General features: G+C 39.2%; 2 protein-coding genes and 1 long non-coding RNA gene across 3 annotated transcripts; 2 read left to right on the top strand and 1 right to left on the bottom strand.

Moving 5' to 3' along the window:
• Positions 1 to 25986: 25986 nt before the first annotated feature.
• On the bottom strand, positions 25987 to 42050 carry FANCB (FA complementation group B). Its single transcript, XM_083822676.1, has 8 exons — positions 41008 to 42050; positions 39879 to 40031; positions 39274 to 39366; positions 34709 to 34837; positions 33662 to 33828; positions 31164 to 31618; positions 30073 to 30310; positions 25987 to 28971 (listed from the first exon to the last, which is right to left on the bottom strand). Exons 1-8 carry the CDS (start codon positions 41935 to 41937, stop codon positions 28551 to 28553), a joined length of 2586 nt encoding a protein of 861 aa, XP_083678802.1. The 5' UTR covers positions 41938 to 42050; the 3' UTR covers positions 25987 to 28550.
• An 89-nt stretch (positions 42051 to 42139) lies between these two features.
• MOSPD2 (motile sperm domain containing 2) lies at positions 42140 to 76694 on the top strand. The gene is made up of 15 exons (XM_083822684.1): positions 42140 to 42232; positions 42395 to 42458; positions 50857 to 51012; positions 51756 to 51842; positions 54226 to 54380; positions 57756 to 57816; positions 59075 to 59113; positions 60143 to 60267; positions 65491 to 65661; positions 68446 to 68558; positions 72046 to 72142; positions 72952 to 73048; positions 73702 to 73831; positions 74938 to 75040; positions 75554 to 76694. The coding sequence occupies exons 1-15, from the start codon at positions 42224 to 42226 to the stop codon at positions 75698 to 75700; spliced, it is 1554 nt and encodes a 517-aa protein (XP_083678810.1). The 5' UTR covers positions 42140 to 42223; the 3' UTR covers positions 75701 to 76694.
• On the top strand, positions 60275 to 64407 carry LOC310893569. Its single transcript, XR_014579100.1, has 2 exons — positions 60275 to 62480; positions 62567 to 64407. It is a non-coding gene; the product is annotated as an uncharacterized lncRNA (long non-coding RNA).
• Positions 76695 to 133053: the final 56359 nt, after the last annotated feature.

Here is a 133053-nt window from a genome sequence, read left to right as displayed (position 1 = left end):
GCCTGCTGCAGGAAAATTGGGTTCTCCTTTCGTGTGTATGACATTCATTGTCATGGGGCCCTGAAAGCATGGTCTCTGTTTGGAAGAGTATCAGAATCTTCCAAGAAAGGAAGTCAGAATCTTCCTTGAAAGGAGCAAAGCAAAAAACAAACAAACAAAACAAAACAACAACAAAATGGTATCTCTTGATTTTTTTCCTAAAGTAGCTTGAGAAATAACAAACAAACAAACAAAAAAAGGAAACTTTTGTACTCACCTCAGGTGTAATACTAGCCATTACAAGCTGATAGTGAAAAATCCTTTAGAAAGCTTCATTGTAGGCAAGATAACCTGCATCTCAGCCATCCACTGTTACAGCACATTCACTTTGGAGTCTGGTGACTTTGGTTCCTTGAATTACTGTAACGAGACGTTTCACCACTTGCCCTCTGGTGTTGAGGAATCTGTGTGTAGAGTAGTGCTTCAGAGCCCTTTTCCAAGGGGCACTGGTAGAGGCTAAAGAGCTTTTTAATGTTTCCTTTGATTTATTAACATTAGCTCAATTTTTAATTTGCAGAAAAGTGTCCCACTAATACCCACAGTCACATTTTATGTTAGATGTCCTAAATGTGACCTATTCCATTTTCAGAGGAACTAATTCCCTTGTGTTTGCTGACTATATTCCAGGCATTACTGAGCCTCAAAACTAAAGGGTTTTCCTTGGTTTTGAACAGCTGTGTTGTTATTCTAGCTGTAGCTTTCTGTATTAATATCAGTGGGCGGGACTGATTTTATAACAGTAAGGAAATAGAGGAGGATATTTTAGCATAAAGCAAATTTGCATATTCCCTGCTATAACAGCAGAGAAAATTTCAGTGAAAATTAATGGTTTCTGCAAACTGAAAAGCTCACATACATCACATTTGTGCGCACACATGCAGATACACACACACCATTCACTTTGCTTCCCTTAATCTTATTACAGTATCTCTTTGGCTTGATGTCCCTGAAAATTTCACCTGCTACCCAGTGCTTGCTTGTGTTGTGGCACATGACAATCTACCTTATTTATCACTGACCTAGTTGTGGAAAAGGTCCAAAACTTACCTTCAGCCTGATTAATCTAAGTCTGATCTGCTAATGTACTGCCATGGATTAAATATATATGTCATCTGAAATAGCTGAGGCACTGTTCAGACATCCTGCAAATGGCAGCCCTCAGATAATGTCTGCGGTGAGTTTTGCTAAGCAGGCACTCTGCCCGGTGCACTCTGATAAGGTTTCTGGGTCACATCTGAAGAGCCTAGCAGAAAATGTGATTGTGGGTACTACTGAGGTACATCTTTTCTGTAAATTAAAATCTGAGCTGATGTTAATAAAACAGAAGGGAAACATAAATTAAGAGGCCTAGAGAGAGCTCTTCAAGCTCTCCCTGCACCTCGTGCTGGCAGAGGATGCACAATGACACGGACAGGCTCCAAAAGCCCCAGCTGTGGCTAAGAAGGGTCCTCGTGTCACCTGGGAAAGCCACCCAACTTCCCAGGTATTGCATGGGGCACTGGGATTCCTGCCTTGCAGTGATGCACATGTCCAGAAGCATCTAGATTAAGCTACGAGCAACGATGGTCCTTGGAGTAGTTCAAGATGAGGCTATGTTACAAGTGTTTGAATCTTCTCATGGTAACTTGGACAAATTATCTTTTAGAGGTTGCTGGATCCCTTTTGTTCACACTGGTGCTTTCAAACTGTGGTTAAATGGCCACATGGCTATGCACCAGTACTTTATGTGACCAGCTCATGTAAATCTCATCTCAGACCACTGCAACTTGATGGATTTACTAGCTGCCCTTCCAGCTTCACAGGCGATTCTTCCTTCAGGCTGCATGGAAGAAGTGAGCTAGATCTTCTGTAAAATAGGACAGATAGAGGAAAATCCACCCACCAGCATGGGGCTGCAAACAGCACTGTTCCCCAGCTTAGCCACACAGGCACTGGAGGCTTCCTTTTAACTAGCACAAGGATGAGAGGGGGAATTTGTTTGCACTGCTGTGTGTGCAGACATAGTATAAGTGGGAAACAAAAGGAAGCAGACTTTGGAGAGAAGTCAAAAAGAGCAGAGACATCAGGAAAGTGCTAATAACAAAAGGGAAACTGAAAACAGGGCATGGAGAATGGACTTCCTCTTGCTCATCCTGGTCGTGTTCTGAAGGAGAGAAACAGGACTCCACCAATGATATTGTAGTGGGCTTCTGTCACCAATTGCTCTTTTTAATGGAAATCACCTGGCAGATCCCCAGTATCAGCTACTCAGTCGGAGGGGTATTTCTATTATTAGGACAGTTAGCTGGGAGAATGGCCAAGGCTTATATTAGCTCCATTACCAGCTAGCTTTAATGGGTGCTGGAGAGCATCTCTGAATTTGGAAGTATAACTGCATCTGTTGGACACTCCTCCAATGTTCCTCTCTTTTAAGAGGTCAACCTCCTCCTTCCCTCACTAACAAACCAAAAACTAAAAACAAAAAAAAAAAAAAACAAAAAAAAAAAAAAAAAAGACAGAAATCTGGGCTGAAATAATGGAAATTCAAAGTGGGAATGACTTCAAGAGATCTTGTAGCCTACCATGGCCCCAAAAATGGCTGGAGAGGGAACACTGAATGTATATCAGTGAGTGTGGTGGTTGGAAGGGGTCAGTGAAGGGATTTTGGGGAACCATGGGAGGTTGTATCTGTTTGTCTTTGTTCCTGTTGCTCCCTGTCTCCTGGATGCTGCTCACGGTGAGCACTCAGGTTGTGCAGCCATGGGAGCTTCCCCCACTGTCCCCCAGGTCCTCCTATTTCTGCTCCATCTTGTTCTTCAGCCAAGAGGCATTTCCTGACATCATGCCCCAGGACAACTGTCTGGTGATGGAAGAGCAGCCAGGACATGGAGAGAAATAAAGAGGTAAGCATCAATAGACAACCTGATAGAAAACTTTCCGTCATGCACAGCATTTTCTGGTTTATACCTCCTAGCGCTTGTGAGAAAAGTTTGGTTCCTCCCCACAAATTTTTCAGCTTCATTAGTAACCTTTTGAGTAAACCCTCTCATGGGGTTTTACAAAAGCAAGTATTCAATTTTAAATCAGTAAGGTAGTTCACCAAAGAAACAGTTTGCTACAGAGAGCACCCTTCAACCTTTTAGTGTTGAATGTATAGGTGTTTATCCAAGCTATAGAGTATCCTCATTTGAAGATTTCCTGAGAACCCATTGTTTCTGTTAATTCTCAGAGAACTGTTATTTTCTAAACCACTGTGCTCCTGTTCCAAGGTGCTGGCTTATTGGGAGATTTTTTTTTCTTTTTTTTTAATTATACCTTTGCAAATCTGCTCACTGGGCTTCAAGGACATGGGATTTTTTTTATTATTATTTTCATGCATCATTGGAGCACCTAAGCAGTCTCCTACAGATTCAGAAAATCAGGCTGCCCATAGTGAATAAATCCTTCAAAAAACAGTGATATTATTAGCTCTTCTGTGTCACTGAACAGATGAGCTAAATGCTAAAACCAGAAATTTCATTAAAGATTAAAGAAATATCATTTCACGTTTCACCTGCTCCATTAATATCAAATAGGAATTCCATTTTTCATGACACAACTGAAGTGCAGTGTAAGATTTCAGATATACTGTTATTTAATCTCTCTTTCAGAAAAGGAAAAAAAAAAAGTTCAAAATCCTTGAAGAGCTGTGTCTCAGCATGACAATATGTTTTGTCTGACCATTTTAAGTCACTAAAGAACATCTTGGCCTTGTGATTTTCAATAGCTCCCTTTCTTCATGCACCACTTGAAATATGTTAACGGAGACATAATTTTCAGGAAATGCCAAGCACTTATTCTCTGAACATAAGGCCTCAAAGATTTCTCCGGTGGAATACCCAAGAAGTGAGGCACTCAAAATTATTAAGTGATTTTGGAAATCTCAGTCTTAAATATTATAGCCGGAGCAACTCTTTTGCCTGGAGTTTTACCCATTCATTGATTAATAACTCCCTTCATTTTTTTCTTCCGAGGAGTAGTTTCTGAGCACACCTCTGGCCTTTTAACCATGGCATGAGGCCCCTGGGAACACAATAGGTTGCACCTTGTGTGTCTGTAATGGGAAACTTTTAAAGGACCTTATAAGTCACCTTAACAGGAAGAAAAATAAAAAGAAAGAACAAAAAAATAAAAAGGAAAAATGGTGGTTGGACATTTTTCTAGAGGAGTGTCGTAATGAAAGAGCAAACCCAGCAGTGTTTCCATCATGGTAACATTACTTACATATCTCAGAGCTAAAAGATTAAAAGAGGACTCTCAGATCTTCCCATACAACACAGCTCTTTTTCATTGATCCTATATCATTTTCAACAGAGGCTTTCATAAGACCATTAATATCCAAACAAGTAACTGCCACGTACTGGGTTGTAGATCTTGGTTATGTCTTACATTAGCAACTATGCACATCCAGAAGCTTTTATTGCACCATTTCCAGCATCCTCTACCAGGGGCCATGAGGCATTGTGTCACGATTCTCTGCATTCCCCGTATGGGTGTAATAGCAACAGCCCCATTTTGCTCCAAGCTTCCCTGGGCCCAGACAGGGCTGAGCTCACAGGACCTGCTTTTTCCATACATTCTGGCTTTCCTTCGCAAGGTGGATGCAGGCCACTTTGGCCACTGCTGATCCCTGCTGCTTCCCCTCCCCGAGCCCAGGCAGCCCCCTGGGGCAGGGGCAAGCTGTCCCTGTGTGCTCCCAGCTGCCCTGACCGTGCAGCTCGCAGATGCTGGGGCAGTCCAGGCGCTGCTGCCAAACACACACTGACAGGTCATTGGGTCCCGATGAGCATTAACGTGGTGTGTACCGCTCACCCTGGCATGCCACATGGGCTGCAAGCTGTTTTCTCTTGGCTGAAAGCTCAGAGGGAGGTGACCCGTGCTTCCTGGCCAGCTGGGACATCTTCCCCAGCCTTGGGGGCAGTAGCATGAGTTTCCTTTCATTTGCAGGGAAGTCCCCACAGAGATCACATCAACTTTATTTCAGCTCCTCACTGGAATCTCTTTCCTGCAAACGCAATATCATGGTTTTCAGACGGAAAAGATCTCAAACATGCAACCATAGGCCTTGAAAAAACACAGATCCCAGCCCCCTGACTTTGCAAGGAGCACTGGGTTTGTCAGACAGCCCTGAATCAATACAAACCTTCCCTTAGCAGCAAATAATCCCTGTGCCCTGACATCTGCTCCCAGCCTAATTCTCCTGGACAGCCTTCAAATCCTTGCCCAAAGACTTCTGATCTCCTGACTGCCCTGCCAAAAAGATTGCTGAGCTTGGTGAAGGTCAGGCAAGCTGAGCACAAAGAGGAGCACAAGTGCAGATGGGTTCCTCGCCTGCCTTGAGTTACTTTTGACCCCACTAATTGCTCAGCTGTGCAAACCAGTGGAAAATAACCTCTATCGGAAGGAAAACTTCCAACACACCTAAACTATTTGGGAAAGAATGCCATTCAGAGACACCCATTTTCCTGACAGAAGTAAATCTGAACATTTGTAATAAAAGGAAGGAGTCCCACCATGATTGCTGTGCTGAGACTGTAGTAATTCAAAAACATGAATTTGAGGTTATCCTAAAGCTGTTTTACAATCCCGCACATAATCTTTCAAATCCTCCTACAAACCTAATGCTATTCTTCAGGAATGTATCAGCAAAAGACTTTTATTTGATCAGTATTGAAATCTTTTAGAAGTAATAAATTTAACCTTCAGGAATACTACAATGTTCATTAAAGAAAAACGAATTAGTATTTTAGTAGTGCAAAAAGTACAATAGAAACTTCTAGTTTAAAACTTTTAATGTGATGGTATGACAATATCACCTCATAGGAAACTCTATTGATGGGAGCAGCTTTGTCAAAGCGCGCTCCCCAAGGACCTGGTTGATTCCTGGGTATGTACCTGGGAAACCCCAGCTTTTCTCAGGGGTCACCTCCTTCCTGGGCAACAAGCAAGAATCGTTCAAACAATCACAATTTAAACGGTGATCCTCATTTTCTGGTGTCAGTGTCTGAGACTGTCCTTCTATGCTTCACAGATTTGAGGCTGGTGGAGATGCTTCCAGGAGTGACCCTCCCTTGAGAGCTTCCTTAGAAGACTCTTGTCCTTCTGCTGGTGTTCATATTCAGCTGTAGAGGAAAAAAGAGACCCTGGGCTGAGAAGAGTGCAGTCATAAAGGTACAAAATTCATTTATAAGGCACATACTTATGCAGACACACATTTCAGCTTGAGACTTAATCTGACCTCCTTTTCACTCAAAGAGCATCACTCTGGTCAATATTTCAATGAGATACCATGTTGGAAAGGTGCCAGAAAGTAACTGACATTCTCTATTCTCTGGAGGATGGCTAGTAGGACAAACAGACACTCTCAGTCACTGCTGGACATCTTTGGAACCACTGTCAAAGAATGCATTTCCTTCATCGATCTAGGAGACCAAGTTCCGTCTTTTAGTATCTGAATCCATATAATCCTCAGAGCATCTGGCCAAATTCAACTTTGGTAATTACATTCTCCAGAAGCAGGGTAGACTTAAATCAATAATTAAACAAAATTAGTTAACACTTTCTATTTGAATTGTATTTTTGAACATAGACTTACTGAAAGCCAACATAATTTATAGACATCTCCTTCAAGCATGTTCAGTCTAAACTATAATTTAAATGAACTGGAAAAAAAATTACTTCTATAAGTTGAATCAATATGTCATGAATTGACATAGTGCATTAAGCAGGGCAAATAAAATTGGATAGAGCAATTATACATCCTAGACTACAAGGTGACTGCTGAGTTCTCTGAACCTCAACATTTGCAGCTTAATGAGTGCTGAAGAGCCGAAAGGGTCTTGGTAACTCAGTGGTCTGCCTATACTTTCTGAAATGAAAAAGCATCCTTATTTTGTATCCCTGCTGTCTAGTTCTGGGATGGTCTGATTAATTTTATATTTAAAAATGCAACACAGTTTCTCTCCAGAGAAATATTGAGTTTTCATGGGATAGGAAATTTTCCCTGTTTTCAGAGGAATATTATTAACTTAGTTTTTGTTTTAATTCAGAGAAAGGTACTTCATACTCATTAGCTCTAATAAACTTCACAAAATAATAACATAGAGTCCTCAAATTTTTCACATAGTCATATTTTACTGAGATCTGTCACTTAGCTGTACCTGAGGAAATTAAATCACAATTTGTCTAATTGATTAGCAATGTCCACATTTGTTTTGTAATAGTCATAATCAGGGGCAGGCAAAAAGATCTAATGTATTCTTAAATCATGCTGTTGCTTACATCTGTGATAAAATGCAAGGAATGCACTGTAGTGCACAAATGAGCAAACTTTACTTCAGTTGACAGGGATGATAATACCAATGTACCTGATGTCTTCCAGCTGTCCAACCCTCCCAGTCCCTGGCTGCCCAGGGAGCTGTGCAGAGATGAAGGTCGTGTTGTTGTATCTTCACCGTTGTTGTTTCTGTGATTGAGCCTGTAATGTTATTGAACCGCTTGAGTTTACTGTTGTTATTGAATTAGTGGGGCTAAGCCTGTTCAGGCATGACAGCATGTGCAGCAATTACATCTCTGACTGCTGTGTAGACATTACATTTGTGGGTTCAGCAGTAATAATCTGCAAGGATTTTTCCTCTGAATGATGTGCGCATCACCACTTTCTTAGTCTTAAAATGGATCCCTTTTTACACTTGCCAAGCTGGGCAAGCCCTGCATGCTCTGCACAGCATTGACTGTCCGCTCTTCATTTCTATCCTTTTGCTAGACAGCAACAAAATTTCTCAGAAGCCTGGTGGTAAATGATGACTGTGAAGTCCACCTGCCATGGAGGGTGCCAGCATGCATCAGGGTGGAAGGAGAGGAGAGTTCCTGATGAAGGTCCGTTAAAAGAGAAATCTGCAGGCAGGAGCCAATTTCTGTAAAGAGGTTGTTGGGATCAGGGCAGCCCTGTCCTGCTGGAAAAGAGCAAAGTTATTTTAGAGTGCAGCAGCAGAGGGTGAGGAAAGAGGTGGCTGGAAGTATCTGAGTGTTAACAGGGGTGTGAACTCGGGGGCGCGAGCAAGTTCTCACTAACCGTGTATATCCTGTGAGCTAGGATAGCTGCAAGGAAGATTTCAACTCCACACCTAGCCTCCAGGTTCTGCTCCTGTGTCTAGATTTCATTTTCTGTGGGGGATTTTAAAATATATTTAGAATAAAGTAATCAGAGACTGCTGTGTAATATGCACTTTGGATCAGAGATAAAACCTAAATGCTGGTATTTTCTAACTTTCTTGTGATTGAATTATCACCCTTATAACATCCTCTTGATATGGTTAGTGAATGTAATTAGATTGCAGAGGCTGGCTTAAAACATCATCACAACTGCATCACAAGTAGAGATGCTCAGCTTAATGGCCCCTAATTACATCTCTCTCTATATTTCAGCCAGGCGTGCTTTAATTCAGGATCTCTCTATACTACCCACTGTTGACCCAATCAGTTTTCTGAGAGGTAGCTCTGATGTTCTTCTACTGCCAGCAAAAATGGTAATGATAATACATTATTATTGTCAGCAATAGGAAAGTGTCACAAGAAACAGTGGAAGGCACAAGATAAAATGCAGCTGGGTGAAGAGGAAAAGGTATAAGCCTCTTGCTGACCCCCATTGCATTCTCGCTTTCCTTCTTAGGGATGCTTGATCAAATACGTGGCTAAGCAGATAGGAAAGAAAAGAATAAAAATAAAAAATAAAAAATTAAGAAAGTCTGGAGTCAAAACATCTACCAGACAGTAGTAGAATAAGGACCACCAGTGAGAGCTATCTTCTCCCAACAAGACACATTTAAACTTGACTTGCATGAACCACTCCAGACTGAGATCGGTCAGTCTCCATGATTCATCAGCTCCACCACAATCTTGTACCTGATAAGACTGAGGTGCAAATTATTCGCATTTTTTGCATTATTTGCAAAGTGTGAAGAAGACACTTGTTATAAGAGGCTGGATGCATTGCATGTAGGACACAGAGTAACCGCGGAGCAAAGCAGGTACCGACCCAAGTATTAGACTCCCCGTTGTCTTCCATGCCTATACAGAATACTAACTCCTTTATACTCCTATAAGCAAGTAGATGAGTGATCTTGAAGAAATCTGAGTCACAGTAGAAAAAACTTCCTTAGCTCACCTACTGGATATTTTTTAGCTTGTTGTCCTAATAAAACGGTGCTTGTGAATCATCAACTTTGAGCTCACTGGCTAATTGAAATTGGTAAGGTACACGTTCAAAATACCCTGCAGGATATATAAAAGCCAGGATTTCAGTAGAAGTTAAAAAACCAAACAACCAACAACAAAAACGCACAAATTAATCTCTTCATCAATCCCTTCATCTCCCTAACAGATAGGCAGATTTCATGTGTTACACTTTTTAATTTTTTAATTTAATTTTATTTTTTTTAAGAACTGCTGGCTGGTGGCTCAGTGCATTTGCCAGCTGGCATGTAAGTTGCCCTCAGAGAGAGGTGTCACAGGGACTAGACAAGGCAATGGGATTACTGCAACATGGGGGAATGTAGCAATATAAAGCTTTATTCCTCCTACTGCCAGTGGAATAATTGATATTTCCTCTCACAAAATGAAGGCTCCTATCAATTGCACCACTTTGAGAACAAATGGTAAAAAAAAAAAAAGAAAAAAAGGTCCATCTCGATTCCTGTTTAAAAAAGAGGCAATCACTTTAAGTAAGCCTGTGTTGTTCTGGCTGTGTTTTGACCACCTGAGATGCCAGGTAATGTATCAAGCACTGCTGACTGCCTTTTGGATTCCAGACATGCGGAGAAAACTGTAAGATTCACAGAAAGTTATTTCAACGGGATGCTAGTGCAAGCAGCAGCACTAGTGCAGAGGAGAGAATGACAGGTGGTATGGATCAACATTTCTCTAATACTAGCAAGAGAGCTGTTTTTGAATGGGCTTAAACCCAATGCTGTAGCCATTCATAACTCTTCCCAGGTGAACTGTACAATGATGGGGAAAAGATGAAAACGTGAAGAAGGGTAACTTACATTATTCGGATATTTGAGATGCTGCATTACCTTCAAACGATGCATTGTCTACCCAAGGTGTTTGTAGTTAAGGTCGCATTTCAAAGGAAGCCAAATGCTTTTAGGAATGAAAATATACAGCTGGAACTTGTAAATAGCCTTAAGTCTACCCTGCAGTGACACCTTGAGGGGAAAACATTAAAAATAAATACCCAGAACACGCATTTCAAATCAGCGCTAAAGAAATGGGAACTAAAAGACTACATGGATAGACAACTGCCTGGCTTCCTGGAGCAAACCAAGACAATGCAGGGTTTTATAACATCATTCCTGCCAAACAGCTTTTTGCTAAGCCTTACCACCTCTACACTTCTCCTGAACACATCCCAAGCGTCTAGAGATTCATTTTCCTTCCCTTTTTCTTTTCCTTTGAAGGAGATACAGGAAATATCTTAGGATTTTCAAATGTTTTGGATCAACATTGATTTTTGTTCTTATTATTTCTGCATTTGAAAATGGCCTTCCAAAAAAAATCTGCTCTTTTTCTGGAAGAGGCAACCTCTCATTCCTTGTGTCACTAGAAGTAATTGCTGAGCCTCCTGGAGATCAAGGAAAGGCCCCTGGGTGATGCAGAGATGGCATCACCATGGGAGTCTGTTCTGGCAGATTTAGATGTGGGGTCAGTGCTGTGGTTGCAGCCACAGCAGGCGGATTGGCTCTTATCTCTTTCTGCATCACCAGCCTTTTTTTTTTTTTTTTGTGAGTTTATCTGTTGCATACTAAAGGTTGGTCCTACATACAAGCTCTTACAGAGGATTTCTTCAGTCATGACTCAGGAATAGCAGCTGAGCTGTGCTCCTGGAAGCAGCTAACATTTAGGGCTGCATAGCCTCATCCCTGCGAACAAAGGCAGCTGTTTGTGGAAATGCCCTCTGTAGAGCTCTTCTAACAAAGGTGAAACAGCATCTGTGGTGTAAAAGCGACAAACAGTATGAGATAGAGCAGCTGCAAGTGACCACTGCTCCTTTGAAAGGACATGCATACAGGAAAATATGACTTGCATAAGGCTTGCACAGGTTTGAGGTTCATTGGAAAACCTTCTGTGCTGTGCAGCCAAATAGCGTGTTGGCATACACCATTCTTCTCAGAAAGAGCAGTCAGGCATTGGAATGGGCTGCCCAGGGAGGTGGTGGAGTCACCGTCCCTGGGGGTGTTCAAGGAAAGGTTGGATGTGGTGCTTAGGGACATGGTTTGGTGGGTGATACTGGTGGTAGGATGATGGTAGGACCAGATGATCTAGGAGGTCTTTTCCAACCTTAATGATTCCGTGATTCTATGATTCTTTATAACCCCTGCAGCAGGGCTTTGGTTCAATGTTTAAGAGGCCAGGCGTTGCAGTTTAGCCCTAGCAGGCAGCTCAGCCCCACACAGCCACCCAATCACTCTCCCCAGGTGGGATGGGGGAGAGAATCAGAAAGGCAAAAGTGCAAGAACTCATAGGTTGAGATAGGGACAGTTTACTAGGTAAAGCAAAAGCTGCACATGCAAGCAAACCAAAACAAGGAATTCATTCACTGCTTCACATCATCAGGCAGGTGTTCAGGCACTCCCAGGACAGCAGGGTTCATCATGCGCGATGGTTTCTTGCGAAGATTAATGCCATCACTCCAGACATCCTCCCCCTGAGCATGACGCCACGTGGTATGGGACATCCCTCTGGCCAGCCTGGGCCAGCTGTCCTGGCTGTGTCCCCTCCCAGCTCCTGCTGCACCCCCAGCCTCCTGGCTGGCAGGGCAGCGTGCGGAGCAGAAAACTCCTTGGCTGTATGCAAACGGTGTTCTGCAACAACTGAAAACATCACTGTGTTATCACCACTGCTTTCAACAAAAATCAAAAACATATCATCATATGAGCCTCTACAAAGAAAATAAACTCTATCCCAGTCAAAACCGTAACACCAGGTAATGCAGAAATGTTTGTGCAGCTCGTAGCCATCATGTTTTGTGAGTAAGTGTGATCATTTTAGGTTCACGTGGGGAGAAGGGGAAGGTGGAGGTCTTCCATAATGTTACTGCCATGCACAAAACAAGAGATAACACTGTGTACGTCTGCTAAGGAGATAAAGGACACGAAAAAGATTTTATACATTGGATGTTATGTGCTCTGGCATACTAATATGGATTAATTTTAATTTCTAATCAGTGTCTTTAATTTGTAAAGCCTTAGAAAATGCAATTGATGCAATTTGGGAAGAGCACATACTAAGAAAATGAATCTGAGGTTTAAGTTCAAAATTTATTTCAACCCTGCCTGTGGAGCTTTTCACCTTTATAATTAGGCTATCTTAAATGTCCAAAAATATTTTAAAATATAACTAAAAGGAAAGTTTGTGACCTCTGCCAAATACTGTATTCAGCACATTGTTTACTGCTGCATGTATGAAACACACATTAAGTTTAATTCAAGACAGATGGTGTCACTGCAGCAGTCATGTGTGTCCCATATGTGCTGGCAGCAGGGGAACAGGAAATATTTTTTCTATTCACTGCAACATTAGTCTCAATTACCTTGAAATGAACCTAAAATAAATAAATAAATGCATATTTTCTTGGTTTCCACTTTCCAAACACAAGAAAAAATTCTGTAAGGGGTTAATCAATATTTACATACCATTATGAGATTCATCAAGCCAACAGGTTGCTGATAGCCCCCTCAAGGAAACCCCATGGGCTTATCAGCCCACTCTAAAAACTTACAGGAGGACATTTTATTTCACCCCAAATAAGCCGTCTCTTGGCACTGGTGATGGCAGGCACCGCCTCCATCAGAGGCAGCTCACGTGGAGCCAGGTTCATTAGGTATGAACATGACTATGCCCTTTCCAAGGTTGCCTGGGAAACAATTACAGAATTACGCTGCTTCAGCTTGATGTGCAGCCCAGACCCAACCTGCCAAACCCAAGCTCACCTCACACAATCTCCACGGCTGGGTAACAGCATCACAGGGACAGCCCACCCCAATCTGGCTTGCCTGGCAGGCAGCTTAAGTTATTTCTCCTGGCCATGTGTGTGTTTGGGTGGAACAGTGGGACAAACTCAGTGTAAGATATTATGGAAGGAGGAGGTGATGTTTCTTTGTTAACAGCTCCAAGAAATACCATTCTACTTGTTAACAAACATTCTCTCATATATTTTTTTCACCCACTTTCTTACATCACTTACTCAAGAGCACCAAGATACCTGCGCTCAGGTCTGGCTTAGATCACTTGTATATAATCAAGAACAAGGGACATCAGCTGTCATGTCAAGTCCTTCATTTTCCACTGGGGTTCATCCTGAAAGCCTCCCTCCCAGGAAGTAAACAAAAAACAAAACCATTTTGGACAAACCTCTCATATCCTTTGAGAACTATCAGCTCTTCAGAACTGTTCCCTAGCTAACCTGAGTATCAAGCTGACTTCAGGTTGGCTTGATGGAGTTCAATTACAATTCTTAGGCCAGGTTGCTGCCCATTACCCATTTTTCCTTGTTTAGAAGATACTGGAGTCGAACTCAGTGATTCTTGTGAGTCCCTTCTGACTCAGGATATTCTATGTCTGTCTTCCTTATGGTCTGACAGGGAAAGGCACATGAGATGTGCTGTATGTGGTATGTTGCCAGGTTGGTGCCATCCTCCTGCTGCAAAGTGTGCTGGAGTCAGCTGGGCTGGGGTTTTCTAATAGTGCAGGTTGTCTTGGCTTGGTAAAACAACCTGTGCCTCCACTTTACTACTGGCTGAGGTGGGTAAGGTTTCTTGATAACCAAGAAATTCCCTCACTGCCTCCTTCCCAGGGGGAGAAGCTGGCCCTGGAAGCCAGACAGCTGCCTTGGCTCTTGCAAACCTACTCAGCTGGCTTCTCACCAGCTTTCTCTCCACATGGCCAGGGTGGTCACTTTTTGGTCATTTTTTTTGTCTTGCATGGGGTAAGCTCACAGTAATTCATCCTGGGCTAACTGCCAATGTTCACCATGAGGGAATTGGCTGAATGAAGCCCGGAGCACGTTTTGGTGTGGTCTGGTTTGGAGAGAGAAAAGATGTGGCCCTTCAACACCATTTGTTTCTATCCAAATAGCTTTTATGCACCCGCAACTCCACAAAGCTGAAACATCTGTGGTGCCCACAGCACTGCTACACAGCCCCAGAGAATTGATGGTTTTCACTGCACAGCTCAACTGTGTATTATTGGGTAGATGGAGCACCAGCCCAGAGTAGCTATCATTTACAGTTCGCCTTTGAGTAAAGACTACTGGGTAGGCCTTTTAAAAAGGGGTGAAAAACAGCCTTGAATTGTACAAATTGGAAGAAATAGCGGCTAGCTGTACGTGTGCCAGTTTGTGCCACAGGGAAGACGAATATTATAAATGCTCTGGGATTCCAAATCATCCTCTTACTGTAACTCTTTCTCCACAACTGCATCCTCTCTAGTAATGGCGTTAAATAATGCATATGTAATTTTGTTGTTTTATGTTGTGTTTTGCTTCTAACACTGACCTGGGATTGCGTTTCCCTCCCTTCCCTGAAATACACCGTGGAGGATATGGAGATTCTACAACTTGTTTCTGCCACTTTTGAAGAATTAAGAAATATTGTCTGGAGCTCACATCCCATTTTCATTAGTATCTCCTGACTTGATCAGATGGTCAGACACAACATGCCATCTGTAGTAAGCCCTGCAGCTTGACAAGTCATGCCAAGAGATTTTGGTTGACAGCCTTTATTCATCAGATGATTTTGTAGGCAGCTCATTACCAAATGATGAACCTTCCTGTCTCTGGTTAATTATCAATTTTCAAAGTCTATTGGGTGAGATCAGCTCCCATATGAATGACTATTGGTTCGTTTTTCTTTTATTTTTTTTCCCTTGGGATTTTTACTGAGTTGTTTAAGAATACACCAACATTTCAGAAACTTTAATCACAGTGGTCTTTTGGTCTTCTATACAGATATCCTCAAAAAAAAAAAAAATGTCAAAGAACAGATAAATAGATTTATAATATACTGGTTAGCTTTGACAAATTCTGCTCCAATGCATTCACACTCTTAACATGAAAGCATAAAAGGCCAAAACTTTTCCTCCTGCAACTCCACTGATATCAGAAAAAAATGCACAGAGAATTTAGTAATAATAATCTAAAGTACATATTTTCTTTCTTTTTTTTCTATGTGAATATAATTATGTAAATATAAAAATGACTTCAAAAAATTAATGTCTTTCTCTGTTGAAAGCTATGCTGTTTACCTGAGGAGTTTATGTCTTTCAGATCAGGCACTGTTTTATTCTGCAGCTGGAGACAACCTGTTGCATTCTGGGTACCAGTTTATTTTCAGAAGCTATTAGTTTTGTTTACGATCTTACCATTCAGAGCTGAATTTCATACAAAGGTGGATGAACAATTCCCTTTCTCAACATCTTTCTGTGGGTCAGCGCAAGAGAAGAGAGTGCAGAGCAATAGGAAATTATATCAGGAACAGTGTTGCATCGAGAGAGACCGAGCAAGCGAAGATTCAGGAGCCACCAGCTACAGTTCATAAAAATAAATCTCATGCAAAACCAGGATTAAGGATGGTATTTTATGCCTGGAGAGGCACTGGATTTGGTCGTGTCGCATCAGTTACACTGAGCACATGAAATTTGTATTCCAGGTTGGGTCAGGGCAAGTATCAGGTCATGACCAGCAAAGTGTTGCAGAAAGCTGCATAAGGGAGGAAACATCACATTATCTGTCTCATCAGCATTGCATACTGACAGGTGCTGTTCCCAAGGGGAGGCTCAGCACCCTGCAGGAGGTCCGGCCAGCTCCCACGCTGCTCCTTGTGCTGCTGAGGATCCCTACCAAGGGCCACAGTGCTGAGCTCTGCAGGACATGCTCCTAGCCTGGCATGTGGGTAGCATAAAGAAGGGGGAAAAACAACTGTGAAAATGCAGGGCTTAAGGGTGAGGTAGCCTGCATGTAGAGAGCTGCTGGAATGAAATCGTACCAGGGAAAGCAAAGCAATTCATCTCCATAAAACAGTTTCTGCTTTTACATTTCCTCTGCACACAAAATGAACAATACTGGAAAAAAATGTATTTTTAAAACACAAAAATAACCAGGAAGTATACCAACAGGAATGTTATGATCTTGCGCAAAAATTTCTATGTGGATTTTCAGGAGTGGTAAATGTGACTTATGAAGGAAGTAAAACAGATGCACCATGCTATCCAGCTGGCCCTCCATCCTGTCTATGGCCATGCATCAATTGAGAGGTATCCTGGGAAACACTCACTACATATATATTATGCATATAAACCACAGCTAAAACTGAATGGGAATTATTGTCTTTGGGAAAATGCATCTCATTACAATTAACTGATGCTTTGCAACTGTATAGTACTCTAATTAGGAGATTAAAAATTGATTTACTCAGTTCACATAGATAAAATTTTTATAACAGGCGTCTCTAATCGCAATGATAAATTTGTTATCTTTAACAACTATTCTAGCTGCGAGTTTCTCGCATGATCTCCAGCAGCATGAAGTGATTAAGTGCAATTCCTGATTTAATCACTAGGTGGCATTTGGCCGTGGTGGAAGAGTTCAATTTTGGACGTCAAATGAAATGTAGCATTGCGTCTTATACATAGCAATGAGATACAAGCAACAGTTCAGTAACAGAAATGAGGATATGGATGAGTGCTTGCTATGTGTTCATAAAAGTTCTATAATAAATATACAAAATATGTCATCAAAATACTTTAAAATTTCCGTTCGGTGCGTAATGAGGCAACGTCTTAAGGCTAAACTCCGGTTAAGATTATTATTGACAGTCTTATGGCTATGTCACCAAATCCAGCAAGATCAAATCAAACAGATCCCAGCCAGCCATGTAGCAAGTTCCTCTCCTCTCTTGTGAACAAATCTATGCAAAAAATATTTTTGAAAGAAAAGCTACGTTTTATCTGCCCTTTGGAAAGAAGAAAAACTGATGATAAACTCTCATCTTAACTTTGCTGTTGGGTTTCCAGGGTCTTATACCATAGCCAGGGACTAATTATCCCTACAATGGTTTCCATATGCATGAATTACTTCTAGATATTTACTACCTGGACATGCACAGGGGGTTGGACAGTTTTTTGTTTTAATGCAAGGGGGTTGGAAAGTTTTTTGTTTTAATGTGCCCAGTTGTCAACATGAAAAAAAAAAACAAACAACAAAAAAAACCCTGTGCTTTATAATAATAGTGTGAAACAGTAGAGAAAAAGAACCAGGAAGATAAAATGCAATGAGGAAAATAAACATTTCATGCACACTAATGAGCTGAACCCATCCCTCATCTCTAATATGGAAGCCTCTTGACTTTTTGCTAAGCAGCAAAGTACTAGCAAAGACATAAAAGTGCAGAGCTCACACCAGTTATTTCCCCATACCGTCATCTGTTGACATACAACTGTTGAGATGTTCCCCTGATGTTCCCTTTATGTGAAATAAATAAATAAATAAATAAATAAATAAATAAATAAATTTTAAAAAGCAAATAGACAAACTAGTGGGTGTAAGCAAAACAAGTCACTGTGCGTTTATTTGTCTATTCACCTGAACAAGTACTAGACTTTATTAGAGTGCTTTAAGAGAGCAGCCTCTCAGTTGGTTTCCATCAGAAATGCTATCTCCATAATGTGCATAGTATAAAGGAGTATATTTTATACCCGATGAGGCGGCAGCTTCTTGGCAAAAGTCCAGATTACAAATTTTTATTGAGGAATTTATTTCCTCCGCCCCCTTTAACATTGCACTCCATGAAGGCTCACAAACACCATTAGGACAATGAACATTAATTGTTGATGTAACAAAGTTGCAGAATCAATGTAATTTGCCACATTCTGCTTTATCTCCCTCATGCTGGCTTCTTTTAGAGATCCCTGGCAGAAAGCAAGAACTGAAACATGAGGACCCTCTAAAGGTGAGACAGCTGCTCGAGTCTAATGCATTAACCTATTCACCACAAATTACTCCTCACCTGCATCCTCGTTGTCACACACACACAGCCAAGCTCCAGCTACACAGTGACAGAAATCATCCCTTCCCCATGTGTTTGCTCTTCAGCCAGCCATCTGCCTCCAGCCACCAACAGCGGAGCACTTTTGGGAACATCTCTGTCAGTTTGCGCTGGGGGCAGAGTCAGACCGTGGCGTCTCGTGTTAAAACCGGGTACGGAGATGTTTGTTTTGTAGCATGGCAAAGTGACGTCTAACTGCCTGCCTCATAAAAAATGATTTTGCTTCAGCTTTGAACCATGAACTTTCTTAGCAGGATCATCCTTAGCTTGACAGCAGCTGGAAAGTGAGACCATGGCAGGGGACCTGGCCTTGTGTCCCCCAGCCCTCAGCGTGCACACATGAATACAGCTTTCACTCTGGGTCACCAGTAAAGTGCTCCCAGACTGGGATCTGCCCGTTAACTCCGCAAACTTCTTTGGTAGTTGTCACTGCAAGCAAGTAACTGAGATGGATAGAGAAAAACAAGGATTTTTATGAATTAGATTGCCTGGAGGGGGAAAAAGAAACAAATAACTCACTGCATAAACCTGATGTTTTGTTACCAAACCCACACAGCTTCCAGACACATAAATAAACCAAGAGCTTCGTGCCCTGCCACCCTTACTTTAGCAGTGCATGGAGACATTTACGTAGGCATTCCCTGCAGTCTGGGGACACCGAGGCACCTGAGGCCAGCTCAGCCTCCGGCCGCCGCTGGGGGAAGGCAGGGCCTGCTGATAAACTGGGTCATAAAAGCCCATCTTAGAGATCCTCCACACAGCCTTCAGTGAGACCTCCATCACAGGTGGCCTCACAGCATCACCCACTACTTCATGCGGCAACCAAGGGCAGCTGCAGCCCGGTGCACCTTCAGCACGCAACATTTCTGTCTGCCATGGATTATCAATCAGTAGATATGCGGTATGCTAGCCACCAATAAATGTCACCCAGAGGTTTAAATATGACTTTATTTCTTCCAAGAGTATTTGAAAGGACATATTTAGCTGACCTCAAATTAAATACCAAAGTCACTTTTTGGTTTTGGAAAAAAAAAAATTATTTTTCAGGTATCAAGTGAAGTTCTCTATTCTTCCTTCAGTGATAGAATCTTTCTTTTCAAGATAATAGAGGATTAAATTCAAGCCTGATTTTTCTTTCCTCCTGTGGCAAATATAAATTTGTAAATGGCTTTGTAATTGCAGTATGTTGCAAGCAGAGAAGCTCAGGAACCTTATATTACAAGATAAGATTTGCTGTGATTCAGAATAGATTGATAAGGGATTCCAGCACAAAGGTGAGGTAAATCAATGCACATCACCTGCAACAAGAATAAGACTTGTAAACTGACAGGGGAAAAGATAAAACCTCTTATGAGAAACAGATGAGGAACTTATTCATTTATTTATTTATATATTTTTTCAGGAAGTGATATAAGGTAACAGTGTTGTTTAGCACCTACGGATGCCTTTGAAGCAATGTATCAGCACTGGTTATCTTGTGGAAGCTTCTAAGGTAAATGAAATGTTTTATGCTAATGTTGCTATCTGCACAAGACCACAGAGGTATACGAAAGAACATCTCAAAAAAAGCAAGCCACTTCCCAAATTGTAGTCTCACAAATCACCAAAATCACCTCAGAGAAACCCACATTCTCAGAGCCGCCTGCATCCATCTTACAGGAGGACTACTCCTCCTGCTCTTCTTCCTTTTGAACTCACAAGAGAAAGAACCCAACTGCCTTAGTTGTTTGAATATCACTTTTCCATTTAACAGCTCCTGTCACAGGGAGATTGAGCAGTTCTTGAGTGGGAGGGTGATAGCTGTAGAGCTCCTTATGTTTTGAGGGGCACACTGAAAAAAATTTAATAATTCTTTCTGGAGTTCCCCTGGAATGGTGTTCCCCTGTCCTGAAATGTAATTTTAACAATTTCTCATAGCTTATGACTGAAGTCTGGTTTTCTTTTCCAGCCCACCTATGGTATTCAAAGCACATGTTCATTTAGCTCTCAATTTGAGCAATTTGACATGAAGATTTACATCCCAAAATATCATTAGCAATTACTAAAACAAGATGTACTATTACATTGTTGAATATGGACATATTATTGGTCTGCTTTATTACAAACAATTTCAAATGAAATTGAAGCATCACATTTGTTGTCAGAGTAAATAAAAGAATAAGAACAGAGACTCAGAAACAAACAATAATTAACTGCAAAACAAATTCAGGTCTGAAGTAATTTCTGGGTATATTATTTGTTATTCTCTGCTTTTAACTTGGGACATTCAGCCAACTTGTGCCTACTCAAAAATTACACTAACAGCTGATGAAAGCTTGGGCAAAAAAGCAAAAAATATTTTTTGGTTCTGGGCCTGTGGAATCCCCCCCACTCCAGCACTGAAATTCGAACCGAGATCAAAGCAGGTTCCAAATCACCACATGGAGGTCCAGACCATGGACGCCCTTAGAAATCTTTGTTGTCTTCTTGGATGAGGCCAGGATTTAACCAAAGGTTTCGTCAGGCCTAAAAGGGAGATCAGGATAGGGAAAGGGGAAGCAGGGGAGGAAAGGAAAGATTGCAGTGGATCCCAAAAGATTTTTAAATCAAGATTCAGAGTGGAAGATTGGTTATAGTTTTGTCCAGACAAATAGCCACTTCCCAGCCCTATGAAAAAATGCTGACATGTCGACATGTCAAAATTTGTTTTACGATTTTAAAAGCAGAAGTTCTTAATTTTAAGCATACAGCAAAAATTAAATTCCACAGGTGAAGGGGAGGTGTGTGGGACAGGGTTAACAACCAATGTAAGAGGACTTTAGAAATATGACTGGGCAAGATGATGGCCCATGAATAGCACATGGGTTAAAAGTGAGTTTTCCCTAGATTAGGTGTGTCACTGGGGTAGATTTACATGCGTGTAAGCTGTCTAATATGCCACAAATTCTAGTAAATTAAAAAACAAACAAAACCCCACACCACCACCAAAAAAAACAACAAACAAACCAAAACTACAAAAAAACTTCAAATGGTGTTACAGTAATCATTATTATAACCTCAAGCTATCCTCGGTCTCTTAAAACATTCAAATTCTGGATCTTCAGACACACTACTAGTTAGAAGGTTAATGTAGATTTTTAAGGAATTTAATTCACTCCAAGAATTTTCAAGAACCAGTAAGAAAAAATACTTAGTTCAGAAGGACTCCATTTCAAAATGGCAGGACTCTTCTACTATTTATCCTCATTTTGCCTACAACATGTCAATTTAAGCAGAAAATAAACTAGTTTACACAAATTTATATCACTTCAGTGGAAAAACAAAGGAGGGATTTATTCCTTCTTTAACTTTTTTCATTTTTTTTTTTTCCAGAGAAGCCTATATAGTTTATGATGTTTCAGTGGATTATCAGAAGACAATATATTGAAGTTTTGGGAAAATCCAGTAAACAGGGATCATTACTCATCTGCTTTGAGTATTTCTGCCAGATCTATTTCTTTATTCAACTATAACAAAGAAAAGTTTTTAAATTAGCTATTTCTTTCAGGGGCAAAACATCGCAGTAATAAAGTATCTTATTTCTTCCAGCCTCTGAAATGTATCAGTCAGTCATAGCAAGACATATACAGTCAGAGCACACTTTTTCAATGAAATTAATTTCTTTTAAAAGGTGAAACTAACTAATATTATTTCCTTAAAATTATTAAATGTTGAACTCTATTTTAAAAATACCATTTTTACCATGAAAGTGCTGTGTACCAGTGAGGCACTTTTCATTGGAATATTTCACTTAGTTATGCAGTGAGACGGAAACACTAAGAAATTACCCCAGGAATATAATGGTTCATTCCTGCATTTATGCAGGCACTTCTCTGAACTAGCGATGGGTAAATTATGCCACAATGAGCATGACTTGAGACCACATGGAATGAACAAATTTTAGAGTCTTGAATGTTTTAGTTAGTTAACCACAACCAAAATAGTGTTTGACTAAATAAATATGAGTCATGTATTTTGAGAAAGTTATGGACATCACTAGGAAAATAAAATAATAATCTCATAATAATCACCAGCATTAGCAGGCTGATTATTGACTCCCACTGGAAAATGTAACTTCGGGTTTCTCCAACTCACCTGCTGAGGTGACAATAATCGTTATTCATAGGATGGCTTTTGTATTCATCATCCTGTCATGGACAGCTTTTTGAGGGAATGGTGAAAGGCAACACTCTTACGTACAACATGGTCATTACACTGACTGGCCAGAATGGGGAAGAGCTCACAATGTACTAAAGGTGAGCAAAAGTCAGGCTGATGATTGGACTTGATCATCTTGAAGGTCTCTGCCAGCCTAGGTGATTCTATGGAATATGAGTTGATTCTTACTTGTGCTGAACAGATCTTCAAATTCAACAGATGCTCTCAGTGATTAGGTGGTGGTTTTCAAACAGCTGACAAACAGTGAAGAGTACTGAACTGGTTTGTCTGTCTCTTGTTGCTTCTTCTCATTGCACTGGGTAAGTCTGCATTCCTACAATTTTACAACTTCTTCCGATTTCTCTGATGTAACTTCATCCTTCTCAACTGACTTGGGATCATTAAAGAAGCTATTATGTTATCAACATTTGGACACACCTGGCTGATTTAACCATTAAGTTTCATACTTGAAAAATAAAGGCAAAAAAATCTGTCAACCCCTCTCAAATTCAGTCCCTCTTTGAATTTCTACAAATCTTATCCATTAATCTATATTTAGATTTTTTTTTAAAATTGTAGTAGTATAACAATACATTTAGTGACTGCTTACATGAGGTTAAGAGGCAAATTCAAAGAAAAGTTTTTGAATGATTATGAGTAGCAATAAAATCCACTGCCAGTAAGTACAGCTGAATTAAGAGGAAGCCTTAATTACAGAAAGCTGAAAACAAACAAACAAACAAAAAAACCTCAACACCTTATCCCCAAAATTAGTCATCAAGTAGGGGCTAGGGGTGGTGGTAGTGGTCAGGGTTGTGGAGAGGAAATGCTTTTTCTGTGTTACAGAATTACTTGCTTGAGTCTTCCAGGCACCTGAAAGCTTTATGAAGGTGTGCTTTGCATCAGGGATGTGACTTTTATCCACAGATTATCTGATTTAGCAGAGATATATCTGTTGAAAAAGAAAATATAGCTGTTCCCAGTATGACAAACGCTGGGCAAAGTTAATTTTAAAAGTGACTATCTTTCTGGTCCTTGGCATTTGATCACTTTTGAGAGGGGGAGGAAAGCATGAAGGCTCTCAAAGCACGGCGTTGGTAGAGCCTATAGGGAGGGAACAGTACAGGCTGTGCAGACACAGCAGAGCCCCATCAGCCAGGTATTTGGGAAGATTTTGCAGCCTCTGTTTTTTCCCCTCATGCCTGAGAACATTTCAAAGGCAGAATCATAAAAGACATCACATGTTCAGTTCAAAATTGTAACTAGGGCTCTGAGAAAAGGGAAGGGGGCAGGTACAGAGGCAGAAGATGTGGTTTTGAAGAACTCATTACAAAGCACTTTTCTTTACACCTCTCTGCAGAGGTAAGGGTTGCAGCTGGGCAGATGATTCACCACCTCTCCACTTAAACAATGAGGAGGAGGATTAGTTAACCTGAGACTGCCTTATGAACCCATGGACCTGACCTAAATACCACAGTTAAGCAACAGGGTTTTGTGAGTGTTGGATTTCAGGCAGGAACTGGACTAATGCAGACCTGACACCCCAGCAGTCTTTGCTCTAACCAAGTTATAAACACGCAAATGCCATCCTGCACCTATGGATTATGAATTTCTCAATGCATTAAAGGGGTAAGGTTGCCACATACCAGAAACCTGAGGTCACAAAAGACCAAAGTAGTATCACCTTCTTGAAGCAATAATTAATAAGACTAAAGAGCAGTATGAAACCTCCTACCCCTTTGCCTTTCCCCTGGGAACATTTGATACAACCTTTCTCTTGGCTAGAAGCTTGTGCTGAATCAAGATGTTCACCTTGCTCCTACCCAGCGTCATGCCTAGAATACAGAGCAGAGAACATCTGGGGAAAAAAAAACAACAAAAAAAAAGTCAAATCAAAACACACTAATAAATAAATAAATAAAAAGATCCAAACCTAGAACAAACAAAACAAAAAACAACCCACCTGCACTTGTGCCTTTATGTCTATTCAAGATTTTAAATCCCTACATCGACTTTTACTTACCTCTGTCAAACTTCAGCTCTTCCAGGAAAGTAGGGAAGAGAAGAAAAAAAACCCTACCATTATTTGGATATTCCTTTTGCTGACCCTGTCATCTTTGTTAATAGTATTTAATGAGTAACTCAGTCATGGATAAACATGCTAGCATTATTATTTTGTCATCTTAGCACAGTCAGAATGATTCAAAACAGTCACAAGACTGTCACAGTTCCTAAATTATCAAAAGCTGTGGGAAAAAATTAATTAGTAGCTGAGAGAGAAGGCTTAGCTGTTACTACCAGGAACAATCCAGCAGCCTTTTGGTTGATCTGAAATGTAGAAATACATACATATACATGCTTGAAAAAGAAATATGGCCATCCAACAGAGAATGCTTTAATGCAGACAGGTTTTCCCTGTCTGAGAGGCCTGAGAACAACAGAGAAACTCACTATAACAACTAATTTTATTTATTATACCATCTTTGCTGGAAAAACAGTCCTTTGACACAATACCTCATCTTACAGTCTTAAATCATGCAGACTTTAAAAGTGTTAAGACAGACGTAAGAGTGCATTTAGTCATGACAACTCATACTTCTTTTACCAGGCTTCTCTTTTACAGCCAAGTTTTTTCAAACAGCTGGTAGTAGAGCCATTGCAAGGTACATATCTACATATTACTGGCCAGAAAACTTTAGCTGTCTGCCAGAAGTCACTGATGTTTGCTGGTTTTCAGAAATTAAAAACTACATTTTGTTGGCTCTGGGTATAATTTGACTACCACCCACACTTGTATCAACTGCAGATTGCATAACTTGGACCATGTATAAGCAGGTAGCAGTTGCTATATGAAGACAAAAACATTGCAGGTTTATATGTATGCACCTGATAAAGCAAAGGACCCTTCGAGGAGTTCTCTGAACTACCGGCCTGGAAGTCAGAGCTCTGAGGGGTTGGGATTAGCCTCCCAGTATTTGCTCCTAGTGAGTAATTACAAATAAGCAAATGTGTTGTGTGAAGTTACCTGCTATTAGCAAGAGCTTTATTAACAAAAAGTGTTCTGTTGGCTGTGATCCGCATCTTCCCCAACCTGATCCACTATTAGGGAAAAACAAATTTACAGAATCAAGCATCCAAATATTTTATCAGGTATTTCTTGGCAATACCAATCCCCACCTAACAAGGACTGCTGCTACCATGAACCAATTTCATTTCTCAAAAGACTTGCTTAAAGAAAACCACCTCTGTTCAGAACAGCTCCATTTTCTGCATGATTCCTGGCTCAGAACACATACCCGCAGAAACTTTCCAAGCATTTTGCCACGTTAAAGAATCTCCCATGCATATACAGTGCATCTACCAATTGCATCACTCACTACCAGTGAAAGTTGTGCAATATCCTCATGCATTAGCAGTCACTTGGAAAACTACTCTCAGGAGTGTCAGAGGTCTTAGGAAAGCTTATAATGACCTCATCTGAGGACCTGCAAACTAAGCATTCGTGCCTCCGGAAGAGCTCTGTAGTAGAAACATGTTGTTGTATGGGTTGTTCTACTCTAAGGGAGAGTCACATAATTATGTGATTTCACTGCTGCTTTTCTGCTTTTAAATAATAATAGGTAACAATTTCATGGAATTAGAAACTGACAACTTTTGTCCTTTAGAAGCTTCTCTTTATTTGGTCAAATGTACTAGTTCAGCAAAGGGGTTGATGAGAACACAAATAGAGGTTTCTTTTTAGATCCAGAGACACACATACTAAGGTTAGTTACTACATGACACCATGCGGCTACGATAAAAGTCAATTACTGGACTGTTTCCACTGCTTTGCATAAACTCCTTCAAGTACCTTGTGATGAATAATAACTTTGTTGCTCTGAAAGTTCCTGCTCAGCTGGTTTACCAAGGCATCTTCTTTAACTGTAAACCACAGGGTTGCATTTATTTTTTTTAAAGTGCTTATAATTAGATATTTTCTTCTGGGAATTCCAGTGACAACAGATTGCCAAGCCCTGACAATGAGCTCTTAGCTTTGACTGTGGGCTGAACCAAATTGTGGCTTAACAACAAGGGCTTTTTCTCTCTGTGGGTGGTTTTAATATTTCCTTCTCATCCAGTAAATACAGAGTGTCTTTTCTTAAGGCATTCTTGACAACTTCATGAAAATTTTCCTCGTCTGTATCCTAAAATAAAGACATTCATTACTTGTCACAGTGTCACAAAAGGGAGACTACCTCACTAAACAAAATTGAACTTTGGAAGCACAAAAGCATTTTCTTATTTACTGTTTTTCTAGCCAGTGTTTTGTCTTTAGATGTGCACTACTTGAACTCTGGTTGCCAGCATGAGATGACATCTTGCACTGAAAAACATCACCATTTGAAAATAAATTCTTGGCATCTCTAATGCTTCTGGAGAACATGCATAGAACATTCTAATGTAAAAAAGATACAGTATTCTTCTGAAATGTTCTTTTAGATTAATAAATCTTTCGTTCTTCCCACCTAACTCTTACTGTCAGAGCGTGTGCTGAAGTTGTTAACTATTAAAACTTTGTTTACAGGAGAACTGAAAAGCAAAGTTTTGACAACCTTAGAAAAATGGTGACAAACACGAGGGTTTTTTTGCTTACGTAAGTCACATAAAAAGGAAGCAAATTATTATCATTTGGGATTTTCAAAGCTTTTTGCCAGTTACAAAACTAAAAAAGAAAAGAAAAAAAAAAGAAAAATTGATAAAGAATAACAACTGTCACAGCTAGTAGTACCTGCAAGATCACAGGCAGCTCTCTTCTGGGATGCACAGGTGCTACAGACCACACCTTGAGTTGTGTGTTCAGCTTTGGGCATCTCACTACAAGAAGGACATCGAGGCCCTGGAGCGTGTCCAGAGCAGGGCTACGAAGCTGGTGAAGGGCCTGGAGCACAAGTCCTGTGAGGAGCAGCTGAGGGAACTGGGGTTGTTTAGGCTGGGGAAGAGAAGGCTCAGGGGAGACCTGATTGCTCTCTACAGCTCCCTGAAAGAAAGACGTGGGGAGCTGGGGGTCGGCCTCTCCTCACAGGTAACTAGTGATAGGACTAGAGGGAATGGCCTCAAGCTGTGCCAGGGGAGGTTCAGTTTGGAAATGAGGAGACATTTCTTCTCAGAAAGCACAGTCAGGTGTTGGAATAGGTTGCCCAGGGAGGTGGTGGCATCACCGTCCCTGGGGGTGTTCAAGGAACGGTTGGACGTGGTGCTTAGGGACATGGTTTAGTTGGTGATAGTGGTGGTAGGGGGATGGCTAGACCAAATGATCCTGGAGGTCCTTTCCAACCTTAATGATTCTATGATCTTCAAACAAGAAGCAACTCCATAGACAAGGAGTTGTTTATTACTTAAAATATTTGAGATAAGACAAAACCACTGAGCAGCTAGTATCAGCAGATAATCATTTACAACTGAGGGAACGAGCAAACAAATCTTATGTCTTTGTATCTGGACTAAGGTCCAAGGAAGGACAGAGTTTCATCTAGGATTTCCCAACCAAATTAGTCCTACGACAGACTTCTGGATGGGGATGGACCTTTCAAATCTAAAAGCATTTTATTACAGGGTGAATGTTCAGGAGTACTTGAAATTTCGTAGGCGGCCTGATCTAGTTTCTCCAGCTCAAATAAGTTCTCCAAACTGTCTCAGATCTAACAGTGGCCTCTTGAAAAACTGGTCTGCAAGGTATGGTCAGAGATTTCTTCCTTAAGAGCTATCACTAAATCTAAGTTATTTAAAAGACTGGATCTATCATGAAAAGAGGCTGTTGCTGTTTTGAATTTGTCAAACCCCATACTCAAATTATGAATTAAAATTGTTTGCTTAACTTAAGATCTAACTTTAGATCAGTCTTAAGATTTCTAAAAAGCTTAGCATTGTCTGTGTAAGCAGTCAACTTATAAATTTAATAGGATTATTTTAAACAGTACTTGCTATTTTTTCTAATGTATTTCAAGATCAAGAATTACAACTTTGAAATAGCATTTATTAGAAAATACCTTAATGTATTTTAGAAATCTGTAACAAAATGACTCTTGAATACTCGTTTTTGCTGAACTAGAAGTCACCAAATTAGTTATTCTATAGTTATTTCTAGAGATTAAAAAAATAATACGAATAAGTATCTATGAAAATATAAATATTTAATACAATATTTTTAATTAAAACTTTGTTCAAAATAAATAGTTTCTAGGACTTGCTCAGTCTCCACACAATCATATCAGAACTGAGCTGAGCTTCTGCTATTTTCAAAGCCATTTCCTGGTAAAGGGTACCATTCATTGTCTGATTCATATTTAGCGCACTCTCTTCCCGTTCATTCTGAAGCTTCATTCTGAATTGCTGAACTTTGTCCTCACTGTCCAGTAAAGAAGCCACAGGAGCATCACTGATATTTTTGCCAGGCTCATTCTGCCTTGTCAAACTGTTTTCAGCTTTACTTTCTTTTGAGGAGAGAGAAGTCCGTGAGGTGAGCATTTCTTTTTCCAAAGCCAGTGCTAACTGCTCAGTAAGTACACCTTTGCTTCCAGATTTCAGGAGTTTTACATCACAGCTTGGTGGGAGAACTCTAGTAAGGCTATGAAGGCACTGGAACAAGACTGTCAGACTTCTGTAAAATAAGAGTATTATTATTAACCTACCTTGTATGTTCAAAATTCTATAGTGGTAACTACAGAAAAGCTACTTCAAATTAAGCAGGGAAAAAACTTTGGATGATTACGGTTTTAAGTACCATGTATACAGCATACACAACTGTAAGCAAGGACTTTCTAATGGAGTGCACACTTAGACATAGTACATCAAAAGAACTGTTGCTTCACCACCATTAATTCTACATATGCACAGTTACATAAGCATCGCTTCTTTCTTTACAAAGTGATTCATCGTATATAAAGACCACATGGGACAACACAAAGAAATGTGTTTCCTGGTCTGCATGCAGGGGCAAAAAAACAAAAAAGTTAGTCATTGATAGGTTGTTGATGTCAGGAGATGTGCACTGAACAGCTGTTTGGCGGCTCACCACTTGTCTATTTTGAATGGTCACTGGTAAGAAAGTGTTACACTTAGATTCACATATTCAAAATCAGTAAGAACCCAGGATAAAACAGTGTTGGTGTTCAACAGGGAACTGACTTCCCTGGACACCTGTATAGCACATACGATGCAGTGACAGATCAACATTCATTCTAAGAGGAATGCAGAGATTTTCAAAATTGTCTTATTTCCTGTGTTTGGCCAGATGAGCTCCTCAGATGTCTTTTTATAAAGAAAAATTTAAGAAATTTCAGAAAAAAAGACAAAAAGCATCCACAAGCATCTCTAAGTAGCTAGTTTTCTCACACTGATCAGAAAGACATTTCTATTTGCAGTTCAATTTCAACTTTTTTTTTAACATTCTCTTAATTTTTTTCTTAGAAAATCAACGTGCTGATAAAATTTGTATATTATTCTAAGAATACTGAATATAAAATTATTATGCACTGAAATGAAAAAAAGAAATAGCACCAAGCGCATATTAAAGGAGACTAGAATATTTGGAATCTAATGTATTACCAAAGACAGCATTAAATATTACAATTCATGTTCTGACATAGCTCTGATATGAAAATAATTCTATGCAGCTGTAGCAAACCAGCAGGAAAAAACAAAGATGATTTAAAGCATACATGTAAGATAAATATACTGCACACTTTTTGACCAATTTTACCTGCAAAATAGTGTTAGAATTCCTTCAAATGGACTTTTCAGGGTCCAGTTAAAAACTGTACCGTATACATTTCCTGCTTTATGACAGAATATGTGGTCATGGCATTCTTTAAATGGCGTGCACTCCATTTCTCCAAGTAACCATGAATTTACTGAAGTCAATGTGAAGTCAGAAGACTGAATCTGAAAGGAAAATCTCATAGATGCTGCAAGGACAGCAAGTATGTCTTCCATGGAACCTGCAAGAAAATACAAAAAAAAAGATATTTGACCTAAATATTTTGATCAGGTTGCATGCAGTAAATTTGAATCGATTTTTGCTTCACACTCCTAGTTTTACTTGAAGAGTCTGCACCTGCATTCGAGTGTTCTCTGGAAATTTTCTTCTCACCTAAATTCTTACACCTACTTCTGTCAAGCAAAATGGTTACCTGATTAACAGAGCCTCATCTGTATAATAAGAGAGCTCTAAAGATAAGCACAACCTTGCCAAAAGAATACTATTAATAGCCTCCTGTTATAGTAAGATGACATGCTGGTGTTAGCTGATGATATAGCATTAAAGGAAAAAATTAAAATTCATTGAAAATGATCAGAAGGGCGTTTCACTACATTAGTAAAAGCCCAGTTCAAAATCAGTTGAATCAGGAACTTTAAAAGAAAAAAAAAATAATAATAAAAAAAAATTAATAGCTGTGAAGATGAGGAAAAGCTTCAATTACTTTGGTATTATTTGAAAAATAGTAATTCTAAGTCAGAAAAAAGTGTGTCTAATCTATAGTAAATATCTTAGAGGAAAAAAAGCAGGATGCAGCTTTCCATGTTCAGACTTATCTTTAAAGTTAACCTTTCCAGACACACTTCAGCACCAATGCTAGCTATCACAAAATCTTATAGCAATCGATGTCATGCTTTTTTCCATTTTGATAAGTTCCTTCTGCCTTGTATTTCACCCAGCTCTAAATTAAAAAATCTATGCAGTTTGCGTTCAAAGAGAGAGACATAATTACACTCTGAAAACTTAGCCTCATCTAGAATAAACAGAAGAATCAACCATATATTTATGAACCCAAATCATATCAAGCCATTTACCTGTACAGTAACTACTATCCCTTGGCATCTTTACTGAATATTTTCCATTTGAGATATCTTCCAGACTTAACAAAATTTTCCCACAGAGTAAAGTGATCTTTTTGCTCTTCCGTAAACCATCATTTTGATGTTTTTGTTTCTTTGCATGTAGTAGAACTACACAACATACACAATGAAATGCCAGTAAGGGTGAAAGGCTGGTAACAGCAGTGACTGTCTTCGCTCCTTCCAGATGAATATTTGAACATTTCTTATGAACCTCTTTTTTCAGATCATTCTTGCTATGCAGGTCCAATTTCATCTTTTTCGGTGGAGGCTCAATTTGACACGAGGAAACCGATAATGCTGAGAAGGCTTTGTTCAGCTTAATGATTTTATTCCGACACTCAATAATTGGAGAAATTGAAGAGAAATCTTGATCCACCACCAAAGATAAACTGACATCACTCAGTGACCTGTAAAAATCCATGTAAGATGACTGCACTCACAGAATGCATTTCGCGTTCTGAGAAATAACCAAAACTTTTCAGACATATACAGACTTGTAAGACTACCAAACTCCAATATCATTCCAAATTAATTCAGAAACTGCACAAAGAGCGTATTTTGAATGACTATTTCATCTAAGCTTGGTATTAAGAGCTTCTAGGAATTCAATGCCTCACTTTAACTCAAATAATTTAGGCATTTAATTCCCCCAGAATATGTTGAAAATTCTACATAACTCTTGAAGATACTCTACACCATTTGTAATCTATTTTTAAAATCCAAATCTTCTTTTAATAAAAAATACAGAAAATATCAGCTCTGCTGTCTTTGAGGACTAAAAGCTATTCTAGTATTTTATATTGCTTTTTAGGTATTCAAACAAAAGTGTGTGTAGAGAGTAAAAGAAAAGATTTAAAATACTACTTCCTTAAACATTCAGTAATTTCCTGAAATGTATGAAGTGCTTTGTTCATTCAACACAGGGTTCTTTCATGAAATCCTAATAGTGCTGTTTTTGATCTTCTCTTAATGAAGATTTTTTTTCTGTCAATCAACTCGGTCTCAAGATGTCACTGACACCTGAAAGTCTTATAAATGTCTAATTTTCTTCACAGAGGAGTATCACCACCTCACAATGCAATCTAAAATATCACTACAATCTTGCATTAGTAGGAAGCCAATAAAATAATCAGTAAAGACTTACAGCTTTGGGGTGGAAAGAAAGAAAGCCCTTTTACCCGGAACCACAGGTTGTTGTATAGAGTACTGAACTGGAGACCAGAAGACCTAGATTCTGCTGCTAGCCTACCAGGTAACCTTTGACAAATGACGTCATCTTCACAGATCTTTTCTCAACTGTAAAAATGGGGGATAGGGCAATATTGCTGCTGATTTTTAAAGAACAGTTACAAATCTTGAGGGCTTCTTAAGCTATACAGGGATTAGGTATTTTAATTTCAAAACCAAATTGTCATCAAAGCTAAAAGAATAAGCACTGGAAAGGCAAAACCAAACTCTTGCCTCGGTGGCTCTTAACAGGCTGTCAAGAAGACAAGGTCAACTTTCCTGTAAAGTTATAGCAACCTGGCAGTTGAGAAATAATACACCCACAGCTCCAGCAGAACAGCCGAAGGGCCTAATAGGTCAGCTCCCTCACAGCCACCGGAATTGTTTTCAGTGGCATCAACACTCTTTAAGCTCACCCTAACGCAGTCTCAGCTATTCCCACTGCATGTGGGAATATAGGTCAAAAGGCAAGTTCTGTCTCCACCAACATAAGTTTGTTTAATGTAATCCTGCTCTTTTAAAGTATGCTCCAAATTAGCTCCCTCCATCTAAGAGGGAAATGACATCAGTAGTAATTACTACCAGAACTAAGCAATTGCAATGTACAAAATAAACAAATCATTACAACAACGATAAGAATAAACAAACAGTTTTGAAACTTTAAGTATTGAATACCTCTTTGTTCCATGTGATTACATAATAGATTAGCTTAGCAAATGTTTTTATTTGATTGGATATCTGACTTCAGCATACCTGAATACTATTAAATTGATCAGAGAATTTAAAATGTTTTCTTCTGCACTTCTTTTTAAGCAAATCACACTCTAGGAATGGCAAGATATTAACACTAAGGCAGCAGGGACATTATAGCTAGGACAGAACCAAAAATTTACACTACATGCTGATGTCAGTGTACCTTACTTATGCTGATAGGGACTATAAAGAGCTATAATTGTTGTCAAAGAAAGCTCTGTTATAAAAAGTCTCCAGTAACGATGTAGTTATATTGATGCAACTAATTTTTGGCTATCTAATGTATTTTTTGCACAGTGCTAGAGAGAGACAACAATACTGGCAAGACACACACATGAAACAATTTATACACGGATGTTCAAATGACAAAAGTCAAATCTCAAAAATCCATTCTTGCTAGTGAAGGGCTTAACTTGTAGTCTCAATTTCTATAAAACTACAGAATGAAATTATTAGATTTGTATACTTACAGGTAAAATGATTCAGTTAGTTTTACTCCAACTACCAAGCTTTCACCCACAACACGCTGCCACAATTTCTCTACGAAGTGGTCTGGAACTTTAGATGTCGATGACGTCTCTTTACTAAGAGAATGAGGAGGATTTTCTACATCATCCCAGAGAGAGACAAGACCTTCCTTACAGAAAAATGTTTGTTTAGATAAATTAAGTGCATATACTTGTTCTTTTCATATTGCGTTATTTAGTGTTTTACCAGAAGCGATCCCTGGAAGTGCTTTTAAGATACATAAAATGAAATCTATATAAACTAGTTTATTCTCTAGAATAGATTTAAAATACATAATTGACTTTTCTTAAAACACAAGCTGTCATGACAAAAGCAACTCATTCTCTCCTAAGCAGCATGAGTATAAATCTTGTACTGTAATATAACTAATTGTCCAAAGAAGACTTAAGGTATTAGAAGTTATATTATTGCATTAATTGCTTAAAATTTGCTGTCTAAACCTGGCTGAAGAGGACCTGAAGGGAACAACAACATTAACTGAACGATCAAGTGCATTTCAGGTAAGTTAGGATGTTTATTTAAAGAAACATACTAAAATAACATTTGCACAAACCCCATCATCTTTTTAGCTTGCGGTTCGCTCTGCCCCTGTTATAAAATCAATTTTGCTTACACAAATCTATCACAGCTAATTTTTCATATCAAATAACTGTCCATGATCTAACATGTTATCTAGGCAACTGTGCCAATTAGGACTGTACGCTCCCCCTGCTGTTTGTCACTAACTCTTTGTTAGAGCTTACACCTCCATCCAACCTAGTTGTCAGGAGGTACTGTGTAAATCAATTTCAAGGAAAAGCAATTAAATTTACTCTTATCTACATGCATTGACAGGTTAAGAGAATGAACCAGACTTTACTTAGAGCAAATTAATGAGTTTTGATAGTGGCAATCCCTACTGGTAAAAGTAACAAGTGGTTGAGGGAAGCACCCTCTACAAATGGCTCAGCAGAACTCAGAAGTAGTCCGTGCTCTCTTCTGCTTTTTACCTTTTTTGCAGTTGGTAGAACATGGCTTCTTTCTTCAACAAGATCTATTAATGCTCTGCATGATTCAGTAAGAACCCTCTTTTTGAGGCCCAAATGCTGCTGTAGCTCTCGAACAGAAGTAAGACCAGCCTGTAAAAGATAAAAATGATATCAGACTTAGGCTTTAGTCTACAGAAAATAAGAACTGGTATTGAAGCTACCAAGATATCCTTTAACTTTCCATTTTACGCTAGTATCACAACCTGTTGTTCCTCAAAAAGCGCTTCTAAAAATTGTCTGGGTCAGGTTACTCTGCTGCCAAAATATGAATCTAAGAGTCCTGGCCTCTTAATATTAAAGCTTGAGTTGAACTTAAACTTATAAAGTAAATATTCTCAAATCATGTAGATAATCTCTTTCATTATTGCTCCTACTTTTGTAATGACATCAATTTTGATTTTTTGTCAGGACTTGTATTGATTGTTTTTCAAGTAAATATATTGAAGAGCCAACAGTTTTACAAACAGACAAACATGTTAAGCTAATTCTAAGTTAAAAAAAAAAAAGGCATGCCAGCACCAGATTATTAGTTTAAGAAAACTCCTCAAAACTCTCCTCTGGAAAACAAGATCTCAAGAAGTCTGCTACTGTCAACAAAAGACATGGGAACAAAGCTTAGAACTGAAAACCAGCCTCTAAACTAATGAAGAAATAAAAAGACATCAAGATAAGTTATCACCAACTGGCAAGACTGAATAAAAAGCACTTCAAATAACAGAAATGAAAACAGAAATTTACTCAAGCTGCAACAGCAAAGAGCATTTAGAGCAAGTAGTACCCATCATAAAACAAAATGATTGGCCGCCTATCAAACCATGTGTCTAAAGTACCAGATTCCACAAAATACTCCAGTGTCAGATTTGGGGTGGGGAAAGAAAAGGAAAAGTTAAGAAGAAAGATGTTTCTATAATCTCTTCCTAACTGCAGTCATCAGAAAAAAAATTACTCAGTCCCACTGGTGAGTAACTCCTGAGTGAGCAATTGAGATACAGAAAACAAACAGGGAAGCACAGACTAAGAAAAAGTCAAACCGCCAAGGATTCGCTCATCTATGCTTGCTGACCCATCTAACTTTTGCAAGTCCTCCTTCCCCTCACAGAGTGACACAAGAACGAGAACTGAAATTTATCACATGGCAAAACTAGACTAACACTTGGTTACTGTTGTCTCTGGAAGAAGGGAAATGCACATTCTTTGTCTCATATCCCAAGATGTACTGACCAACAAGCGTCAGCAGAAGTCACAACCTTTGCGCTGTGAAACTGAGAAAATAAGAGTGCATCACTTTAAAACAGAAGATAAATATCAACATGAAAACATTGCAGTACAGAGCTGAATACAACATAGCTAAGAGAAAATCCAGCACAAACAGCAGAACAGATGAATCACTGTAAGAAACAAAACAAATTAAGGCAGAGACTTAGTTGCAAGTAAAACAGCCAGTGCTTTGACACACATATTCATAATTAAATAAATAAATAACAAAGCTGAAACTACCAAGAACTGTGGCCTTTTTGCAAAGGGCAGAGAATGAAAAGGAAGATTCATTATAAGACTGTAAGACTTACAATACTGTGAAAAGTAAAGGTGAAACAGAAAAAGTAGACAAAGCCAAAGGGAAACATAATTCAGAGGCCTAGAGTCTGAAGCTGCTGCTACAGTAAGTAACAGGCTGTGTGGTTTTCTAGTGACTAAAATCCATTATGAGAAAACAAACAGAAAAGAGGATCGATTTACAGCAAAGATAGAAAAATAACTACTGAAAGCTCAGACTAAAAATAGTAATAAAAATTAGTTGTACATAACATTTCTTGAATAACTTCCCACCCACTACCAAATCAACATTACTAGAACGGGAACAGAAACAATTAGACATTGTAGCAATTCAATAAATCAGAAGGATGTGAGAAGAAAAAACAACCACCAACCCGGCCTCGAAATAGGCAAGCCAGGTTGAAGGGAGCAATTTTATCACAGTCAAAAGAACATGGCATTATAATCCTTACAAAATTGTTCAGTAGCTGGAGGTAGAACGGGCCAGTATTCCTGCCAGAACAGCCAACTAAAATCATCAGAAACCCTGTAGCTGTGGCTGTTGTAGCGTAGCTGCACTACTCTGCCAAAGGAAGTTTTCTTCAGAAGATACTATAATGAGTGTTGAGGAAGAATGAATGCATAAGAAACTTAGAACAGTTCCAAAAATAGACTTACAGATTTTTCAGTTTTACCATCTGTAAAATGCAGCTTACATGTATTACTGTGTATAACTTAAATGCAGCCTATTTCTATGCATTGGAGCACAATTCAGTCCTGCCAAAGTTTTCACGTGGCTAGAAAACAGCTACATGAGTGTAAAATATTTAGGGGTAACAACAGAGGTATGAAAAAGGGCTGCATTTGCTATTTCACTTTGCCCTAACATAGGAGATACCACAGAGACTGTCAAAGCACGATTAAATTGCAAATTTCTACAGGACCCGAATTTTGATGATGAATATCAGAGCCCCCACTCCAAGGCTAAATAACTGTTGGAAATTTCCAAGCTAAGCAGCATCTATGCACTGTTGTATCAAAACAACCATCCTTGAAATTCAGTAATAAATCAGATTGCAACAAAGCAGCAACAGCACTTTACTATTCAGGGAAACACACAGAACAGCGGAGATCTCAACAGGGAAGCAACACCAAGGCACCTACGTCCAAATTCATCACCATGGCAATGGCAAAGATTTACAGCATTAAAACATAAGAGGATTTTTGACTCGCTTCTAGTGCTTGAGCCAGCATGCGGCTTTGAAAATTAGAGATCTACTACTTAAAAAAAAGTCTTATGAAGGATTCTGTGTCTCTGTCAGAAGGACTCTATCAGCAGATGATGCATGAAAACTTTAGCCAGTGGCTTGCTTCTACCAGAACCATTAGAATGTGCAAAACAGAGTATTCATTTGATCCTAGCACAGATCCACCAAGGTGTAAAACAGAAAAACAGCTGGTATTTAAAAAGAACAATGTCAAAAGACAAGTTACATAAAACAGTTAACAATCAGTGGCAGGGCAGACGATCTTCATGACAAAAGCGGAAGGATCAACAAACAAGATGGAAAACTAATGTCTGTCTGGTAGAGGGAGAAAGTAACTTAATGAGCAAGGAGAGACTACAGGAGCAAATAATTCAATTTTAAAGTATCTGACCACCAAAAGAGTCTAAAAAGAGAAAGTAGTGTATTGTGAAGGAAACATGCACTTTTGTATGTGAAAGCCAATAGTCCTCTAATACGCAAAGCAAAGAGCTGTAAAAATCTAGGGTTGGAAGGGACCTCTTGAGGTCTTTGGAACGAATAAAACTACTTTCTTCTGCCTTCCAGGAAAGACAAATCCATTGTTCAGTGTTTTCCAAACAACAGTTCTTATCTTTTGAAAGACGCACCTCTAAACATCTCTTTTGTCATTAAAAAACAGAAAAATATTTTTTTAAACTTTCCCTAATAGATAGGATTCCTGCTTTTCAGTCCTAATTTTTTCCCAGTCAACTTGCTTCAGTTTTTAAGGGCTGAAGATCCATCTGCCACAACACTGAAGTTTTCACTAATTCTCAAATGAACAGAATAATTACCTCCTATTTCATACTTAAAGCACTCTCAACAAACTAACTACATTCTTACATCATTGGCTCACTTTGAGATTTACACTATCTCCTAAAGTTGCTGGGATTTGATGTTGTTTTTAATTTTCCTATTTAGTCAATTACTAACCATCTCCTTTAGACCAAAGTAACTACACACAATACCGAAAAAGAACATATTGGAGAGCGCGCTGGAGGTTTACCAACAGAATGAAAGTTAGAAAGTTGTATTGTCATGTTTCACTAGCAGCCAACAATATATTCCCATTATTACTTATACTCCAGCAAGTTTCCCCCAGCTTGTATTATAAATGAAGCTAATTAAAAGGATGCATTTTAACTTCACTCACTCTACTTTGCAATATTAGCCTAAGAAAGCTGCTAATAACTGGAAGAAAACCGTCAGCAGGTGATGAAATAACCATGGTCACTAAGTAGGGCAAAGTCAAAGTTGACTTGACTGAAGTCCATAGACAGAGGAAAAGTTGATTCTTTCAGGATTAGCTGCTGCTCATTGGCACTCTTTTGGGAACCTGACACTATGCTGTCTCAAAGCATGTAATGCTGAACAAAATAAGTAGCCACTCTGATTTTATAAAACTGGTTGTTCAATATCTAACAGTAAAATGACTGTTACAAAGCCTTTATAAGATAGTTTCACCGTTATCTCAAAATTTTAGTTAAAATTAAATTAGACCCTTCCGATTACCCATATGCATTTATAACTGAGAGAACTGAAACAGACTACCACCAATTCAAGAATGAACACTAAATAACATTGTTTTCTCCAAGAATCACTTCTCCAATAAAAAAAAAAACACAGTATCATTAACGTTAGCCTTTGGATAATGTAATGATAAAGTAATGTGGAGAAAATACAGAGGTAGAACTATGCAGTACAAACCTGTAATCTTTTTTCAAGAGCTTGGATGGTAAGCAAACCATTCTCTTGCAATCCTTCTGCAGCAGGAACATCATCTTCGTAATTAATGCCACTCTAAAAAAAAAAAAAAAAAGAAAACATTAAAAAAGTAAAAATCTGAAAGAAAGGTACAGGCTATTACATCCTACTAAAATAAGGGGGGGGGGGGTGACAGGGAACACCATAAGAGTAACAGCATGCATTCTAGAAGAAAAATCTTATGAAAGCAATTAGGGTTTGAAAGTACATTACAAAGACCCAATTATGAGAAGATAATTGACAGATAATTTACCTTAATTTTCTTAGCTAAAAGCTAAGCATTGTAGCAAACCTGTTGCAAATCTGAAACATTTTCAACCGCATTATTTTAAATTCCTGAAAGAATGCTGATACTATCCAGGAAGTAGAACAAATCTCCTCGGATAACTTACATTGCAATTCAGACAGAGAGTATTGTATTCAATATCAGGGCATTTCACAACATACATCCAATTTCACTTTGCACCAGTACCTTAATAATTTCTTAAGATTTTTTTTAATTTAGTAAGCACAGGCTGAGCAGCTGAGAAAAGGCAAACTGAACTTACTTCATAGTTGACTCTTCCCAAATCCGTTATTTTGAATGTATTTAACAAGTCTGCATTGGAGTCATCCTTAAAAAGCAGCAACAGTTGCTCAGTTCCAGAGCCAACAAAATCATCTACCAGAACAGACTTCACCTTCTGCCATTTGGAAGCAACCTACAGTAGAAGATAAGTCTTGTACGTGAGATGTTATTTTGATGAAGCTTGCCTTTTAGAATGAGGCACCCTAATCAAGCGTCTGGAATACACTCCTTTCAGAAGTTTCAAGATCTTAATCCATCATTTGGAGCCTCAGTAACACTGAGGAAGTTTAGCCACTCCTCTTTGAAGGCCACTTTCCAGAACACAGGTGGCAAAGATTGCACTTTTTCAGTGTACTCAAATAGATGAATAGCTGAATGCTGTACAAGTTATTTAGAACTCATAATACTTTCAGATCACTTACAGATATTATACCTTTAACATTCAAAAATATGTGTAACTATATGCAACAGAGATAACTGAGATGTAAAGCCAAAGTTGTACAGTAACAATATCTATAAAATGCTGAGGACCAGACACTTTCATTTCCTGAGTTGTGTGTCTTCTTGACAGAGTATTACAAAACCTTAGTAGTTTTGTAACTACTGACTTCAGGAAAGGAAAGCGAGGCTGGAGTTACATGACCTTTGTGGTCCCTTCTAACACAAACCATTCTATGATTTCTTAGTAGCAGTGTTTTTTTTGTGACTGGAAAGTGAGACTCAAAAGCTTCTCAATTTCAAGAAGGTTATGCTTTAAAATGATACAAATTTACTATCATTTTAACCTAAATTACGTAAACCCATTCGTAACCATCTCATAACTTTAATTCCTCATACTATGGAAGTTTTTAATTATCAACAGAAGCTTTGGCTCAGGCTTATAAAATGCATTATTAAATATTAGAATCTAGGATTTATTTTCAAATTTATAAGAAATAAATGAAAGTTTATCATTATTCTTACTTAAAACAAATTTTAACAGAATCAACAAAAAACCCATAGAACTTGAACATGTAGCTTCTCACTTGCAGAAGCTTCAGATAAAACAATACATACAGAAAAAAAAGAAGATAGGGTAGTAAAAGGGAGCTATTGAAGGCCACAGATACCTGTAAGTTCTCACTCCGTACAACACATATATTCCCAGAGGCAAAAGACACAATAAGTAGCAACTGATTGCCACTGGTTACAGCTGTTTTTATTGAACACGGTTTCTCATAAGGAAGCTCACAAACACCTTTAGGGCGACCATCTTGGAACCAGATGAGTTGATTCTTGTGGGTGACGGCAACGACTGATGTTCTGAGCTGTTCTTTCAGCATCTCGCTCTTACAGACGTGGACAGAAGATACCACCCTGCTGTACGCGTGAGGCATGAAGCACGTGCTAGCCAGCATTTTTTGCGCTTCGATCGCGTATCCAAAGAACTCAGTGCCCCAGATGGCTCTGTCCGAAGTGGAGAGCTCATCCTCAGCTTCGCTCTCTTGCAGGCGAGCGGTTCTTACCCCTAAGACTACAGTGCCTTCCCCTTCAATTTCACCCGCCCACACAACAGACGAAAGTTGGACAGGAGCGCTTAGCACCGTGCGGGTGTCGGGGGAGATGTAGAAGAGCCTGTCGGCGTGCCTCCACAGCACCGAGGGGCCGCCGAACAGCCTGACGTCCTCTTTCAGCTCGTAGTCCAGCTCAAACTGACAGGACAGCTCAAACCGGTTGGAGCCGTGGAGCGAGAGCAGCAGGTACTTGACAGCGTCGCTCCTTTTCTTCCTCCTCAGCAGCACGCAGGGAAGGACGACGCCCGTTGGGGAATGCGTGGCGCAGCCGCAGCAGACGATCCCGGCGTCGCGGCGCCTGCCCCTCACGCCAAACGCCCCGCTCGACCTGTGCGCGAAGCGCCCGGCGCCCAGCGCCATCCTCCTGACGCGCAGCTCCGCCGCTGCCTCCGCCCGCCCGGCTCCCGCTGCCGCCAGCCACAGCACCAGCACCTCGCCGCCGTAGGGCAGGGCGTGCTCCCCGTCGCCCGGGGGCACCGCGGCCATCCTGGACCCCGCTGCCCGCTCCTGTGGAGGGACCCAGCCCGGGGAGCGGAGGGGGGGGGCGCAGCGGGGCCGCGGAGCCCTCACGGGCTAACGGAAGGGGGGGGGGGGGGGGGGAGGGGAGGCAGCGCGCAGCCGTCCGAAACTCCCGCCGCGCGCGGGGCACGATGGGAGGGGGCGGGGCTTACAAGCGGAGGCCCCGCCCCTTTCCCCTCGTTTCCCCGCCCCTCCCGCGGGGTCACGCGGCTCCGAGCCCCGCCCCTGCCCATTCCTTCCTGCCCCCCGGAGCATGGCTGACGTGAGTGGGCTCGCGCCTCTGCCCCCCCCCCCCCCCCCCCCCCGCTCCCCTTCCCTCCCTCACGGCGGGCGGTTGGGGGCGGTTGGCGGCGGTTGGGGGGTGCCGCGGGCCCTCCTCACGTCTCCCCTCTTTCTCTCCCCCTTTGTCGTTCGCCCTCAGCAGCGCCGGGACAAGGCGGCGCTGGTCAGCGAGACGAGGCGGCGGTTCGAGGCCGAGTACCTGCCAGGTGAGCTCCGTCCCGAGATGGCGGCCGCCGGGCCGGCGGCTTCGTGCGCCCGGTGCTCGCCGCTTTGCCCTGCTTTGCCTCAGGGGTTTCTCTTTCGGGGTGCCGGGGACCCTCGCCTTGGCTGCTTGTGTGGTGCTGGGCTCGGTGCTTCTCGGCCCTAGGGGAAAAACGTCCTGCCCCCGGCCGGCTTGTGTGGGGAAGGAGCTGGTTTTTCGGAGCATCTCCAGCCTTAACTTAACGCTGATCCTAATTAAAGCTGTGCTGCGTGGCCGGCTTCTAGCTTCGGAAGCGTTTGGGCTGGTAAATGAAGGGCAGGGGATGCTGGGGAGCCCCGGGGGAGAGGGAACCCAGGGAAGCCTTCAGGGCTTTTTGCTCAATCCGGAGTCGATTTGCATTGCTTAGGGTAGAAGGCTGTACAGCAGGTAGGGCAGTCTGCGAACAGCCGCAGGAAGCAGAGCTATGACGGTGTAAAGACTCTCTCCTACATTCTCCTGCCCAATTTTGAATGCAAATACAGCAAGAGCCCAGTAGCGTAGGAGTTGCATTCATCTCCTGTAAGTCCAAATCCTGCAAGGACATGCTGTGCATTAAGGCACCTGATCAGAACTATTGAAGTTTCTTAACACTTTTTCATAAGGCTTCCACATCTCTACAATTTCTTTGTGATTAGCACTTAGAGCACTTATCTTCATAAATTCTGGAGGATCTTGAATGTGGTATGACTTTGTTTTGTATGTTCGCCCTTCTGATAGTCCTAAAGAAATTACTTTGGCCCATGTTTGGCCATGGTGTGTATTTCTAGCATAACGATAAAATTATTAGAATAATGTCTTGAAGGGGCGAGAGAGTTTATTTTACCTTTTGATTTGTGAATGAAGTTCTTTAGCAGCCTTGAAACTCAGGAGAACGAAGAATCTTCAGCTATAAATTCTTTTGGCTACAAATGTTTTCAATTAATGTGTTGTTTTTCTGTGATAGATGCATCTGTTATCCTAGAGCTACATTTGCTGTTCAAAAACAACCCTCCCAAAAAAAAACTACTTAGCTTTAAACTGCTTTGAGACCAGTTGCTGCTCAAAGAGAGTATTATCTTTTCACTTGAACTATCCATTAGAATCCTGTAACTCCACAAACTACTTTAGTTGTAACGAAGCCGCTGTTGGGCTGGTTGTCATAGTCTCCAAAATAATTCAACACTGTTGCAAGGTGAGCTCTAATCCTGCCTGCAGTGTTTGGAACACACACTTTCTGAGTAAGCTCCCTTTTTCGGTTGTGGTTTAGGGCTCTCAGCCGTTTCAAGAAAATTGGATTAGGGTTTTTTTGAGTTTGCATTCTTAAGTCCTTACCTTAAATTTAGAAATGCCACAAGCAAATTAATATTGTCCCATTCAGTTCAAGTGTGAAAAACACGAAGTTTTAGTGTGACTGTGGTCCTTCTGCCTTTACTGTATATATTCTAAAATGTATTCTTCTATCCTTTCTTATTTGAAAAGGGATGCAGAGGGGCACAGATACAGACAACCTGTGACCTTTTAAGTTGTAAAGGTACAAATGATTGCTTGATATTCAGCAAGTTTAGTCTGCTTGAAAAAGTAAGGTCACTGTCAAGGTACATTGGGAAACTGATGCTTTCATAGAAGGTTCGGTGTGGTTGTAGAATTGTCAGCCTCCACAGAATGATCCTAATTCCATTTGCAAGTGAGCTGTAATAGTTGAATAAAACTTTCAGGCAGCTTTTATTTCTGGGGAGTTGCAGCTGCTGCTGCTTTTTTTGCTGTCTGAAGAAAACAGTGGTAGTGATTATTCTAGACACTTGGTGTTTGTGTTAAAATGTCAAAGAGCCACTTTGTGGAACTCACAGTTACCGAATTTCCTCCCCCTGTGCAGGATGATTTGCTAATGGCCACGTATGCTGTGGTGGTCCTGTAGTAGTGTTTATTTTTGTTGTGAAATGAAAATGTAAAGGTTCTTTTGAAATCTTTATTTTGGTTGAAATTTACTGGCACAATACAGTGTTTTAGATTAAAGCAGAATATGTTAAAATATCTCAAAGTATATCTGACTGAGAAAAGTCTCATGTTAAACTTCCACATTTAATACTGCATGTTGGAATGTCTCATGTAGAAGTTATAATCAAATTGTATGCTACAGTTTTGACAATTTTCAAGGTAAAGTGGGGACAGTCATTTTCATGCAAAAGCACTATAAATCTGTTTCTGAATTAAATGGCTGTTTCATTTACATGACTAAGTCAACGAATGGTTTTAATAGTTAGATACAGTTTGGAAAATAGTGTCGGAGAACCTTACTGGCTCATTTCCCTGAAGTTTGCATGAGAATTTTCGTGCTGAAGTTGTTGAACTCATGTGGCCCTGGAGGGGCTTTAGAAGGAAAAGTTAGCTATTGTGAGATCTTATCTGCAAAACAGTGCTTTATGATAACTGTTATCTTGTGTGTTTTTTTTCCCCTTCACAGTAAATTTTCAAGCTGTATTTGGAAGACAAAACTTCAGTGCTTGTGAAGAATGTATACCCCTAGTAATTAAAACTCTTCCTTTTCAGTATTGGAAGTATGCCTTTGAAAAGTATCTTCTTAGTGTACTGTCTGATGTGGTAGGTGGACAGCACATTGTTCTGGCAGTTTGGTGCCTGATTTCTGTTTGCCTGTTTGGATTCTTTGTGAGAGTTGGTGATGTAAGTGGTCTGTGTGGTGACAGGAACAACGAAAACAAAAGATTATTTTCCAGTACTGACTGGTACTAGCAATGTTTTCTAGCAAACAGTCTTTTCTCATTCATTGGTGGATTTCGCTCATTAGAAGATTTCTGAAACTAGCTTTTATTCCCAGACTGTTAACTTCCATTTTCATGTTGCAATAGAATTTATTTATAATTCTTGGTGGATTTTAGATTTTAGAAATCTTAGTAGGTTTTCCCATTCAAGAAGTCTGTGTTCCATGCTTCCTTTTGCACGTTTACTTTTCTTGTCTGTATTCCTTGTTCCTCCACATTTGCACCCTCTTGGGTTTTCCTTCAGGGAAAGCTTAATTTTCACAAAAAAAACTTTGCAAGAGAGGTTTCCCACAGCAATTTACAGATTAAATTTCATCGTGACTTCAAGCCAATGGCAAAATGTGTTTTATTAACTATATGGGACAATTGCAAATATGGTTTTAGATGTCTGGGGCATCCTCAAGAAAGCATAGTGATATGACTGTTATAGAAAACTCTTAAGGTAATGTTTTGAATAGCTGCTTTTCTTTGCATACGCTCCGAAAAATCTGTTTTTGTTGTTGTTGTTTTTTTTTTTCCAGATTCATGGCTTTAAGGCTAAGAAGTTTTGTGAGGATAAGATAGGAAACATGTATGGGTAGGATAGCAAACATACTTTTACAGAAAGCTATGTGATACTAGTGCTTGCCCTTTCCATTCAAAGTAGCTTTTATCATCACCTATAGTGTAAGTTTTTGCTGAAAGTTTAAATTTATTACCTCTTGTTGGAGGCACATATTTTATTTGTATCTTGCAGTTTTATTTCTATTGAAACAACTCCTTAGTGGGTGGAAATGATTTTTTCTTTCTCCCAGTCTGTGTATGGCTACTGACATTCCTAAATTGCTTTCAGTCCTGTCAATTTCCTTGCTTAACAATTGAAGGCACATATCTAAGTAGTTATAAGTGGTTATCTTAACATGTTAAAAGGCAACAGTCAATTACAGTGGGTTTCCTCTTTCTAAGGCTGGAAGAGTAATTATAACTGTTTCAGACTCAAGACTTCTTGACTGACACATCTTTTAGAAAAAAATAGTTAAACTGAAAGGCTTTGTTTAATGGGAAATTCTACATGATCTGGTAAGTTGCTTATTCCAACTCCTTTGTACAATAAAGTACTTATTTTTTAATTATTGTTTGGAGGCATGTAGGTTGCTATTCCTACTTCTTAGCTTTGTGTATGACTCTTATTCAGTATCATCTTCTTTCTACCTGGACTACAAGACTGGAAAAGAGGCAGTATAGTTTTCTTCTATCTTATTGAATTGCATCAAATATCTGCTACTTCTAAAGCATGGACGCCAGAAGAAAGCACAGCAGTGCAGCTTCAATCTCCTGTTAATGCAGGTGGCACTGACACGCACACAAAAAAAGAGAAAGGACGTCTCAATTTGTGCGTCAGAGAATTTCATGAATTCTTCCAGAAGAAGTGTTGCAGTGAAACTCATGTTTGTTTAGTTTTACATGCTTGTGGAGTTTATTTTAGAGTTGTTCTTTTTTTAGTATAGAGTCCACTGTCTTCAAAGATGCTAGCTGAGCCGTGGTTTTCACCTTAAGTTTCTTAGCTTAAAGATTACTACTACTTATAGGGCAGAACGTGTCCATAACAAATAACTCCTCACTTAGACAAGAAGAAAGGAAGCTGAGTAATAGGAAGAAGTGGTTGTTCAAACTGAACTTTTTTTGGTCTTCTAGTCTTTTCTCCCCTTATCCCACATGTCCAATGAGAAGATGGAAGTAACTTCAAGTAACTATCTTCTTGTTCTTTCAAATTCCCTTTCAAATTTTTCAAGGCTTATTGTCTGTGAGAAGGAAGAGAGCTAGTTTTGGATTCTTCTCCTTGCTGTTGTGACTGTTATTCCCTCAGATATAATGTAGAATTTGGTTTTAATGCTCTCTGGCCAACTTGCATAACTAATTACTGTATGCTCCCTTTCTTTTCTGAATCTGAGTCTCGATTAGTTTCTACACAGCCTGTCAGCTCAACAGAAGAGTCTTGCAGCATCCCAGCTGTGTGTCTTCTGCTGGTTGTGGCACTCCTCTGGATGGACAATAGGGCATGAATCTCTTGGGCTGAAGGATGAACCAGACTTCCAAGCTTCTGGGTAGTTGTCTTACCTATTACATGTGTCACAGAAACCTAGTACTGCAGTTCCATTTGCAGCTTTTGCTTGCTCTTTCTGAACAGGTGTAGCTGTGAATGCTGTTCCTTGTATTTTAATCTCAGGGCAGCTGGGGAGTGTTCCAAGTACCTTAGGAAGTGTTGGTTATGAACTAAATGATAGAGATGCCCATCTTCTTCAGCAAAGGATGACTGAACTCAGTGTCCTAGCATCTTTGTGATAGTTCTGCAGGTGTGAGCAAATGAGCATAACCTCCTAGTGGAGAAAAACAAGCAAACAAAAAAAAACATAAATAGGTATTCATGGGTGTCTTAAGTGGTTAGGCTTAGATAAGGTTTTGTCTGGGGTAAGATGCTTTGTTTTGTCCTATCAACTGTTGTGCAGGATGTTTAAATTATATATTGAGAACTAGAAATGTCTATTTTCTTTTAAATAATTCTGGTAGTAAACTCCAGAAATTCCTAATAATCCAGTAGCTACAGTTAAATGTTGCATGAGTAACATAAAATGAGAAGCTTTCTGATTCTTTTACAGCGTTGTTTGAAAATAAGTTTCCAAATGTCTGTAGAGTTATGGGCAGCTCATGGATTTGAAAAGGAATTCCTCCTTTAAATTGACATACTTTCAATAACTTCAGTATTGGAAGGACTGCAGCAATCTCTTTTCAATGTTTTGTGTGTGTAAGATACAATTGTATTTTGGGTTTACAATCTCATTCTAAATTTTATTTATTTTGTAGCAAGAATTGGATAAATCAGGTAAGGTTAAAATAGCAACCAGTACTCATGTTGTTCTATCAGTCTTGCTGAGCTTACCTGATTGAAATTCTTCAAGTGCATGTGGAAGCAGAATTTGACTAGTTTGACATGTTTGAGTGCTGCATATACATAAAGTTAGACTGTCCCTTTGTAGAGAGCTTGGTTGCTGAAGGAGGGGTGGGAATGCATTTTTCTGCTTTCCTTACCTCTCAACCCAGCTTGCTTTTCATTGTGATGTTGAAAGTCAGTTTGAAATGTTTTCTCCATTTCTCTTCCATTTTTGTAAAACATTAAGTTAAATTTATATTTTTCAATATTATCTAAGTTCACAGTTTGGGAAAAAATTGTCACTGGCCCAGAAATGTGTATTGAGGCATGTTTCACGTAATATGTGGACATTTTCAAATGATTACTTGATACAAGATGCATTATTCTGTCATTCTGTTGGCTTGTCCATAATGAGAACAGAAAGTCACAGAAAACAGTTTGAATCCTTTTAGTTTCTACCTGGTGGCGTGTTATTTTTCTTTAATTGCACTGTACCCAAATCCCTTTCACAACTAGGGTATACATGGAACGGATCTTGGAAAAATGTTTTGCTTATTAACTTCAGTCATCCTTAACTGTAAGCTATTGCATGTTAGATGTTGTTAAGCCAAGTTACGTAGCTCAGGCACTAGACATGTAAGGCTGATATTAACTCACTCTTTGGTCTTGCAGAGCTCTAGCTTGCTGTGGCTCTGAGTAGTCATAAATGGCCTGAGTAGCCGCAATGGCCTATTGAATAGTCCATGGCGTAGGGATAGCTAATATGCCATGGCTGACAGAAGGCAGTGGTTCTCTTATTTTAGCTCCAAGTGGATGTGCCAGCTTAGTTACTGTATATCACAGTATATTTGAAGGGGATTTAAATTGGAAGGCATATTACACCAGGAGAGGTGGTGGAATTTTCTACCTTGACTGAGAAAGGTAGTGACCTGTTTGAACTGGTGAATTAGCCATGCTGAGAGCAGAAATCCTCTCTGGTGTTTGTTGTGGGTGTTTTTTTTTTTTATTATATTTTTTTTATTATTATTCTAACTCGAAACTAGATACTGTTAATCTTTCTCAGACAAAACTACCCAAATCATAAATCACTTTAGGAATAATCAAATTTCAAACAAGCAGTTGAGACTTTACGGAACTTAATGCTCAAAATCTTTGCACAGTGTTCCAGCTGTGCTTGACCTAGAACCACAGGGAAGTTGAAAAGCATTTCAGTCTTTTGTGTGCTGGATGTTCAGACCTGGACTTAGTCAGACTATATGGAATAAGTTGTCTGGTGTGATTATAGAAATGATCAGAGAAGGAACTGGAAGAGCAAGAGAGCTTTTAGTGGATGAGAGGCTAGTGGGCAGAGAGGAGCAAGAAGGGATATGTTCTTGCATTTAAACTGAATTTATGTTGTACAAAATTGAAAGTATAAATTAAAAGATCAGTAAAATGGGTCAAATCACTACATGTAAGTAATTAAACTAAAAACATTAGAATTTAATGGTGTGGGTTTTTTTTAGCATCTTGTGCAGTGTTATGGTCTAAGTGAAATAGGCATCACTAAACCATCCACTAACAGTTATAAATACTTCATTTCAATTGTGATGGCCGTCCCTGAAAGCATTTACTTTGAATTTCTTGCTGCAGAGAGGAACGGTTGTTCCAGTACGTGAAAATTAACATCTATTTTAAGAACAGTTAAATTTTCTCAAGCTAACCGTGAAGGGGTCAAGTCACTAACCAGTTTAAGTGAATAGTTAAAAGAGCTTACATTTTTTGTTGGTTAGCAGAGGTGCTTATCAGTGTCTGTTGCTTTCAGAAGCCTGTTTCTATTGCTCTTTCTTGATTTACATTCCAGTGATGCAGATTGTACAGAGAAAGGGGAACATTGATCTAAAAACTGAGCTGTCCTTTAAGCATGTTTACAATAAAAGTGTGTTCACTTAGGCATTTGTATTTTGCAAACTTCCCTGTTTAAAGAAACAAACACCTGACAAAACAACATATTAATAATAAAGCAAAGGGTACCAACAACTCCTGTTTCCTCATAAGTACTTCCTAAAGTGTGTTAACCCGTTGTCTTCTTAACATGATATAAGAAGAGTATGAGGCTTGGGGGATTTGTACTATTCTAGAGTAGCAAGTATTTTGTGTTCAGTAAGGTAACAATCTATAGCAAGTATAGATTTTTTTTTTAAAGGAAAATCTATAATTTCCTTTTTAAGTGAAATAATTGTTGAATGTAATGATATATAAAGCACGGTCAAAACTAGTAATTTTTATACCACGCTTTGTGATCTGTCATGCTGATGCCTAGAGAGCTCAAGCTTGAGTTACTAATTCTTAATACATACGCATCCGTTAGTACGCAGATTCTTAGACTATACACCTTTTTGTGTTAACTGCAAAAAACTGTTTTTGTCTATGGAAAATTATACCTCCCCACCCCTCAACACACACAACTTGATTTCTAATGTTTTTTCTTTGAATAAGAAATTACTCTTTCTAGTGAGAGTAATCCAGTAGTGTTTGTAATATCTTCAGAGTAGGTAGATGTCATGGGCAAGAAAACTAATTGAAAATTTTTATCTCCTTAAGTATGAGACTGCAAAAGAAATCCTGTACATTTAGTAAATGTCTGTTGAAACTTGACAAATCTCTTTCTATTTTCATTGCAAATGCTGTATTCTTACAATAATTGATTTATTTGCTAGATAAATCAGATAAATATGATTCCAGAGATGTGGAAAGACTTCAGCAAGATGACAAATGGGTTGAAAATTACCTGATTTGGCGTCAAGATGTTGTGGATGATACATTAAAGATGATTGATCAAAGCTTTCAGTGGAGGAAAGAATATACTGTTAATGGTAAGCTGTTATGTAATTCTTGTGGTGGTGAATGTTGCTTTCCTGTTGAACTACATCTAACCTCTATGCTTAATTTCATTACATTTCTTGCTCTCAAAGGTTGTGAAAATACCACGGAGTACTAAGCAAGAACTTTTCTACTCAGTTAAAAAAAAATAAAATAAAAATTGCTTCTTATATAAACCAGTACTGTAACATTGTACTTCTATATGTCTATTACAAGGTTGTTTAAGGGGAAGAAGGGAAAATATCTCTTGTTTTGTGTTCGTGTGCTAAAATGGCGTCCTAATAAATAAATGAAACTTATATCTCTGATGTTGTGATACAAGTTTATTACTCTAGCATTGGCCCGTCACCCCAGGTACAATAGATCAGATTTTTTTTTCTTGAGTGTTTTGAAGATGAACTTCATCTACAAGACTTCACAATCTGAATTAAGGAAGGATAGAGCAAGAATGGCTGTAGATCTGAGCAAAAAATAAACACTTGCAGCATTTTTTTCTTCCCTCAGAATTTTATTCTTCTGTCTTCCTAAACGGATCCAATCATACAGCCTGAGAGGAAGAAGATAATGAAATTCTCAAATGAGCTCAATTTTTGCATTGATTTCCAAAATGACATGGGAGGTGGTTTATGAAAACACTTTTATATTTTGTTAGACTTCTGCATTTTAGTGACTTCTGATAAGTTGAAATGTGATTATTAATGTGAAGGCTGAAATAATTTTTCCTTTGGCTTTTCAGACTTGACTGAATCTGTCCTTCCAAAATCATTACTTGAAAATGGCTCTCTCTTTCTGCACGGATATGATAAAGAAGGCTATAAATTATGTAAGTTACACAAAACATAATATTCAGTCATCCTTCATTACTTTTTGTTTCCAGCATTTCAGTTTTGAAAAATAAATGTTTTAAAAATAAAAGTATGTATGTATTAGCAACTGCCTGTATTGTGAGAAGTTGGTAACTTTCATTATCTCTTTGGATCGCAGAAGTGAATAATGAATTTCATCATCAATTTTCAAAAATCATAAACCTTTAATTGTAATTGTCAATGGGTTTTTTATCTTCCCTGTTGAAGTGCGTTGTTTTTGTATCTACAGTGTTGAGTATATAAGTAGAAGAAACATTGATTATTGCAGTGCATTGTCATTGCTTTTCTAGCAGCCCACATTCTTACATACTCGCAGGGGTTTGCTGGTTTTTGTTTTGTTTTCTTTTGACATTGGAATGTTCAGTAATAGCGTGAGCAGCTGAAATTTGGTGGAGAATGAACTCCCAAATTGTGTGATTAACTTAGCAATAAGGAGTAAGACTTGTAGAGAAACAGTAAATATTTCCTGAAGTACTCTTGGGTTTGAGTGTGTAGTAGATGGGCAGTATTTTCTATAAATGAATTAAAGGCTGTAAAACCAAAGAGTTTTAAAACAAATCACCTGATATACTATCCAGGCAATAGTTTTGCATGATGGTGGGTAGGGAGAGGGGAAAGCCTTTAAGTCTGCAATTGTACTTTCCTTCTTTTACCAAGGCCAGGTTGTACCTCCAGAAATGCATTAACAATCCAGTCTGTTACAGAAATAACTGTTTTAAACACTAATATGCTAGTTTTCTGATAAAATAATGACCAGAAAAATACAGCTTATATTCCATGGCTGTATTTTGTCAAATTGTCCATTTTCTTACTATTGTAAGATAGAAATGCTTTATGAAAAGTTGATGCATTTTTATGCTTCATGATTTTCTTATAGCCTCCAAGGTAAGTAATCAAGGCTAAGTGGTGATGATACATTTTTATAGCACTTGTTTATAAAGCTGAACACGATTATACTGGGTGGCTCAATTTGATGAGATTGAAGAGGGTGGGAAAATGAAGTAGGAAGACATGACACTTTTGCAATGGTGGTCAGACTTAGAATACTTCAGTTGTGTGATAGGAATGTGCAAGTCAGATGGCTGAATAACAATTTCTGATTTTACTGTCACTGAATGATAACCAATGTCTCAATTTCCTATCCCCAAAGTGTTTCTTCTGTGAATGTTACTGGGTTAGAATATCTCAGTATGCAAATTGAGATTGTGTTGTAGTCAAGAGTTAGTGGTTAGTGAGCATTTGAGAAATATTTCTTGGGCCACACACTCCATTTTAACTATTACGTAAAATAGACCTTTTAAGCTATAAAGAAATTTTTCAAGAATTGGTTGCTTTCAAAAGAGTCCTGTGTTCGAGTAGGATATCTTTCTGAAATTCTGCGTTTACAGAATCCAGTTAATATGCTGCAGTTATAAATAGATAAATAAAAAACCTGTCTCTACACAAGCTGAAAAGCTTGGGAAACTTCCATTGAATTCATAGAATGAACTTGTGATAAGGAAGTAAAAGGCGGGGGAGGGGAACATCATGATTTTAAGTAAAACTTCTTGACATTTCAAGGAGAAAAATATTAGCTCATCTACTGCTATTTTCGGGTCTTGTCTATTTTTTCTATTGTAGATGTACCACAAATGAAGGCATCTCTTGATGTTGGGCCCCTGAATAATTCTTTTATCACTTAATTGTATAGTCCGTCATTTGGTTGCAGGCATTTTTATGAAGTCTTCCTTTGAAATACGCTACTTACATGAGAAACTTGTCTCTTCGTGACTCATTTCTTATTCCAGAAGGATATATATCAGGCTTTCATTTAAGTAATGTTCATCTTCTGAACTTCCTAGTTTTATTTTAGGAAGGTCTGTCACTTGTTATATAATTCATAATAACTTGTGTATAAATAGTTTTTTTCAGGACATGACAACTACAAGAACATAGAAAACTTAAGCAGAAAAAGAAGTGTAAATGTCATAACGACAGTCTTCAGAACACAACAGCTGAGGACTGCATGCATTTAATTTAAAGTTATTGAATAATACTCTTAATAAGTAGTAGAAGTCTTTAAATACACGAAAAGTATTTTTCTTCTCTACTGTCCCTTATTTGCTGTAATTTGTAACATTTTCATAATTTAAAAAAAATGCGCAAAAAAAAGTGGAAAAAAAAGGAAAAAAGTATCCAGTTGTTCTGACTGTTCAGTGTGACCACAAAATCAGTAAAGATGTAGAATACAAAGAGGGATTGGTAAATTTCACAGTGCATCCTGTATGGTTATGAAAATGTTTCCCGCTAATTCGCATCTGTTTCAATTTTTGTGTGTTTTTATTCCTTTATTCTCCCAAGTTTGGTTTAGAGTGAAACTTCATATAAGAGATCAAAAACAGCAACTTGAGAAAAAGAAACTGGTAGCGTTTTGGTTAGAACATTACTCCAAGAGAGATCATGGAAAGCCCTTAACAGTGGTATTTGACATGGCCGAAACTGGAATCAGTCACATAGTAAGTATGTTTATTTTTTTCTGATTGCTTTCTGAATTATTTAATCTACGTCCTCTTCTCCCCAGAAGAGGATTCTTGTGCAGTCATTTAAACTAAAGTAACTTAACAGTTAACAGCAGTGATATGTAGGGGTTGTTCCCAAGACATAAACAGTTTCAGAAATCCATTGTTACATATTAAACTGTTTTTCAGTCTTGGAGAGCACATTGAAAACTTCCTTTTAATTTGGTAAGTGGTGGAGCCAAATGGACTCTATATAGTAGTTGCTCACAAGCTTAGTTTGTCAGTTGTTATGGATGATGATAGTGGAACTTAACTGCCTTTTAGGTACTTAAAAATTGAGACCTCTTGTAATGAATATAGTTGCTACCTCTTCCTTAACAGTTCAAATCTCATTGTTGTCTTTTCTTTCAAAAAATCAAAGTTTGTCAAGAGCGAAGGATGGAAAAATGGGGTAATGGTGAAGTATTAAGACCTTAGATGCGATAGCTGAGATCTTTGAGAATGATGATCTGTTCCGAAAAGTCAGCATGTTCAGTTGACAATTCTGATTCTGTTCCTGTCTGTCCATCCTGCATGCTGTGTATGTTCCCCCTGTACGTTTAAACTGTGTGTTTCTGAAGACCCTGCATGCATCTTCACTTACTGAATTTTCTTGTGAAGAGAGATTAGCTTGATGCATAAGAGCAACTTATCAAGTAGGCACTTCTTTTTTACTCATCTTTACAAAAGGAGCCGAAGTCTGCTTTTTTTGTGATCCATGTTAGATACGAGTCTGCTTCCATGCAGCTTTATTTGCAGTTGTGAATGCAGGCTGAATGAGACACTACTACAATTAGTAGAACCAATTAGTAATGGTATAGGAAGAAGCAATGGGTCTGTTCGAACTTCGAAATGATAACATTTAGGACACAAAAATGCTTTTTTCAATTTATATAGATTTAGGAGGGAATGTATGTTGTACCTCTTACTTTAGGTCTTTTTTTTTTTACCTGTTAGTTTGTTACCATAGTTTGTTGCAGGCATCTTCTTTAAGAATTTCTTTGTAGAAACTTGTTTAGAGGAATGGAACATTGTCACTGCCTACATCTTTACCAGTCCTTAACTTATTAACTTATCCCTGAAATCAGGATATTTTGGGGAGTAAGGGGATGTGGGAGAGGAAGGGACGTTTGAGTAAATATCTGCAGAGTTCTGTGGGTCACTTTCTTCAGCTGAATTGAGCAGAGAAGTGTGTTTTTTAGAATCCTCTCTCAGGAGCAGAATCTAAACTGTTTAAGATTGTAAGGTGGAGCTCTTGCCTGTCATTAGATTGAATCTATAGATACCCAGTAACTAGAAATCTCAGTGACTGGGTAAAATCATTGAATTTTTTTCTTACATAATGCCCTGCTATCCTTTTATAAGAATGGCTAGAACATGTCATCTTACATTTTTGTTTATATGGTGGAAATGCCTTTTAAAAATGAGCAAAACCTAGTGTTGCGTTAGGACCTTGCAGCCATGCTATACAGGGCTATAAGCTTTTGAGAAGACATTTTTACAAATAAGCGTGGGCCAATCCTAACTTACAAAACTGAATTGGAGATCTTACCTGTTGTTTGAGAGCTGCCTATCTATCATCCTAAGATAATACTGAAGCAGTGGTTTTTATATAATAAAAATGAAAGACTAGAATATAATTGCCTTTATGGTTGAAAACAAACAAAAAAAACACACTAGATTTTTATTTTTTTTTAATTTGTGGAACATATCCTGAAGCAACTTATTTCCATTGTGTTTGAGGCTCCCAGAGACAGTCTCTGCAAGTGCTGTTCATAAGTCTTACATTGCACAGTGTCATTTTTCAAGGAATATTTTTTTTTTATGGCTATTTGTAGCCATGTAGAGTAATTGATAAAAGCTATCCTAAAAGAACTTGGGGTTTTGAGTTCTTTTCCAGAGCACGCTTTGTTTGTTCCATTGTTAATGTTGTCTCATCTGCTATGTCAGCTTCTGTCATTGGTATGCAGTCAGATAATTCTGATAGTTCATGCCTCGTTGAGGCATTTCAGGTAACTAGAATTGATGCAGTTATTGAATGGTCTGCTCAAATCTAAACTCTTATTTCCAGACTTTCATCAAAATAATGGATTCAACCTCTTTATATCTGATAGTGTTGCTTTTGGCTAGACAGCAGAAATAAGATCAGTGTCCTTGCTAATGCACAGGAGATGCTAATCATTACTTGAAAATCTATCACTGTTTATACTGTTAAGTAGGAGATACTGTTTTGGTACAAGCAACTGCTAGTTGAGATAAATGCTTCTGCAAAATGCTATCTTCTTCCTTTAAAGATATCCAAGCTTTCAGTTAGTTGATAATTACTGAAGCTCCTAATGAAGCTTTTAGATCGTGGGTAATCCTGTTCGTACAGCTTTTCTTTATCACTTTATCTGCAAATGTAGTAATAATGTGTTTACATCACTTTAGGAGCCAGTTCCCTATAGCATTTTACTGTTTTTATGTGACAGGCACTGGGGGATCCACTTATCAGTAATATGTTTTGTCCTGCCTCTGAAAGTCTCCTTGTTAGGTAATTTCCTGTTAGAAGGGTTGAGGAAGATAAGTGCTCATGGCAGGCTTCCCACCTAACCAAAGTAATTTATTTTGATAAGGTAACTCTTAGTGTATTGTCTGTATCAGTTTCATAAATTCATAAAATGCCCTTTTTGCTCTTTATTGTGTAGTCCCGTTATAGCAGGATTTTGCAGTGGAGACTCAGTTGTGCTGTATCTTACCTGCTGCTCATTGGATAGGAGCACCCCTACAGTGGGTGGTATGCAGGCAGTTTTGCTGGGTGCTGCCTCTGCCTATAATTTGTCAGCATAGCACTAACTAATGCCAACAACAAAAATTCTCTTAAACTGAAATTTTCTTTTTCCTTCCGGTAGATTCTGAGTGAAGTTCTTGCATGCCTTTTGGTATATGAGTTATTCAATTGAAATTTCAGTATGTTTAAAGCCTTATAAGTCAGCTAACGGTAATCTGTCAGGTTCCCTAGAGCTAAAGCTTTGTTTTTCCTTTATGTTTTTCCTGTACAGCTTAAATTTTGTTAATATCAGTAGTTACTTTATTACCTAATCTATTGTGTTGATAATAAGTCTGTTAACTTCTGTTATATCATAAAGCTAAGCCTGTCTGACCACAGTTCTGCAGCAATTTAATGAAATGAAAAGCATTATACTTATTTGGATAATGTTTGTAATGTCTAAGATGAGGAATACCGATGACTACAAGATACTCATCTTGTACTATTCAATAAATATTTTATCTTAACTGAGCTTATATTTTAATGTTTTGATTTACGTTTTATTTACTTTGTTCTTATTTTAGGACTTGGATTTTGTTCGGTTTATTGTCAACTGTTTTACAGATTATTATCCAAACTTTCTCAGTAAGTATTGTATATGAAGCACTATAGACCTGTTTAACAGAAGCATTTAATAATATGGCAGATGATGGGGGAGACTTTTTGAAGTCTTTTTGCATGCTCTTTATGTGGTTTTTAAAAATGAGTGGAAGGCTTGTCCTTGGAATTTAGTGTTCTGACTATAAGATAAGATTTGATTTTTAAATAAAGCCTAAGCGCATGGAACACTTTGACATTGTAGATTCAGGATATTTTAGCACTCTTAAAATCAGGGCGATTTTGAAAATAAAGTTTATTTACAATATATCCAAAATGAGCTGACTTTTCAAGACACATGAATAATTTGCTTTGTATTTACCAGTTTTCAATCTGCATGTTTTTGCAGATTGAAAATCACTATATATATCTAATAGAATTGAATTAGCCTTTTTAGCTTTCTTTTTTTTTTAGTCTGGGGTGAAGCTTTGGAAACTTATATGACAATTGGTATCCTTTAGGAGTCTTTAGGGAACAAAAGAATACTGGCTATAGAAAGTCTTCAGTAGCCATGGTCTGCTTCCTCAGAACAGGATTAAGGCATGTTGGTATGTGAACTTGGCAAAAAACTGCATAGTTGCCTGCTAATTTTTTATGAATAGATGAAAATTGAATCACTTTTGCCAGCTTGTTGTATGTGAGTGAAAGTGTCTGAATTTTGGAGCTTTGTAACAGCAGTTGCTTAAACTCTCAAAATGAGATTTCAGTTTACTGACAAAAGTTTTGAACTTTGGTCAAAGATTGAACTTAAATAGAAGTGCAGCAATGTTTTTGTTTTAATTTTGACATTTGAGAAAAATATTTGGGGACGTTTGAGTCAAGGCACTAACTTTTCAGGCTTCTCTCCTAAAACAACAAAAAAAAATGAGAACAAGTGTAGCACAGACTTGCTATTTGTTTGGGAAGAAGAGGTGCTGAATATACCTGTTAACCTTCTTTTCTGTTAAGCAGTTACTTTTCTAGATCAGGATAAATCCTTACCTTTCTCTGCCTTACTGGGGTAATTACTTATAGTAACAATATGTCAGAAAAGCAATAAGCCAGAGAGATCTGTAAACAGTTTCCACATAAATACTTACTGCCTTCAAATAGTAATAGAAATAGGCTTATACATGCTATAAACTAATTTCTTCAAGGAAGTAAGCATGGCAGTTTCAAAAAATGAAGTATTCCCTTTTCACATTACCTTTATTGCTGTACTCCCTGTTAAACAGAAATACCTAACATTGCTTCCTTTTCTTTTCAGCAAAGATAGTGATCTTTGAAATGCCATGGATAATGAATGGTAAGTCATTTTTTTGGTTTGTTTTTGTAATATCATGACAACTCTTTAAAATCAGAGTGAACAAGAAGCATCTTTCATCTTTTTCTCTAGATACAGTTAAATAGTGGATTTGTTAAATGGTCATCTTTAAATCTGTTGATATGTAGGCTGCACGTTGATGTTTTTCTATCTAGTGTTGTATTTTGGGTTACACTTTTAAATGGAGTAAAAATTCGTCCTGTTACCTTTAAAATTTGGGAGACTTTGGTAAATAGTCTGTTCTGTGAAATTTCCAACTGTAATTCTTTAAAGTTAGTATTCTTGAATCATGAACTCATCTGTCATCAACATTGAACACTAATGACCAGCCAAAAACTAGGTTGTACAATTTAAGGCAGATGCTTGCCTGACACTGGACATGGCAATTGTTATATGCATGTATTCTGATGTATACTTCAATATTTATCATTAATTATAATGTATATGATAAGCAGGTTATTCCAGTATCTATGCCATTTAAAATACATACCTTTATGTTAGCTCTATATTCTTCCTGTATATTTAAGTTTTACCACCAGTAAAATAAGTATGGTGTTTTAAAGCTCTAAACCAGAGCAATTTAAAGCAGCAAAACGTTTAAAATGGAAGGAGTGTATATATAACTTTCCCAACCTCCCTCATACAGATTTGGAAATACAATTGCTTTACAACTCTCCCCTGTGTCACCACAATCCCCCACTTTCTCCAGAACTTGCTAGTTTAAACTCCAAGACAAGGGGATCATCATTAGTTAAACTGAAGACTCTCTTCCCTTGAAGTCTGTGATAAGTCTGCATTCTGCTATAAAAAAACATAGTCCATAAAAAGTTTTCTTTGTAAATATTATTTTTTTCATTGCATCATGTCCCCACATTATAACAGATATTTTCAGAACAGGCCTGTATTTATGGGGCGTAGCTCACTTGTTTCATAAAGTCTACTGATACACTGTGGGAGAAAAACCTTGACATCTTACGTATGTTTTTTTTTTTTTTTTTTTCCATTATAAAGCTGCTTTTAAAATTGTGAAGGGTTGGCTTGGCCCAGATGCAATAAGCATGTTAAAGTTCACAAACAAGAGTGATGTACAGGAATACATCAGTGGAGAATATCTGCCACCTCACATGGGTGGAACTGTAAGTATATTAACACTTCATGATCCTTTTGTGATAGGTTGAGCCATGCTTATTTAAATAATGTATGTGGTGTTGCAACTTGACACTTCATGAATTTGAAATTCCTTCAGATTGTTCTGTCAAAATGGTATTTCCTAAATCACATTAGTAGAAAATGGATTAATTTTATAAGAAATTGGTATCTTGCAGTCTTAAACGCAGAAATCAGTTTCATGAATGATTTTAATCATTCATTTCCAAGTCATAAGAAATCTAGTTTTCAGACCTTCGACAGCAAAAAATATCCATCCATTTTAAATGCCTTTTTCCACTCTTCCCCTACCTGATGAATTGAAGAGGGATTGTGTTGGTTTATGATACAGATTCTGCAAACAGAAAATAGATTTCATGGCCCTCTGAAAACTCATCCTGCTCCAAAGCCATGGTTCAGTAAAGAAAGTATTGCAATTATTTTTCCTTTGTTGTCCCTAGGGCTGCATTTTCTAAGACTCTAAAGACTTTTTAAGAGTATGTTAGAGAGCATACTCCAAAGTATTTTTTCAATCCAGTATTGCTTTGACAGAAGCTGGATCCTATTCTGGTATGATCTAAATGGCAAAACAGCACAAGGCTCTTGCGCAACAAGCTTCTTTTTTTGTAAAGCTAGTAAATAATTTTGCATAATTTTTGTAATAGAATCTGCAGAAAGAGGATTTTTTTCTTTAAAACTTTTGCAAACAGTTTATGTTAATGGAATAAACCCACTGTAGTAATCTTGTAGTAATCTTAATCTAACCTGTTTCTTTTTTTTTCATTTTTACTTTTTCTCCTTAATGTTTTTGATGTTAAACAGTAACAACATGGAGAAAAGGAAGATTCTATTTCAGCCAAAGTAGAAGTTTGTTCCTTAGTATTTAAGCTCAAAGCAGAGTGCTGGTAGCCAGAACATCATGCAAAACCATTTTGAAAATGTACATAGTGTTAGTTTGTTTTTATTCAACTGAAAGTAGCACCATGTAAAAAGCACTTTTAAAATGATACTCCTATCACAAAACACCTGAAAAGATGGTATCCTTCTCCATAGAAAATTGCTGCCTAAACTCCACAGTCTTGTGTAAGAACTTGCTCATGTTAGAGAAAGTTGAAATCTCTGAACTTCAGTAGCGGACGCTTAGGGAAGGACTGATGGTATCTTTACTGACCTCAGTAAGAATTTGAACAGCAATGGCTCTTTCTGGGCCTAACTTCCAAGTTGTTGTTCTACTGTTGCAATAGTAGGGAAAGTTCTTCTCTTCACTCTTAGACCTCAGTGTCTCCTGTCTGCTTTATACTGTTGTATCTGATAGCTAATTCCCTTTTCAAAGACAGAATCTTGTTGCTTTGCTAAATATCCGTTTGCATCCTCTGTCCCCCTATATTGAGCACACAGAGTTAGTTTTCCTTTATCCCACCTTGGTGCTGAAAGGTCTCAGTGCTAGCTAGTGATAGTGACCAAGCTGGCCCCATGTTGGCCAACCTACTTAGCTGTGGTGCTAAGTTGTAGTGTCAGTAATAAATCAGTAGAGCAGGAGTACATCTGTTTGACAAGGACTCTTAAGTGGGTTTATATCAGAAAAAACATATTCCTGCCTATTAAGTCCTGTATTTTGAACCAGCAGACGTTTTGTCTAACTATTGAGTCTCTTCAGTATTTAAACGCTTAATAGGAGTTCTGAACTTTTTACCTCAGAACTGTCACCACCTGGAAGTGTTATTAGCAAGTATTCAGTTCGTCTCCAGCACTTTTTCTGAGAGCGCGTTCTTGATATGATCAAGCTTGCTTTCTCCTGAGACAACTTACAACTTGAGTCTGAAGAGGAAGTGCATCTACTAGTATTAGTGTTGACAGGCCTGTTGGGGGGGGTTGTTCATTTTTTTAAGGTATCTGATGTGTAAAAAATAATTTCTTCCACTTTCTGCTGAAGCATTTTTCCCCATATCCATTTCCTCTTTTAATGATTTCCAGCCATTTAAGAACATGCTCAGCTTTGCAACCAGCATAGCGCAGGTGAAAGAACACAGCGTATCTGTTCTCTGTTTTTATTCAGTACTCTAGCCATAAGTAGACTCTCCTTTCTCTCCTAGTTTCCTACTAGGATCCATCCTGTAGAGTCAGGTTGTCACAGAATCACAGAATTGCAGGGGTTGGAAGGGACCTCAAGAGATCATCGGGTCCAACCCCCCTGCCAAAGCAGGTTCCCTAGAGCAGGCTGCCCAGGGAGGCGTCCAGACGGGCCTTGAATATCTCCAGAGAAGGAGACTCCACAGCCTCCCTGGGCAGCCTGTTCCAGTGCTCCGTCACCCTCACCATGAAGAAGTTCTCTTGCATGTTGGCGCGGAACTTCCTGTGCTCCATTTTGTGGCCATTGCCCCTTGTCCTGTCCCCACAAACCACTGAAAAAAGTTTGGCCAAATCCCTTTTTCTCCCACACTTAAGATATTTGTAAACATTTATGAGATCCCCTCTCAGTCTTTTCTTCTCCAGGCTGAACATACACAGGTCTCTCAGCCTTTCCTCATAGCCTGGCAGATTCATTTCATTTCTTGAGATTCATTTCATTTCATGAGATTCATCTTCCTCATTTTGCCAGATGTAAACAGCTAGTGGAGCAGGTCACTTGGTCAGTTTGGGGGAAAGTGTGTGCTATGGAATCCAGGTATCCAAAAAGAATGGTTTTTAGAGACCAGTTTTGGAATTAAATAAAAAATCAAGTCTGTTTTGGTAATACAGCTTGAATTGTTGACCTTGGAGTCACCAATTGCTCTGCTTAATCAAGGGAACTGTTCTGTGTCTCCATCTGTCAGGTTGTCTTCAAGTATGTTTTGGTTTTGCTGTGACATGGGTCACTCGCAGGATAAATTTGTGGCTTCCCTTAGCATGAAAATCCTTCAATCAACTGTCACCCAGCTGAGAAAGGAGGAAAATGACCTAATTGTTTTTGGACAACTAGTGGATAAAGGTGTCTTCAGGGTATCCAAAGCATTAATACTAATAATGGAAAACAGAACTGTTTTTTTGCAGGAATTTGCACATATACTTTGCAAGTTATATCTGAGTTCCCATCAATATCTGACTGTCACTATTTCTGTGCTGCTAATCAAAGAGAGGCTATGTACTGTGTACCTGGTTTTGAGCGTTTCTTGTCTCTGCTGTATAGGTCTCTCTCTCTCTCTTTATAAGGGGTGCGTGTGTCTTGAACTTGTTGAAATTGCCCAAAACAGATTTAGGAACAAGTTAATGATAAGCAGTTTGTGAAATTGAGTTAGGTGCACAAAAAAACATTCCCTAATACTTTGCATATAGTAGTAAATGTATTCAAAACTTGTTTGCCTAGATTCACAATCCTTTGTAGTCTACATTCTACAAGAACAGTTCCAGCTCTTGAAGATAATGATAGAACAGTTCGTTAGACACATGTTTCTATCTGGCCAGGGAAATTTGTTGCCACTTCAATAACATTTTGTACAGGATCGAGTATGTGCACATTTCATAGGATTATTAAGCTTGTTTATTTGCCCAGTTTTCCTTTGTCAGAGGTGAGCAGTTCACCCCTGTTAAATTCGAGGTTCCCTCCACTGGTGCCAGCATTGAACAGTATGTGCGACTAGAAAGCTGTCTATTCACCTGTCTGAACTGACAGCCTATAGCTTAGGTTTTCTTGGAAGAACCTTTTATAGGTCAGTGGCCTGAAGTTTAAGATATTAGTGGGTCTTTTGCATGCGATTTAATGGCCATTGTGTACGTGCGGGCTTAGAAAATACCACTACCATGATTAAAACCTCTACCATTACTGACAAACATAGCTGTGTAAAGTCTGTTCACCTTAAAAGAAAGCCATCATTCTGTGGAATGGATGTATCGAGCATTGGATAAATCTGTCTTGTTCACCTGCCTGAGGCTTCAGCCTTGTGAGTAGGTAAGCCCGTGTCACTGAAACTGATGGATTGTGATTGGGAAGTGTGGGACTTTGAGTTGTCACAGTGATGAGATTCACGTCAGCTGATGACATTACCCAGCATCACGGATTAATGTGGTGAAGTGAAATGTGCAGCAAACATAGCATCTCTTTTTTTTTTTCCCTTCCTAACGTCACATTGTTGTTTCTGTTCTGAGAAGACAAAACTTTTTTTTGTTTCAACTCTGCTGGTGGCAGACTTTGGAAACTGTGGGCGAGGCTCAAGTCTGCCTCACAGAAGTTAAAGCTTTGATATTTTCCTTTTCCACTGGAAAAGCTGACCAACTATCTCAGTTTAGTTGGCGTTTAAAACTGAAATTGTAGTAGAAACAGAGTGCCCTATTTAGACATTGTTTCTAACATTAAAAACTAATTTAAGAATATAAAGAGCAGTTCTAATTAACAAAATCTAGCTTCTACTTGTCATGTAATAGAAAAGATCTCTTCACTGGGGAAGCTTTGAGAATGTTGGTATGCTGCTTCTATGTTACTCAGTTCTCTGGAAGGCGGTCTTTGAATTGCTTTGGCATGCCAAAGTTTGAGCTGTCCACACACTGGATTAAACTTGAAGGATTAATACATTTCTTTTAAGCTGTGGCTATTATGCAACTTAAAATACAAAGATCTGAAGTTTTTTTTAATCACTTAGAATGTTCTTCAGAAACATACAATCTTCATGGATGGAAAAGACCTTCAAGATCACTGAGTCCAACCGTCAACCTAACCTTACAGAATTCCACCACTAAGCCATGTCCCTTAGTGCCATGTCCACATGTCTCTTTTCACCATTGCCCTGGGTAGCCTGTTCCAATGCTTGACCACCCTCTCCATGAAGAAATTCTTCCTAATGTCCAATCTAATTCTCCCCTGGTACACCGTGAGACTGTTTCTTCATGTCCTAAGCTGTCATAGTTGTAGGAAACATGGTATAAAACCTAACAAAAAAAAATTGAGCACTAAGACTTTGAATCCTGATCCTTGACAGACCTAATGCTATGGTTCTGTGTGGCTCTATAAATAACAGTTGCTATAATTTAATGGCTTTATTAGGGGTTTATTAATGATGATAAAATCAAATCTATTTGTAGTATCAGCTTTCTGCACAGGGACCTAATATAAAATAGATAAATGAAATCTGCAAGTCATATGAAACAAAATGAATTGATAGTGCTTCCATTAAAAAAAAAAAACTACAGAAGGTACTTCTCATCATGCTAAGTGGTCTTTTATAAATCTCCTTATGTTTTAGGATTCTTTCAAGTACAGTTATCCTCCGCTGGTTGATGATGATTTTCAAACACCTTTATGTGAAAATGGGCCCATTACTAGTGAAGATGAGCATGAAAGTAAAGAAGAGATAGATGCAGATGGCAAAGAAACTGGGGATCTGAATGAAGAACAAAATCTTAATCAGAAAAAGGTATCTAACTGAAGGCTGAGGCAGAACTAATGTTATGTTTACAAAGTAAGATAGGAGTCGTAATTTTTTTTCTGCTCAGGCTTTTGCTTTTTTTTTATTATTTTTAGTTTGAAATAAGTTCACAGTAAACCTGAAAAATATAATTGCAGGTTCAACCTTGCTTCTTAGTTTGCACAGATTTGACTGTTAAGACCAGCTTTGTGCTTCTGAATGAGTGAAGTCTGTACTAAGTACTTAATATGTCTGGAATTTAGTGACTTGCAAAGTAATATTTAAAAGGTCTGCGTACTGTTTTCAAAGCTTGTCTTTCTAGCTAGTAGATTTTTAAGCTTGGGTTATTTTGTGGCAGACATTTTAAAGTACATCTGTTGTTCTCACTGCTTAAATCAGTACACACGTGAGAAAATAATTATTTATGCCTTACTGAAAGCTAACTTTTAAAAATTATTGGTAAAATTTAAACACATGAAAGTAATCGCTTAATCTCAGGAGAAATTTTATCGCTAATCTATCAGTTCTGTGCTGACAACACAATCTTCCTGCAGTGTTGTTTATCCACAAATATAAGGCATTATTTTATATAAGTGCATGAAGTTATACTTCAGAATATGCAGTCATAGTCAGTGGGGATATTGTTTTTAAAAATGGCAGGGAAAAAAAAAACAAACAGAAGTGTGAAATTCATTCACCAGTGCCATAATTAATATTGGAATGTGAATTGTAAATCTTCCATTTAATGGAGTGGAGCACTTAAATATTTTATTAGTATTAATTTTGGTTTCATTTACTGTTTTAAATTTTTGTCAGAATCACTTGAAGCACACAGCCAACTTTACACTGTTCAGTTTTTTGCAACTTGGCATTCTATTCAAAATAAAAAGATTATTTCACTGATTTTAAGGTCAAAAGGAAGCAATATGTAACTATTGTGGCTTCATGACCACTGGACTCTAGCTTGTTTTGGTTATAGTACGTTTCCTAAGATCTGATTCTCAGATACGGACACATTAGGAATCCCTGCTTAGTGTGCGAGTTGGCTTTGGTGCTTAATAGCCTCAATATTTCTATTTAATTACTGTCTGATTTGCTTGGTTGACTTCAGCTTTATACTTATGGTATTTCTGTCTATTACAGTGTTAAAAATAATGGTTTGGTTTATGGTATCTTCTATTTTTGTACAGTATAATCAAGGTGCTACTCTTTTTTTAATTAGTTAAGCAGACTGATATTTTTACTCATATATCAATTAACTTTGAGGCATGTTTAAGGCCTCACCTTTAATATACTTTAAAAATTTTGGGTTATAGATCTCACTGTTCCTGTTCTGAAAAATACAAAAAGTGAATTGTTTTTCTTCAATTTGCTGTTCTGTTCACGTATTTAAGAATAATACTTTATATTTCTTACACAGCAAGTATGTCAGTTTGCCACTTCAGTACTGCATCCTGTTCCAAAATGTTTTTCAGACAGTCCCTTATTTTGTGAACGGTTGATATTTCTTAGTCCTAAGCTATTTTGTACTTGTCTATTTTAAATATAAATAATTAACTATTTTTGAATAAGGCCAGCTTCCAAAGTGACAGGTTTCAAGTGATCTTTGAGAATTTTTCTTCATTATTATTTATTGTGGTACCAATGTTTATCTGCAGTTTTTTGTCATCATCAAGAATGTGTCTGATTTATTTTTTATATGTATGCCTCCTGTCATCCCATAGAAATGCCTAGTTCTTTCACAGAGTAGAGGGAGCCATGAGTGGTAAACTTAATTGTAAGTGCCTTTCCTATCAACACTGATGTTTGGAAAGAGATCCCACCTCTAAAGTACACTACAGCAGTATTTTTTCTGGCAATTTAAATCAGTTATTTAGAATAAATTCAAACACATGACCAGCGCAGTGTATTTACACAATAATCTTCTAATATAACCACAACTATTAAAAAAAAAAAAAAAAGCTATGTGTTTTTTATGTTTATTTTCTATAAAACTATTTCTTTAATTCCCATACTTCGAATTTACATTATCTGGATTCTCTTCTTTCAGTATTTCAAGTGGAATAAACACAAGGCTGAGCAAACTGCTTAGCTAGGTAGCTGATCTTCATCATACCACTAATGCTTCTGATTCTCTGTTTTTTCCCTGTTTTGCACTTTGTTGAAAATAAAGAACTCTAAAATTATGATGTGGACATCCAAGCCTGTTGACATGTATATAATTTCTTAATATATTGCGGAAAAACTTTGGAACCTACAGTATCTCTGCAGTTTCCTATGTACCAGTTCCATCAGTGTTATTTCTTTTAAGTCCAGTACCTCAGAGTTCCATTTAAAAATAAGGAGGATTTGTTTAGCATCTCTTAAATGAAACAAAGTGTGGAACTGTTGCTGTGTTTGCTGTTCAGTGTTGCAGTGATTGTATTGAGGTGTCTGCTTTGAAAGGTTTTTCAGTGGAAGAGTAACATCAGTGCTTGGTAAACTGATATTTGAAGTACTGCAACTGTTATTTCTGGCATTTTCAAAAATAATCCAATTAGGCATCAGGGAAATACTCAGGGGTGGGGAAGGCAAAAAAGCTTCATCATTCATGTTTAATATATAAAGTAACTTCTAATATGCATTTTTTAACGCAGTGGACATTCATCATCCTTAAAGAATGAATGCACATTAAGCTTGGTCTGTAATATATAAATTGAAATAAGCCTCATGTTCCTTGAAATACGTGCATGAATCTGTAGTGTGTGTAACCCAGTCTTCTAGTTAATCATTATAATTATGATTTTTACTCAGATGAATTCTATAGAACAAAATTCCAAATCAGAGGAAAGTGACAAAACAGAGTTCAAACCAAAAAATGCAAAGAAAGCACTAACCACTTTTAAAGGACCTTTATTACATATCAGGTAATATTAATTTTCTTTAATTTTTTCCACAATGTGCCTTGGACACTTGAACAGTGAATTTTTAAAATTGTTTTTAGACTATTAAACAGCACAGTAGTTGTAAACAAACAAATTTTTACATTTTTTCTGGTTTTATGTGAATCTTCAGTGAATCTTCTGGTGTAACCATTGGTGTGCCTTTTGTGCTAATTAATAAGTGTATATTTCATTTCTATTGGGAAACTCTCATTGGCTCTAAATTTGTGAATATCTGTAATAAGAACCGTTAATGGTTTGACACTAACTTCTTAAGCCAATGAAATAGCATTTGAGAAAACAGCTTATACTGTTAAATCTTCTTTTGTTTTAACTTAAGATGTATAAACATCTACACTAGTAGTTAGAACCAATGTAAATGAATGGGTACAAAATTCTTCCTGTGGGAAGTGCTTTGTATAAATGGTATATCTGCTTAGAAGATTTTGTCATCCAAGATTCTTATGTCTCACAGTTAATGTGCTTCTTATCTGGAAAGTTTAAGAAAAAACAATCAGGAAATCTTGTTTTTCTTTTCACCACCTGCTTGTTTAGAAAATGATCTAGACGTTAACTTTTATTTTTCATTTTGAGTTTGCTATTAGGTGAATGAAGAAAATAATATATAGGTATTCCTTAGCTAATTTCATAAATGCTACACTGAATTAGATTTTGAATGAATTTGAATAATGACATGTTTATTAGCACCTAAACATTTTGTGTATGTAAAATTTTCCTGGTGTCTGAAATGAAAATTATTTGCAAAAAATCTATTTATAGTCCTAGTTTCTTGTATAGCTGTACAAAGGCATAGACTGCAGAGTCATTATCTTAAAAGAATTCCTGAAATCCATGGACGTCTACTTAGGTTTTGTGTGAAGAGAATTCAGATGAAATATTTTCCTTTCTCTCCATGTGACAAAAGAAGCTGCATCCTTCCATCCATTAAAAAAAAAAATTAAAAATAAAGAAAATGCCTTTTTTCTCTTAATCTTTGAAGTTCTGCTGTTGGAATAGAGGTGTTGGGGATCATGTAAATTTCAAGAAGAATAAACTTAGTCAATTACAGTGGTGCTAATACTTGCTGTCATGGAAAAATAAAATACTGGTTTCTTTATTGGTTTTGCTGTTTGTTCCTTGAGTAAACTCTTGAAGGAGTCTGCACAGTTGTTCTTTATTGATGCTGTCACTTTGTAGAAGCTAGACGTAGTTTTGATTTCCCTGGAGTCTTTCTCAGGGCATTGAGTTGACATTATATATTTTACTTTATAACCAAATAACCAGCAGATTTTCACTCACAAGCACCTGTATCACAGGTGAGGCATGAATGGAATCTCTGCCAGTAAAGTTAGCTTATGTTTGCTGATACCAGCATTACCCTGTCAAGGGAGCCCCATAGAGACTGAAGAGGGAGCTGAGGCACAACGGTGCTCGTACTGTGAAGTCACTAACAACCAGTAGCATTTTTGTGCCCAAGTGCTGCTGCAAAGTACCCCCTGCACAGATACTTCTTAACCAATGTCTGCTTACTACTTGGTGGCTTTGGTGTATGGCCAAAGCTGAGTGACCAAGCAGAACTGGCAAACTTGGCCTCTTGTGTTTGCTCATGCATAGTTGCGGTCACAAGTGATTCGTCTCTTCCTGGTTTAGATCATTATTGCATTTGCTTTGCATTCCTTCCTAGGGAAGATAGATCTCTCTCGGCCTTCCTCATGAATAAATGAATACATTCGGTAAGGCAAAACAAAAAAAAAAAAAAACACAAACATGCAGTGGTTCACTGCACTGTCTGGCAGAAGACTAGCTCATGTTGTAATGTTTGGAGACTGGAATTTGTAGTATGATCTGAACTGCTTTATTCCCGCACACATCAGATAGTAAAGTATATCAGATAGTATGAAATGAAAGAGCTTTGGTGTTAATTTAAAATACCACCCCCATCCCATACGGTGCAACTGTTTGACTTGACAGACAACAAACGTTCAGAGTTGGCCCTGAAGTGTGTTGTATTTTTTTGTCAGTTGCCACAGTTGGTGGTAGGGGAAAAAAAAAATTAGGCTATGGCACAATATTCTTTTCCTCCAGCTAGTTTCTTTGCCTATTTTGACACTAGTTAATGCTTTCCAATACTATTTATGATTTATCTTGCATTTTCTGTAATGTTCACAGCTGCAGTAACGTGGTATTAAGATAACTGAAATTTCTTCATTCCTTTTCCTTACTGCTGTTGGTTATTTAAGCTGACAATTTGGGAACAGGAATAAAAGAGCTGAGAGGGTAACTAACTCCTCCTATTAGTCAGTTTTTACACATCAGTTTCTTGCTTTCTGCCTTCCTTAGCACAATTCCTTCCTCACCACCAAGAATGTGAACTGCCTAATGCATTGCAAAACATAGGCACCTTCCTCCCCCACACAATCACCTTTGGACTCCTGTTCTAGCATAGCAGTTCAGGCTTGCCATCTAGCACCAAGGATTTTTCTTCTTAGCTAATACAATTATATGTTTAAATGAGAGAGAAGAAAGAATTGGTGTTACGAAAGGAGATCATTTGAGGAAGAGGTCAAATGTGAAACTGACATTCTAAAAAGGGGGGGAGCAGAAGTAAAGTAACATTCATTTTTGCAAAATGCTTTCTGTCAAAGAACACCCAGTTCTGTAGTACTGCGTACTGTGGGAGTTCTTTGCAAATCCCTAACGTGGCATATTTAAAGAAAACATGTTTTTCATTTGTTTCTAGTTTCCTCTGAAATTATAGTATACGAGCATGCCCTGCTCGTCTAGTAGTCTAGTAGTGTTCATTTGAATGCTAAATCCAGAATAAATTGTAGTAGTTTAACAGGGTTTTAAAAGTCTTTATGCATGACTCGTAATTTCACAAGAATGTTAAAAATAAGCAAAGCATTTAGATTTTTTTTTATGCATGCGTCTTCAGATGTATGTGAAGACTGACTAATAAGTACAAGTCGATTTAGCAGTAGTGGCTGAGATACCTCACAGATACCCACCTACTCCTCTTATGCGTGCACGATGGCCATTACCGAGGGTAGACATACAAGGTGGAAATTGCTAGTAGGCTGTAACAGCTTATAGCCTTTCATATTAGCATTAATTGAAACTAATTATGTTTTCCCTTAGCATACCATTAAAAAATGCAGAGAGTGAAGTGACTATATATACGTCTGCCAACCCTGCTGTTGCAGATGGTCATGCTCTTCCAGATGGAAGCAGTCAAAGGCAGTAGTCAACTGTTGCATCTAGATCCACCCACATGTGGACACTGAGTCAGCCCTAAGCTTCCCTACAAAATTTTTGCATTTTTTTCACAACTTTTTAAATGTAAAACTGTTTATAGTGACTGTAGCTGAAAGGTTGAAAGTATTTTATTTTCTTGTATGTGTGGCCAGTGTATTTCAATTATATATGATAAAGATGATTTGAATAAAACAATTCTTTTAATATTTCTTACTAGCCCTGCAGAAGAACTTTATTTTGGATCCAAAGAAACCGGAGAAAAAAAGTGTTTGATAGTTCTGACAAACGTCACTAAAAACGTAGTAGCTTTTAAGGTAAATATCTTAAGCGTGACCTGGTTTACTTTATGAAATGTGTAACTTTTTGCATAGTTTTCGGTAAGGAGGTGGAAATACTACTAAGCCACTTTCCCAGTCTAAATTTTTATTCTGTTGGGGTATTTGAAGCAGATAAAATAAATCTTTTGGCTGAATTTCTGCATATGGTGTACCACACCAAAAGGGATAATCAGCAATACAAATCTTTGAAGCATTGACAGAAAAACAACTATTGCGATTGTTAGTTCTTCAGTGGTAGTCTAATACTTCACTTTAAAAAAAAATGCTTAGAGCTTTGAAAAGGGATCTTTTTATAACTTTGCCATTTTAAATCTTGGCTGGAAACAAGTTCATAATGCTCAATAATGATGCAGCCCCGTCTGCAAATGTCGCCATCAAAGGAATGAATGCAGTTATGTTTGCTTCAGAAATTCCGAGTTGACTTGCATCTTGATTTGGTTTTCCACCACATCTTTTGTGTTCTCTTCACACACAGATAACTATAGTTTCCATAATCCTGTTAAGGATTTTGACAGTCCATTTGATATTCTTGGCTTTTATTTATGCATATAAGAGAGACAATAATAGGATATACCAGACAGGAAAGAATAAAAGTGGTTTAGAGGAAAAAATGAAATAATGTGATTATTCCTACAGAGTATGATAATTTAAAGACCATATGCATCACTGTGTCTTAAACAATATTTTACAGTTTTGGTATTTTTAGTCATTGCAGAATTGGGTCATGAAAAGGTCATAGTTTGTATGTATAAACTATATGCTTGCTTGTTACTTTTTGTATTTAGGTGAGAACAACTGCTCCTGAAAAATACAGAGTTAAACCCAGTAACAGTAGCTGTGAACCTGGCACATCATTAGACATAATAGTCTCTCTTCATGGTGGTAAGTAAAATCTTATTGTAGAATTTTTACAAAGCTTGGAGGATTAACAGGCCAACTACTTTGGATACAAACCTTTGTTTGGTAGTAAGGATGACTGAAACTCCTGACAGAAGTATGATAGTGTTACCATTTGTTACTGTCAGACAGCATTTGAGTGACTGCCCATGCTGGTGTACTATACCCAGCCATAACCAGATGTTGACTGCAACTGATTCTGTTTCTTGTCTTAAACAAACAAACAAACAAACAAACAACAACAACAAAAAAGTCAGGGGCAGCTGGCTCACTTTCTTATAGTGAAAGTTTATCTGTAGTAAATCAAGTTTTCTAAATTGTTGCAAGGGCAGGTGAATTTGCTGGAGAATGCTTTCATTACAAAATTGTGGGTTGCCATTCAATCATTGACGTGAAACTCTGTTAAAAAGTAACTGCATAATTTTGGAAAAAAATGTAGTGAAAATTGTTGAGCATGAGAGAATTATTTCATCATTTTTATTTCTAGTAAGTCAGTGTCCAATGTCCTGTCCTAAACAAGCTCTTATTTCATAAGGTTTTTGTTCAAAAATGCTCCATATATATGTTTTGTCGTACTGTTACTTTATCCAACACCCTTTTTGCTTATTTTTATTTTTACTTTTTTCCTTTGAGGGCAGGTTTTGCAGCTTCTCTGCAGGATCGTTTCCTTATAATGGCAGCAGAAGTGGACCAGTCTTCTGGATCAGGTGTACAAGATCTGTCTCAGTTTTGGAAAGAAGTTCCTAGGACCAAAGTGATGGAACATAGGTGAGCATAGGGTTTTCTGTTGAGTTTTTTTTAGCCATCGTTTATCTGATTTGTAGCATTTGCATTATCATAATCAGTGAAGGATTCTACAAACCCCAGTTGTGCGCTTGCTGACTGAAGTATGTCACTGTGACTTCCTCTCTGTTTGAAGTGATTAGAGGAGTTTTTTAACATGTAAAGCATCATGGTATTCTGCACATGCTTTTCTTTATATTGTTGCTTTTTTGCGCTGCTTTAAAAATAAGTGGAAATAATGTCAATGGATGGGAAAATACATGTGTACAGTAGATACATACTTTTAATAATAATATGCCCCGTTAGTTTTCTAAAAAGAAACATGCAAGGAAAGAATTAACAATGCAAAAGAATTTTCTATGAAATATTAGAAAATACTCCCTAAATGTTTAGGAAAAATAATTGTAGAGAAGATCTCTGTAAAACCCATCACCTGTTAACATGTATGTTTTCCTTGTATAACAGTGGAAAAATACCAGTAGGAAAATAAGTATCCCAATATACTGTTTTAAATATGCCTGTTACTCCTTTCTTACATCTGTTCACATCTAGTGATGTCACTGCACATCTTTAGGAAAAGTATGCATGTTATTAGGGGAACTTCTGCTGTATTTATAAATTGTGTAGGATTCCACTGTCTTTCATAATGGCACAAAATTCTGTTCCTGCATATTCAACTGCAGGAAAGGTGGTGTACGTGAAAAATATTGTTGCTAAAGATGAAAATGGAAGGAAAACCTCTGTTTTTTGTGTGCTGTTTAATAACTTGTTGCATCTTTGGTAGTAAGTTTTTGACTAAATAATCCAATGGATCCAGTATTACAAATTTTAAACAAGGAAGGTATATTTTACCTGAGCTTACAGGTTGTTATGGGCTGTCTTTGTATATGGAAAACTGTCTAAATGTAATTGGTGGACTGAGGAAGCGTTTTCAGACAATTGTTACAATGGTTATTTATAAAATTCATCAAGCAGAACAGATGATAAAGTACGTAACAGTAGTTTGGACTGTTTACTTTCCCTATTAATTTTTCAATGTTACATTAAACATACAATGTTTCACGTATCCTTTTTTTTAAACTTTTAAACAGGCTCAGGTGTCATGTCATAGAAAGTAGTAAGCCTTCTACTCTTACATTAAAAGAGAATGCATTTAATATTCCAGCAAAAAACAATGAAGATTTACATATGCAGGTAATAGTATATTCCTTTTTGATGAATAAACTTAAAATATGATAGAGATAAAAATAACTTCTTGTACTAAACTTCTTTGGTACTTTGTAGGTTAGACTGTTTGAAAAACTTTAGTACTTGAGAGTAACTAAACCAGTGATAGTATTTTTTTTATTATTTTTTTTTACTTTGAGTGCTAATGATTTAATAAAATATGTTTTCAATGCATTTTATTCATTTCTCTTTTTTGTATGATCTCAGGTATGAATGAAACTCAGCAGTATCTACTGCTTCCTAGCATAAAGATGTCACCTGCTTGATATAGGCAATATAAATAATTTGTAACTATTAGAAGTTCTAAGTTTCTTTAGGAGAAGAGTGTCCTGAAGTATGTTGTGATAGAAAATGTATCACTAAGAGAAGTCGTTTTTATATTTTTACTGTGCTTAAAGTTTTTGTGGCTAAATAGCTCTAAATCATCAAATACTTTCCTTTGTAGTAATTTTAAATTAATGAAACTATTTCTCATTTCAGCTAACTCATTTACTGCAAATTAATAAAAGACTTCACGAACAGATTGATCGCTGCCTCTGGTTCCAGCAGTTGTCAGTCGTTTTATCATTATTATCAATTACTGTTGTTGCCTTCTGCTTCTACCTGGTGTATACCCAGAGAGGCTGAAACAAACTGCTTTGCTCTGAAGGTGCTGCTTACCATGTTGGACCTGAGTGGAAAAGGTTTCAGTACTGCTCTTAGATTCTGGAACTGCCAAAATGAGGTTCATGAGCCCACAGCAATGAGTGATGATAAAATTTTCTGAAAAAAGGAATGAATGACTGGCAAAGGAAATTACTGAAACTTGACGCTTAAACAGTTCATGAAGAAGATGTTAGAGCTTGGAGTTATTTTCACTGTATAACTTAATACTACTGAACTGGAAGGAGGAAACCAAGTACAACAATATAATTTAAAACTTTTTTTTCCTCTATTCTATTCAAGTACTTTAAATACAGTATTTAATTTCTTTTCATCATATTCTTACATTCAGAATTACTCTAATAGAAGGTGTAAGCAGTCTGCTTAGTGTATTCTAAAGGTTTACTTGTTCATTCAGGAAAATTTACAGAAATTATGTAGAACAGGCAGATTTTTTGTATAATCTATGTACGTTCACGTATAAAAGAAGGTATTTGTTCTTAGTAATTATTTTGGTACTTCAGGGTCATTGCTTTCATTAGTTAAATTCCTTATTTTTATGCTTTTCCTGAATGCAAACGTACTGTAAATATTTCGTAAACAAATAACATTCACACAGCCATGTTGACCAGGAAAATAACCCTTGTTCAATTCCAAAGATCCTAGTCAAATTGCAGGAGGAGTGTAGCAGTTGACTTTTGATGACCTAGTTATGGTTCCTAAAAAGGCTAATAAATAGTTTAAGGACTTACTCTGAGATGTGCAATATGCTTAAATCACAGATGAATTCATGAAAAAAGACAGTCAAGTCAGGAAGATTAAATGTTATTGAAGGCAACATAAAAGTGTTATATCTGCCATTTCTCTGAAACTGTTGTAGAAATGGTGTATGAAGCTAGTGTGAATTTATTCTAACAAGGATTCTTTGTATTCGTGGCTGTAAATATGTATATTAAAATGCTAAACACCTTAAAGGAGACTGATGGTATCTTTCATACATTTATTTTTTTCACTCTAGATGAAGTCTAAAATTTTAAAATAATTTCTTTACTAGAATTAGTTTTTGCTACAAATTTACTTTGTAATAGATTATTTAGTTTTGATTTGTTGACTTCAATAGACAAGAAGAGATTATTGGGGAAAAATAAAGGTAATACTCTGCCACTGTCTTTTTGCTGACAGTATCTCTCCAATGTGTTGTAGATGTAGTACAATTTCTAGGAAATAGAAACAGGCAGTTTAGAAAATGTGCTGGTAAACTGATTAACTAATAAAGCAGCAGTGATTTAATATGATTACTAAAAAACTACTATGTAAAAGGCAAGTCTTCAGAATTGTTTGGTGCATGTACTTCTGTACTTTCTTACTTTATACAGTTTTACTATATCTGCATTTTCTTAATTTTTCACTAATCTCATTTCTGTACATTTTGCTTCTCAACATTTGGTTTTCTTAACGAATTGGCAACTTACATTGTTCACTGCTTACTATGAAACTTCTGTGTAAATTATTTTCACGTGCACAACATTCAGATGCTTGCTTTGAGCAAAATGGATTGTTGTCTTGTTGAGAAAGGTAACTAATCTGTAACCTTCAGATAATACTTGCTAACCATGCTATTAAAATGATTCCTTAATTTGTGTGGATTGAATAGCACTTTACTGTAAAATCGCAAGAAGTATATTCTTAGAGTCTTTGCCAATATGAATATTTTAATGTTTTGGTGCTTTCATAAATATTTTCAGTATTTTATTACTATGTTGGTATTTTCTTTGTATGATGAATCAGATGAACATTTTTTTCTATTTTAATATGTTTCAGAAAAATGCAGTTACAAAATAAAATTGAGGAAATACATAGTCTTGAATGTTTAGTGTTTTTAAAGTAGCTCCATCTTTGGGTTTGGTTCTCATTAGTCTACAGATACTTAACATGAAGTAGGGGTCAATATGGTAATGACCCATATTCTGTTGCATAATAGAAGTTTTGATGATATTTACCAGACAAAGGTAAAATAGATCACCTTAAATTCTTAGGCAGAGTAAGATAAACAGATATCACATGATAATACCATGGCAGAAGTATTGCAAATCCACACAATACAAATATGCGTATCTTGGTAAAAATAACTGTGGTGTAAATATTAATAATAGAACGAATTTAAATTTGTCCATACAGCACTGTTCAACAAAATGCATTACAGGTAAGAGCTCACTGCTTTACATCCTGTAGCAGTTTCACAAGATACTGTGCCTGAGCCGTGAAGTCTGTATTTCCAGTTTATGCATTAGTTTTGGAAAAAGTAGTTACTTCTAATAAGCCAAGAGGAACATGTTGTGGGCTCTTCTGTGGGACGAAAAAAAACATCTTAAATGAGTTTCTGGAGTGTGTGGCTCATTGTTCCCTGGAAGGTGGGTCACTGAGGAGTTACTGACTCAGTGTTGTGTCAGTTGCTACATTGCCATGATAGGTGGAACAAAGGTAAGGGATTATAAGTTAATGTTTCAAGCTAACTTTTTTCAGTATAACCTTTGGAATTCTCATGCCTATTTCCCAGGCACTTTCCAGCATTGACAGCTTCTGGGTTTGTGTTTCCTGCAGCTGGTGAGAAGCATAGCCTCCCATTTTCAGTTTTCTAAATCATTTCAGACTTGCTTTTCAACTCAAACTTCACAAATATTGTTTTTGCCACTTTTATGGTAAATGCCTACAGTATTACACATAGAGACTACTTAGAAAATAAAGTGCTGAAAATCTACCTCCCAAGAAGCATGGCTCTAGTGAGGTTTTTCTTCTTCGCAGAGCAGGTGAGTGCAGTTCCACATGCTGGCCTTGGCTGAGACTGATTCAGATGACTGATTCAGATTGTTTCCTAGTCAAGCTTTGCAATTACTACTTTGCTACTTCTGAGTAGAAGTACTGAAATACCTGAGTTGCATGAGCAACGAGTGAGCAGCTTACCAGATTTTTACCAGTAGCGATCTCAACTCCTGATTTACTTCATTTGCCAGGCTGGTGCATCAAACTACCTACTTTACATGCTCTAAGTCACTTCTGTTTTCCTAAACGTTGAAAGAAATGCTGGGCTAACAGCTGGAGAGCGTTCAGTTATTGCTGGGTGATTGCAGCTAATAGCACTTGTGTTTTTTTGGTTGGTTGTTTTTTAAATTGCAGTAGGGAATTCATTTTCATGGTATAGCTGAAGTTAATAATGAAGTCCAAACACAAAGCCCTTTTTGTGGGGGCACAACACAAAACCCTCTCAGTTGCCAGTCATTGCAGTCTTCAGCACAGTCCAAAGTATAGCAGTAGCCCACTCAAAGGGCTGTTAAGTTCTTCATTATGCCAATGGGTCTCTTGATTTATTAGTAATAATTCCTCTGTCCAATTTTAATTCTCATATCAGTTACATTAGGACTGTACTGGAGTTGGTTGAAATTTAGAAAAAGTTGAATAAGAAAAAAAAAAGCCTGTAACTTTTGTTTATTTATCTTTTATTTTCCACGGTCGAATGTATTTATTATTTTACTGTCACTTGGGGTTTTTTTTTGCAAAATATTTTTGGAGGTTTTGCCCCTTGCTGAAAATACTTTCTTAGAAGAATGGTAAATTATGCATTTTGCTCATCTTGATGAGCCCGTGGGATATGCCAGGATGCGATTCAGCTAGCAAGAAACAGTGAGTGCCTTGAAATATTCTTCAAAAACATTAAGTTGCTGTGCCTGTTTCCTTTAGTCTCAAGGTCTGAACAAGACCTTGCCCCTGAAATAAATGTGCCTGCACAAACTTATTTTAGGAAGGAGGAAAAAAACTTAGCCTGTTAGAACTTACCAGAAAGAACAGATAGTACAATATATACTTTGTGTTGCAGAGCTAAGTATGGGTTACATCTACTCATGTAATTCCAGTATATATGTATATTCCAGTACAGTAGCCAAAACAACAAACTAGCATTGCTGCTTGAAGAGAAAGAAAGTGGTAGAGATTCAACCCATGTATCAATTTCATCTAGAAATCCAGGAGTGCAAGGCGGATCAATGCTGCACAGTGTGTTCTCACAGCCAGTTGTGTAAGTGGTCTCTAGAGCAAGTGTTCCCCTAGGCAGGGGCCCAGGAGAAGGAATAAAAGCAATTCTGATAGTTTTGGTTCCAATCCAACATGGTTTCCTTAGATTTGCAAAGAAACTCTTCAGACACAAGAACTCAAATCCAAGTTTCCAGTATCAGTCCCACGAGGATCACTGTCCCATTTTGTGTTTATGATGAAATCTGAATTAAGATGTCCTTTGGGTAATGACGATGCAGTCTAACAAACCCTGTGTGGTGGTTAATTTTTCAGAATTACAACTTTCTTTTATATCCTTAGCCCCGTATCTGTTAACCATTGCCAGTTTCATTTTTGACAGCTTGGAGCTATATCTGAACACCTGTTCTTCAGGCTCCAGGGAAAGTGTCAGAAATGAGGAGCATCATTTAAATAAATATAGATGACAACGGTAGTGTGAAAAAGAAGCATAAACAGAATTTGTTAAGCTTTTATTGTCTAGAACGCTACAATTGATAAATTGCTGAAAGGAAAGCAAATCTGGGCAACCACCACAGATGCTTCATTAATCTGGTACAACTAACATTTACAGATTGGTGCTTAACCTACTGGCATGAGTGAACGACTATAATCCCCATACCGTGAAGTGCATTTTCATGTACACAAGTAGCATTTACCATATTTTCCTTTTTCTTATTTTTTATTTTTTTTCCCTAAATTTAAGCATGCAGCTGATGGTGGTGACTCAAGATTCTGTAGTGCCTTTTAAAGGAAAACGGTATTTTCTTCTGGAGTTTGCAGCTAGACAGGCTTTGTTCTACAAGGAGGCTGCACAAATGTGGGTTCTCAGTCTAGTCTGGAAATTGCCGGGAAACCTTAGAAAAGCAATATTCATTTATGCCAGTCCGTTGCATTATACCATAAAAGAACAATTTTTAAATGATATCTTGAACAAATTATGTTGGTATGTAGTAATCCTGGATATTGCTTTACTAGCAGACACTGTGATTGACATGATGCTTCTTCCTGTCCCTCACACTGGATGCCAGCTGGGGTTTGGAGCAGGTGTTAAGAAATTTACTTGCAGCCTGTGCAGAGCGTCCATCCCAGTATTCCTGTGCTGACTGTCCTGTACTGGTGGTACATGGATGGGGAATATGGGGAGCATGTGCAGTCATGCTGTTCTGGGAGCCTTCGGAGAGAGCATCCATTTCCTCCAGCGGGTTCCCAAGTTGAGGAGAAATTGCAAAAGCATCTGAGGAAGGGTATCTAATTCTTTCCCGTTTTGGGTTGGTACAACTGCTGGAAACCTTGAGAAGCATTACCCAAGAAAGAAAGGATGAGGTAGTCAAGAAAGAAGCAGTATCTTGGTTTTGTCTACTCCAAGTTAGTTGCTCTTTGAAAAACCACAGTGGGCAGGTAGGTTTGTGCTCCCTTCCTTTCCAGTGAGATTTACCTTCTATTAACGATTTAAATTTAGAAACATATCTGAAGTCCCTTAATCACATGGATGTCATTTGTAGCAGTCTAACTGAAAATTAAATATTGTTTTTGTTAATCCTTGGAAGACTCAAGAATGTGGAAAATCTACCCTGTGTTTGCAGGAGATTCACAGAGGAGAAGAAGCTTGTTTATTCTGTAATGTTTCCTCATTTCTGTCCCTGTTTGTCTTCACTGCTGTCCTTGTGCTGTTTGAGCACTTCATTTTCATCTCATATTTTACAGGATTTCTGTTATGATAAATGTAAGTTGGTTCTATTGCCATTAAAGACGGAAAACTGAGGTCCAAAATGATCAAATTTGCCACTCTAATTATAATGATTGGGATCTGTTTGTTTTCTTAAAAAAGCAAATTATTAAATTACACGTCAAAAGTTTGCCAACTTTTGGGACCATGCAGATTTACTTACTTTAACATATAGATCAAAGTGGAGCTGGGACAAATTGGTAGAGAAGCAAGAAGCTTTGCTCTTTGTGACAAAACGAGGCCATTTGTAACTCAGAAGCAGTTTCTCTCCTTGAATGTCACTTTGAATAAGCCAGAGAGGATAATGAGCTGGGGAACATGATGTGGTGTCTTTTCCTCTGCTTCAAAGTGAGTTGCAGTTGTGTAGAGCTGAGAAACTACAGTACATAGCAAGGCACAAGCTGTATGTTAGGTGATATTTGTGAGTTTTAGTATAGGTTGCCATGTCTGACTTATGCAATTAAGTACTATTTTACTTATATTTTACATAATATTTCTGATGTATTTTAAGAAATGGAGTTCAGGTCTTCGGGATCACTCTAAAAGGTTAAGTTCTGTATCAGTGTTGCAAAGGAATGTTGCTTCTTAAAAATTTTTGAAAGGAAATACATAATTCCTGCTAACATTCCCGTATGGATGACTTCTGTAGAGGGCTAATACAATCAGTTAAGGCACTGGGATTTTGAGAAGGATCTTTGACATAGACAAAGCAGTGATTCCAGCTACCAGGGCCCTGTAAGAGGCAGAATTCATAGGACTTCATAAGATCTTCTCTGACAGAAGGGCAAGGGAGAGAAGATTTTTCCAGGGTCTGCTGATGTTGTTTTAAACTTGTGCATGAATATGAAACGATTAGCATCATCTTCTCATGCTCTCATTGCTTTGACTTAGCAGCATGCCAGTGGCTCTGATAGCATGCAAGATCTTAAGGAATATTGCCTTGCAGCTCATACTGCTGCAGAAGGGAGGACCTTGCGACATCTTTTTTTCTGGACTGTATGTAATTTGGCAGTGGAAACATGGAATTTGAAAGCCATATAATCAAAACTCTTCCAATCAAGGTGGAGCAGGAAAAGATACCAGTGAGTCAGCTGGGATTGAGAACAAGAAAAATTAGTTTTCATCTGTTCAGGCTTGATCAACACTTTTTAATTTCACGAGTCTAATTTCTAAATCTCAGCACCCATGTAGTATCCATTAGTACACTGCAGCATCAGCAAAGAGGAGAAAAACCCACAAGATTTGTAGCAGGGCTGTCTTGTTAGCAGTGTGATGTGTGATCTGGTTTGTCAGACCTGCAAGTTTCTCAAGATAATCTGGTTGAAGTGGAGCTGTCTAGTTTGGATGTTGCTATCTGATTGTGCACCATTCCTCAGCAAATCTGTTCTCAGTCCTCAGCCCTTTGTCACTCTAGGAAACATCGAAGGTTGACACAGTGTTGAATTTTGCAAGCAGTTACAGATCAAGCTGAAGATAATTTAACAATTTAAGAATATCAACCCAAGTCATTTTACATGTGACTCAATATTTGTGTCTTCATCTCTGCTGTCTTGGATGGTGGCCAGCTTTTTTTTTTTCTTTTTTTTTTTTTCCCCCACACATGGTGGTGCCCAATGTTGTGGTTCAGGTCCTCTTAACTTCTCTTTTTAAATGCATCTGAACTTGCAAAGAACAAAGGAAGAATGCAGTCATCTTCTGGTTGGATTATTTGCTATCTCTTGGATGCAAACCTTGTGGCTGGGTTACTAGAAAATAGTCAATTTCTATATGTGGGTTTTTTTCCTTTTTTTTTGTGTTCCCACCACTGAAATTTAGGGATTCACACATCTGTTTACCAAAGAATCTGTTTCTTTGGTAGAGTTTTCTAGATCTGAGTCATGCTTTAGCAAAACAGGTTTGCAGAGTTCTAATGAAGCATTGTGGTCTCTTGCATAGGTTACTGCTTATGAATCATCAGGAATGGGAGAGATGCAAAGATTAGCCTATGAAGAAAACAAAATGCTCACTCATTTCACAACACCACATTATTTAGGTGTTTGAAATATGCCTGCAGCGCGTGCTCTTTGCTGAAGACAGCATGCAGCTTGCTGCTTGGAGGAATGAAGCCTTACTGTCCTTGCATTGCTCAATGTTTTTTGAAAAGATGCAGGAGGGGAATATCAGGACACTCAGATCTTAATATCTTCCACGTGACGGTACTGTAAACTCTTTTTCCTATGAGGAAATACTGATATTAAATGAATGTATGTCATTATCTCAAATGAAACATGATTGCATTTCCTTTTTGTTACTACTTCCAGCAGCACAGAGGCCATCGTAGACATTTGCAATTGTATTTTTTCTGATGATTTTCTTGTAAGTCTTTCAATCTCTTCAGCTGTGATCTGTGCTTTTTTTTTTTGTCACAGCATTTCTCACCCTGGGGTAGTAGATGCTTTCTGCACACCATTTTTTCCGTCTGGCCCAGAATACAGAGACAACTGAGATCCAGGCACTCAGAAACCAAACACAGCTAAGCTTTGTGCTTTTGTGGCAGGTACCAGAGGCAGTCTGGCAGCACAAAATATTTTTCTCCAAAGCAAAGCTGCCTTGGTCATCTTGTATTTTTTATAATTATTGTAAGTCCATCAGTCCTGCTTCTCATCATACCAGCACTGCTCCAACTGACTGTTACTGTCGTGGGCTTTTTGCTTTGACAGTGGATCTGCAGCTTGGGACTGAACTTCGAAACAAATTTAAATGCAAAACAAATGTTTTTCCCATAGTCACAATATTTGATGAACGTGTTAAGCCAAAAAGTGGTTCCTTTTACTACTAAAAATAATAATAATAAAATATTCAAGCAGATGTCTACCAGACCTTAGGAAAAAAGGAGGCCCTAAATACAGTCAGTAGCTTTGCCTGAATGTTATAATCTGTATCCAATATAGAGTCACAAACTCCATGTTTTAAAGAGTTTAAAACGAGTTAGCTTTCACTGTGACCTTGAAATGAAGCACCCTTCTTAAGAAGAACAGTCTGGTATCACTTATGCATAAGCTGAACAAACTAACCAGGAGGGGAAAGGTTCGCTCAGCTTCCAGCATGCCTGAGCCACCATCTCCTGCATGACCTGTGGCGGTGTGACAGCTGGGAAACCCAGCGTGTGCTCGGGAGCTCTCACTGACCTGCTGGCTTAGGCTTCTGGACTGCAAAATAGGACAGCGTGAAGGGTGAGTAGCAGGAGATGGAGACTGGGGACTCCTGATCTTTCCCCTCTAGACCCTTCACCATCTTCATAGCCCTCCTTTGGACACTCTCCAACCGTTTTATGCCTTTCTTACTGCACACAGTACTCAAGGTGAGGCTGCACCAGCACACAGCAGTGGGATAAGCACTTCCCTCAACTGACTGTGCTGTGCCTGATGCACCCAGAATCACGCAAGTGGAGCACGGGAGTGACAGACACCTTCTTATATTTGCGGTGTGCAAGTGTAAAGGGGCGTTGCTCTCTTCCTGGAGCAGACGAAACATCTAGGAAGCAGTAGTCACAAAAACATTGGCTATTGCTTTGGAAATTGCTTTGAACCACGCTGTGAAAATGTTTTAAGCATCAAAGTCACCCCTCAGTCATCTTCAGGTAAAGAAATGCAAATATATATGTGAACTCCCTTCCAGGTAAATTTGGTGGCTGTCTGGCCAAAATACATTTGAGGGGTTTTCAGCCACATTTGTAAATGCAAAGCTCCTTCCAGCCAATCTGTTTGGGCCACCAGGCTGGACGCTGGCTTATGCTGCTCTGAAAAAGCAGCCTGCTTTAACCAGAGGCATCGCTGCTCTCCTGATTTCTCACAAAACAATTTCAGTCTGGAAATGCAATGATGCTTCAAATACAAATCTGTTATGGAAACAAAAATGTCCTTGATATATTTATAAAATTGGTCAATTTCTAGGCTAAAAAGTGAATTCATCTTCAAGAGATGTAAAAGAAATAGGGGAATATTCAGTGGTCAGATCACCAGTTTTGTCAGCATCTCTCTGGAGTTAGAAGAGACCAATTAGATGCAAAACCTGTCTGTAAAGGGCTACAACTTCAGGTGCAATGCATCAACTAAGCAAAAATAATTCATACGGAAACTGAAAATAGTGCAAATTGGATTGAAGTAGGAGTTTTTTACCTCTCTTAGTGAAAAAGAAAATAGTAGTAGCTACCAGATCTCTTTATGCCTGTACTGATGTGATTCTTGTCCAGCTACTGATCTGAATTGGAATTTTCAATTTTAAAATAAATGAAAATGAAATTAAAAAAAAATATAAAAATAATAATAAAAAAACTTATATGTTGAAAAGGGATATATAACTGAAATTCATGCTCTTCTTTACTTATTTGGTGCCAAAAAAGTGATCTCAAACATCTTTGAAGTGATGACCAAAACTGTAAGCACATGTTATTTTAATTTTTATTATATACTAAGGTATTAAGATAAATCAATTTTTAGTTGAAATATGTTAGGTAAAATTTCTAAATGGATGTATTTCTCCTCCAGGAAATGTATTGAGTTCTGCAACGTGACAATGGGTTGAAAACTCTCTATCTAGAGACATACCTCTGTGCCACACACTTTCTTTGAGGGTATGGGTATATTGTGCTGTCACTTATGGCATGGTTTCCATGCAGAACTTATTCAAAATCTCACAGCAATTTCTGCCAGAAGCTGTGGGAGAAATGGTAGACAATTCCCAGTATAATTTGTGATATAGTGCTGCAGGATAATGAAGACAAAATATTATTGACTTAGAGAAAATACTTGATTGCTTTAACTTGGTATTTGGCTAGGATTTAGACCTGAGGGAAGCTGGGTAAAAGTGGTATCACAGGAGTGTTGGAGGGTGGAAAACAATTTTTTAATAAATCTGTTTATTAAACATAAAGGTCCTACACTGTTTAAAAAATGAAAAGAAAAAAATAAAAAAGAGAATAATAAGCACCTCGCTCACATGACTCTCAGTCAGGGAACACTTAAGTGATGTTAAAGACATGTAAGGGACATGTGGCCTGAGAAGAGTACAGGGATGCTGTTGGATGTGCAGAGATGGGACCAGGAGAGCCACGGAACCAATGGAACTGAGCTTGGCAAGAGATGCAAATATCAAGAAGGGATTTTATTGGTACATTGGCCAGAAAAGAAAGGCCAAGGAGAATCAGAGGCCCCCTCTGATGGGTGAGAAGGGTAAACTGGTAACAACAGACACGGAGAAGGCTGAAGTACTCAACAACTTCTTTGCCTCAGGTTTCACTGTCAGTCAGGCTGCCCGTGTCTCTCATTTCCCTGAATTTATGGGTGAGGGCTTGTTTGATGTCAGACCGATCTCACCTACCTGGACTTTTATAAAGCCTTTGACACTGTCCCACATGACATCCTGATATCCAAATTGGAGAGAGATGGATTTGATGCGTAGACCATTCAGTGGATGAGGAATTGGCTTGAAGGTCACACCCAGAGAGTGGTGGTCAATGGCTCTATGTCCAGGTGGAGGCTAGCGATGACTGGTGTCCCTCAGGGGTCTGTTTTGGGACTGGTGCTGTTTAATATCTTCATCAATAACATAGGCAGTGGGATTGAGTGCACTCTCACCAAGTTTAGAGATGACAAGCTGAGTGGTGCAATTGATACAACAGAAGGAAGGGATGCCATCTAAACAGACCTGGACTTGGAACTGGATGACCTTTCAGGTCCCTTCCCACCCAAGCCATCCTATGATTATATGAAAGAGAAGGTGCTGTCAGGGCTGGCACTCACGCTGCAGGCTGCCAAGGAGGGCAAGGCCAAACAACACCAGGTGCAACTTTGCTGGCCACCTCCACAGCTCGAGAGGCACAAGGCAGTGTGGAGCAAGGAGCCCAGCAGAGATCTAACATGTTTTTGCCTGTGATCTTTGTTCTAATAGCTTTGCTTCACACTTAGGTAAATTTTACTGTAATTGCTAGTGATGACAGTCTTCAAATGCTGAAAGTGATCAAATATATCAGCTTAAAAATACAAAACTGACAGTACAAGGAAGTACTTGATAGGCTGGTGCTTGTTGGAAGAAGGGAGAGGTTCAATGCATCTGGCATCTAACATTGCAGCTGTAGCAAAAAGCAGCAATTTTTCTAAATCCATGCTGAAATGAGTACGAACCGTCCTAACAGGTCTGCTTTGCAACCTGATTGTACAGGGAAAAAAAAAAAAAGGCATTAAGCCTCAATAAATAAAATGGAAATGATACCATTGAGCTATATTTGTAGCTTACCTAGAAACTGCATATGTACATATTGCATTTAATAGACATTTTATTACCACAAAAGACAAAAGACTTTTTGGGGTGATGAAGTTTTCAAGTAGTGAGGTAAGACCTCCCAGTGTTAGCGTTACTCATGTTCCCTTCCCACCAGCCTGTTAAACAACCAGCTCTGCTCTTCCACGTGCACTCATAATATCCTGATGCCTAGTGGCCTGTCAGACCAAATCAGAAATTTCTTGGCTGTGAAAAAACACTATTAATAATTAATAATGATTGTGATGCTGCTGAGGACAGGCGTGCTTACTCTTCAATGTGAGACCGAAAACCCTGGTGTGACGTGCGGTCTCCTGTTGCTCAGTGCTCTGCCTGCTGGCTCTGACACACTTGAGGAGCAGGGAAGATCTCTTGAAGGCACGGCAGCTAGCAATACTATTTAACTTGATTGATCTGAAGTAGACAGATGGGATTGGCACAGATGGGGTACCCTGCGTCATTGGCAAAAGTGACTGAGTTGCTGGAAATGTTTTAAAACTCAAACTGAGTAGTAATCTTGCAACATCCACCACGAGACTCCTTGTGCCAAATGAGAAAGTTTCGCCACTGTTTTAAGTACTGCTCGCTGCTGAACCAACAAAGTCTGTGCGAAGGCATTACATTTCAGAGAGATTTGTAATTTATACAGTAAAAATGACAAGCTGGGAAACAGGGTGCTCCATTGCAACATTTGTTGGCTGTCAAAGAAAAGAGCTGTTGGGAAGTTTAGAAACTAGGAAAACCAGTGCTTGGATTTCTGATGGTGAGTGAATTCGCTGAAGGCTGCAAGCTGCTTGAAGATGAGGAAGGGAGAAGCAATCTGTCTTTCCTGGCAGATATTTGTTTTTGTCTTTGTGAGCTCAGTATGAGTCTCCAGGGGAAAGACTGCCTTTTGTCGTGTACTTTTTTCTCTCTTGAAAAAAAATATTTTGCATAGCGATTTGCAGTCTCTTTTGTTTTTCGACAAGTAACAAGGGGACATAAACTGTTCGCTCCTGTGCCATGAGGATGTGCAGGGCACAAGTCCTGGGTGGCAGGAGGGTGCCATCCCCTCCCATCCACCCCAAAGGGCAGCTCATGAAGCACAGAAGAAGCAGGGATCCTGCTCCACGGCGTTGCACTGCACAGTGTGCAGCCACGCATATCCCCTCCAGCACCGAGCCTGCTCGGGGGAAAGCACCTTCTGGGTGTTTTGCCCATGCCCACTTTTGTGCTATCTCAGCTTTTGGTTACACAGCATACTCTTACCTACATGCTCCTCTTTGCCTCCTGGGAGAAGATTTTTTGGATTTTTGAAGTAACTGCTGGGTTTCTTGTTCTCTCCCTTCATAGTGTATGCAGTCATACTGGTTTTGTACCCGACTTAGCTATAAAAACAAACCCTTGCAAGCAATACTATTGGTATCTGAAAATATCTATCCTCCTTAAGGATAAGCTTAGAAGAAGGTACTCATTCACTGTTTAAGTGAAATATTTGAGACTATGGACCTGATTTAAGGAGATACTAGAGAGCACAGACCTTTAAGATTCAAAGAGGAGAAGCTGAAGGTTAATGTAGCCTGTGCAAGATAGCATTGCACAGTCAGTTAATTTCCACATTTTAACTGGGAAGAAATAGCATAATTTATTTTCTTTACCAGATTTACTTACAGCACTCCTAGTGATAATATTTTTCCCTGCACGGTGTTAAAAGTCCCCTGATGATATGTGTTTTGCTGCTGGAGGATTTTAGTTGCCTCAAGTGAATGAAGTTGTGTATCATCAAGAAACTTCAGTTGATAAAGAAATAATAACAACTGGCTGAGGTTGATTAGAGACTAAAATTGGATTACTGTAAACAAGCACCTGTTTTTCTTTGTCATGAAGAGACTTTATTTGTGTAGGCAGGCATGGCTGGATGCACCATGACATGGGGGTATGGACGGTAGTGTCAGTGCAGTGCTGTGTTGCATGACCAGTGTTTTGCCCCAGCTTTGCATACCAGTGCAGGCACGTGTCTCACCAGTTTCAGTGGTTTTCCACCTCGTTGGCATTCAGTGTGTCTCCTGAGAGTTCTCCTACACCCAGAGATGTAGCGAGCCCGAGCGGTCTGTGCTGTTGGACTTCTGCTTCAAGAGGCAGCAAGGACCACAAGTGGTATGGCTTTGACAAAGAGATAGGTTCAAAGGCACAGGGGGTTGAAGTGAAGGTGGAAACACTTCAGAGGATGAGATGGTGAGTGGGGTGAGGAGAGGGAATGGCAGCACTGCCATAAAGGGGCAGCAGCAAGGAGTCCAGCTGTGGGAGCAGAAGATGGTGAGGTCCTTTGGGACACAGGATGCAGACTGAGTCCAGCACTTCACAGGACGACAAAGCAGGCACCTCGAAAAAAATGTCCAAGTAGGAAAATGGCCCAGGAAAATAACAGAGCAGGGCTGGATGGGGTTTGGGTGCTATGACTGACCTTCCTTTGAGAGTCACAGTAGTTATTGTGGGTGTTGCTGGGAAACCCAATGCAGAAAAACATATGTTTGATAAATGTTATTGAATTTGTGGCTGCTTTTCAGGTAGTGATTTTGCTTGAACTTCACTTTCCAAACAGATACTTGCGCTGGCTAAATGATAGCTGCACGTGTGCTGAAGCTGAGCCCTCCTGTCTCAGGATGAGCCCTGCGTTGGCACTAGGGTCCTTGCTCCTTGTTGTCGGCTGCCCTGTCTTTCCTGCACACGATCATGCAGCCCTGACTGCCAGTGCTCTCCTCTGAGAACTCATCAGAACAGAGGAAAAATAAGCCTGTGTCTCACATGGGTGATTTTAGGGGAGTTTCTCCCTATTTTATAACTCTTCTGCCAAAAAATGCAGTCCCACATAACCAAACCCATTGTAACTTACACTGCCTTGCCTGAGATACAGCACAGAAACTCCCAGCCACAGGTATCACAAAGCCTGTCACAATCCACGTGTAATTCCTGTACCAACATTATTTCCAAAACGTGTCTATTGCAGTGGGCATCAGCCAGCCTTTTAAACGAGAATGCAAAGATGGCGCAGCCTCACGGCAGCCCTTTTAAATTGTGCAGCCAATGTGGAAAGGAGTGGACCATGGCTCCTTCCACAACACGGACATTATTTTGAATGCTGCGTACTAAGAACTAATTCCAGTGTTTTATATATGCTGGTCTTGTAGCCCTTTGCCAGGCTGGTTCAGAAGGACTGCTCTGTGTTCCTTCCATAAAAGAGATTTTACTTTGGACCTGAGTATAGCCCAGATAGTGCTAGTTTGTGTATGCAGACTCCATCTTCCTTAAACAAGGCAGCCACATACTGTAGTCTCTTTTCTATCCTACCCACAGCAAAACGAAGGATGGCAAATTTAGTGCACTTCCTAATTACTGTGGAAAGGGTATTGTAAACTGCCAGCTGTGAGAAAACATCTGACAAAACCATGAGTGGTACTGCGACAAATAGAAGGTTTTTCAGGAAAGACATTAAAAAGTAGACAGAAACCAGTTTCACTTTGATTCTTCAGAGGGAAAGATATTTCATAGTCATTTGGAGGGTAATAACATTGTAATATTGAAGCAAATCTGCAATAAAAAAAGAAGATGCTTAGAATAAGAAACTGTAACAGGTCCCCTGAGCTCTGCTGGGGCAATTGCAGCCCAGAGCTTTCCTCTCCAGCCCACCAGGGCTGGAGAGCCCTCTCACTCCCTCCCCAGCAGGGGTATGGACAAAAGAGGCCCCCTGGGTCCGACTGCAGAACTCGTGCTTTCCACAACACTTTGAGACAGATTTTGTCTCAGATCTGTTCAGCCTTCTCCAAAATTTTGGCTATTCCCATCTCCCATATCTCAAGCTGTAACACAGATTGTCACACGTCTGCAGGCTCTCTTAAAAAATAAATCTCACTACATAAGGTAAAGATATAAAAAATGTTTGCCAGTGGCTTCATGAAAGAAGAAGGAATGTGTCCACCTGCAATACAAGGCATTAACTCACTTTAAAAATAGAAAGTCAGGCCTTGTCAGATTTTTGGATTCTTTTTTAATTTTATTTTTTCCCTCAGATAATGGTATCTTTCTCATTTTACAAAGAGGAGAACTGAGAAGCAGGATTACAAATGGACAGACTGCCAGTCTGACATAAAGCAAAAGCCCTTCTGTCTGTCGGTCCACCTGTCCATTCACCCATCTTTCTCAAAGCATTTCTTCACCCTCCTCCCCCCCAGTAATGGTCGCCACTCTCCCGCTCGATACTATACACAGCTGCCTGTCACTGCACTGAGGAGAGAGAGCAGCCTGGCAGAGCTTTGCCGATTTGCCAGGACAGGTCCCTGATACCTTCCGATGTCATGAAGACCACAGCCGCCTCTCACTGAGTGAGAAGACTTCAGGTGCTGGGGAGGAGATGCAGTTGTCACCATGGCCTAGGGAGCAAGGGCACGTGCTGGCCTGGTCAGCCTAGGTCCAAGCAGGGGGAGCAGCGGGCCAGGAAGGCTGTGCTTTGGGACATGACCACGGCTCTGGTCTTGCAGCACCTTCCCTTTCCTTCTCTCAGAGAAACCAAGAGTAACATATGTAAGAAGTCTGCCCTGGCCAAGCAGAGGGTGGCAGTGGCAATCCAGCCAGACATATGGTCCTTGGTTAATCAGACTGATGGAGACAGCAGTGATGGGGCAGTCACCTCAGAAGTTTGGAAGGCAGCAAAATTGCCCTATTTCCACTGTTAGTGATGGGGCACATCATGCATGATGCAAAGCTTCTAACCAGTGGATTGTATGCAACTAATCCAATGAAGTGAGGACTGCACTGAAACTCCCATGCCTGTCTCCCTCATCACCTCCCTCTGCTCTGTGTATATACATAAAATCAGGGAGGTTCTTCACATTCCTGCTGGCTTTGCTGCCTTGCCACGGACAGCCAACTGCCCTCTGCAGAGCAGGCAGCAGCAAAATCCCACAGGGAAGGCAGGAGGCTGTGAGATGGGAACAAAGAGCTGGTGAGCATTGGGAAAGAGCCTGGTAAGTTCTCATTTGAGTTGGCAAGCTAGTTAATCAAGCACTCTGGTACATAGGGGATAATAGCATGGGTGGGGTTTTCTTTCCACTGAAGGATCTGAAAACAATTACATGGAATCCAAGGAGAAAGCATCAACTTCAAACATCATATGAAGAACGGATTGAGTCATAGAGAGTCTCTTCACATTAGTATGTATTAGAACTACTACTGAATATCTCTTGATAATTTTGTCTCATTTGAGAGGGGACTCAAATTCCCTTATTTCAATACCTCAAACATGACACTTATATGAGATGATTTCTTTCCAGCTGCATGGATTCATTTATAATTTAGGTTTTCATCTGACTGAAATATCATCCAAGTTCATGCGAATTTAATAACAGCATGGAGGCAAAATAAAAATCAAAACACTGAGAAAGGACAATACTATGGTTCTAGGGGTTATGATCCCTTCTCTGACAGCTTGACATCATTATTTACAGAGCTGTGCACATCCTATTATCTGAATGTATTTGAATACCATGGTTTCTTGACAGTTCTAATCAGACGTAGGTAGCTCCAAGCAGTAACTGTAAACATATACAAAAACAGTCAACCAAGTAAAGAAAAACAGCCTGGTTTTCCCATAATCTATAACACATGAATAATAAGGCAATCATTTGATTATTAAATGTATATATATACATATATGTAAATATACTTCGTTCTGCCTTTTTGCTCTCTTATTCTGGGTTGTCTTAGTACTATCTTACTATTTTTGCATGAGAGTCAAAATAAAAAGTTCAGAAAGAAAATAGTGCCTCCATTGCTTCCTAGGAAGACTACTGCCCTTTTCATACAGTTTTGCAGAACATGGCAGACAAGTAGCAGACTGCCAGGAAGTCTCACAGGTAGGTCACCACAAAACAGTTTCTGAAGGTAGTTAATCAGTTTGTGTCTCCTAGAAATAACCAGATACAGAGGTCAAAAAAAGTGTCTGCTAGTATGTTCTCTCCTGAAGTTAAAGTTTGAGTAAGCTAAGTGATTCAGAGTGAAATAATAAATTTGAAAGACAAAAAAAAAAAAAAAGTACAGGCAGAGCTTAACAGAACCAGCATTGCCTGCCAAAATGCAAAACAGTGAATTTATTTTTTTAGACCATGAATCTAAATACAGAAACACATTGCCTGCCAAAACGTCAAACAGTGAATTTGTTATTTTATTTTAGTATTTGAATCCAAATAGAAATGTAGAAAGGCATTTAAAGGCAGTGCCAGTTCTGCATGATCATGGCCAATGATCATTAAAAACATGAGGGGAGCCAAAAATATCTATGAAAGCTGCCAGAACTCAGGACAGGCACAGGGTTCAAAGAGCCCTCGGCTACTGGAGAGGACCTCATAGCACTGAATTGCTTTTCACAAGATCCTGATGCCTGAGAGGGATTGGACCAGCCTCCGTGAGTAAATCCATGAGCGTCCCCTGGGAGGACTCTGAATAGTCAGCGGTGTGAGATAACAGCACTTGACCATGGTACTGCACTCACCCTTGTCTCTGAGCAAGACATTGATGTGACCAATGGCTTTTCCATAACACATCTCCTGAGGCACTTGCCTGCCCTCTTTGTGCCTTTCCCTGTGTGGGTTCATAGAATAAGGAAAAGGATGTCCTACAGCCTCCCTTTCTCTTTTCCCTGCATCATCAGGTATACTCAGACAATTTCTCTGATGAAGTTTTAAGTTCTTAGATTATATTCTTTAGTTTATATCTTTCATGTAACAGTCATTATTCCGTGAAAATACTATTTTCTGTTTCTTAAAAATTCAGCACAGTAATTCTGAAAAGAATCAGCAGAGGAAATAGTAAAACTATTGCTCAAGCTTAAGCATTCAAGACTTTCAGGATGTATTAAGTAGGTAAAATTACTTCTCTGGTAGTGGTAATGCTACTAAAGTACACGAAAGCTATTCAGTAACATGACTTCAGTAGTACCTTTTGTCTAGGCTTGAAGAACACTTCAATCTCAGAGTCCTAGCAAGCTTGTGAGATTAGAGAAAGTTGGTCTTCATATTGCTGTTTGCTATGGCACAAGTAGCTTTGTAGTGAGAATAAACTCACTCTCACTTTATACCATTAAATCAAAACAAGAGGCCTTCCCTGAATGTTGTGGAGCACTGAGACACATACACCCTTCCAAAGCCTTCAAAAATGACCAGAGACAAAACTGACAAGAGCATGAAAAATACTCTGCTTTCGTCCTCCGACAGAGTGAGTGATGAACTCCTCAAGGGTCAGGATTTTTTTTTCTTTCTTCCTCCTTCCCCTCCCCTCTTCCTTGCCAGTGCAGAAGTAAGAAGACTCGGTGTGTTGGGGATGTACTAGGAGGATGTGGATGGCCTCTTCCAAATCTCTCTGTGAGGATTTTAGTGTAGGATGCCAACATCAGATATCACAACTGGCCACTCTCACTGAGCAGAAAGGCTTCGCCCTTGGTTTCGTTGCTATTACACCACAGCTCCCTCTTCCTGGATTAAAATCTTAGCACTGCAGCCAGCAGAAATTACTGAGGGAATAAGAATGGAACAGATCTGTGCAGAAACAGATACGAGAGCTTTTCTCCATTACATCAGAAAAGGAAAAAAGCTCAAGACATCTTTGGGAAAGGTTTCAAGTGCTGCCTCCCAGACCCACAGCTGTCAAGGCAGGATGGATGACATGTGATGTCTCCTTAGCAAAGGGAGCTTAGCTTAGCTTCATTTGACAAGAGTCAGTGACAATCTAGCAGACGGAAACTCCAAACTTATAAAAGTCACTCTGATATCTATAGAAAATGTGCAGTAATAGTTCTCCCTTTAAACGAAGTAGGAACTCATGCCATGATATACCATACTATTTTTATTCAGCTAATTGAAAAGGGAATTTATTTTTTTTTTAAATATTCTGTGGTTCCATGTGCTTGGGAGATATATATCTATATCATGTATGCTGCATTGTAGTTGCACTTTGATGATGGTTTTTGCAATATAAAATACATGACATTTGCAATATAAATTCCTGGAACTCAATCATCAGTTTGCTTTGGGTTCTAGAACATATTCTGACCAGGAGGCTTTGCTCACATGTATCTTTCTACAGCAGGAAGCCGTATTTTGATCAAATCTCATTTGGAAAGATGGGGCATGATTGACTCTATCTTGCTTCTGTAGCTTAAACAGGCTCACAACTTTTCTCATGCTCATTGTCCTGTGGAGTTTTGCCTCTGTATGGCAAGTATGATACTTCGAGAAGAATATCATACAGACAAACCAAATGCAAGTTATGATTTCCACTACATTTTTGTGCATTTTTTTTCCTTGAGGGTGTGTTCAAGACTGTTGTTTATTTTATTTTTTTTATATATTTATTTTTTAACAGAAGAGTTTATAACAGCATAAAGACACTGTCTGAGCCTGGTACAGGATGGGAAAATTACAGTGGAGTCCTTTATTCTGATACCTGGAAATTGTTTGACTTTGTTGTTTTAGTGGTTTCTTTCTCACTTGGAAATTCAGGACCATAAGGTTCATTTTCTTTAGGAATTGCTCCTAAAATCCTTGTCAGCTCTTTGCCACTACCTGGCAATATTTAGTCTTTGCTACACAGGCTTTTTCTTTTGAGCTAGGGTTCATAAAATCTTTCTCATGTTGAGGAACATCCAACTATTTCCTGTTTTTGTAAAAATCTTTATGTCTCTTCAGTGAGTTTATTCTTTTTTCTCTTTGTTTGCTGTAATAATAAAAGTTTTGACTCAAAGCACTTTTTGATGAGATTAGTGACCACTTGATATACTTTTTTTTTTTTTTTTGTGTGTGTGTGTGGCTTTTGTTTACAATCCCATTGGTCTGGAGAAGGCAGTTACATGATTATCACAGTAGTCATTCATTTCGCTCTTTAAAGTAGGGATTTACAGGGAAACTCAGAGCATTAAATATTTGAACTGAACACACACACCAAAAAAAAGACAATTGAAAGGCTGTTTTCTGTATGGTACTAGACTGCAGCCATCCCTTATCACATCTGTATCCACTGTCAGGCAGACTGAGGTACAGAGCTGGACTGCTCAGGGAGGACATTTCATTGCAGATAGAAGGATGCTGTGGGAAGCTATCTGGGACAAGGAAAGAGTTACAAGCAATGTGCTACACCATCTGGGATTTAACAAGTTTAACTGGAAAATATTTTTACTATTAATGCAAACGAGACACAATATAACAACTAGGGCAGCTGAAGCTGCAGAAAGGCAATCAAGATGGCCAGAGAGTGCCTCCATCACCCAATGTGTGGGGAGGGAGATGGACACCTCACAGAGCATCTGTCAATAAATTGGTTCCCTGTGGGTCTGGATAGTGCATTCACCATTGTTTCCCAGATGCCCTGTCTGCATTTAACACCCATTTTTAATAGTGAAAATGAAATAGGGGGTGTTAAATGGCTTCCAATTTAGCTATTATAATAGAAGTGTCAGACTTCAAAGGAGCCATTAAAAGCACAGCTAAAAGCAGTATCTGGGCACAGAGTTGACGGGGAAAGAAAAAAGGAAAAGAAATATAAAAGGTGTGTACTTGGGGAAGCACTGCTAATGACAACTATGTCAAATGCAATGGGTACAAGGACAGTCCCTCCCTTGCTGATATTCATAATGTTGGCAGAATTTACTGTTGATGAGTGAAAGCAAACGTTATTCAATTTTCTATTCAGGCATATGTGTCACTGACACATGAATTAAATTCATAAAGAACACAGGAAAAATATTTATTGGATAACAAGAATATATTAAACAAACTTTAAAATAAAGGCATTGTTGTGGTGCTTACCTGAGCTTATTTGTAATGAACCTTTTAATGATCCTTCGGTATTTGTATTGACTGGCTGACAGCCTGTGATTTGTATTTACACAACTGTCTAAATCTGGTATTGTATTACATTTTTTCCGTGTCCACATTATGCTTAGGCAGAAGTCACAAATATCAGGAGCTATTAACAAGGTAGTAGCTAAAGGAATTAAAAATATCCTAAAATAGTAAAAGTAAAGTGATGTAAATCGTGCAATACATTTACAATTTCTTAGTGGTTTTGGATAAATATTTATACATACAGCTCATATTTCAGGCATCTCAAGGCCTTTTAAAAGTACTGGTTTTCAAGTTACTTATTAAGTAATAAATACAAAATCAGAGAAGAATAATATGAGAAATAAAGATACCAACAGGGGAAAGGTGGTTATGGAATAAATTTGTCACACAGATATGTGTACAATCCACCCTAGTCATGAAAAGTGAGGAAAAAGAGTAGTGAAGATAGCCTATAGAATACATGTGTGGAAATATGATAAAATGACAAGATGTTTCATGCATGTATAATTATGTGCAGAATTAGACAAAGATTAGGAAAGAAATGGTTTACAAGGCTCACATTTGCCACTGCCAGTAAAAATACACTGTTGACATCACTAGCCCAGACTCCATTATAGGTTGGGGTGGCACTACTCAGACAAAAGGTTAGGATAGTTTTACACACCATTTTAAAAAATGTCAGGAAAACTAAGGAAAAAAACTCTCTCGGTATGGAGTAACATCTCTCCTGTAAAAAGAAATAGGCACTTGGTATCGGTAATGTTTCATCTTGTGTTCCTGTCTTAATTTTAATTGATTGTGTTGGATATGATAGTTTTCAATTTTAGAACTGAAGGAAATCACAGGGTGCTTTTTAGATGACATTGGGTCAAGAAAGATGAAGGCAATGTCATCAACAGATCAGATGGAAGGGCTGCACGTCAGGAACCTCTGCATCTATTACTGTGTGTCCTTGTGACACCCTGCTGAGGTTATTTCATCTCTGTGTTCTGGCTCCAACCTTTCCCGGATCACCTTTGTCACAAGACTTTTTAAAAAGTTTTTGGAAAGTGCAAAACTTTAATCGATTGAAAGTTGAGCATGTAAGAATTGCTCTCTTTTAGGAAACACATTTGTGAGACATGGTGAAGTCAGGTCTTCTCATGATGAGATTTTGTGATCATTCAGCCTTGTCAGTCATGAAGGTCAGAAAAAGGGTTATTTCAGGTTGTTGAGACCTGCAAAAGAGGACCCCAAAATCAGTGGGATGACAGAGTCAGTAAATTACCTTTTCATACCTAAAGTATTCGTATCTCACTCTGTAGTACAAAAACAGAAGGGAAATGTCTCCAAAGGCTTTGCCAGCAGCTTGATGGTGAAAGCACTGTTTTGCACTCTTCACCTGACTTCTCCAGGGACAAGGACTGGGCTGTGGGCTCTGCTCTACAAACTGTTCAGGCATTTCACACTCATCAGTGACTTTCAGATTTGCAAGATTGAAGTAGAAGAATAAATTAAAGATGAACTCCATTTTCAGTGCCTGAGTAAAAGTGAGTCTACCAATCTGTTCTGATGGTTCCAGGCTTCTCCATTCTTCTGTTGGTTTGAAAGGTATGAAGATGATTTCAGTGGATTATAAAGTAGTATAAAGTCTATCTAACCTTGGAACAAATGAGAACTGTTTTTTTTTTTTTTTTGGGGGGGGGGGAGGGGTAATATTCCAAAATCTTTAAGATTAAGATAACTTCAAAATATAGGAACTTTGCAAAATTATGAACTATGGCAACAATACAGTCTTCAATCACTGAATACAAAAAAATAAAGGAAATATAATCTAGGCTTACTGATTTAAATATACCACAATAAGTATCATATTCAAGACAGCTAACATCACTTCTGATCTCCTTTACTGAGTATCTTTACACACAACAGGAAAACCTTGCTGTGAAAGGAGTTGTCAGCTGCTTGGTAAAAGACCCTAAGCCAGATCATTCAACTGTCTTAATAGAGATGAATGGGGACCTGCCTGGAGATGTGATGTCCCTTGTCCCATATCAACGGAAGAGGCAGAAACAGTCTCTAGGAATGAAAGTCACAGATTATCACTGCTAAAAAAGCTGTAATTTTTTGCTCCCTCTGACCACCTGACACACAGATCCCTTGGCTGCTAGACTAGATTTGTATTCACTGTTAAATGTTAAATACCAGCCAGTCATTACCTTTTGTGATTTATCCAGATAGCTCATTGGTTTAGTGTCTTCTACAATGACAACACAAAGGGTAGACTCATAATCTAATAATACAGTCAAATACCCAGCATCACCCTTTTCATTTCAGATAATGGCATACAAACGCAAGTGTCAAAGTTCAAATTTTACCTTCTGTTTGTTAGCTATGCTGTGAAAAATGCCATCATTTCTTCTTTGTAACTTTTTACCCTTTGTGACTTTTTTTGGAGATATCCGCTGTCCTACATCTGGATGAATCACTGTTTACCAATGACACAGTAAATCTTTGACGATATTGTAAATCAAGTAATTACATTTATTATTATCAGAGGATGTTAATTTTTATAGTACTGAGAGGTGACAAAGGAGCAGGCTAAGCTGTGCTTCTATGGAGTTATCCAGCTCAGAAGTCATAACAGCATGACAACTGGAAGGGAAAACCGTCTGGAGCAGAAGCAACGTATGAGGTACAGATCAAAAGTTACAACCTATGCTCGTTAAAGCCATGCAATCTATTTGGAGAAGAGAAAGTATTTCCTAATGGAAATTGTTTCATAATGGATTTTTTTTTTTTTTTACAGAGCGAGATCTTGTAATGTAGGTGGTGAGGTGCATGCACAAATCTTGAGTGAGGCAATTGGTTTGGTTAATCACAAAGGCTGGGAGGCATGCTGGTTAGTTTGGAGAGTATCATTATTCCTCCTTGACAACTGAAAATAAATAAATTGATATAATGCCATTATTTTATTACATAACTAGTAATAAGAGCACCAAATAACCCATGGTAATACAAACAAAAACTTTGCTACATCCCACATTTCAGCTGTCTTGCAGTTTTAACTCTTATCTTTGAAAATCTGTTTATTGCTTAAAGGAAAAACAGTATTTGACACCAGCAATAAAAGCTGCATTTCCCAATATTATCTACTTGAGATGCCTGACATTAAAATTGTCAATAATTGTCCTTAGGTATAATATCAAGATTAGTTAATTTGCCATCTCAACTTTATTTTTTTTATTTTTTTTCCCTTAAGTCTTTTTTTTTCTTATATGGTATTGTGTGACTTATAGCCATCCTTGACATTGATTGTCAGGTTGATTTATATTAGCAGGATCAGAGGAAGAGTTTTCCTAGGCAGTTCCCTGTGGGATATGTCACTGACTTCTGTAACAACAACTGCTATCATTTTTAGGAGCTGTTTTCACCAAGCCTACAGCAAAGATGGTAAATAACAATGACTGCATGCTGTAATGTCAGTGTTTCTTGACTGCAGGTCTTTGTCATCAGAAAACTATGCCTGCAAAAAGCTTTAATGACTTCAGTGAAAACACCTTCAAGTAACTTTGTCCAGTGTTGAGGATAAAGAAAAGGAGATGGAGAGAGAGAAATCTTTGTGAAACTTTGGGCTAGATTAATCAGTTTGTAATGGTTTACTCCTATGTAATAACAAAGAAATTATGTTCATTTTATTTCTAATGTCAAATATTGGAAATTGCATGCACAGCTCATCACATCACTGTTCATCTAAATGTTAAGTATAATTAATTGTTTAAGTACCTATCTCTTTTAAAAAATCCAGACAGTCTTTACATGAACTTATTTTGAGAATGGAAAGAAAGATACCTCACCCATTCCTGGTTCCTTAATATTCCTGAGAGGTAGATTAGGTTTTATACAGCGAAGTATTATAATTCCTTTGATCCTGAGGGATCCAACACATCATAGTTCATTGGTAGCATGCAATATGTATTCTGCATCTAGCAGAAGTGTTGTCTGATACGTACAGTCAGGGGCATGAAAATTATGTTAACATTGGGTATTTACATCAACAACGTGCAGATGGCTACCTCGCACACAGGCAGCTAGGCTGTGATCTGCAATCACAGCAACATCTGCTGCTCGCAGCTGTGGTGTCACCTGCCCGGGGACACCAGACTGTGGGTGAAATTCCACTGCCTAAATGGGATGGATGACTAGTGCAGTTGGAGGCAATGCAGGCTATCCAGGACTGTATGTCATGAAACTAGGAGACATGGCATAGTGCCTGTGAGACACAGGTCCTCATGAAGAAGAGCTGGGGGCCAGGCAGAGACCACTTCATGCCTGTACTTTGGCAACTGAATTGCTCCGTGTGCATCAGGACACAGATTTCTAGCACCGCTAGTCAGTGCAGGGGATTTGGAAAAATAGTTGAAGATGTACACCAGAAATTATGTCCTGTTACAGGCCAGCTGACTCACTACATCTCCATCTGCATAGAATTTTGTGAGGAGGGAGAAGGAGAAACGGTCTTATCAAAACACAAAGAAATGAAATGCACTAAGGGTCTTTTAAAATGGTAATAGCATGCTCATCCTTGCATAATGAGTTTTCTGTGGCACATGTCCATTGGCACCCTGTAATAACTAGGTACAATAAGATACCATGGTGATTAAGTGGAAATATCAGGACTGAGTCCCACTGCTCTTGTCTGGTAAGGCTTTGTTCATTTACAGGCTTCTGTGTTCTCTAATATTCCCTCTAGCAGAAGATGTTTCAATATTGTTAGGCCCTTTAGCAAGAGAAGCAGCATAGCCATGGGAGCAACAAATAAATGTTATCAACCAACACAAGCTTTTCCACCGGTCTAAGCAGACCAGGATGTTCCTGGAGGAGTGCAGGGGGACAAGAAGGAGTTTTTCTGAGCTCTCACATCCAGCTGTACATATTGGCATGCACTGGCAACCTCATTTTCCTCCTTCTTTTTTCTTTCCCCTTAGCTGTTTTGGACAGCTGGCAGAATGAGCTCACATTTACTTTGCACATGTTACAGTATGTTACATGTACTCTTTCTCATCAATTCCTCTCATCTTCAGACATTAGTGTACGTACAGCTAAGCTTCATCCAAAGGTCACCTAAAGTAACATACTTGAGTGAAAGATTTTGGTGGTGTGCTTAAATATTCATGCCTTCACCTATGTATCCATGCAATAATAAGTCCAAAAAAGCTAAGAGGTGCGTAATGCCTGTTCATGCACAAGAAATGTACCCATTTCTGAATGTGTCTCTATTATAAAATGGTTGAAAGCTCCAGTCAGTTCTCTTAGTAGTGGAAAAGCTCATTAAAATATTTAATCATCTTGAAAGAACTATATTGGACGGAGTCCTCAATGGCAATGTCATTTGTGAAGTTTTGAAGAATTTCATCTAAAGAATTTTGATGCAGTATTTGGCATCTACATAGTGGGATTGGTGCATTAAAGTGGAAAATGTCTAAACCAGACTGTAGACAGTTTGTGACTTGATGACTAAATGACAGTAGTTAATATGGTAATAGGCTGCCTTCTGGTAATTCTTTACAATAAGTGGCAAAACATTCTTAATTTCTCTTCTGTAGTGTAACAGTTGCATTAGTCACAATTAATTACATGGTTGCTCCCATGAGTGTCAGACTTACATTAATTGTATAATGATTTATTTAACTTCCCACCATGCAGAAGCTGAGGTGGTGTGCAACAGCTTAAAACCACCAGTAGAAAAAGGCACTACAATTTATCTGTAAAGTGCTTTTGTTTTAGGTATCAGAGAGATTTTAATCTGTGCAGGGTTGCTTGGCTTGTGCCTCCTGGCTTCCCTGGGGAAGTCCTCTGTGGAGAGGACAAACACACACTGTACCATGATGGGGGAGAAGGAAACCCTGTCCTCCAGAGAGACTTCCTCTGGCTTCCTTTCAGCAAGCAATATTGTCTTCCATTTCAAAGGTGAAGAACAAAATACAGCTTTTGCTTCAAAGGCAGAAAATTAGCAAACAAAAAGAAAATGCAAAGCATCTCTGGGGAAGAAAAGATATCCACATGGAACACTTCTGCATATGAACTGGAGTGTGAAGTTGTATCTGTCTTGTATAACATTTGCAACCTGCAGTGAGAGTTGTCATTTGAAAGATGCAGTACACTGCAAAGCAGTCTCCTTTTGCTACCATACATATTATTTTGGTATCCCAAGGGCACTGTACATTCCAGCCACTGACATCCACCTGGCCTCCAATCCAGAGGGGCTCCCATTTAGACATTTTAAAGTTGTGTTTCAGTCCAAGTGAGAGTACTTGAGTATTCTCTACATTACCTGTGCAGCAGTTATTTGTCCCAAATGATCAGATAAGAAAGATGAAAATTGGAATCTAGTTTTAGAATTATAGAATGGTTTGGGTTGGAAGGGACCTTAAAGATTATCTGATTCCACCTTGCCCATGGCAGGAGCACCTCCCACCAGACTAGGTTGCCCAAAGACTCATCCATCCTGGCCTTGAACAATTCCAGGGATGGGGCATCCACAGCTTCTCTGGGCAGACTGTTCCAGCACCTGAACACCTTTATAGTGAATAACTTCTTTCAAATATCTAATCTAGACTGACCCTGTTTTAGTTTAAATACATTACCTCTTGTCCTGTCACTACACACCCTGATAAAGAGTCCTTTCCCATCTTTCCTGTAGGCCCCCTCTAGGTGCTGTAAGGCTGCAAAGAGGTCTCCCTGGAGCCTTCTCTTCTCCAGACTGAACAACCCCAGCTCCCTCAGCCTGTGCCCATAGGAGAGGTGCTCCAGACTCTCGATCATCTTGGTGACCCTCCTCTGGACCCATTCTAATAAGTCCATGTCCTCCTTGTGCTGGGTGTCCCAGAACTGAACGCAGTGCTCCAGGTGGGTCTCACAAGAGCAGAGCAGAGGGGGACAATCACCTCCCTCACCCTGCTGGCCACGCTGCTTTTGATGCAGCCCAGGATATGGTTGGCTTTCTGGGCTGCAAGTACACATTGCCGGCTCATGTCAAACTTCTCATCAAATCAACACCTCCAAGTCCTTCTCCTCAGGGCTGCTCTCAGTCCGTTCTCCACCTAGCCTGTATTTGTGCTTGGGATTGCCTCTAACCAGATGTAGTACCTTGCACATGGCCTTGTTGAAACTCATTAGATTTGCATAGACACACCTCTCAAGCCTGTCCAGGTCCTTCTGGATGGCATCCCTTCCCTCCAGTGTGTCAACCGCACCACACAGCTTGGTGTTATCGGCAAACTTGCTAAAGGTGCATTCAGTTTCACTGTACATTTCACCAACAAAGATGTTAAACAGTGCTTGTTCCAATACCGACACCTGAGGAACACCACTCATTACTGATCTCCACTTGGATGTTGAGCTGTTGACCACAACTCTTTGAGTGCGACCATCCAACCAATTCCTTACACACTGAGTGGTCCATCCATCACATCCATGTTTCTCCAATTTAGAGACAAGGATACCATGCAGGAATATATGGTTTTACTAAAACATATGTTTACTGATTTATGATATTTGTGAAATATTCACCACTGCAGTCCCTCTGCAGGGCATTTTTCCTTTTGCAGCCTGAGTGTTGGAAGCAACTTCCACATGGTTTAGCAAGCTGCCTTAATATCATTTGCCTCTTTCACTCTCTCTTCACATGGAGGTTGCAGGAACCAGCTCTTTTTTATAAGAGATATTTGGAGCCCTACACCTTTTCCCCACCTGTCATTAGGCCTGCTGAACAATGATTCAACTTCTTATTCACCTAGGACACAGGCATCTTGTCTAGGTAACTGCAGCAACACAAACCTATCATAACCTTATTTACATACTTAAACTCGTTCCCCTTCAGTTGAGAACCAAAGGGCTTTCTAAGGCAGTAACTACTAGGATGCTTACAACAGGATCAAATCCATTCCTGCTTTTGTCCTAAGAGACTGACTAGAGACAGATCTTTGCAGTGTAAATTATGTGTTGGGGAAGAAGTATGGAAATGAAAGTTTTGACATTGGTTATACATGCAGAATAAGGATGTAAGGATTTTCAGTGTTGTATAATGCAAAGAAGACAGCAGACCTTTGAGTGGGGTTCAAAACTCATCTGTTACCGAAAGGGGACAGGCAGAAAGATTTCATGTATTCTCTCTGGGAAGTCTGTTTGTTTTGTGGAACCTAACCAAGGCTTTACACCAATCCTCTTCTGAAATCTTCTTACCTTTAACATGGTTTAGCAATGTTCTGTCTTCATCCTCTGCACTTCCTGAATATGAATTAACTCATATATACAGCAAGGATTATGCTGCCAGTTGCAGCTCTTACTGTTAGATGGGTTACTACATCTAAGCAAGATGTGCAGCAAGTTTTACATAGCTTCTCTTTCAAAGCTTGTCTTCCCTTTCCATCGTGGAAGAAAGAATACCATTTCCAGGATAATATGATGTGTCTTGTTCCAGTCATTACACCGTGGAAACGCCCACTGCCATCATCTCACATTTTTGGATACAAGAACACAGAATTGAACTCAAGCCTCGAGGTGTCAATGCACCAATGGGATTCAGAGGGCTTCTGCTTCTCCCCATCCTGCCTTTCACTGCATTACCTGGGACTAATTCAGGATGCTGGGATTTTTGCGTGCTGTGTTATATTTGCATTCATTTGGCTACTGAGGCATCCCTCACCGACTGGTCTCTGTGTCTGACCCAACACTCAGTCCTTTTTAATAAGGCAGAAGGAAAGTATTAGAAGAGTTTCCAAGAGAATTAGGCACTGAAAAAGCTCTGGAGCTTAAATGGGCGGCAGGACTTTTCCTGACTTCTAATTTGTAAAAAAAGATGGAAGGCTGTGAGGTTATTTTTGAACTTGTTTTTGTTACAGATCTGGGCATCCTGAACCCCTGTTCATTTACATTCTGAGGTTGGCAACAATCTGGTTTTGGCTGTCTATCCTATATAACAACAGATGGGGAAGGAGAGAAAGGAGAAACTATGAGTGCATGTCAAAATCTAGCTTTGGTATTAAATCCTGACATGTCCAGCACAGCACACATAGATCTATTGTATATATGAGATGGATTTAGGATTAGGGTTGGCATTAAGTGTTGAGATTAACAATACCAGACAACCAATGGTTTCAGGAAGTCCTATACAACCAGAGTGTAGTTTGGTGCTGGAGGGGAGGAATGGCTGAAGGACACCTCTGCATCAGATGGGGATCTGTAAGAGTCTGTGACTGAACCAACCTTCCCTGGGAGAAGGACTAAGTTTAGGACAGGCTGGTATAAGAGCTAGACTGATTTCTTTGCAAGAGAGGAGGGAATAAGCTTTAAGGCAAGAGGAATTTGAAGAGTGAACTTTATTGCTTTAATAGTCCACAGCTGCAGTTCCACTGGACAGTGGTTAATGTTAGGGTTAGAGGTTGTGTTCAAGATCTTACCCTTCAAGATCGTCAGGGCACTATGTGACACAATGCTACCAAGAGTTAGTAGCATATCTCAAACCTAAGCCCCACATAAAACCCTAACTGCAAACCCACAGATTTCTGTCAGTGTTAGGCTACCAAAGCATTATTAATCTTTGCCACCACTAGCCCTCATCTTAGCCTAGGGGACTGGATAATGCCACAAAAAAATATTGTTGCATCCTGTGTAAACAAAGCCAAGTCTAAATGTAAATCCGAAAATCAGCCTTATCCTAATAGAGTGCTTCTATTGTGAACCATAAGAAATTAACCTCCTGGCCTTCCCTACTGATCTGGAGAGCCTTGAAGAATCAGAATTGCTCTTCTATGTATACTTCCTCAAAATATGTCCTTAACGATAACCTTATGATATAGAATAAGGACCCAAATGTAGCTATGTACTGTGTTATTTAACCCTGTTCCCCCAGTTTCTTATCTTGCAAATTACTGTTTGCTTTTACCTAACAACCTCAAGCTTAGCACTATTCTACTTGTTATATTGCCAAAATTTATGAGGAGTCACCAAGGAAATAGTTCTTTGAGTCCTTTTATACTGAATACTGACCAAAATCCCACAAAAATTAAGACATATTTCCTATGCATGGTGACAGCAGTACTAGTTTCAAATGATCCCATAAAATAGCAGTGCTATAATCTCCATGGAATGAAATGAGAAAGGTACCCATAAATCACTAAAGGCTTAATGCCCAGTATCTTTGAAACATTACTGAAAAAAATAAGCTATCACCATAGCTCAAACAGCTTTCAGAATTCAGCCAAAAAATGTAACAAAAGAAAGCAAAACTCTCAGACTTATTTGTCTAACATGTGTTCAAAAGCTTCAATACTTTAAGACTTGCAGTAAACCTGTGAACACCCTGGGGAAAGACTGAGTCTTTGAGTCTTCACGCTGCAGTCAGGGTCAGGTTAGGAGGTGGGAAGGGTTGCATACTTTAGATAACAGGGTCTCAGAATTAGACTGAAGGGAGGTGCTATTTGGGATGATAGTCTGTGTATGGTCTGAGGTACTCTGAACACACTGAAATACATTGCTTTTCAACCTCACTTGTCATGAGCCAGTTGATAACCCCAATGAATGCTCAAGGGACCCCAATCAACAATAAAATTGAATTCTAACCTTTTTTTCCAAATGTTAAAACTAACATTAAAACTGTAGTCCAGTGATTTCAACAGCTGCCAAATTATTCCTACACCTGTCAATCCTACTAAAATTAGTCCTCATGTTATCCCAATGACCTTCATATCATGATCCAGTGACCTCACTCAGAATGGTTGTTTATTTATCTCACTGTTGTCAACTTATAGCACGCAGCTTTGCCCCATTATGTTTGTCACATTGTGGGTGGAAACCTTATTCTTCATCTTCTTTCTGTTGACCCTGAATCTAACTGTATTTCTGACTATGACTTAGCTCTAAGCCTGTCCATAGTATGGACAACAACAATAAAAAACTCACAAAGAACCATAAGCCTTTTTGCTGTGCCCAGCCCTACACGATCAGGCAATGAATCTGTCTCTTCAGACAATTTGATCCCAGAACAGAATCCCAACTAACATCATAAATGCATGATCCTTAATAACCAGAAAATTAACCATAAACCTCTATCGCTAAACTTTCTTTCTCCTAACCATGTAATGTGTTAGATTCAGCAATGAAACTCATCAAAAAAATCTTAGCCTAACCAATTCTAACCAACATCTGACACAGTGAAAATAAAACCCCATATCATTCTTCATTTTGCCAGCACATTTTGCTAGTCCAAGAGGCAATCCAAGGTCTTCACATCCCACTTTCCCACACCTGAATGTGCGAAAGTAACATTATATCATAATTACAACCATTCTGTTGGACAATCAAGAGTCTAGAAACAATTCTGCATCTTCTGCCTTTGCCATTAAAAATTCTCCCTCTAGTCCCAACTTTAAATGTACAGATATGAGCCTGACCTTTAATTAAACTAACCTAACAGAAACCTCCTTGCCAGCTTCATCTGTCACTAGAAGACACAGTGACTAATCTAGCTCCTCAGCTGTTATCACTACACATGCTCTTATATGTATTCTCTGACCTTGAACACTCCAGTGAATCCTATTAACACCATTTAATTTGCCCACATCAGATCTCATCCTAGCTTTGCTGACCTTGCATTAGCCATACTAATCCAGCAGTAAGCCTAGCTTTTAAGCTTCTGTAGCCCAGAGCCTAATCTAGCCCCAAACCAAAATCTACCTTTAGTATTAGAGACCAGCGATAACCAGATCCAAAAATCTAAGTCATTCAGTCACATTGGCAAAACCTGCCGCTAAACCTCTCTTTGCAGATTTTTGCTGCCCAGAAGCTCAGTGCTAATGTTGATGTAGCCCCAGCTCCAGTCTTAACCATAGCACATCTTGGAATAAAACAAATGTCATTTGTAAATGCCACTATCTGCCTTCACCTTAACCTAGCAGGCCTTGTAAAATCTACCATCAGGTTTTCTGGCCCTGTCTTCCCTAATACTAAACTAATCTAAATTCTAATTCAAACTCCTTCTGACTCCAGCATTACCCCTATAACAAGCATGACTTCTTCACCAGATATCCAAACATAAATCATTTCTTGTTCCTGGAAATAACCCCTTGCAACCATACTGAGATTTTGAGGATCAGTTAATAAACCTATGTTTGTGTTCACCAGTTCATGGTAGCTTAAACTCTAACTCTGACACTTGTCAGTGTCTTACCGCCAGTCCCTTCCTGAAGTTGAACTAACCATTCACACTGCCAGCAGCAGTACTTGTAGAAGTCTTGTAGGTTATACAGGGTCCAGCATCAAGACTACATTTTTTGCCTTCCGCTATCTATCACCTTCATCCTATGTCCAGCACTCACTTTGCGCATAACAGTGGTGCAGAACTAGCCCGGGCCACAGGCCACAAGCCATTTACCATTTCCAAAATTATGTCTCTCAAGCACTAACAATTACCTGGGCTTCTCCAGCTGTGATGTCCAAACCCTAACTAGTGTTAGTACTAATAGTATGGGCCTTTGGATCTTCCTAGTTCTCTGGCACTGTAGAGAAAACAGTAGAGATTGGCCCTTCCAAAAGCAAAGTTAGGTATCTTTTGTCACAGATTTTTTGGCAGCAGTGAGTTGTGCAATACCTAGAATTTCAGATCTAGCCTGATGTGGGTGAACCAGACACCTACCATCAGTTTGGAGAAGTGGTATCTTTCTTGGATGACACAAAAGCCCTTCATGCCAACAGGTAGGTAGTCATGTATGCCCGGGTCACCGCCTCTGATAGCCAGGTCCACAGCATCTAAGGCGGGGAATAAGGAGAATAAGTGACTACCTTAGAAATTTGTGTTAGCAACAATTTTTGCACTTACCCTGATAACTTCAGGATTTACCCAAGCATCCAATGTTATGACTAAGGTCATCCTTAACCAGAGCTGACTCAGATCCCACACACAGAAGTTCAGTCTCCAGGCTTTGGACTGCTGGGACAGTGGGCACTCTTCATGGACAGCCATCAGACAGAAAGGGCTGCAAGGAGGCAAGAAGACTGACAGGCAGAAGGCTCTGTGTGTGTCTGTGTGTGTCATATGCTCTGTCTCGTGACAGAAACACAGTCATTAAAGGAAAGCATTTGGGACAGTTTAGAAAGCTGCCTGGGGCACAGATGCCTAAATTCTGCCAAAAGCTCACTGCAGGGGGGAATTACAATAATCAAGATCCTACCTACTGAGTCTAAAGAGATGTGTCTTACCCACGCTAGATAAACAGTTTTATTTTCTTTTTGTCAGTGTTGTAATCCAATGTTGCAACTTCTGCCAACAGTCTTGATGTACCTCTGCCATAGCTGACACCCATGTTTTCACCTTTTCTTCCTTGGGACTGCAGAGGCTTTGTTACCATATGCCAGGTGTCAACACGCATCACCCCCATCCTGAGGAGGATATGTATTTGAGCTGGCAGTGTATAGGATTGACACTGGGCACAAGTAATTTGTGTGTCATGGATTTGGCATGTCACCTGTCAGACAATGTACCTTAATGAAGCCCATCTATTCCTGCCAGATGGGACACTGAGGCAGACATCAGCCTCTTCTGTGGATGTAACTTGATGTTCAAGCCCAGTGATCATCTGGGAGAAGGGGGATTTTTAATATCCAAGAATGAAGAAGACAGCTAAACCCAGCTCTTGCTGATGCCTGTGGCAGTCAGCAATGACCCTGGAGTCTGGACTGGAACAAGTGTTATTACCTTAAAAGAAAAAGAAAAAGAAAAAGAAAAAGAAAAAGAAAAAGAAAAAGAAAAAGAAAAAGAAAAAGAAAAAGAAAAAGAAAAAGAAAAAGAAAAAGAAAAAGAAAAAGAAAAAGAAAAAGAAAAAGAAGAAAAAGAAAAAGAAAAAGAAAAAGAAAAAGAAAAAGAAAAAGAAAAAGAAAAAGAAAAAGAAAAAGAAAAAGAAAAAGAAAAAGAAAAAGAAAAAGAAAAAGAAAGAAAAAGAAAAAGAAAAAGAAAAAGAAAAAGAAAAAGAAAAAGAAAAAGAAAAAGAAAAAGAAAAAGAAAAAGAAAAAGAAAAAGAAAAAGAAAAAGAAAAAGAAAAAGAAAAAGAAAAAGAAAAAGAAAAAGAAAAAGAAAAAGAAAAAGAAAAAGAAAAAGAAAAAGAAAAAGAAAAAGAAAAAGAAAAAGAAAAAGAAAAAAAGTCATTCAATCAGTTTTAGAAAACTTCGAAGCTCATGAAAGCAAAATAGTGCCGTGGAAATAAGGGATTTTGGTCTTGATGACAGCAGGTAGCTTCTGTTGAATGATGGAGATATTTGCCAGGACGAAGTGGGTTATTTTTATCATAACTCTCTTTCCATTAGTACATTCCCTGCTGGCTTGGAGGATTATATCTATTTTGGCTTGGAGGATTATACCAATTTGTTTTGCTACAAAATCAATAAAAATAAAAGCTAAAATGACAATTAAATCCAAGAAAGCCCAGCTGGAAAGCAAGCAAAATTCCTCTTTCCTAATTAAAGTCTGTGCAAACCACAGCTCTGCAGAGGCATTAGGGAGGGAGGCAATAAAAGGGGCATGTTCCTACTAACACATTTACTGTATCTGTCTTTTATGCCAACCAAATTGCTGCACAGTGTTAACCTGACACTATAAAAAACAACAAGGCCTGCCAGGTCTCCCTCCTCATTTTGGGAAGGGGAAGAGAAAGGTGAGGCTGAGTATGGAGGTGGCATGTGTATGCCACCTCTTGTTCTTGAGTGTGAAAATCTTGTTGTGTGCCTGAAAGCCTGGTGAAGTTAGTAGGAGCTTACTTCAATGAGCTTTGGATGATGTCTATAACATGATTAGGAAGGTGCAGTATATGCCAATTAACGTCACCCTCTTTGGTCTGTGCAGCAGCAGCTGGTTGCTAGAACTGCAGTTTTGGGGCCAACATGCAGGAGAGTGGGTGTCTGAATAGGAAAAAAGACAAAGGCTTTCAGTGAATACACTGTGGCAGGCTGCTGCTCTCATCTTCTCACGTTGTTTCCCCTGCAGCCACGGAATAAAGCTACTAGCACTCTTAAAAGGATGAGCAAATAAAGAAAACCTCCAACAACCACGGCAAAAACAAAGGAATCTCACAGCATAAGACAGTAGATTACAGGTAGGCACAGCAGTGAAACAAGGAGAGGACAGGAAATGTGATGTGTGGAAAAAAGACCAGTGAGTTATATAGGCAAAAATTCCAGCTACTACAAGTGACACACAAAAACAGAAAGATGCAAGGAGGATATAGGATATATATTCCTATGGAACTCAGTGCAATACTGAATGTATTGACAAAGCACACCACAGGCCATTCTGCCTTATCAGTACCTCCTGCTAGGTACTGATAGAGCAGTGAGCAATGTCAGATTGCTTTCCCTCGACTTAAACCCAACTTTAACTCTTGTTCCAGCATCTTAGCATGTCTTCACCTTTGGCTGTCACCAGTCTTAAGTGATAAGAAGATATCGTTATTAGTCTCAAACACTATTACTAAAGCTACCATTCTCCTTTAATGGACAGTCAGAAGGAGATGCAGTTTCCATATGGCTGATGCACTTTGTATATGTTATCAAATTCCAGATCAGAGCTTTAAGTAATGAGATGAATGTAAGAAGGGCTGTCTGTGATGTTGCTGCCCTTTTAATTTTAATAGTCAACATATTTTATCGGTGAAATGAATGGCTCCACCTGAAAGTTAGCCCTACAGATTGCAAAGGTTTTCACCTCAGTCGTGGAGGTATTTCGCACCAGTCATTTTGCAATGGAAACGTTCCAACCGGAGCCCAAGCAATCATTTCCTACTGAAAGTGTTAGATCTTGGCTACCGTTGAAAACCAGTATTTGGCCCTCTAAAAGAAGGGGCAAGCAGACTTGCTCATTCAGACATGGGCTACTAACCTGTGTACACTGATACGACAACACCTGACCGCTTGTGCTTGGAGATGAGGGAGCCAAGGCGAAGCCCGAATCGGAGGAACGAGGTTTTGAATTGTGTGGGCTTGTTTCTGAGGCACGTCCTCACCACCAGACAAGCAGCTCTGCTGGGTAGCACAGCCTCAGCAGCTACAGGAGAGAGATCCCAACACTGGCATCTCAGCAAAGCTGTCTCTCAGAACAAAGTTATTCCAGCTGACAGAATACTCTTCTGGCAGCATAATTAGATATACACTGGGGGGCTTGCTGGTTTGGCTGTCATGGTGGGGAGAAGGAAGATGGTTTCTTCACTGTTTTCAACAATATTGAGCTGTTGGCAAATTTCACACTGAAGTCTACATTTAGTATAGCAAGATTATATTTTGTCTGAGAGAATCTCAAAAAGGAATGCCTCAGGCATAATATTGGGATTGATGCTGATTAGCTGGTCGAGACAAAAATTGTAATGAACCCTGTGTGCTCTAATAGAGTACATTTGCTGCTTGTCCTTCTCTAATAATGTTCTGGCAGAAACCACGTCTCCCCAGTCCAATATGCTGCTCTATGCGTAACTCCAGTAGTTAACCTTGACGGTCTGAAGAACATGGCTTTAAATTTGATATCGTGTTTATGTCTATCCTTTGCTGTCGAAAAATATTAAATCTTCCCTCAGCTACTTGCTTTGCATGGTGAAAGACAGATGGTTGTGCTGGATCGCTCCACAGCAGAGCAGATGTTGTAATCGAGGACCCAAGAATTCTGCCAAATTAATTAGACTCTTCCACTGATCTGGATAAAAAGAGCAGTGCACGGGCATTTCAGAGGGGTCCTGGTTCTAATTTATACCGCACTGTCAGGTTTTCTCTTGTGAAATGTGAGTATAATCAGGTGTTCTTCTAGAGCATTGTATCAAATGACATTCAAATAGGGTAGAAAGGTGGTAGGCGGACAACAACTCTTTAATACACCATCCTAAAATCTATACAGAAAAATGATCTTGAACTAGTAAGGTAAAAAGCCACACGATATACTTGCTGTCATATCCCTTCTCACCCCCCCCCCCCTTTTTTTGGGGGGTGTATCTATTATTTTAGCTTAATTCTTTATCAACTAAAACTTCCACATACACATCCATCAAGTAGAAAATGTTTAGCATTTCACAATCTCAATCATAAAGTTCATAACTAGTGCTCAGGGTTTGTAAGCAGTTTTTCCTTTATTGGAGCACTGTTTCTGATCTTAACCTCTTGATTCTATAGGGGGAATGCAAGTGTGTGAAACAGCAAGTTTCAAAGAAGAAGATTTTGGATAGAGCCAATGAAATATGGACAAGTATTGTTGAGTTACACACTATGGTGTAGTGCTCCTCTGTGCACCATATTTCTCTTTGGTGCAACACCAAAGCAAATTACCTCTGCAAAGCCAGTATCCTCAGGAAGGTACCACAGAGCTTGGGGAAAAAAATAAAAATAAATAAATTATAATAAAAATGGTTCTGAAAACATAACTCTTCAATAAGAAGCTCACAGAAAAACAGTCCCTATCATTTCTTTCATTTGCTCCTTGAACTGTTAGGAAAGATCTCTGCATATAGTTTAAAAATGTACCCATTATGGTAAATAGAAGGACTTCATTGTAGTATTGGACTTGCTCTTCTTCTTTAATTTGTTTTTCTTCCTTAAGATTTAGACACCTATTTTGATTACTGAAGAAAAAATAAATAAATTACATTGTTCAGTACTGTCATAATGTTTAATACTAGAGTACAGAAATAATGCTGGCTATTCCATAAATCATTTTTTTTTTCCTGATTGTATTCTCCTAAAATACTAAAAATCAATAAGTGAAAAGCCTATGGCTGGCAGTTTTTGTATCATGGCATTGCTCCATGCTCCGTTTAGAAACTGAAATTAATGGGCTACATCTTCAGCTGGTGCAAAGCTGTGCAGCTCCATTAATTTTAATAGAGAGATGTCGATTTATACAAAATAAAATCTGACACCACAACTCTTTGTCAAGCTGCACAAAGGTCTAAGTATGTCTGTAATCATGGCAGCCAGTGCTCTGGTGGTTTCAGAAGCTGTGAAGTCAAATGCAAGTCTAGGAAACACAAAGGCCGGTATTGTAAGGGTTGCCAACATTCACAAACTTTACCAATTTTTATGATGTAGCTTTTTAATTTTTTTGGTTATTTAGTATGTGGGTCCTGGGTCATGCTCTTGTGAAGGTAATAGCAGTCTAGCAGTTATTTGAAGAAGTGTGCTAGTTAGAAAATCTATCCTTTCCCTTGAGTACGACAGAACACTGCAGGGACGATTTCTTTGCTCTCCAGGTCTGAGCCAGCCTTTACAGTCAGTGCCTGGAAGAGCTCTGCCATCCCATCCAATTTGGGACCCCCCCTCCCCAGCACTTCACTCACCATTTCTTGTCAGCTTCTGGTGCCCCCCCACTTCCCTGCACACAGCTTCACCCACTCAGCTCCCACACCCAGCTTTGCAGCTGGTGCTTAAGGAATTTCCTTCCCTTCTTCCCTAGGCTCTTAGTGCTCAGACCTCCATGGCTGCAGTGGTGTTTTTCAGTTCAGACTCCATAAGGGAAAATAACTTAATTTCTTCTTAATTCAGCCAAAAGGGAAGCTTCCATCAGCTTCTGTCTAACGCTTGTTAAAGCCCAGTGTTGAAGGCACACTAATTGTCTATGGTAAAGCCTTCAGATTGCAGTGCTGGTTTATTTGAGCAACCACATGTTGCCAATGGCAGGGTCCATTTTCCTGCCTATGCTTCGGCAGCCTTTATAGATGTACTGTGCAGCTCTTTATTCAGTAATGAAGGGACCCCAGCTGGCTGTGTGTGTGGACTTTGCCTCCAACCATAAGTGTTGGTTAAATTGGACTCCGAATCCACAGCTGCTTCGTATTCTCCCGACATACCGGCGATCAGTTATGATTTGGAGTCCTGGAGCTCGCAAAGACAGAGGATGCAGGGTAAGCTGCTAAATGGGGCTAGTGATGAAATTATTCTCCTTTCCTCCCTCTGGTGAAGAAGCCGTGTGCCAGCCATCGGCCAGGCAGCTGCTGCACAAATGCAAGCAGTCCTAGCAGCTTTTGTGTTAATTCCTCCTAGTGAAAGGGTACTTGCCATTTCGACAACCTTGGGGAACACATGCATTCAAAATCACCTCCAGCTTGAAGGAAGAGGGCCAGACTTGAGTCTTACAGAGGCATATTTTTATCTCTTTGAGAAAATAGGTCTGAGCCTAATTCCCTGTGCTCTTCCTCAGGTTATTCCTCAGCAGAGTGAGATCAGCATGTAGTCCGATACAGGTTATTTCTGGATGAGATAACAATTTCCCAGCTACTCATCATATGTCTTAGTCAGCCATTAAAGCAACCCTCTGGGCAGCTGAGCAGTCTCCTTGATGATTTTTCTGTGCTAACTCTTCGGGGGAAGCCTCCTGGGAAAACACTTAGTTCAGCAAAGTTAGTTGCAATGTCCTGCTCACCTTTTCACTGTATAACCACTGGTGGATTTTACCGTTTGCTGCAAACAAACCCAGAAAATTTAGCTGCTGAAGGCTGCCTAGAGACTACAGACTCTGAAACTAAAAGCCCCTAATACAATAAGTGAACAACACAGCAGGAAAGCTTGTTGGACTGACCAAGAAGTCTGTGGCACACTGAGATGTTACTGCTGCAGCCTGTGTTGCTTTACCACCTACTGGGACCAACAGCCTCTTTTCCCTGGAGTTCCCTACACTATGAATGTGGTTTTGTTCAAAGACACTGAGTTAAAAAACAATAAAATTGATTATGGTGAGCTGATCATGTGGAAATCAATGGATTTTTTACGTATATGGATAGGCAATGGTTCTATATCTTGACTCCTTACTTTGCTGTAAAAATATGAACAATAAGAGCTGAGGGCAATAACATGTTTATTCCCTGACTTGTTTTTGGTGTATGAATATTATTTCTTCAGGGAAACTGGCAGCTTCTGGAGACTTACTAAAAACGGAAATTTGCTTTAAACATATATCAGAAAATATTAGCATGGTGCGTGAGGCTTTCTCCCTTCTGTACTTTCACTTGCAACTAGCACATCCTGGTAGTGTATCTTGGAGTAATATATCACACCTTCATTTTCATAAAGGAAAATCTGCACTTAAGCACTGGTGTCTTGCAGTACTAATCCATTATCAGAATGCCACGGGTCTGATAATGCCCTGATGTTGCTGCATAATCCATCACCGGAACACGTGTGCTGTCAGTGTTTCTACAATGTCTTTGAATAACCAGAGATGATTTCTGCCTTCCAAAAGCAAAACAATTTTACTTTTTACAAGAAAACCTCCTTTTTTTTTTTTTTCTTAGAAAATTATATATATATATATGAAAAAGGCAAAAAAACAGGGAGATGCTGCATTTAAATTATAAAACTATTTATTTTATGGGGTAATTTCAAGCTCATTTGAAAATTAGCTGTTATGAAATCCAGATCTGGCATTAAAGGTAAGTACAAATATTTGAAAGACAGATAATTAAAAAGGTAGCAGAAAAATGTCAGAGCTTCCTGTAGTGGTAGATGTGAAAAGCTGTATTTGCTCTCTCTTTGTCTTATTTTGTGTATTATTATCTTCATCTGAATGCCTGAGAACATAGATACTTCCAGCCCTACCACAGTCTTGTGCAGTGGGGTTTATTAGTCCTATTTTATTCCGTTTTAACTTTCTAGGTCAGAATAAACTCTGGTAGATGCTTCAAAACACATCCTAAAGACTGGAATGCACTTCACCTTATCGCTCACTCTGTATTCATACATAAAAAAGGAAAACATTAATAACCAAGCCCTGAATCCCAGCTCGGAGAGAAGCTCCCCCCATCTCATGCTTTGGTGCTGTGGCAAGCCCGTGGCATCAGTTGTGCTGGGATGCCCCAGCTTGCTCTGAGCCAGGTCGCCGAGCAGCAGAAGAGCCCGGCCAGCCCAGCGTGGGGCTCCCTTCTGGCCAATTTGTTCTGCAAGGGTGAGCTGCTCCCGCTAGCCAAGTCCCCCCGTGTTTCTCTGCGTTGCACTTACTCCCTTATTAGTTTCTACACCTGACACGTCCTCCCGATCTCTCGGCTGGTGAGTCAGGCTGTTTTGCATTCTGCGCTCGATTTTGCTTATGCTGGTTTTACGCAGATGCAGTTCAGTTGACTTTGGTGGCATTACTCCTGAGGCTAACAGGGGATGGAGATAAAAGCATCTTTACTTCAAGATGAATGCAGATATGGATCCACAGCCTCCTAATAAGGCTTCTGTGGAAATGTCATGAATTAGGCTGACTATTCTCAAACCATGTTTATAAAAAATGCTGAGGTATCCATAAACAGTGTGTGGTTCCTCAACTTCCTAAGAAGAAAGATGCACCACAGAGGTGCTCTACTTCTCTGTATAGCTTCAATTAAAAGGCATATCCAGATGCTCCACATTCCTACCACTGACAAGAGGCTTTGAAGACGGCTCGACTGTGGCTATTAGTGAGCTTCTAGCCAGTAGTTCATCATTTAATCTCCATAGCAAAATCGTGCCTTTCGTGAAGAACAGCTCCAATAAGGACCAATAGACTCAGTGAGCTCCAAACCAACCTAAGTTAACCAACCTTATCAATCACATAAAAATGGAGTATTTTGTGTGAACAGCACATCTCAGGAAAATTCAGCTATCTTTGGGCATTGGATTAAGACACACATGAAACTCTGGGGTGATGCTGTGACCTAACTGAGGCCAGGTGAAGGACCTGGGTACACCTCCCCAGAGCCCGCATCTTGTGCCTGGATAATTTAACATTAATGATGAACTCTTCCACTTCTAATGTAAACACCTAATTTTGATAGCTCACATATATGAGCTTCCAAAACAGCAAAAAATAGGCTTTCCACTACTCACCTCTTTCTCACAAACAAAAGTTGTTTACTTATTTTATTTTATCTTACTTCTCCTAAAAATACTTTTTCAGCTGGACTATGCATAGATTAAATTTAATTTTATCTCATTGAATTTATTCTTTGTATTCATCCATCTTGTATGCTGTCATACAGTGTACAGATAACTAGACTAGTTATGTGTCAGCTACTTCCAGTACAGCAGTTTGTCCACTAGAACAAACACTGCAGCACAAATTTACCCTAATGAAAGGCTGAGTGAGCAGGTTCATGTTGCACTGAAGTTTACTTCAGACATACTTTTTCCTGTCATCTGTCTCTCACTGTTCATTTTGGTTCCGCTTTGTCAGATCTCATCAGCTGTTAGTATAGAAATCATCTTAATTTATGCTGAAGTTTAGACTCTTGTAGAGCCAGAACTTCCCAGCTCTGAGCACTTTATACCACCAGCAATACTATGAAATTTGCCTGCAGCACAACTCAGAACAACAACATTTTTCTATCTGTAAAACTAGATTCAGATAGATCAAATAAATCAGACTCGGAGGTTTTAGAAACATGTTAACATTGGGTAAATCCTCTTGTGCGGCAACATAGTACATAAACCAGTCAATTTATTTTCCCTGCAAAAAGGTCTTCTGAACCTAAGTTAGAGAGTGTTAGTAACGAATGTTCTTAATTTGAAGTTGAAATATCTTTGATCACACAACAAAATGAGATCCTCAAAGATGAAAGAGCTCTCTGCTGCTAGATAACCGTCAGAGCCTACAAAAATAATGATCACTTGCACCCAGCCACAGAAAAGAGACTCTGGGTTTGTAGTGAATGAATAATGATATCGCCCATGAAGTTCACGTAGATGGCTCTAACGACTTCTGTAGTTTCCTTCGTGAAGTGTCTTTTGAGAAGATGGAGAAAAGATGGCAGAAAGGGTGGGTGGAAAGGACCTCCCTGCAAACACTTAACTTGGTGAGCATGTCAGAGTCAATGGGAGGCAGGCTGAGGAGGGAGCAGAAAACCCAAGTGGCTGCCCACAGGGAATTTAGGCCAATATGCTTAGAGAATTCTTCTCCTTATTCACTGACAATCTGGAAGTGTTTGGTCTGTGATAATACTAAAGTAGTTAGGCCTTCAATTTATAGATCTTCAGCTCTGAGGCTGCCAGCTACCAGGGTCAGACACAACCCAGGCTGAGCAGTTGTGTCTGCTCTTGGAAACAGTGCTGCAAATGCAAAACTACTTAAAATGAAGACATCTTCATGCTTGTAATGAAACGATCATGGCTTTCCTCTCCTTCCCTGTTACTTCAGTGGCAAGACCTCTCCAGACCTGGGAGAACTGAACACCACGCAGGTGTTTGTGTCTGCTGCAGGCTTTTATCACACCCTTTTGGGAAACATTTTGCTCAAGGATTCATCCATTCCTTTTGTTTTTTCCTCCTCTGTCATCATATTCCTTTATTTATGATCTTTTTGTTTTCATCTGAGATGCCCAGCACAGAACTTGCAGTTCATGAATACAAGCAAAAAGAGAGAGCTTGAGTTAGATTTGTGACCTACCCTTTGAAGACCAGAGCCTTTCTCTTGGCATTATTTTGGTAGTTCCCAGGGTCCTGTAAGCTGTTGTGTTTTTCCTCTAACTTGCTGGAGGCTCCAACCCCAACATATGGCAGGGGCTGCAAGGAGACCCTGTGTAGGTAGCTTTGCTGGTATCTTTTGTAGTCTGTGCACTGGAAGACTTTACCCTGGGATAAATCAAAGGATTTTACAACACTTTGACTGTTTCCAGCCCCATTACTGTCAGATCAAATATAGTGTGAACTTAATGCTAGCAACCCAGAAAAGTAATGGAAAAGTGCAGAAGACCTATAACAGCAAAGGCCTTCTTGTCCTGAAAACACACTTGCTGTATCTGTAACAAAGAAAGAGAAACTGAAAGCTGCAGAGAAGCTGAAAGAACAGGCGATTTCTGGGTTCTCGTTACTCCCCCCTGAAAGGACAGAAGCACTGCATCAGCTACTTCTGTCTGACAGAGGGGACTGATTTCTAGTGTTCCTCTTGCATTCCCCTTAACAGCCTGTCTCTGCCATGGAAATATGTGAATTTACCAATATATATACACATATACCTATGTACCATAAGGTGTGCAATATGGCATACTGAGAAATCCCCAAATTGGATATGCCTGAGGAGTGGCACAAGGGGTTTTGTCCCAGGAGCTGGGCCCTGGTGCTGCTGAAAGCTCTGCCATCCCAAAAAGGGTCAGAGCAGGGACTGCCCGCAGGCTCTTACTTGCTGAAGGATTAAAGGCCTAGCACCATCAATACAAGATCGTTTTGATATTGACTTCCCTCTCACCCAACAATACTTTATTTAGCAGTGGCAGTTCTCCTCACATTAATATAAGCAATCCCAACAAATGAATCACGAGTCTCTACATGAATATATTTATCATTCCTGGTCTTGAATAGTTAATAATAGATGGGCGTATTTTGTATTCCACAGACATGAAGCAGGTAGGTGATGACTGAATGCATATGGGAATTCATCTCACCTAGTTCAGGCAAGATGCATTATTCATGTGTAGTCAATGAGAAGGATGACTAGTCAAGCTTGAGAGTCCATTAAAAAAACAAATGCAGATCCATGCAGGCTAAATTGGTTGGAGCTACTCTGCGGTTTCCCAGGCTGTGGCAACAATGACTGGCTCTGGCTGAAGTCAAAACTCGTAATCCTGCTGAGCAGCCCTTGGGACTGGGAGGCTGGTGGCAATTGGAGACAGAGTCCTTGCACAAAACGAAAACTGTAGAGAGAGGAAGGCATGACTGCCCATAGTTGCCTGAAGCCATTAAATTTAAATGAAGTGCAAATAAAGTTAAACCTAGAGGATTAAAGAAGGTCAAGAACTGTCAATTCAATATTGGCAATAGGGCAGATGTGTTCAGGCAACGTCAGGTTTTGAAGCCGTCTATGAGGATCAGGAGCCACAGAAAATCCACACTAGCAGCAGTGGCTGTTTTTCTTCTCTCTGGCTTTCAGCTGAGATTCATTCTGCACAAGCCTGAGCTCACTTGGCATCTCTGACAAATGTCCCTTGGCACAGAATCACAGACAGTAATGCACTCTTCCAGGCTTTGGTGCAGGAGGCAGTGGCTTCTTCCCTCCTGGAAGGGATTGGAGGTGTTTGGTGAGATGCTGGGTCAGGCCTGACATCTCCCAGTAATGGTCAGTGACAACAGAGCATGAGGCTCCCCTTACCTGCCTTCAGCTGCCTAAATGTCTGGCACGCAGAACATCTCTGTTTGATCATACCTGAGCATATGTCGGGTGCCTGTGTGTATCGCTGTGGATACCCGCTCACGTGTGACACCTATGTGTAGACAAACACATGTAAGTGCTGCCATCCCTGAGTTGTGTGACACCCCAGACAAGATTCCTCTGCCTGCACGATGGTGTCTAATGGCACCTGAGATGCTGCAGGATCTCCTGGCTGGCCTCTGGCTGCTGCTTGAGGAGATTACTTGTACCCTGTAGGTCTGTGCTGTATCTGCTGGGCTAACAAAAACGTCTCAGATACTCTACGGCACCTGAATTAGGTGCCTGGGTGTAGGTAGCTGGCCCATTCCCATCTATCTATGCTAGTCACTCTAGGTTCCTTCCTCTGTGCTCTGCAGCAACTTCCAGGACATGCTTTAACCAGTCTGAAGACAGGATAAGCTGGGTGGCATCTGTGAGGTGAGTACCATGTACAGAGACTGAACTGATCCAGAAAGGATCACCTTCTCCAGCTGAAAAATAATTATCACACAGTTTACTCTCTGGTTACAGAACTGGGGCACATCTGCTGGGAGTTGCAGAGAAGAACAGCAAGCCCCCAGAAATGGACAAAGATGACATACCAGGAAGGTTTTAAGATTTTCTTCACCATGGTCAGAGATGGATCTCACTATGAGCTAATTTCTGAGTTTACTTTTTGAGGAGGGAGTTTATTCTGAGCATAGGTCTGGCAGATGGATGCATATTGTCATCAATCTGCTTTAATGCTTATGTTCAGCTTAGCATAGGAATTAAAAAAAAAAAAAATCCCTTTCTGGTTTCTTCAAAGTCCTGAAATATGTTCATAATATTATGGATCTCTGTATGTTCTTCTATCAGCTGTTAATAGTTTTCCCTCTCCTCCCTTCTTCAAAAAACTACAAATCCTAAATGTCTGGACCAGGAGTCACCCTGTGTCATGACAGCTGGACTGTATCAGAAACATAATTGGATTCATTTTACACTCCCCTGAGGAGGTAAAAAATTCAGAATGTAATTAAACCAAATTAATCTGCTTGGTATTAACAGCACCAGATTTAGCTTTAGCTGAAATAAGATGTTTTGTCTCGTTGCATAGACTCTAGGCTGTCTCAGATCAGCCACCTGTTGTGCTCAGTAAATGATAAACTCTGTGAAATCCGCAGTAGGCTGGATGCTGTGATTAGAGCACCATTTGAGGATGAGGGACGCACTTTTCACAGTGCATCAGTATTGGCTGCAGAGTGGACACAAACACCGTGCCACATGCCAGCTCATCACTCCAGAACTTTGATCCTTCTAGGCACAAAGTCGACCCAATGCCACAGCTACTGCCCAAGTTTGCTTCATCCAGGCAGCCGGACAAACAAAAAGGCATTAACATAACTGTACTTTTGGACACAAATAACAAGGGGGCTTCTCAGTCCAGCGACAGAGACCCAAGGTGCCCTCCCCAGAGTACCTTTCTGTGCAACATCTGAGCATCAGCAACCTGGATGGAGTACAGCAGCAGGCTGGCCAGGGACCGAAGTATGTCATGGGTGTGAGAAGAGGCTGAGGGAAATGGGTTTGTGTAGCCTGAAAAAGGTGGGCCGAGGGAGAATCTGATAGCAGTCTTCTACTTCTTGAAGGTGAATGATGGCTGTGCGCAGTTAAAAGGAAACAGTCTTAGGTTACAACAAGAGAAAGCCCTGCTTGGATATGATGAAAACAGTGATTTACAATTGCTTAGCTTACCAAAGGGGTTGCATCATCTCTGTCCCTGGAGATTTGCAAATTTCCCTAGGACAAGGCCTTGAGCAGCTTGATCTAACTTTGAAGTTGTCCCAGCAGGCAGCTGGACTTGTTCACCTTGAGAGTTCCTTCCAAAATTAGTATTTCTGCAACTTAATGATTTATTTATTCACACCCACACACGTTTAGTGAAATGGTTACATATATTCTAAATTATTTCCCTGAGCGTTTGATGATTTAATGCATAGTGAGATCTTAAATACCCACTCACCTGTATAACCACCCATATCCTCATCATGTGTTTGCCATTCCCAGTGCTATACCAGCTTGAAAATGATCTCTGATTTTTCTGATAAGTTGCAAAATATATATGGCCATCTGCAGAGCTGACTTGACTCAGCTTCTTGTTTGTCGTAGCTTGTCAGCATCAGCAGTATCCAGCACTGCTCCATATTAATCAGCTCGGTTGAGCAGTGGCAGCAGACAGCCTCCCTGTTACTCATCACATACTAACTTGGTGATCAGCATGCACAGATGCAAAGCACAAACATGTAGCTGAAATGGGCTCAATCAGCTGTTCTGTGAGGGATCGGAAGGGAACAGGCATCCTGAGACTTATTTACCTTCAGCAATGCCATTAGGTGAATGCAGTGCTCAAGTGGCAAAATACTTATGGAAGACTCACCCTTTGACATTGTTTACTATCCGAGATAGAGTTTGGCATTTCCTTGCCTGCGAACAGTTACCTATAAAATATTTATTTACCTGGTGTTTTAAGAAGTACGCAGAGCAGGATGGCCTGACAATTTCACACATGCTTTGTATGCTAATAATGAAATTTCAAGGAGATTGTCTGCTAGCAGATGCTAAGAATTAGAAATCTGGAGTCGGATCTGATCAAGAAATATGAAAGAAATGTTTCAGAGAAAATGCCCATGGCTACTTCTGAGGCATCTACTTGAATCCAGGTAAAAAGCTTGCTAAATAGGAACAACAACACTGCCCAAATGTCTGGTCACCCACTTGAGAACATGAAACAAAGTACTCTCAAGGGTCATACAGTGATTTTCAAAAATATCTTTTTTTTTTTTTTAATTTTAAATTTATTTATTTATTTTTCTGGATAAAGTTGTTAAGTATAAAATGCCTAAGTGAACCCTTTAAATTCCTAAAAAGAAAGAGGAAAGTAATGGCGATAGCTTTAGCTTTCTTATTTCTAAAGTGGATGAATATAAGGAGAGTTTTATTTTCTTTCCTTTCATATATCCTTTCATATAAAGTAAAACTACTAACTCAAAGGAAAGTCCACAACACTGTATCTATTGAGGCTGAGGATACTAAAAGACACTTTTCATTTTGAAGCAAAGTCTAATTAACAAGGTATAATCTGCCTTTCTTCTGTTTAACAGCATTCTCTTGATCAAACACAAGGTGTTTGGTCCTCTCTGATTGCTCACTGGATTTAGGAGAATAATAGATGAGGATCAGATGAGAAAGTGTTGAGACAGGATATGCAACACTTGAGTATAAGACCTCATTTTCATCAGAAAAAAAAAAAAGAAAAAAACAAAACAGCTTAAATGCACGTGTTCCTATGCTTAGAAAGAAAGTATAGTCAATACAGAAAATTAATTCCAGCAAGCTAATTTACTTTCAGGGAATAATGGAATTATTGAATTTCTAGTGCAGAAACATTATTATTTTTTCAGGAACTCTTCCCAGATATATATCATGTTTTGTAGCTGACTTGTAGTCTGATCGCTAGCCCTTATCTCTAGTCTCACTTGCCCAACAACCAGCACCTCCAGTGCTTGTCTCTCTGATCAGTCTCTTGGAAGTTCAATTGCGAGCTCTTGCTCAACATGGCTCAAATCGGCCTCTGTCTTCCTCTTCCTCAACACCTTTTCTCAGGTACCATGCATACAGCAGACAGTCCTGTTACTTGCTAACTGTTCCAAGCCAGTTTCTCACTCCAGGCTCTCACTCCCAGTTTTATTTCAACATCATGGCCTCCACTTGCACAACATCTCCGAATCTGGCTCCTGCTTTTTCTCAGCACCTACAGTAATGCTCCTCCTGCTCTTGCACCCCCAGCCTTCTCTGCCTCTATGCACACAGAAATGCTGTTGCAAAAATCATTTTTCTCATGGTTTGATGTTGTTGCCCACCATTAGTATCTGCCAGGCTGCAGAGGTCCAAGGTGTGTCTGGGGCACCAGCTGGGGCCAACCAGACTCAGGCAGGACCTGGAGCTGAAATGCAGCTCCTCCACGGTAGACCATACCTCATTTTTTTCTCTAACATAGAGAATGGTATTTTTGATCACAATTTCAAGGTCCCTTTCAACCTATCTCACTCCTGTGTTATCTCTCACTGAGAATTCAGAAGCTGATTTCCACATCTGAGCTTCTTTAATTCAATTATTAGCATTATACTTTTAAACAATGTGTTTTACTTTTACCTACACAACCCACTGTACTTAAGATGCTTTCTCTGCACCAAGGCAAACTGTTTTCTCCTAGAAATCCCTCCTTAATTCTCTCGTGTCCCGATGTATGTTTTTTGTGTTTGATGGATTTTAGGCTACCAGTGTGCCAGCATCACTGCCTGATATTGACTTATTTTATCTTAGTATTCTCTAGATTATCTGCATTTCTATATTATCACTTGTCCCACGTTACAAAGTCCTTGGGCTAGATCTCAGCTTTTTCCTATCTTTGTTTGTGTAGTATTTACCACTGTAGAGGCCTCCTCTGTGATTAGTGTTCCTAAACACCTGGGCTATATAACCAATAAAGCTTCATTGCAAATTCTAGCAAAGCAGCTCTTCAAATGAAATCCAGACAGGAAATACAGGCAAATCACCCTCAGTGATCCAGCTCTGACTGTCAGCTTTCCTATTTCAAACAGGTAATGCTCAGGCATGGGTTGTATGCCTGTGATTCTTCAAAGTGACACAACTGTGGAGATTTGTACACCTCTTAGTCCTACTTCTCTTCCAGTCTGATGATCACAGAGCAATAGCTGAGAACATTGACAACACCTGGGAAGCACAGCTGAGTTTGGGTCAAGTGTCAAATAGATACACTGACTGAAATTCTGATGTATGCAAGTCACTGAAAAAAATGTAATTGAGTACAATGAAGCTGAGATTTCACATACAGAGATTCAATCCAAAAACATCATGAAAAATTACAGATGAGAAGGAATGAATTAAACAAAAGTGTGACTGAAAAGAAGATTACATCAGCTGCCCTTTTGGAAAATTCATTTCCAAATGTCTTTTGCCAAGGAGTGCTTTGGAGCCGTTTGAAGGCTAGAGGCTGGAATGGAATAATGAGGAAAAATATAAAAGTATCTGTTCAATCAAACTCTCATTTTCCAAATGCTCAGGACCTTGGATGTCTACCTTCCATGGACATCTTGAGGAGTTTGGAGTGTGGGCACATTTGGAAAATCTTGTTAGGTGTTTGCTTAAATACTCAACACTTCTCTACGCAATCCTCATTGAAAATCACTCTTACAGCACTTTGGCAAAGTTCTCCCTGCATTGCTTAATGCATAAAAGAGGCAGGAAAAAAACAGAGGATCACCATCAGGTTTATTTTACTCAGCTATTCAGAGATCAGTGCCAATGGTCACAGAAAGACATATTTGAGAACTGCCGAAAGGGTGATTCCAGCACCAGCACTGACCAGGACTGCATGTTTGTTGGGCGGGGGAGGTTCCTCTGGAAGGCAGATATTGGTGTTCCTGCATGTGGATGGCACTCAGGTCCATTACTGGCTGTGTTAACACACTGTATTGCTTTGATGATAATTCTGTCTTGATACTAATACAAGTTGGTTCATTTTACCATTCCATGTGGCATAAAACCTAGATGCATGCTGTAGCAGAGCCGTGCAGTAATGAGAGGTCTTTAAAGGTAATTTCATAATCTACCATGTAAGGGAATTACTGTCTTGGGGTTTCCTGCTCATTTTATAGTCTTTAAATCTAGTATTTATTATAGTATCTGGTTTAAAATAAGAAACTAATAGGTTACATGTTAGATTAAGGAGGTGATGCAGGTTTTAGGGGAAAATCAGATTTGAAGATCTGGAGGATGCATTAACATTTAAGGTCTTCAGATACTCCGTTGCTGGCTATGTGGAATTCACTTAAGAAAATGTCAGTAAAACACATCGCCCTACTCTGTTATTCATTTGCTTAATAGGTATTCAACCCCAATAACAGCTAGCTAGTAATTGAGAAAGCCTGAAACAATCCTCCTCACTTTAGATGAAGGCCCTGCAGACAAATCTCCAAAAGAAGACAAATGGTGAAAACTTTCCTAAAATTTCAAGTGGAAGTGGCCTGGCTCCCAGGCATCCAATATCCTCAACAGTGGCTGTGCTGGGCTCCCATGCCAGCCTAGCTCCTTGGCAAGCCCCAGTGCTGCTGGGGCTGAGAGGACAGCCTGAGAGAAATGGGCTGCTACCAGGCACAGGTGGGCATCTGGGAGGGTGAAGGCTTGTCATGAAGCCTGCTCTGAACATCACTTCAGGGGTTTTTGCACTGTGTTAACTTGCTTGGTTATTAGTATGCAAAGGCTGTTAATGCTATCGCTATTAAAATAGTTGTTTCTTGCTACTGAACATCAGATACCCACTGCAGGCTCCTTTTCCCAGTTGCACAGAGGCAAACCCTCCTTTGCCAGCTGTATAAGCCCACAGAGCTTGTTATTAAGTACTGCCACCCTGAGAGCCATAGCTGTCTCCACATTAAATGCAGCAGCTGCCAGTGGTGAAAAAGAAAAGGGAGATAACAGTTTTTCCTCTGCCTGGGCTTTCTGAGGTGAGCTGGAGCTGGTTTAACTGGCTGCTGTGCCAACCCCTAATTTTCCTTCTCCAGCAGCCTCAGACTCCAGGCAGAGCTGAGGCACAGCGCAGCCATCATCTGTGTCCACAGGCACAAACATAAGCCCACCCTAAGCACCAGGAAATCATTACAGGATCTCTGACTGCCTCAGTTCCTTGCCCTTGCTGTGCCTGGGGAAGAAAACATGGCAGAAAACGTGATGAGTGTGTGCATGGGTTTGAACAGGAAAGCCAAAAGTATCCCTGCCTTTGCTGGTGCTCTCATTTATCACCTTCTCCCTGTGCAGCAGCAAACACACTTCTAAACATTCACAGCTGGGCTACAGATGCACCTGGTAAGGGAGGCTTATATTTATTTAGACAAACCCCAGCTTCTACCTCCTCTTCACTACAAGACATGTACAGCTAAGCTGTAACCACTTGGGAAGACTTGGGCCTGAAGCATTGACCAGGCAGATACCCCAGCTGGAATTGGACCATGTCCAATGACAGCTGGATATTTCTTTTTATTTATATCTCCCTTTCATCTGGTTTGTTGTTTGGTTTTGGCTCTGCTGAATTATTTCCACTTTCCATCCTCTGGAGAAACATCCATTGACTGCAGTGACATCTTGCTCAAAGGAGGGTGGTGCTGAGAAATTACAGCTGCTGTAGGGAATGGTATGTTGCTGTGCCCAGCTGCTGACTGCAGCCAATGAGCTATTTCAGAGTAAGTTGCTGTTTTTAGACCAGAGGGAAGCCGTGATTATCAGAGAACGCGAGTGCTTTGTTTGTTCAGTCTTAATAAGAGAAGGGTAAGGGGTGCATGAAGGTCTTGTTGCTTTCCTCAAACGTTTAATGGGAGATTATAGGGAAGACGGAGTCAGGCTCTGCTTGCTGGCATTTGTGGTGGCAGGACAAGGGGCAATGAGCACAAGTTGCAAAAGGGACATTAGATCCTGAGAAGCATTTTGTACCACAAGGGCTTCCAGAAACTACAACAGGTTGCCCAGATTGTTGACAGGATCTCCACCCATGGAGACTGTTAAAACTGAAGTGGACAAACCCCTCCACAACCTGATCCAAGTTTGCTCATTATAAGCAGAGGGTTGAATGGCACAGCCTTCAGAGTCCCTCCCAATAGAAATGACTCTGTGCATCTCTCATTACAATTTTGCATGTGTCTATTCAGACAGCAAAGATCAGCCACACTTTTCAAGATGAGATCTCCTTCCACTAAAGTTCTGCTGGCACAGATGCACCTTGGGTGAGTGTCTGTCAAGACAGTGTTGAGGGAATTTTTATAGCTGAATCCTTTTTGACTTGTTAGATTTTGATTTGTTTCTCAAGAAGCCCCCCTCAGTGACATATTTGTCACAATCACCTCTGATCTGCAAGAAAATTTTGAATGCCCCATGAATGCCTGGAAGTGTTTAAGACCAGGTTGGATGGGACTTTGAGCAATTTAATTTACTGGGAGATGTCCTTGCCCAGGGCAGGGGGTTTGGGACCAGATCTTCTTTAAGGTCTCTTCCAGCCCAAACCATTCTGTGATTCCATGATTCTGTGATTTTATGAATTTAGCCACTGGTGGGAGCTGTGTGAACTTCACCTAGGATTCACAATTGCCAGGAAAAAAATCTGTATATTTTCAAATACCAGACCCGAAGTTACTGTGCATGCATTGAACCACTGTATGTGTCCCCATACACATTCTGAGCACAGGGCAAATGTGCAGCAATTGGAGGCAAAACATTTCACCGGAGGCTAAATTAGATCAAGTAACCATGCTTTGGCTTAGGACATGGAACATGAGCAAGAGTTACCACATCTGAAGTTATGTGGCAAACGTGCAGTTTGTGAGTCTGAGTTCAATATTCATACCTTCTTACATCCTTCTGAGCTGGTGTCTGTGCAAAGCTTCTGTAAAAAGATTATTTTAAAGCAAAATTCTTCTATATTTGGTATTTATTTTTTATAATTTGGTAAGAATTTTAGATTCTTTAGACTTTTAGGTGATTTTACTTTTTTAGATAATCTCCATACTACTCTCATACCACTGCAGGTTGGATGTTTGTAGACATGACAGGTCAGGTTTCTTGAAAAGCCATTTCTGCTATACAGTGCTGAGCAGTTGACTGTAGACAGCATACACCTTACATGATAACTAACTTCATTCTGTTCTATAAAATAGATTTAGATCTTTTATTGGATAGCTGTTAAACAATGTGAAATAAGTGGAGTACTGGACATTTTCATACTTAATTCTAAGGTTCATGGCAACCTTTTCCATTTATTTCTTTCTATTTGCATTTATTTATTTGTTGTCAAGAAGTCCAAAGATCAAGCTCTATGTATGTTGCTGTGATCTGTTATCCCATAGAAATCCCTGATCAATGATCTGCTAGGACAACTTAACTAGAAATTATAACTTTTAATCTCTTCAGGCTAAGGATAAAAACAAACTGACCTTTTAAGAAATTTATTTAATCATTCCTATAGCATGTGTTTAAAGACAAATTCATCCACAGAATAGATGTTTAATCTCTGTTTCAATTCAGGCTTCCTCTTTGCCAGGTCAATTAACTCACCCTCTGAAGCTGTCTGTTTCTCTCCACTGGCTACAAAGAAGGCTGGAGGTGATCATCTTTCTAGCTGAGGTGCCAAAATTTAAGGCAAATGGGTCTTGATGTTGGTCCTACACTTCTGACAACTTTGCCTCCATATCCTGCGCCACCTAGGGATACATAAAGACTGTAGGGAAAGCTGGAAGTGCCCCAGATGCTCCCCTGAGAGGGCAGGGAAGCTCAGTGAGGTTTCCCCACAGAAAGGGTGCAAGGTTAAGGGAACAGTATGAGGAGTGGTCCCCAGAAAGCAAAGCAGAGACCAGGCACATCTGAAAATGGTGGAGTTGAGTGAAGTGTCGTTGGATACCACATGTCACACTGCGGCTCCATTCGTGTACAGTGGACATGGCTAAATCTGCATATCTATGTTAACTTTGTCCAGTCCTGCACCTGGAAATGGGGGAGTGAGTGGGGGTGGATGGAGAGCATTCAAGCAGAAGGGCTTTCTCACCAACCATTTTTTTTTTGTGCTTTCTATGTTATAGATTTTATTTTCCTCTACTGTGTTTAAAAGAGTGGGGAAAAAAATGAATAATATAAGGTGCCTTAGGAACTTGGAAACTTAATGAATTCAGAGAATAGGGCTTTATATGTTTGGGTGGTTTTAATTTTAAGTCGAGAGCTTCTAGGTTCACCCAAACATAATTAGGAAATCTTTGGCTTCAGGATTTTGCATTTTACTTTGAAAAGATCATGAAATGTAATCTTGAGATAGAGCAGTAACCTTGCATTGTGGTAATGGGCTTAAGGTGAGGCTGAGCAAGAAGGTGAAAGATTTATGTAACATAAGCTGCAGAGCTCATATGGTCTAAGCCTCTAAAGGTTTATCAGTAGCAGAAATAACTTTGTAAACCCAGGAGGGGTGTCTGCAAATGAATACATCAATACTGTGTACCAGATAGTGCACTGGGTAATTTGAAAGTCACAACTGCTTTCTGAAATTCTGTGCATTCACAAGCTTCACCTCATTAATATTTATACTGGAGTCTGATAAGACCTGCAAATATTTAAGGTTTAATTAGGAGACATTCTAATTAAGGAAATGTGTTTT

The sequence above is a fragment of the Anser anser genome (genome assembly GCF_964211835.1).
Source record: "Anser anser genome assembly, chromosome: 1".
In the NCBI taxonomy this organism is placed as follows: Eukaryota; Metazoa; Chordata; class Aves; order Anseriformes; family Anatidae; genus Anser; species Anser anser.
This window is presented reverse-complemented; position numbering and strand designations above follow the sequence as displayed.

Excerpts from the sequence above, each read along its gene's own strand:
- MOSPD2 (XM_083822684.1), top strand. Across the intron at positions 68,559-72,045 it reads GGACCTTTATTACATATCAG|CCCTGCAGAAGAACTTTATT; the intron begins GTAATATTAATT and ends ATTTCTTACTAG. Across the intron at positions 73,832-74,937 it reads ACCAAAGTGATGGAACATAG|GCTCAGGTGTCATGTCATAG; the intron begins GTGAGCATAGGG and ends ACTTTTAAACAG.
- FANCB (XM_083822676.1), bottom strand. The coding sequence starts at position 41,937 with ATGGCCGCGGTGCCCCCGGGCGACGGGGAGCACGCCCTGCCCTACGGC. Across the intron at positions 33,829-34,708 it reads TTCTACCAACTGCAAAAAAG|GAAGGTCTTGTCTCTCTCTG; the intron begins GTAAAAAGCAGA and ends TTTTTCTGTAAG. Across the intron at positions 31,619-33,661 it reads CTAACTGAATCATTTTACCT|GTCACTGAGTGATGTCAGTT; the intron begins GTAAGTATACAA and ends GGATTTTTACAG.